This window comes from Aplidium turbinatum, chromosome 13 (assembly GCF_918807975.1).
Source record: "Aplidium turbinatum chromosome 13, kaAplTurb1.1, whole genome shotgun sequence".
NCBI classification, from domain to species: Eukaryota; Metazoa; Chordata; class Ascidiacea; order Aplousobranchia; family Polyclinidae; genus Aplidium; species Aplidium turbinatum.
The window spans coordinates 19,290,805-19,428,256 of NC_137484.1; the positions used below are offsets into that span (position 1 = coordinate 19,290,805).

General features: G+C 36.9%; 5 protein-coding genes across 6 annotated transcripts; 3 read left to right on the plus strand and 2 right to left on the minus strand.

Annotated features, from left to right (window-relative positions):
• The first annotated feature begins 17,794 nt into the window (after positions 1 to 17,794).
• On the plus strand, positions 17,795 to 41,427 carry LOC145782115 (serine/threonine-protein kinase 10-like). Of its 2 annotated transcripts, none has more exons than XM_082593862.1 (17): positions 17,795 to 17,941; positions 18,582 to 18,746; positions 19,195 to 19,243; positions 19,962 to 20,111; positions 20,624 to 20,733; positions 21,227 to 21,384; positions 21,901 to 22,093; positions 22,440 to 22,964; positions 28,864 to 28,997; positions 29,506 to 29,629; positions 29,894 to 30,033; positions 30,587 to 30,719; positions 30,982 to 31,111; positions 31,537 to 31,661; positions 32,960 to 33,142; positions 33,461 to 33,700; positions 37,267 to 41,427. In XM_082593862.1, the coding sequence occupies exons 1-17, from the start codon at positions 17,795 to 17,797 to the stop codon at positions 37,438 to 37,440; spliced, it is 2,880 nt and encodes a 959-aa protein (XP_082449988.1). In that variant the 3' UTR covers positions 37,441 to 41,427. The 2 variants fall into 2 exon arrangements, with proteins under 2 accessions (XP_082449988.1, XP_082449989.1); XM_082593863.1 differs by having other exon boundaries at positions 22,440 to 22,871.
• Positions 41,428 to 47,315: 5,888 nt separating this feature from the next.
• LOC145781717 (uncharacterized) lies at positions 47,316 to 80,283 on the plus strand. The gene is made up of 14 exons (XM_082593386.1): positions 47,316 to 47,610; positions 51,753 to 51,903; positions 52,570 to 52,740; positions 54,727 to 54,873; positions 55,090 to 55,768; positions 61,149 to 61,213; positions 65,733 to 65,794; positions 66,085 to 66,353; positions 71,978 to 72,142; positions 72,945 to 73,109; positions 73,876 to 74,013; positions 75,433 to 75,570; positions 77,072 to 77,174; positions 78,415 to 80,283. The coding sequence occupies exons 1-14, from the start codon at positions 47,369 to 47,371 to the stop codon at positions 78,458 to 78,460; spliced, it is 2,541 nt and encodes an 846-aa protein (XP_082449512.1). The 5' UTR covers positions 47,316 to 47,368; the 3' UTR covers positions 78,461 to 80,283.
• Positions 80,284 to 83,984: 3,701 nt separating this feature from the next.
• LOC145781718 (uncharacterized) lies at positions 83,985 to 108,841 on the plus strand. Its single transcript, XM_082593387.1, has 9 exons — positions 83,985 to 84,117; positions 84,618 to 84,785; positions 85,542 to 85,742; positions 105,076 to 105,219; positions 106,068 to 106,175; positions 106,582 to 106,623; positions 106,949 to 107,095; positions 107,675 to 107,788; positions 108,626 to 108,841. The coding sequence occupies exons 1-9, from the start codon at positions 83,985 to 83,987 to the stop codon at positions 108,673 to 108,675; spliced, it is 1,107 nt and encodes a 368-aa protein (XP_082449513.1). The 3' UTR covers positions 108,676 to 108,841.
• Positions 108,842 to 109,026: 185 nt separating this feature from the next.
• Positions 109,027 to 116,847, minus strand: LOC145781788 (succinate--CoA ligase [GDP-forming] subunit beta, mitochondrial-like). Its single transcript, XM_082593460.1, has 9 exons — positions 116,740 to 116,847; positions 116,026 to 116,173; positions 115,082 to 115,281; positions 114,389 to 114,541; positions 113,619 to 113,805; positions 112,972 to 113,133; positions 112,409 to 112,551; positions 111,808 to 111,928; positions 109,027 to 110,177 (listed from the first exon to the last, which is right to left on the minus strand). Exons 1-9 carry the CDS (start codon positions 116,809 to 116,811, stop codon positions 110,065 to 110,067), a joined length of 1,299 nt encoding a protein of 432 aa, XP_082449586.1. The 5' UTR covers positions 116,812 to 116,847; the 3' UTR covers positions 109,027 to 110,064.
• A 9,032-nt stretch (positions 116,848 to 125,879) lies between these two features.
• On the minus strand, positions 125,880 to 133,453 carry LOC145781719 (apolipoprotein(a)-like). The gene has a single exon (XM_082593388.1). It carries the CDS (start codon positions 133,451 to 133,453, stop codon positions 128,165 to 128,167), a length of 5,289 nt encoding a protein of 1,762 aa, XP_082449514.1. The 3' UTR covers positions 125,880 to 128,164.
• Positions 133,454 to 137,452: the final 3,999 nt, after the last annotated feature.

Consider the following 137,452-nt stretch of genomic DNA (forward strand, 5'->3'; position numbering starts at 1 on the left):
GCATTTATCACGTGTGTTAAGACATTGGATCAATGTAACACTTGGTCTAGTCTTGTATTTCCGATTGCCAAAAATAGATTATTTTTATTGCAATCTTTTAAAATCGATCTACCCGCGTTTACATTTTTTCGGACAGTTTGACAAAATTCACATTAATTTTTTTAGAACATTTTGCTAAAAATTTGGTCATTGATCGACAAATGATCAAAAAAAAAAAAAAAACTATCGTTCAGTTTTGGATGAACTCAATTGTCATGCCTAGAATCGCCTTGTCATTGCCTTCCTTTCTCTAAACATGTTGAAACCATCGCAACCTGCTCTAGATCCTAGGGATCCTCGAATGTAGGCTATTTAGTTTTCAATGTTATAAACTTCCGTACTTTTCCCGTCTGTGCAATCAAGTATCAGTTGCGATTGAATTAATAAATTGATATTAAATACTTCTAAAACTCATTGAACGCAAGGTGATAAATTGATTATAGCCTATCTGATTTTCGTGCCGTATTTGTCTGCGATGTTGTAAAGTAGCCAACGTGTTATAATGCAGAAGCAGTAGTCAGAAGGCAGGGAGAAACTACCTTTCCGGAAATATTTTTGTATATGCATCCGATTAAAAGACTTGTGATGAATTGAAACACTGTTGAAAACTTTACCAAACAAATATGTATTTTTTGCTCAAATTTTATGGTATTTTTTTCAAATTTTACGGGATAGGCCTTCCAGTCCCTTTCTGCCGATGGACTTTACTCGATGCAGAAATACTTATTTGTTATTTCCGTCTCTGAAATTCTGTGCTGGTTACGTCTCTGTACAGAAGTTAATTTGAAAGTTAGTCTTCTGCCAAAACATAAGTTTTTTCACAAGGAAAAGTGGTGAGAAGTGATCTTATAGCAAGAACTATTTCACAGTATTGCATAATGCATCTCTACTGGAGTAATTTGTGTACAGCATGGTCAAAGTATGCTAAGCAAAACAATCAAAATTAAAGAATATTTACTTTTGCGTTCACTGGATGTGTTCTTTGTATACATGATGACTGACTTCTTCATTAGGCCTGCTCCAGTATTTTTTTCCAATTGAACCATGGTTCGTTAGACACATTATTGACAAAAAGTCTTAAACATTAATAGAAAAATGTAAAAACAAAATAATCGTTATAGTCGAACGAGCTAACCTGACTTGACTATAATTACATTAATCCAAAAACAGAAGAAATGAAAGTACTCACTTTTCTGGAGCTGCTTAATTTTCTCTTCATTTTACTTTTACATCTTCCTGTCTTCTCTCCTCTGTCTATCACGCTTGACTGTGCTAACTTGGAAAAACATCTGCTAACTTGGAAAAAATAAGCTATCTATTTTAAAAAGCCTAACTAAAAATAGTCCAGAAATCGATTTTTAACTTTGTAGATTGAAGTGGCTAGCACAAAATTAATCTATTTGTAAGCCAAAACTAGTTCTATTTGTAGGCTATAACTTGAAAAAAGTGATTTTAATCATTTCTGTTAAGTTTTCGTTTCTGTAAAGTTCAGGCTAAATATAGCTAATTTTCCAAAAGCCGACTGACCTTATTGTCTAAGTGTCTATTGTCAAGCTGTCTATGTAGGCCTATAAAAAAGTAATAAGGGTCGTTATCTTTTGTTGTATCATGCGGTATTTTCTAAGGCAGTACAACCTAGCCATTTCTTTGTATTGGTACACAAGTACCAACCCACAAATTCAACTTTCCTTTGTTAATTGTCAGTAACAATACAATCCCGTTCCTTCACCTTTTGCGTGGTTATGTTGTAGTAGCTATCATCAATTGCCGACTAACTAGCGTTTGAACGTTTATGTCAACACAGTGCAATCTTGGCTAGCTAATCACAAATGATCAAAAGATCTAAGAGAAACTGGAAAAACAAAATGGTTGCTTAAGTAGAAAAACGTTTGTGGTATTTTTTACGTTGCTTGACATTGTACTATTTGCTAATAATGGAGTTGGATTGTTAAAATGCTATTTAAAATCGTTACAATCTTCTATCAAAAGAGCTATGGAAAACACACGATTTTGCTGTCAAGCAAAGTGGAGGGCACTCGGTGGACCACTTCGCGCCTTTTTCTATTGTCATTCCTTTTAGACTTGAGCAGTAGCGAGTTCTCTGTTATTGTCATCGCTTCGAATAGCAGATTGGCTAAATCTTAATTATTTTGTTGGTCGAACATTATTCTGTCGTCTTCTGAATAAAACAACTTTTAAGCATTTTAAATTTGTTGCTACGTTGCATTGCCTGCATTTATTTCAGTAACTTCAGTAGACACTTAGACACATAGACTTAGATATAATCCAATGTAATCCATGGAGATATAATCTAATATTAATCCACAAGTATCACGTCGGGGTCACTAAAATATGTAGCGGCACTGTTGACAGTAATCCGCCCATACACAGCTGCAGTTACTGCAGCAACATTCCGAGGACGACAGAGGTGAGGGTGACCTGAGGACAATGTCTATTCTCTTGCGTGGTAGTTTATTACAGTAACAAAAATCAACTTGACACCATCAGAACAAAAAGGGGAAGATCGGTCTGACGGCCAAAAATTAAACCAACAACAGAGTGCAAAACTGATTGAAACCAAACTTCAGACTAAAGTTAGTAACAAAGCTCTCCGGCACGTGTCGATACATATTGCAACATAGCCTACTGAAAACGTATTGTCACGCACTGGTTCCATACTGGAACACACTAATCATCGTAAAAACTATTGAAACTACTTTCCTACACTTCGACTACATATTAAAATTTCTTGAAACATGCACCGAACTTGCTTATCAAAACCAACACCTTCGATAACTTGTTGAAACTTACGCATCAAGAGTTAATAATAATAATGTTATGGTTTCATGTATTGTCGCTTTACAACATATAAGGTTTTTTAGCAACAAGGCTTGTTTTTAAAAATTAATATCCGACTTATTCTCACTGCGTTATGCAAGTAAGAACACAATCGGTACCGTTTTTAAAGTCTTCGGTTTGGCCCGACCTGGAATCGATCTCAGATCTACTACCACTAGAGCCGAAGGCCACTGAGGTGGTTCAGGAGTAAAAAGTCATGACGCTGGACTTTCCAGCTAAGAACTAGTTTTAGATTACAAACGTCGCGATTACATATTGATTACAAGCTGTACGCATCAAACTACCAACGCAAATGAATGCAAAGCTATACAAATGTAACGCAATTGCAAGAGAGCGGCCGCGCGCTCTGTGGAATTCCAGTGCTGAGAGCTTGTGAGAGACGCAGAAATGAATTGTAAGCCTGCAAGGTCACACAGACTCCAGAATTAATATGAGTGGCGTCAGAGAACATAAAAATGACGAATGCAGAGCTCGCAGGAGCTACAACTGTATTAGACTGAAAGACTTTTTTTTTTCCATATTTGACTTGGGTTCCATATTTTAACTTCACTACACTTGATGCTTTGTTGAAGTTTTGTAAAAGCATACACTGGAACAAAGTAATTATCATTTTAACTGAACATCTAGTTGAGCGATTACATTACGTAGACCTACACTATTTTTGTGTATGAGGTCCACTGCACCAACATCGCTCTTTTCAAGAGCATAGAGCTTTTGAAATAAAATAGCTTCAACCACCGCGATGACATTCATTGATTTTTCGCTTTCTCTCTCTGATCCCTCGTTCTCGATATTGATCACGATATGAGTGATCACCATTTGGCGAACTTCTTCCGCTTGTATTCCAGGTAGCTATTCCAACCAACGCGAAATCGGGTAATTCGGATGAGTCGTCCTGGCCAGAATACATTGTGAAACTTATTGTGAAACGAGATTTTCCATGAAAACAAAAAATGACGCATAGCGCGTGACGCTTAAAACCGACAAAATAATTGACGGCGCTATCACTTCCGTCAACTAAAAAATAAACTGACGGCGCTAGCCTTAGCGTCAACAAAAAGTTGACGCCGTCAACGTACAACACTGCCGAAACCCTACTTCGATAAGTCAGTGCTGTTTTTCCGTTGACCTTTCGATATTTACAATAATCATCATACAGAAGCAACAGTCGGGATGATAGTTTTGCGGCTCTTTCAAAACTTTTGGAGTAGCAACTGACAAACCTCTTTCAAAACCAGTGACGTGCGGTGAGTTTCCTAGATGGTGAGGCACTCATTTTTTCAAGTCACGTTTACAATAATTTTTTTTTAACAACAACAAAAACGGTATCATACTAATCAAAAAATAAAAATAAGTAGGCCTACCAGCATAATTTCACAATTATTTAAAAATAAAATCCATGCGCCTATTCTTTTAGACAAAAACATCTGTTTCCTTTATTTATGACTTCAACTTTAGATTGGAAGTTTAGTTTTGAAAAACCTCTCAGCTTAGATACTAAGTCTTCCTCCACTTTAGTTAAATTTTATATGAAACTATCCTTTACACTGCAAGAAGTCACATACACGTGCTATGCGGGCATTCCAGCTTGACGAAAAAGGTTTCATAGCTGTGACGTCACATTTGAGGCATGCCTCAAATCACAGCTGAATCGTTCATGATGATTTCTGGGCGACTTTGCGAAAGAAAAAGACACGCATAATGCAGTGTATGGAAGTTTTCTGATCTGAAGTGAGGCACAGCTTGGCGCTGCCTCTTCTAGCGTATTTCAACGATTTTGACCACGTGCACGCTCGATATGAATATCGCCACAGAAACAGAAAAAATAAAAGCACAGTTTGGGTGTAGAAACGTAAAATTTGCGGAAAAGGGGGCACGACTAAAGCAATTCACACAAATTAAAGCACCTAAAAACGTGCAATATTTACCGTACTACTTTTTAACAAATAGTATTGTGCGCGAACGGGCTACTTGTTCACTTTTCTTTCTTCGGTCTCAGTTTTCAACGACTTGCAAAATGAAGAGAAACAATAATTGTGCACTTTTGTTTTATTAATTCAGTTTCTTCTCTCTCGTGATAAGCAAAAAATGAATAACCGTCCTGTAACTCAACCAACTTAAAACTCTTGCATTTTTCTCAACCTAGTCAAAAAATGAAACGCGTAACTTACAAAAAATGTGAGATCATCTGAAGGCAAGCGCGAGACTAATTTAGTTTCTCGCGCGGGCTTGCGGTGATCGAAGCCAAACGTCACACCAGCCCTCCCCCAGATGAACCATGTGATATTCCAAACAAAAATGGTGAATCGACAAAACATATGTGATGTGCACAAATGAAATCACTGGATGAACAGAAGAGATGACCATGGTACTTTTGCACGAAAGAACAAAGTACTTCCATTACATATCACTTTTTTTTTTTTTGCTACGGACAAATTGGTTTCTTGGGCGAATTACATAAATCACTTTTGAGAACGTTTTTTGTCCTGCGAATCAGCAAGAAATTGATGTTTAATTAACACATGCTAAAAGATACAGTATTTCTATCAAAACCCATGACTTTAAATAATCACTAAAAAGTAACAATCTCATATTACAAAAATAATGATGAACTACATGAGCTTTTGCCAAAAAACGCAAAAACCTTCAGACAACATAAGATTACACTAAGTCAACATGAAATCTAACTACACAATTCTTACTTTAGCTAACATGCTATGCAAAGGACGCAGAACACAATGTAAAACAAAAACCAACGCAATATATATAGCTACTGTGACACAAAATAGCACTGACATCAAAAAGCATCTTCAATCATTGAAGTAAATCCTTTTTCAAAAAAGAAAACTATTTTCTCTGAACTTTACTTTGTTAAAATGTGTATTTGTGTCAGTGCGTACATATAACAATGAATTTTTCAACAAAATCCAATCACAAAGCATCAGTTTTGATCAGCAACATGCAAGTTGGATGACATTGCTTTATGTAGAAGATTTCCATTTGAAACTAGCATAAATATTGCCATAACATCTCCAATTACAGTACAGTATGGTAAACATTTTAAAGCATAAATCTAAAATAAATCACATGCATATCCATCAAAACCATCAGGAATGGTTATAAAAGACATTTGAGGCCTGAACTCTTGAGATTTAAAGAAAAAACTAAACAAATTTATCAACTCTTGATTACCAATAGAATGAATAAAGATAGAATGTTTCGTTGTTATCGGGGTTTACCAGACAAATTGATCCACCAACTAAGAACGGCCATGTAACTTTCCTGCAGAAAGAGAAAATATTATTCAAGATAACATACAAGTAGATTAGGGTTTGTATCTTGACGGCGGTACAATCACGCGGCCAGCACGCGTTTGCACAAAAGTCTGCCAACTATCCTCTTCCAGAGAGCCTGGGATTGTTTGAGCATTGTTGCCGTCCTGCCCGTTGCTGACATTCCGTTCTGGTTCATCTGGTGGTTTATAAAAAACTTTCAGTCTGTCGACAGAAACTGATTTTTCTTTGCCGTTCATCGAAAGTATAAAATACTTTTCATTGCGCTTGATTACTTCGTATGGTCCGCTGAATCGGGGACGTAGTGGGACCTGTTGGTGGTCGTTTCTAACTATCACATACTTGCAAGTCCAGAGGTTTTTGTCCACATATGAAGTTACTTCACTGTGAACGCGTGGAGGTGTAGGGCGGATGCTGGCGAAGTATTCTTTTAGTTTGCGAACGAATTGGTGAGTATCCACAATCTGATTCGGGGATTCCCTAAATTCTTGAGGCAACTTCAGTGTTTCACCATAAACAAGTTCTGCAGGTGAGCATTCTAATTCTTCCTTCAGAGTGGTACGTATCGTCAGTAGAACGAGAGGTAGATTTTGATGCCAGGTGTCTGGATTCTTTTGCATACGAAGGGCATCTTTAAGCCTTCTATGGACAATTTCGACGATTCCGTTGCTTTGAGGATGGAAGCTTGTTGACGTAATATGCTTTATTCCCAGGAATTTCATAGTGTCATGCCACAGTTGACTGATAAACTGGCCGCCACGATCTGAGGTTATGGATGACGGCACCCCATAATATTGGATCCAACCATGTAGAAATGCTTCGACGGTTGATTCCGCTGTAATGTCTTTCATCGGTGTAGCTGTGTACCAACGAGTGAATCGATCGATGACCGTAAGCAAGTATCGGTAACCGTTGCTGGGTGGAAGTGGACCAACAATATCGATATGAATATTGGAAAATCTACGAGACGGTAAGGTAAATTGTTGAAGCTTTGCTTTATTATGTCTAATGATTTTTCCTTTTTGACATGCGGGGCATGTTTTAACCCAAAAGGCGATCTCTTTCTTCATGAGGTTCCATACAAATCGTTGTTGAATTAACGATCGAGTTGCGTTCACACCAGGATGTGATAAGTTATGAATCTTGTCGAAAACAAGTCTTTGAAAATCGAGAGGAATAATCGGTCTTACTTTTGGCATAGATGTATCGCAGATCAAGGCCACATCGCTGTTCTCAAGAGGAAATTCCTTCAGTTTCAGGTTGGACTTTTCTGGGTTGGTTAGCACTTCACGAATATAGGCGTCTTGTGCTTGAGCTTTCGCAATTGCAACGTAGTCAATTCCTTCCTGTCTACACATAACATTGTTAATTTCGATACGTGACAGAGCATCTGCAGTAAAATTAGCTTCTCCTTTTATATGCTGGACATCATTCGTGAACTCCGCAATGAAACTCATTTGTCGTGCGCGCCTTGCAATTATTGGGTCAGATCTGGAGTAAAATGCAGCGACTAGTGGCTTGTGATCAGTGAATAAGGTAAACGTCTTACCTTCCACCAAGTGATAGAAGTGCTGCACGGATAAATAAGAAGCCAGAAGCTCCCTATCAAAAGTAGAGTACCTTTTTTGTGTGTCATCTAGTTTCCTGGAGAAGAAAGCAATTGGTTTCCAGGTTTCATCGTGTTTTTGTTGTAGAACTCCACCTATGGCAACGTCACTTGCATCCACCTGAATACTTGTTGGCAAATTATTGTCAGGATACACTAGTAGTGCTGCATTTGCTAACAACTCTTTACTGTTTTCAAAACATTCTTTAGTTTCGTCAGACCAAGAAACAAGATCCTGGTTTCTGTTTTTGGGCTTCTTCAGCAGGTCGTATAACGGGGCTAAATATTTTGACAAATTCTCCACAAATCTGTGATAGTAGTTGATAAATCCAAGATATGAACGCAATTGCTTACATTTTTGAGGACGAGGATAATCTTTGACCACCTTTACACGCTCTTCTAAGGGAAGAATTCCGTCCGGTGTTACGATATGTCCAAGAAAGTTGAGACGTTGCAAACCGAATTCCGACTTTGATGGATTAATGGCTACTCCAAATCGGTCTAAGCGTTGGAAAAGTTCTTCAAGATGACGTTTGTGATCTACTGCAGAAGAGGAAAATATTATTAAATCGTCTATGTAAGCCATTACATTGGTTAATCCTTGCAAAACATGATCGATGAATCGTTGAAATGTAGCACCCGAGTTTTTAAGACCAAAGGGCATGGACAAGTATTCGAAAAGGCCGAACGGGGTTGTAACTGCAGTCATCGGAATAGATTCCTCCTCCAGCGGAATCTGATGGTATGCCTTAACCAGGTCGATCTTTGAAAATATTGTTGAGCCTTGTAACCTGTGAAACAAAGTTTGAATTTTTGGGACCGGATATTTGTCTTCTACTGTCATTTTGTTTAACTGTCTGTAATCACCACACATCCTGTAAGTAGACCCATTTTTGCTTGATTTAGGGACCATATGTAGAGGACTAGCAAAAGGTGAATCGGACCTTCGTATAATGCCGGCTTCCATCAGATCATCGATTTCCTTCTGAGCATGACGAAACTTCTCGGGAGTCAGAGGGCGTGGTCGAGCAGAACAGGGGTACCCACTAATCACTATTTTATGCTTAATTCTATGCTTCGGTGGGTCTTTGCGGTTTGGAGGTCTGGTTAGATCAGGGTACTTAGCCAGAATCTTCATAAAGTCGTTTTGTGGAACAAATGGTCGTGGAGCTTGAATGTTGCATATCATCTTTTCCACCAGATATCCGAAACACTGTTGCTCTTGATCTCTCAAGCATTTTCGATCGAAGTCCAGCGATAAGGAAAAGTGAGCCAAAAAATCCATGCCAATAATATTATGGGACACATCTGCAATCATAAAAATCCATTTAAATGGTTTAGTAGTACCGATCTCTATTGTCATGGAACGGTACCCGTAGGTTGCGATGGGGGAACCATTGGCAGCCGCCAAAGTACGATCAGTGATTTTATACTTCCGCTCAGTTTTACTCGGTTTCACCACTGAAATTTCAGCACCCGTGTCGATAAGAAATAAAGTTCCGGTACGTTGATCTCGAACATGAGGAAGTGGGCTTCTGTCTTGATTCTCCACATCCGCCACTATTGACGTGGATTCCATCCGTTTCCCTGGTTATATGATCTTGGACGCCATTCGCATGGTGCTGTGCATCGGAATGCTCTATTGCCGAATCTCTGATGATAAAAACATAATTGATTAAGATTTTGCCTTCCTCGTGACTGAGGATGGTTGTGTTGGTTAAATCTAGGTGGGCGAAAATTGCTCGAGTCCGAATATCTATGATGAGGTGATTGGCATTCAGAGGTTGAAGGCTTATTAGAAGGTGAATGTTGGTTTAGAAGAGTTTCCATTTTCTCCTCCAAGTGACTAAGACGAGCTTGAAGGGTTCTTCGTTCGTTTTTAGCTATGGATTCGCTCAAAGCCGTATTTCCTGTAGAGGCGGAGGAAATATTATGAATTCCGGGTGATGGAGAGATTACAACCATTTTATCCGCGGCTTCCGCTAGCTGTTCCACGGAGGATTCAGTCATGGTGCACAACGAGAGGCGGATGCTTTCTGGCATGCGTAGTATGAACATTTCTTTTAGCATGCTAGGGGAGATATCTTTTCGCGCTAGAGTTGCCTTTAAGTGTATTAATAAGTCTGAAGGCCGTCTGTCACCCAAGTGTGTTGGATTGAATAATTCCGCCACCCTGCTACTCATTGATGGTTCAAACCTGTTTAATAAACGAGATTTAATGGAATCGTAGGTAGGCTCTTCAAACAGTAAATCCTGGATAACTAATAAAGGTTCCTCAGTTAGATGTGTTACTAATATATCTGTGCGGATATTTTCGTTTGTAATGTTCCAGAATTTTAGCCTGAGTTCCAATGCGGCAAACCAGATGGAAGGATGTTGTTTATTAAAATCTATGAAAATCTTTCTTCCTGGTTGGTAATTCAAAGAGGGTGTTTGTTGTTGAGGTGCTACTGGTTGAAATGGGTCAAATGTGAATGGATCAGTAGCGGGATTGTTTGATTTGAAGGGAATCTTTTGAGTCAAAGGGGGATGCGAAAATTTGTAATCTGGTAGGCCTACGAGTGGTAGGTTACCTGGTGTTGTCGATCTTGATGCTCCTTGTTTCTTGTCCATCTCGCTTCTCATTGTGGGGCTTCCCATTCCCATTGTGAGTTTTGCTCGTGACCTAGTGACCATCTGATGTGACGACGCCAGGGTTGCTGTTCCTTCCTTTCTGCCAGTCTATCGTAATCGATCGCACTCCTGTTATAAACTGAACTGTCGGGGTCACCAATGTGCGCGAAACGGGCTACTTGTTCACTTTTCTTTCTTCGGTCTCAGTTTTCAACGACTTGCAAAATGAAGAGAAACAATAATTGTGCACTTTTGTTTTATTAATTCAGTTTCTTCTCTCTCGTGATAAGCAAAAAAATGAATAACCGTCCTGTAACTCAACCAACTTAAAACTCTTGCATTTTTCTCAACCTAGTCAAAAAATGAAACGCGTAACTTACAAAAAATGTGAGATCATCTGAAGGCAAGCGCGAGACTAATTTAGTTTCTCGCGCGGGCTTGCGGTGATCGAAGCCAAACGTCACAGTATTTATTCTGTGATAACCATTTCTTTGATATAACTTTTGCTTTGCCAGATGTTGGCAGGTGAGATAGTGCCTCACCTGCCTCCCCTGACTGCACGTCTCTGTTCAAAACCCTTCACCAATCACCTACGGTACCTTTAAGGTTAGATCTACAACAACTTATCAAAAAGGCAGTAGCGCTGCTATGACACTCTATACTATACAGGGTTTCCCAAACTGTGGTCCGCGACGACTGCACAGGTGGTCCGTGGCGATATGACTAGAAATTAGAAAGTCACGCATATACGTCGTATCGTACGTACCCTGTCAAAGATAATTGCCGCAGTTCTTTACAACTTAGCCTAAATGATTTCGAAAGCTTTTGCGATCTAGTATCGTAAATCTTACTTGTTGCACCTTCGTTGCAGTTAAAAAGTTGTTTACGAAAAATTCTCGTATTCAAGATTCTCATTTAACTTGTTGGAGTGAGGTGGTGTGGTATGGGCATCTTTTAAGAAGGGATGAAGATGATGTTTTGAGAGCGCTGGAGTTGCAAGTGAAAGGTCGTAGAAAACAAGTAAGACCCAAGAAAGCGTGGAAAAGGCAAGTTGAAGAGGAAAGCAGCAAGGTGGGCTTGACAAGAGAGGACGCGTTAGACAGATTGATGTGGAGGCAGGGTGTGAAAGCGAATGCGGCACTTGGAGGTGAATCCGGCCACCCGCAGTAACGGGGACATCATCGGATTAAAACTGGACTACCGGTACTAGTAAAACTTGTAGCACGCGTATTTGAACTGTGAAAGGAGCTTTTAGTTTTCCTGCAAGCGCACAATGCTGACTTGGTTTCACTAGTAGCCGATGAAATTTGGCTTGGGAAACTTGCATACTTGGCAGGTATTTTTAACCTTCTAAACCAATTGAACTTGTCACTTCAGGGAAGATTCACTTCAATTCAATTTATTTTTCTTTGTCAGAATACAAAAGAAATGATATTGCGAAAAAGAAATAGTAACAAAACCAACAAAAGGAAAAGGTGGAAAAAACAATAATGGTTTAATTAAGACGTGCATAAAAGGATCTAATATTGCGGTATATGCATCGATAAATATAGTTAAGCACGGCCACCAAACCTGATACATTAAAACAATTAGATGAATAAGTTAAGAATCAGTCGCCTCCTCGTTCCTGAAACAACTGGAGCGCCAATTCTTAAAGCAATGAGAACACGACTGAACCCAACAACATCACAAAAACAAACTAATACACACACACATATTGTAATTACGTAAGGGACTATCAAAACAAGGACTATTTACAGGTTTTATACAGAAATAAAGTGTTCGCAGCAACGATATTAAGTAGCTTATAGATTGCAGAACAAATACACAATATGGTAGCTCATTATTAAGATAAAATAGTTAAAAAAGCTTTGCTTTTTAAATTAATTTCCTGCACATGTAAGAGCATAAGAAGTATGATGACATAGCAGCGTGTTTTTCGTATTGCCAATAAGAGTTGAATCATCTTTTATAGCGTCAGTGAGGGATGGAGTGTTTTGGTATCGCTAATGAGAGGTGGAGATTCTTTGGTAGTGCCGATGAAGGATGTAGTGTCTGAGTTGTTTCAAGCATCTTTTCCAAACCAATCTAAACAATAATCTTACGAAAAGTCAAGCGATCCTCTGAACAAACATAATAGCTTATAATAATCAGGGGGTAGTTAGATGCAAGCTTGTAGTAACTTAGTGATATATTCTTATCTGGCAAATATTAAATTATGCAATACAGTATAGAAGCTTATTCATGGAAGAGTAAAGATAGTAATCATCATCCTTATCTATTCGGGTGTAATATATGGTCAGATATAACTGCAAACATTTTACTTACTCAAAACAAAACAACAGCATTCATAAAGAAACTCAACATATGGAAAACAAGGATAAATGATAATGTTGTGGATATGTTTCCTGTTCTGTGTGACTACATTAACAACAAATCCTTAATTAATACAGAGTTGATTTTCTCTGACGTTACACAACATTTGGAATTGCTTTCTGCACATTTCAAGAAGTACTTTTTAAAAGAGACATATGAGAATTTTGACTGGATTTTAAACCCTTTTGTTGTTACAAAGACTGATCTGTCAGGACGCAAAGAAGAAGAATTAGCCGAATTATCATCTGGTCGAACTTTAATGCTTAGTTTCAATCAAACAGCCATTGCATCTTTCTGGTTGAGTGTTGTGGAGGAATACCCATTGATATCTCAAAAGGCAACTAAAATTTTATTGCCTTTTTCCACGACCTACCATGTGTGAGACAGCATTTTCAGCTCTTACCAACATGAAGACAAAATACAGGTCCAGACTTTCCGTGGACCCTGACTTACGAGTTTACCTTTCATAAATAAATCCGAGAATTGATGACTTATGCAATAAGAAGCAATCCCATCCGTCCCATTGATAATGTCAGTTTTTTAAATAAACAAAATTCGGTTTTATTCATATTTACCTTTGTATTGGGGATCCGCGAATAAACAGATTCACAAATAGTGGTTCGTGGCCCAAAAAAGTCTGGGAAACCCTGGTCTATACCATAAGGGATTCTAAAGGTTTTGTTTCTACCCCTGTAATTTATGTAATTTGTTTGAGACTTTTTCTTCGAACTATGTTAAGGAAACTTCGATTTACATTTTACACAATAATAATAATAATATTGAGAGAGTTTGTCAATTTACTTTTATTGTGAAGTGCCTTTTTAACGGATTAGCTGAGCGCGTAACCCGTTTATTCAAATTGGCCCACTGGCTTGGTTTGGTTTTTACTGACAGTCAACGATCGATGGTAGAAAAAAACTGATCACATAGTTGAAATCAGCTCCTCGATATTATCCAGAAACAATAAAAATATAAAGATAAACAAAAAATTTTTGGAATTTTTATTGTTATGAACGTTTTTTTTTAAAGAACAGCAGGTTAACAATAGTTCGAAAAATGCGGTAGCCACTTTAACAAGTCGAAATTCTGCCACTAAATTTGACTAGAATGAAACCGCCAACCAGTCATAAGCTACGGTTAAAGTGACGTAAAAAATGGCGAAAAGAAGCTGATAGAAAGCAAATTAAGTGATGGATTTTTTGTCAGCTGGTTGGCTTAGGGGTTAGGATTAGGGCTAGAAAGTAGTCATTTCATTGACGCGGGTTCGATTCCCACCACTGCTATTGCTCTTTTTCTTCTGTAATTACCAAATAAAGTTGAAAACAAGCATTAACTCTCTGGATGAGTGCTAGAAGGGTCACAATTGGACGCTAGCCTCTTATAACATCTTCTGATTGGTTGGCAGTTGCATTGTAGTCATTCGCAGTGGCAGAATTTCGACTTGTTAAAGTGGCTACCGAAAAATACAGGGTAAAGTATTATGATTACTGTATATTTAAACTTTAGGTTAGCAATTTCTGGTTCATAAATGTCCTTTATTTTAAGAACTTTTAGCTGCTTGAAGTAAGGTGGTAGACCACCATTTCTTCGTGGAGCTAACATTGCTTTGTCCAATTTAGAGTGCGCTGACTTCTCACTCATTCGGAGTTTTCATCACTAGTTTTGAGTTGTTTCGTGAGCACAACAATAATTGCATGTGGATGAAATAATGTTATTTGCATGCCCCTAACCCTAAACAATTTAAGCTCCATTTTTTGCATTATTGCATACTTGGGAAATTTCGAAAGGACGGCCAACTACATATGCTGCAACATGAATCGTTATGAAATTAGGCTTGCAAAAACAAAACAATCGAAGTCGAACTCGAACGAACAGTCGAACTGGCCCAACTCCGATCTCCAACTGTGAGTCTATGAGATTGTTATACAGTTTAGCACAAACAGCAGTGGTACAAAAGTAGCCTGAAGACAATTGAGCACAAATACAATGGACTGCGGTCAGGTCAGTAAAACGTGACAGATTTGAAAGCAAAGAGTAAATCACAAAGATCAAAAAGATGGCATGTCATTGTAGGCTAGTGTTTAAAAATTTTTGATTATCACAAATAGTCAGAGGACAATAAAGCTTTAAGTAGATAATTGTAAGATTTATAGCAACGTTGAACAAAGGCATAAAGAGATTTTCACAAGAGAGCTTCAAAAGTTGTAACATTTCCGGAAACTTGATATTCACGTGCACTAACATAATGAGGCATATTGTGTAAAATTCAAAACGAGTCATTATAGGCAGTTCTAGTCCTGTTGAACGAAGATCTATGGTAATTCTACCACAGTTGACATGCATAAAACGATCTGCAATGAGAGCAAAACAACACATATTTTACTCTTTGTGAACATTTATAGATTATATTTATTCCTTAATTTGTTTGCAGTGCAATGAAAAATTTAGCCTAGCTAGGCTTGTGACTTATTACTTTTACAAGCTTTGGTATGCTTTTTATGCTTTGAGTTCAGGAAGCAAACTAGGCTAAATGTTAACAGGACGCTCAGTCGCTCACCTAATCATATAATGTTGGGCAGGGAACTGCAGCCTGCAGAGGCCTTGCATGTTTTAAGCTTCTGATTATCTTGAAGCATGAAGCAAAGACCTACTAGGCTAGTTACGGTACAGAATTGGTGATAGTTGCACGCCACATGCACAGTGGTTGCAAAAATGATCGTTTAAATGGTTTTAGCTTGACTCGTTGCCTCACCATTTTACTGTGACTGAATTATTGGTATTTTGTTTTAATGAATTGGATTTGACTTTCCATAGCCAATAATTTTTATTCTTTATAAGAAGACTACTTGATTGATTGAATCTTTATCCTCAGACTGAGGAAGCTTCTTTGAGAGCTTAATCCTGGCAGTTTCGCATACTTGTAGAGGCTGTGAAGCACTGACACAGGCCGGCCACTGAGATTGACAGAGTAAAGTTTCCAATTGTTGTTGAAGTGTTGTTGGCAGAGAATTATTTTGTCCATTAAGTGCTGCTAAATTGAGAGAAATCATTAGTGTGCATTGCTCGAGTGCACATCCCAAGAGTCAAATCAACGCTGCTTGATCTTGAATCTTCTTCGTTCACAAAGTCACGCGCTAACTAACTGCGCTATCTGGGTGGAAATTGCTTCATTCTGTAAAATTAGAACTAGCCTGCAAGAAAATATAAGTTTAGATTTGCATAGATGACAGGTATTTATTAGAAATTGATTGGTAGCAAGAGTATAATACTTGTAGTAATAAAACCTTTAATAGCTAATATCTATTCTCCTTTCTATCCTCTTTATATAATCTTACAGAAGCCACAATTTGCTTATTACAAATTTCTAGTATGCATGTCTTTGGTTTGTTTATGTATAGGGCTAGCATATGGAACACTTGCATTTAATCAATATATTCCTTATATATAATTCTTTTTCAGTCAATTATATCCTGATAATTGACTTTTTTTTTAAATTATTAAGTATCAAGGCTGAAAGGTTTTTCAAAAAATGATCATAAAACTTTTACCTTGTTTAACAGTCTTACCCATACCCACTGCATTGGCCTAAACTTTGCATCAACAAAAACAAGCAGAAATATGCTGTAATTAAAAAGATAAGATTCTTAAAGTAACACTGATAAAGCGTAGGTTTTGAAGGCTTTTTTTTCATGATTTCAAAAAATATAGCAGAACATTAGCTTTGCAAAGCTATGATATGGTAGCCTACTTGATAAGTGGGTCTTCATTTGGCAAGCATATCCTGACATTCAACGATGTCTGTTGGTTATCTGCTCATGCTTCCCATCTGTAATTTTCATCATTTATGGTCGAGAATTTTTGCGTAAAAATTTATGAAGCTGAAAATTTATTGTAGGTTACTAATCAAAGCATTAGCCTTGTTTTTCTTTCTTGTTTTAGTTGTATGGTAACTGATTTGGTGGTATTGTTGAAATGAATAGTTATTCTTTCCAGGTTGGCAACTGACTAGTGGACCTTATGGATATTTCATTGTGTTCCTCTCAAAACCAAACTTTAAACATTGTGTGTATTTTTTATGTCACTTTTGTGTTTTGTTTTTTTGATAAATAAACAGTTGATTGATTGAAGCTTGGCAATAAAATTACACGCTGTCACATTTCACTAAAATGCAACTATTAAGAAGTACATTACTTAATGATAGGTATATACTGATTGTCTTCACAATTTAATGTGAAACTGGTGGAAAGTTGAAATTGCTGTAATTGTACTACTGGGTAGGCTAACTAAAGTTTGTGCTTTGCGATAACCTAATGAATAATTCCATATATCCCACTGGCTGCATTTGGGTGGAATTCATCATCATCCATTTGTCCCTTCTTTAGTAGATGAAACCTGGCGTGTGTCCATACTAGAAGGGGTCCACCAGTTTTGCAGCCCTTTTGCTATGCTTCTTGGTTGGTGGGATTGATTCTATCCACATTCTTTACACTAAGCCATCCAAGGAGTACCAGATCTTCCTCATATAAGTATTCCTTTATCAATCCTTCTCTGACATCATTTGTTACCTTGTTCAGTATATACAACAGCAAATAAGATAGAGCTGAGAATTGAGCCCTGGTGTACCCCCACTTTTAATTTATGAATTTCACTAGACTGCTTTTTTAATTGTTTCAACTTCTTTCTGTTATTTGATAATCGAATAGTAATTCAATTGGTGTTTTTGTGTGTAGTGAAGGAACTGCAAAGGTTGTTGATACACAGATTGCTGTTGTGCCAGCTTCAACCTCATCTGATTATTAGATTAAAGAAAGACAGGAATGGATATTGAATTTATTCATTGAGGCTTCTAGATTATTGCAACCTTATTAACTAATTATAAAATTGGTTTGGTTACGTTGTTTCAACACTAAAAATCCATTTTTTTTTTGAACAGATGACTTTTACCTACTGTGCATTTTTAGTTGTTGCAATAAAGTACTTCTGAATTTTTTATTGTGAAACCTTCACAATGGCCTTCTTTAAGAAGATCCTGAAGATGAGCAATGAAAGCTCTAAGCCTAAGGTTTATGAGCATATCAAACGTGGAGAAAACCCAGAGCAGAATTGGGAAAAAATTGGAGAGCTTGGAGATGGAGCTTTTGGAACTGTTTATAAAGTATGTACAAAGTTTATGTTTACTACATAGTCTGACAGATCACAGTTTTTCAATAAATGTGAAATACCTGTAGCACATTAGGCTAATGTGAAAGCCTGGGCCTTTTTGAGCGGAATGGCCCGTTTCGGTGAGTCCGATTCGGTGAGTCCAATTCGGTGAGTCCGATTCCCTATTCGGTGATTTTTTGAATTTTTTTTAAAATTATTAGGTACCGTAGCCTAATTATCATTGCCGTTTAAGGGTTAGAGGTTAGGGTCAGGAGTTAGGAACTCACCGAATCGGACTCACCGAATTGGACTCACCGAATCGGACTCACCGAATAGTAGCAGACTCTTTTTGAGTGCATGTGGTATGTTGGCAGTTAGTAACTGTTCTACCTTGTGCTGCAGATAAGTAAAATTCTCTTTGTAGGGTGCTCATAGCAATACTATTCTTCAATTAAGTCAGTGGTACATATTCGTAAGTGTTTTCTTGTTGTGAATTTATGAAGCAATTTCATTATAATTTCTATTTGATACAAAATGTGTAAAATACTTGTTGTATTGTAACTCAAGTTTGCTACTCTTGTAACAACCTTTAAAAAGTTAATTTAAAATTAAGATCTGAACCTTAGAAAATCAGATATTTTTTGCAATTTCAGGCCCAGCATAAAGTCACAGGTCAATTGGCAGCAGCTAAGATTGTTGAGTGTCGGTCTGAAGAGGAATTGATAGATTTTGCTGGTGAGATCAACATACTTGCCACATGTGATCACCCTAACATCACCAAGCTTCTGGATGCATATTACTTTGAATTCAATCTTTGGGTAGGGACGTTTAATTGTTTTGAATTGTTTACAGACCTAGTTTTCATAATCAAAATGCAAGCCACATTGAATGATATGGCTGTAAACTATATTGCATTGCAGGTTTTGTATGAGGCATTGTAGAACTTAGCAAACTCAACCTTTTAGCCATTTGAATTGCCCAACTTTTTCCCGGAAATCTTGTTTTGTTGTAGTCATTTAGTTTTAGCGTTTCAGTGCCTTTTACACACGTTTAGCCTCCTTCATTGGGCTGCAAAATATGTATATTTAAAAACTCTTTAGCTAACTGTGTAAAGGTTTTCTTTTCACCAAACGCAACCATTTAGTTTTCACACCATTCCAGTTTCCATGATCTCAATCATCAAAAACCAATCATTGGAATTTATCAAACTTCGAACTACGTCATATAACCAATGCTAGAATGAAAGTAACCAAAAATTTATTCCAGGTGCTAATAGAGTTTTGTGATGCTGGTGCTCTGGATTCAATAATGGTTGGTAAGTTATGATTGTAAAATGGTCGTGAAGATATTTGAGCCGACGATAGCATGAAACGTGAACATACTGAACAACTAAGTATATACTGTATGTCATAAACCTCTCTTTTGTCGCCGATGCCGCGATCTGTGGCACGAAATCCAGGCTTTGTCAGTCGGTAGTTCGTTTCCATTTGTTTGTTATTTAGAATAACAACTTGATTCATGATCTCGCAGCGCTTTATTTCCAAAAATATTCTATTCAACGGGCAAACTGCTTCTGAGTAGCGATAAATGTTTTTCTGGTAACATTTTCAAACTAGGAGATTTTTGGTAGTTTTAAACGCAACAAAATTGGGACTCGGTCTGTTATTCAGTTTTGTTATTTCATTGTTGGTCCGTGATTGTCTGAACCCGGCTAGCTAAATCCGTCCTTTTACGTCTGCAGACGTTGCATTAATGCAAAAGATCCGGTTTTTGTCGCTGGAAAATTACTGTCTTTGTGCTGTAAGCATCGTGTGCATGAGCTAAATGTAAACTAGCCGTGTGTAATGACGTTTCTTCTTCCTTACAAAAGAACTCAATTAATCCTTTGGTTTGATCGCATTAAAATTCTAGCTAATCATGTGCCGCAACATATTATTAACAATATTGCGAAGCACAGACATTGCAATATCTTATGATCGCGCAATTGCACATTTTTCCTATATTGAGATCTTAATCCTAAGAATGCTTTTCAGAACTTGAAAGAGGTTTAACCGAAGATCAAATAAGAGTGATATGTCGAGAAACGGTTATTGCGTTACAATACTTGCATCAGAATCGCATCATCCATCGTGACTTGAAAGCTGGAAACATTCTATTGACAATGGCAGGACAAGTTAAATTGGGTAATGCTCCTCGTGGTGTATGTGATCGGAGCTTATACTTTGAATTGAGTATATTGTCGATGTCAGTCATTATAGAAATACATGATGACTGTCACGGTAAACTGCGGTAGGCTACGATTTATATTTAAAATGTGCATAGCCGCCCACCTTTGCACCACCCGGATATTATTATGTATAAATACATCAACGGTATATGAGTAAGGTAAATGCTCTTTGTGGGTTATTATTAGTAATTTTTAATGCGTCATGCGTTGGCAAGAGGATTTGTATCTTTGTAGATACCGGTGCTACAAAAAATTCTGGCTTTGACTCGTGGAAATTACCACGCGGGGTGTTTAAAAAAACAATAGCATTTCGAAATATTGTAGATCTTTTTTTGGGAAAAGACATTTTGTTTTCAACAAACCAAATTTATTTTCATATATATAGCTGAGATAGCAGCCAGATATGTCACACATGCATCTTTACATGCGTTTGCATTATAAAGACAATTTGTTTTTTATTTCACTCAGCTGACTTTGGTGTGTCTGCAAAGAATGACAGAACAATGGACAACCGCGATACCTTCATAGGGACTCCATACTGGATGGCACCCGAAGTTATTATGTGTGAAACCTTCAAGGTATGACTGGCATAGCGTGCTTCTTCTTCTTTTTTTATTACGTAATTATGTGTTGACTTGCAAGATCGTACTACTTTTTTGCTGGAGCTGTACATTGCACCTCACACTTTTATATTTATTCAGCTGTATTTATACTGATAAAATGTGGTTGCTTCACTACTTAAACAACCTAAACGTTGTTTATGGTTGTTTGTTTGTAGGTTAATACAGTGTCATATTCTTAACTGTGGTAGGTTTATCTTTTCAATATGCCAAGGTGCATATTCATTGCTGAACGAAGTGTACGCCGAGTCCTTTTAACTGCGCTGCCATAATGTCATCTTCAATGATATTTGTGCAACTTAAACGAGTATTTGTCATACTATTCTTACAATTTAAAGGTTGCAGAATGCAGGTCTTCATTATTGCTATAGATCTTTGGTATTGGTTTCAAAATTAAGCATAGAGGATTTTAGTTTTGTAGACAGCACTCGCCTAATTATTCCCAACGCAGGAGACAAAGTATTCGTATTCTGCTGACGTGTGGTCACTGGGAATCACACTGATTGAGTTGGCCCAAACCGAACCACCCAATCATGACCTCAATCCAGTTCGGGTTTTACTTCGTCTAACTCGCTCCGATGCTCCCACACTTGACATTCCGAGCCAATGGTGTGTGACTATAGGAATGTCTCTAAGTTCTGCTAATACTAATTGTTGGTAAACTCAGTTAGCAAATCAGTCCTTTTTTTTACATCGATTAAGTGTCTGCAAACGTTGAATTAATGTAGTAAAGAGAGGTTTTACTGGCTGGGGTACCAGGTACCGTGTTTTTTTAACAATTTAACTTTCTGTTTCGTTATTTGGCAATGCTCTCGTTTTGAGTGGCTGTTCTGCATATGCAAATACTGGGCTAATGTATTTGCTGTAGCACTTCATCCTTTAGTTGCGATGCTTATGTTAATTAACCATACAAAATAACGTTGTACCGGTAACGTTGCGACGCGTCATCTTGCATACAGAAAAGCCGTTTTGGTTCTACGACGGTTACAGAACTTTGTTACCACACAGCAAATATGTCGTTTTTTACATTGATTCAACGTTGAATTAATGTATAAAACGACAACTTTGCATGTTGTGCGACCACAACACGTTGATGTAACGTGAAAATTCTATCAAACTTTTTAGGTCGAAAGATTTCAATAACTTCATCAGTCGCTGTTTGGTGAAAGATGTCGAGAAGAGAGCCACCCTAAGTGAGCTCCTTTCTCATCCCTTCCTGGCATCTCCTGACTTATTGTCAACCAGTGCAAAGCAGCCTTTAGTAAGATTAACTGCAGAAGCCAAAGCTGAAGTGATCGAAGTAGTAGATGATCCCGAGGTAACGTATAAATGATAGTTATTATTATCATATAATGTTGTTGATTGGTTTTATTGTAATGATGGGCAATCAGTAGCGTTAACAGAGAGATCCAGGTGATACTTTTGTACCGTACCCGGGATCAGTTCAGGTACCAGAAGTTTCCAAGGGTCGTACCAGGTCCAAACTATTTTCTCAACGCCCTTGCGAAAAATTGTAAGTGACTTTAATATCTTAGACCAATTGTAAGTGACTTTAGATTTAAGTCTAGGATTTTTTCTGCTTTATTTAAGATCGCTTTCTGATTGTCGCACTTTTATTACTTTTGGTTGAATTTCTGGTTTTGAATGTCGCCGTTTTATGACAGGATGATGTAGACAAGCGGTTATCGTTGGCGCCCAGCGAAAGCAGTGATATCACTCGAACCAACTCCAACGTTTCCCAAACATCGAGCATTGTTGAAACAGAATCGATCGGAAGTACTGAAGACACGAATTCTTCCAACCAAGACAAACCCAACATGAAAAGCAATGGTGTCAAGTCTGATCAGACTCCTAACGGCACAGGCAACACCCACGTTTATCTCCGATCGGGAAACGCATCAGATTCTGCCAAAGTCCCACTCAGGCACATTAACCGAAACTCGTTCTTAGAAGAAAGCTTGCGACGGTCACAAAACAAAGAAAAACATAATTACGTCGAATCACGAAAATCTTTACCTGCAATCGGCTTCACAGCAACCCGTACGAACTCTAAGACTCCTGACAAACGAAAATCGTCGGCTGTTAATGACATAGAGGTGGATAACTTAAGCACATCGAGCTCCAACGATCCCGGCAGAGAAGAAGAAGACCGCCTTGCCGCTTTGCCATCCTTTCATTCCCCTGCGCATGTCAGTCTAACAAATAACCTTGAACCCAATAGTTCTAATGCTTGCAACTCTTTGAGTTTTTCTTCTGTTTCATCATCACCTGATAAGATTAATTCAGTGGAAGCCTCAGCAAAACCGTCAGCATATAGAGTAAGTTCGAATGTTGGTACGTCAGCTTTGAGAAAAGATAGCTTAAAACCTGAAAACACCGAAGGATCTAGTACCAATTCACGCAATAGTTCTAGTTTACACAAAGGGACCTCCTTCACTTCTTTAAATAAAATACCCGCTGAAGTAGCAAAAGCCAACGCAGTTGCAAAGCAAGGCTGTGACGTCCTAAACCCAAGTCTGTCATCAGCATCTGATAAATCAACTTCTGACGAGACGTTTGCGCTTGACATGCTTGATGAGGTGCTAAGTTCTGATGTAGCAACAAAGGGTACAGGTTTAACTTCCCAAATGTCCAAAGATTCAAGCGTTAGTAGCGCAGCTTCAGTGCCTTCTATTCCCATCGTTGTAAAAGAAAAAGGCTCAGAAACTAATGTTGCTTTTGAGAAAACTTTTACCTCAATTGCAACCTCAGCCCGTTCATCCAATAACCTAATCCTGAAAAATGCTCCGAAAGTCAATGAATCTTCCAGAGAAATTCGTCCTGTTTCTGGTACTCAGGTATTCGTTGCATGCCCTGGGTAATCGTGACTAGCGCAGTTAGCTACATGTTGTTTAAACTTAGTTGCATTTTGTTTTCAACATTGTACAATAACTGGGCCTAGACCAGTGGTTCTCAACATATCTGCCACGGCACAGTTCTGGCAAATAGAATCTTTTACATTTTTTTAATACTATAATTTAATGCTCATATTTTTTTACCTACAAAGTATTGAGATTAAAAGTATCACTTTTAGGTGCAGAAAAATTAATCAAAGTATGTCATGTCATACAAATTTACCACGTTTACAAAGGAACACCTTAAATTTATTTAAACCGTGCACAAATTGCACATACATATACTATCAACACAACTGTTTCAAAAATGAGCACAGTATGATAAAATCATGATTTAAACACTGGCTTTCAGACAAATTATTATTTTCTTCATTGACAGTAACATAACTTAGTAAAACAAGTATTTTGACCGTGAATGTTTTGGTACCGCAGTGAGTTTGTAGACGTGCCCGGATTTGTTTAAAGTTTTATAGCGTATCACAAGCTATGAAAGGTTGAGAACCACTGGCTTTAATTGTCACATAATCCACAAACATTAATCAATCGGCAATTCGTTCACAGCTAATTCTATGGTTTCATTTTATCTCGAACAAAACAACAATCATGTTTGCTGAATCATTTTGAAATTTGAACTACCTGACAATTGCAACTCAAGCCAAGTTCCTAGATCATCAAGCTATGCAATTATTCTTGTTGCTGTTACCTGTAAACACATTATAAACAAGCAAGCTTTACCCTGCCAAAAGTTTACTGATTTGCTGGCAGAGTCAATCTTGTAAAAATATTCCATAGGACTTGTGTGGAAATCATTTCACATGGATTGTACAATAGTTTTGCTGTTAACTTGCCTTTGGTGCTAAGTTCTCACCAGAGGATTTCATGTGTATGAGGTCACGAGGTGTATGCACCAAATGTTTCCTTCCAGTCGTTCATCTTGAAAATGAGTAGTTCACAAGCATGTCCACAAACTAACGTATTAACTATGGTCCGTTGGTAAATAAAATACGGAATTAGAGTGACGACAGAAATCATTGTAGAATCTCTGTTGTCGCGCGTGTTAAAACCTCGTAAAAACAATGAATTTGTAGGTTATCGGACTCATGTCGTGTAGCAGCTTCAGTCGGTAACGAAATTCATTCGATTTAAAATTTTGGTATTTTATAGACAAAACTTAGTTGAAGTCATCCAAATTCATATAACTTTAACTTCATGCCCCCTCCTTTTTGCTTGTAGAAAGCCGCTGGCGAACGTTTTATAGCCATTGTATGTTGTAGATGTTGCATGATGTGTGAAGGTAGGTTCTTGGCCTGTTTATGTGGCTGCTTGACTTAAGATGTCATACTATAATGTTGTCGTTCATTTTCACTTGGATTGTATGAGTAGAAAGTTGTCAGGACATCTTTATAGTTTGTTTGCACATGATTTTGCTTTGTTATTACGTTGTTTAGATGTAAGCACATTTCAAATACTTGATCATGAGAAGGAAGAGATTATTTCATAACAACAATAAAGTTTAAAAAAGTATGGAATAGAGTTCTTGATTAATACATTGAACGCCATCAACACTGAACATTATACTGGCGAAAGTATTTTTATTTTCTGTTTGAATCAAACATCTCAATTTACTGCGTCAAAATCTGAATACACGTTTGCTTGTACCGTTCTCACTTGTTTTACTTCCTCAGCTTAAGTACGACATCAGCCTACGCTACACCATTTGTAAATGTCATTTCTTTATAAATAGCAGATTGTACTGGCCGTAATTACCACATAGTGCAGTGAAGCTGAGTACGCAATCACGTATGTCCATGCCAGCGTGTGATTATTCTTGGAAATCAAACTCAGTAATCGTTGCATTGGCGATACATTCGCATTTTTCAGTAGTTGACATGTCCTTCATCAAAGACACAATTCTTCACAAACGTTAAATTATTTACTAAAGCAGGCGTCCCTGCTGTCTGTTGAGGTGAATATTTATAACCAATAAAAATGGAACGATATTGTTAACAAGGCATCTAACTTAAAAGCACATTGCTTTCACAGCAACCAATCAAAATTGCATTCTCCACAACGTTCAAACAACCTACAAATATGTGACCAATCACACTCACTCGTTTTTATCACCATCTTTGTCATAATAGAACTTGACAAGTCTTTCTGAACAAGGCAAATTTTTCCAATTAAACTTTTTCAATTACTCTTGTTTTTATTGCTAACTTCAACTTCGTTGCTGCAAAACAGCTATTCTACTGTAGGCTATGTGCTTTGTCTCGGCCCTCAGAGCGTGCAATTTTGTCTTGCAGTCCAAAGGTTTTAACATAATACTTGTAATACTGTTTGTAGCTGGCGTGTATGTATACTGGTTAACTTTGTGTTCGCTGGTCTATAGTGGCATCACAACATAGTTAGCGCCTGTTAAGTATAGAGTTAGAATAACGACTTAAATTAAGTTCTCGCATGTTTATTGCAAATCTTTTATTTATTGCTGTTGATGACAAAGTTTTTCTTGAATTAAATGCCTAGTGATCAGTCTAATCCAAACTTTTAGAACGAGAACGCTTCGGCAAAGTTTGTACAACCTGGCACATCCACACAACTTTCAAGTGCCTCAGATTCAAGAAAATCTTCTTTAAGTGAAAATGTTTCTTCTGTGACGGTAAATTTTGCGCAGCTCTCGCATGTATGTGGAATACTGGTTCTGTGACTTCGTGTTTTGGAGAGTTTATCTTTGTGATGAATGTCTTGAGTTTTGTTTTCATTTGTATGATTGAGACATAGCTGCCTACTGTATATAGACAGTCCTTGCTAACATGCAAAGCCATATAATGACTGATTGGTCTCCAGTCAAGTTTGAAGCTTGCACCTTGGCATGGCCTGTGGATATAGGTTTCCATGGCTTGAAAGACTACCGTGTCTCGTGTATGTAAATTGCTGTGGCTTTATTTTTGTGATCACAATGGGTTTTCTTACCTACATGTAAGCATTCTCAGAAGACGAGAAAAGTCGCTTGTAACTAAATCTGGTACTCAAGAAAAATATATTGCAATACTTTATCTAGTTTACCAACAAACAATAATATATAATCGGTTTATATTGAAAAAAATACAATTTTTCCAATTAACCTTACAAATACAACCTTTACATGCACTATCCCATCTCGCCAATAAAAGTTGCTATTATCTGTCAAGAATGACTGTTAATCGTTAGAAAAACGTACTCTAAGCTACCCGAGTCGTCCAAATAGTTTCAGCATGTATTTCAGAGGTAATATCTGTGGTCACGTCTTTCTACTGTAGAATCGTGTTGACATAACAGTTGTTTTCTGTAATCCCTTGCAGAACAAGTTTTGCAGCGTTTCTTGGTACCACCTGTACCTTTCCAGTAAGCGGTCATTTGACGTTTCATGGACTTTCACAGAGCCTCTTTGGGAACAGGTCATGATACATCATCACACATGAATGTAGCGATAAAAAAGATTTACCTGTTAGTCAAGATACTGTAGTGAACTGCCTCGAGAAAGGTCAGGTTATACCTTTAGATGTGGATGAAGCGCAGAGAACGTACATGAATTAGAAAAAAAGAAAGAACTGCATGGTTTAGGGTGATGTTTTGTTTCTTTTACTTTTTTTTCTTCACAACACTCTTTTTTTCACGTGCTGCTATTGGCATTAACAAGTTCGCAATCATCAATTAACAATAACATTTACAAACCGTTTTATTTACATCATTACTTGCTAAAATTTTACTTTGGAAAATGCATTCTCACCTAGACAAAAGTTGCCGTGGCTGGGACTAACATTTCATTTTGTCATGTATGCATCAGGAATTATTCTCTTGTGACAACTTCCATGTCAAATCAAAATTCTTTTTGCATTGTTTCAATATCTGCAGACGTTAAATCAATGTAAAACGAGCGGAAAATGCTCGGCGAGAAGTGACTGGAATCGGTCACCTGGGATGAAAACATGTGATTTTATTTTCACACCTTCCTTTCACAACTTTATTTCCGACTCATATTGATTAATTAATATTTACTCAACCGTAACAGCCTTTCCAGGTAGCAAAGTTTGGTCTGTCCTTTTTACGTTGATTCAACGTGTGCAGATGTTGCATCAATAAAAAGTTATCAATTTTTCTAGCTGGACAATGGACATCTTGTTACTGTGTCGAGTGTTTAAATTGCAAAGTCCAAAAAGTTCAACCCAACTTGAAATAGCACTTTCTGATTGGTTGCATGGTTGCTTGCTTTTATCCAGCCATAAAACCAGCTCCATTTTTCATCGATTTAACGTCTGAAAACGTTGAGCCAATGTAAAAAGAGACTGGTTTTTCTGGCTACTATGTTTTGCTTTCATTATTTAAATTCCCAAGGCAATTGTTTTCTTTGCAACTATCAAAATCTACTTTGTTTACAGTTTTCATTGTGTAAACAGGACGGATTTTACAAGTTAGGGTTAGTTGAGCCCCGACCAAGTGTAAATAGGATCATGAAGTGCCATAACTCTAGGTCACTGCTCTGATTGGCTGACGTGAGTTGAAAGGTCACACTCACGTCACTCATACATTTAGCAGCTAAAGCTCTTCACTTTTGTCTTTCTCTGCGACTAATAAGTACGTTAACCTATGAATCATTCTTTCCATAATGTCAAGCTCAAGCATGGATTACACTTAATCATTGCATGCACGGAATGAAACTTAATGTTTGCACAAATTCTTGCGTGGAATAAGTTTGATTTTGCACTTTAGCATTCGTTTGAATAAGCACCTTCTTTTATTTTCACATCTCTTGTGAATCACCTATCTTGGTAGTTTTGTTGGGGAGAGATTATGTGTTGCTGCATGTGGTTCTAACAACGCATGAGAACTAGTCTAAAAATTAGTTATTTTTTACATCGCTTCAACGTGGGTAAATGTTAGTTCAATGTAAAACGGCACTCATTTTTTTGAACATTTCAAATTATTATGTAATTTTTTTAAATTTTTAAATGCCTTACCGTAAATGTAAAGCTGTTAGAGTAGCTGTACCTTTAAATGGTCATTTAAAAAAACGTTTTGTCAACTGTGAAGTGTTGTCATCAAATTGGCGCGAAACGTATTTGTTCAATTCTGCTCGTTGTGTCTGGTTAAAGATTATGCTTTTAAATTTGTCAAAACAAGTCTGCCGTCAAACTTCATCCATTGCTCTTCTCTTCAGAGATCTAACCCGAAGCATAAAACTCTCAAGAAAACCCGAAAGTACATCATTGATGGAGTCCAGGTTACTTCAACATCCACGAGGATCATCGATGACATTGATGTGGATTCAGAAAAGGAGAGGAAGTTCTTCAGGTCTGCGTTAACTGTGCATGACTAGAATTGCTTCAAAGCGTTTAAGATTAGCTCAACCTTTAACTAATTTGTGTGTTTTTAACTCTAAACATTAAAATGTTGCTTGTTCACCACTCAATTGTATGCAGGGCTCTGTATTTTAGGTCTGGTCTTGTTGCAAATATCAATTTGAAGCCTAAAATGGACTGAATTTTTTTTTTTAATAAAATGAATTGGGTATATATTGTATCTACAAAGTGAATCTTTATCTGGGTCTTGAGTTTTCCAAACTTTATCCCCAATTCGGGCCCAGCTACTTTTAGTTTGGCACCTACCAAAGCATACGAATTATGGAAATACTTGTTTGCATTTGCACATGAATGATCTGTTGTGATGTTGCATTACTCTCACCCTCCACGTTCTGGAATAATTGCGAGTTTGAGATAAAATTGTTCGCAAACGTATAATAGGCTACACAGATCTCAATGCATCATTTGCAGCAATCTAGATTTTAGTTTTTGTTTCCCAGACGCCAAGAATTGCAAGAACTTCGTAAACTTCAGCGAGACGAGCAACGGCAGCACACGGCGCTCAACACGAAGCTGGTGATGCACGTTGAACAGATGCTGAGCCGGTTTGAAAACGAAATGGCTGTGAGTACTTTGTTAAAAGAATATTGCTGCATTGAATTCCAAATTGTTGCATGCTTTGCCAGCAGAATTATTGCAATTTAAGAAGCAAAAACAGAAAAAAAAATGATACCGCGGTTTTAACTACCATCAGCAGTTTGAATTTATAATCAAGACAAAACATGTGAAGGTCCGTTTATACACTCCAGTAATTAATCCTCGGTGAATTGTTGTACAAATGAGATAAATAACTTTTTACCACATGTGTAACCGGTACTTATTTTGTAGAGTCTGAAGCGTCAGTACACATACGATCTCGACCAAATGGAAAAAGCTCATAAGATTCAAATAGAAAAGCAAGAACAAAATCAAGAACACCGACGGAAGGATTTGATATCCACGATAAAGAAAGACCAAGAAAGAGAAAGGTATTGGGAGGCTGGGTCCCAGACAGCAAAATCCGTCATTTTTACATTGATTCAACGTCTGCAGACGTTAAATCAATGTAAAAATGACGAATTTTGGTGTCTGGGTGCCTGTTCTCTCAACGATACGATTTGTTAATACGATTGCAAAAACAACAAGTCACAATATGCAGTCTTTCGCACCATCAGCACTCAGCAGTGTAGAATTCGGCTTGTTACAACCAATTGGTTGTTATTACAACCAATTGTAACTATATTGGCTGCGAAAACTGTTGCTTTTGGCATTATTAAAAAAGCACTTCGACAGGTGTAGCCATTCTTGTATCTCAAGCATACCAGACAGCAAAATCTGTCATTTTTACATTGATTCACAGTCTGCAGGCGTTAAATCGATGTAAAAATGACGGATTTTGCTGTTTAGCATGCCGGTCAATGAAGTCAACTTTGAATTAAAACGTCCAGAAAAGTACCCAGCATTCGTCAATATCTTTAAAATGTCACTTTTCTCTTGTTGGAGTTTTTGATTTGCTGTTTATTGTTCACGCAACGCTCGCAGGAAACAATTCTTTGAGAACTTGAAGCAGCAACAGAAAATGCTCAAAATCGAGCTGGAGCATCTCCCAAAGCAGAAACGAAAGGAGGTTGCCAAGCAACGGAAAGATGATCTGGAAAGACAACAGAAGAACGAGGTGCATTGTTGTTACTGATTGCAACCCATCGCCACTAATCTACTGAATGTTAACCTGCACTATTATAGTGAAAACTATTAGATTCTATGATAAAAGTCTTCTTGGTAAGCAAAAGTTGCCATTTTTTCACCAATTTAATGTCATCAAAGGTTAAAACGATGTAAAAATGACACCTATATGTTGGCGGATTGCGTTAAGTCTTACAGTCAAGCATCAATGACTTGTTTTGAAGTAAAGGCGATTTATTGAAAATGTTTCTTAGGAGAAAGATTTTTACGAAAAGCAGGCTGAATACTTACGTGCGAGCGTCAGAGATTTGTCCGACACCCAGCGCCGTGACATCACCAGCACCGAAAAGATGTGCCTGCTCAAAAAGCAAGACCTACAAAGATGTAAGCACTTTTTTCATCACTGCCACTTACAAGTTATGAAATAGACACTGTCTTAAGAACAAAATGGTTGGAACGCTCCAACACCAAAAACCGTTGCATTGTACATTGATTTAACGTCGCAGAATAGCTGCTTCTTTGTTGTTCCAACCCACAATTTCAAACACTGACAAAGCTTAAAGCGACTTGAAAAATCCACTTTGTGTCAGTTGGCTTTGTTATCAGCTCATTTTAACCCAACTAGTAAAAATTACCATTTCTTCATCGTTTCAACGTCTAAGAACATAAAAGTCCGTCAGCTAGCACTTGATTTGTATCCAGCCAACAAATCAGTCGTTTTTAGCGTTGATTCAACGTCGCAGGCATTGAATCAATGTAAAAAATGACTGATTTGCTGGTGGCGTATAGCTGACCCAATCTCGTTCCAGCGAGAGAGTGCGACATTTGGAAGCTAGAGGAGCGGCATCTCCACGAACGGTACCAAACCAGCAAGCAACAAATCAAAGACCAGTATCATCTCCAGCGCCACCAGCTTGTCATCAGGCACGACAAGGTACAAATCCAGCCGCCTGTACATGAGGGTACAGTAACGCGCTGCAAAGAAACTTAGCCTACGTTTTGGAAAGTATTAGTTCCCGTGTGGTTCAATATAAGGTATCGATTGTGGACCTGTGTTGAATTTGCTCCTAAGCTTGCATCATATTCGTTGTGACATCAGAGGTAACATGACGTCAATCAGTGATGATGACGTCAGAAGAAATCCAATGCTGCAGTTTGTTTATTGTCACGATTCATTCTATCTATTACCATGAAAAAAACTTGGGAAAGATTAATGACGTAGTTTATTGGGATTTTAACGTAAAGCAGTCAATTAAATGGTCGAACAGTTCTACTAGTGAAATAATAAATGAAAATTCTTGAAAGACTTTAACGAATGGCTCAACACCTCCAACAAATAATTAAAGTGGTAGTGAATAGCAATAGATTCCAACGCCTGTAACTCTGAATACTGAAAAGTTTGGTGTTCATCAGGACAATTATCGTTTCTAGCACTAGTTGCAACGTTCATCTGATGAAAGTGAAAGTAAAAGCTACAATAAACAGGTTATTTTATTGCTTCACTGACGTTTCGCGCACCATGACAATGCGCATCCTCAGAGCGAATAACATACAAAATAAAATTTACAAAGTTATATACTGCAGTGTGTTTGAAGTGTAACTATTATAATCGACTTTAACGTACTTCACTTACAGCATCTCATACAACTCTAATTTCGATCACAACTTCTAATAGCATCAACTCTCATCTATTCGTATTCAATAACTTCAACTTCAATTCAACTCTCAATCTACAATCATCCCACTATAATCTCTATCTCTATTTTAATTATGCAAATTACGCCACTATTTACGGTATAAAAGTTTGTTTCGACCAGTAACTTCCAGAAGGTACGACAATGCTACGTCATAAGTACTTATTGTTCTGGTCAAGTTTTACTGCACGTAAACATCTTTGTGACGTCATAACAACCTACTACTTGACAAATCGTTCGATCTAGTTGGAGAACCTTCTAGCCTTGCACCTGCACGTATGCAGAATCTTCTAGAAATACATTACATAATAAGGATTTCGCAATCAAAGGTCACTGTAGGACAGTAACCGATAATAACATTTCATAAACATTATACAATCAAAACAGTACGCTTGGTCAAGACACATCATGTAGCCTGTCGTGAGGCTTCGCATATTGATTGACGTTTATCTTCACACTAAACAACACGTTGTTTATGCGTCGTGGTTTAAATGTTGTTTCAAATTTCACATTTTCGATCCTTTTTTTCGTGATTCAGGAGCAGGAGCAAATGATTCGACATAACAAGAGATTAGAAGAGGAGCTCATTGCTCGTCAACGCCAGCAGAAGTTGCGACTCCCCAAGATCCAGAGAACAGAAGGAAAAACAAGGATACACATGTTCAAGAAGAGCTTGAAGCTTCAAGGTCCTGGAAGCAATGAGCGGGAACAACTGAAACAGGTTCTTCCATCTTTCCTTGTGTTTGAGCATCCGTTTGTTGATGAGAATGCTATAAAAAGTCTTAGCCGTCTCATCAGTCAATGGCAAGAAATTAGTGAACCTTACCATAGGGATTATAATTCTTTTTCAGGAAAGCAGAAATTACAAACCATTTTGATTAAAGTTTCTAATTACCATTTTAAAGATCTAAGCAAAAGTGCTATCGATCTGCTCCTGCATTCCGTCTTTTTTTTTTAAGAATTTTCGTCTACGGACCTTTTTTTCTATTAGACTCAAGCATAGTAACTATCGCTTTGTTAATTATCTGTATTCCCTCAGTTCACCTTGACAGAGACGAGACGGCAGAAAGCGGAGAAACTGCAGCAACAATCCAAGCATGAGGAGCAACTAAAAGAACTAGAGGCAAGGTCCGCCCAGAATCTCAAAGAGCTCCAACAACTCCAAAACGAGAAAAGGAAGCTTTTAGTTGAACATGAAACTGAAAAGTTGAAGAAGTTGGATGAACTGTTCACTGATGAGCTTGCCATGTGGAAGGAGCAACTTCGCCCACGAAAGAAGGTAGACACGTTTTCATTACGTCATCTTCTTCGCCTTTCCAAGAGTCGAGGAGCTCTACCTTTTACCACTCTTGAGCAGTGGCGGCGGCTCGGGCTAGATGTTTGGGCAGGTGTTAAGAAGCTACTGCGCAGACCACGCATAACATTTACAATATGATAATGGGATATCCGTGCTCAGAGTTGTTCATTCATTAGGGTTTGCGTGAGTCCTAAGTGTGGGGTCGTGTCCAAGTTAGTTTTTACAAAAAAATGCAAATTCTTTACTTGTTTATTAAGCGACACACTTCGATTTGAGCAACATCGTTGACTTGTCGTTTGACATGTGAACTTCGCTATGGGGATTGATGACAAGGCAGCCGAAGCCAATAAGACATCCTACATAACCTTCTTTGATTTATATAGATTCTAACTGAAAATGGCTATAGATCCTATCAAAGAAGGACGATTCAACTGCCTATTGTGAATGAGTCCATAAAACTTAACGGCACAGTGCGTTATCTATATTTAGTTGGTTTGACGTCATTTCAAAATTTTAGAATGTCTCCGTGGCAACCAATTTCCCATTTTGCATCCGCAATCGCGAGAAATCGTTTTGTTTTTGTATTGTTGGTCTTTTTAAACGACATGTTTACAAACTCCGAATATTGAGGCACAATCCTAGACAGCAAATCAACCGTTTTTTACATTGAATCTGCAGACGTTGAATCAGTGTAAAAATCGGTTGATTTGCTGCCTGGGCTTTTGCCATTGGCTGGTACAACCGACAGTCTATTTACACATCGTTGGTGGTGCGTGGGTTCATTTAAACGCGGTATCAGTAAATTGCCTGCAACGTCGACGGACGTTAAAAAGATGCAAATGAAACATATCGGTAAAGAACTAATTCTTGACTCGGTTGTAGCAAAATTTTATTGTCTGTAAGCAAATTTTATTGATTTTCATGAACAGATGTCAGCCGAAGTTGCAATATCATTGAATGCAATCATTACGCATTGCACCTGGATATTACGTTTGGCGAGTTGACTGTTGTTCCACTGCCGTTATAAAATCTTCCTAGACACCAAAAATTCGCCATGTTACATTAATTCAACGTCTGTACACGTTGAATCAATGTAGTACTTTCAGTATTCATTTGCAGCATAGCGATTCTGCATTGTAACTGTTGTGAGCACCACTGGCAGGAAATTCACAGTTTCCAACAACATCACCATTTTGAAGGATTTAATCAACTTGAAACAGTTTATATTAAAAGTTGCTTTATGCAACACGGCCGTTTGTTAAATCTGAAAGTTTTCTATTAACTTTTACTTTAAATACTTTTCAATTTTGCAACTTTTTAATACACGTGTGGTCTGTGTAACCTTAGCGTTTTGTTTACCTTCTTAATGTTACCTCAGGTAACTGGAGAAAACTTGTTCAGTTCCAACTTATTGCAGGTGTACTTATTAGCGATGTTCAAAGACGTTATATTTGCGTTTTATTTCAACTTTAGCTGCTCAGCGACAACTTTAAGCGGGAAAGTGAGTCACGGTCGTCAGTGATGAGAGATCGGCTGCACAAACGTTTTAGCTTGTTCCTTCCTGAGATAGAGGAAGTGGATCGTGAAAACATGGATGCATTCGCTCTCAGTGATTTCTCCGATGATGAGAGCATTTTTTCAACTTCATCCAACGGAAGCGGGAGGAAGAGTCGAAACTCCATGGCTTCTATTAGTTCAGGAAAACCAAAGAAAATGTTCAAATCAAAAAGCTCTCTGTTTGTCAAAACAACGCAGCCAGATCCTCCACAATGGCGGCGGACTTCTGTGCCAGTCAACATGGCTTCTGCTCACCAGGTCCAATGGAGTGCATTGATTCGATGCTTGGCGAATGTTTTATGTTCGAGAATCAAACGAGAACCGAGTCAGCGATATTTGCAACATTCAATTCTCCCAGATTTGCATCACTCGTTACTGATCAACTTAAGTGTTACTAGAACCATTTCAACTAATTTCACGGATTTTGTTATCCTTTACTCAGATAGCAAAATTTGTCATTTTTACATTGATTCAACGTCTGAAGACGTTGAATCAATGTAAAAATGGGATTTTGCTGTCTGGGCATGTACTTAAATCACTCTTCCAAACATTTCAACAGTACACCACACAATAATTTACTGGGCCAAGCGGCGTAACATGACATGCTGTTTCTCGGCATTCGAGTGCAGCAAGACCTGACAACGATAGACACGTGTTTCGTTCATGAGGCTGGGCTCATCAGTATCGCACCACATACAGTTGCTAATTCTTACACCTGACATAATTTAACGTAATTGCTGATCAAGTTATTGATACTTAATGTGCAGGACCTGATTTTATGGTACTAATACTTTTTGTTTGATGCAGTCACCTAATAATACATATCCCATTCTACTTTGCAAAAAAAGAAATGAAGAAGCCGTCCGGGTGTTTCATTAGCTTCTACAGTAATAATACACATTATGATCACATAAAAACTACAAGCAGTATCTAAACAGATTTAATGTTCCTAACGCTGTTTCACATTGAAGACAACATTATGTCCAACTGTAGGACTGTTCAATTTTCAATGCATTCCAAGATGATCCGCATCTTTGTTTTTGTTTGAAGATGACCCTGCAAATGGGTCTCGATCGACCAAGCACAATTTGAAAGATAATTAATTGATTTGCTTGGAATTGGATGCTCATAATGAAAACTTTTGGTCCATATATATATCACAGAAATATTGCGACTGTGTTTTCTCATTGTTGGCAACTTCAGGTTAATTCAATTCTAATAAAAATCAAGAACCTAATTTTCAATTTGCGTGTCATCTGCTAATTTCAATTCAATTGCTGTCAACAATGCCCACATTGTAATATGCATGACTAGATCTACAACTTTACTCAATTCTCCGCCATAAATAGAGTTTAGTTATTTAGTGAAATTCCTATTAATTTATCGGCGTTTTCATCTAGAACAGGGGTCACCAAACTGCGGCCCGCGGGCCGGAACCGGCCCGCGAACTGATTTCACTCGGCCTGCCACGTGCTGTGGAAATAACAGCTGCACTACAACGGTTAAAGAAAAAAGTTACCGAACTTTTTGCAAAGGACTGACGTTGCTGTTGAGCTACACGCAACCTGCTAATGATTTTTCCATATTGTTTCTTCTTATGACATCACAAACTTTGTTGTTCAAAACACCAATGTTTCATCTGTGTAATGTTTTTTCATGAGCACGATGCCCTGTAGTGTATCACAGCAGGGGATAACTTTTCCAGCAACCTTTCGATTTTCATCATAACTTTGTTATTCCACCGCTGACTGTGCTATTTATTGTGCTCAATTCAAGTCAATGGAGATTTTAAATAGTTGTATATCTTTTTGCAATTTGCATCCGGCCCGCAGCTGTTAATCTCGCGGCAATCCGGCTCTCAGAGAAAAAAGTTTGGTGACCCCTGATTTAGAAGAGTTTATACTTTGCAAAAATAACAAAAATGTAATCTGATTAAGGAATTTATTTTCTGGCTGACAATGCGAAAGTTTTCACTCGATTTCCTTTTGTAGCACTTGGAGGAGTCCTTCATCTTGCAGCAAGAGGAGCAGAGAAAGTTTTTCGGTTCTGGCTTGTCATTGGACGATTCGAAAGATGACGAAGACGGAACTTCGTCTAACCAACCAATCAAAATAGGGGAAGGCATCCTGCCACCTGCAAATGTTTCACAGTTTTATAAATTGTAGGAATTACACGACATGTCGATTTTTAACTTTCTTCAACATAGACAAAACCAAACAAAGTAACTTTAGCGGGTTCAACATGTTTTATTTCAAAGAGATATAACATAATCAACTCAAACGTTTTCGGCACGTACATGTGTCCTCATCAGGAATTACTTAAATCTGCAGTATACATGAAATGAAAAATTTATACATAATAATTTTTCATTTTTTGTATATTGCAAATTTAAGTAATTCCTGATGAGGACACACGTATATGCCGAAAACGTTTGAGTTGATTTTTTAATTAAGTTGTATCTCTTTTTAATAAAAACATGTCAAGCCTGCTAAAGTTACATTGTTTTGTTTGTCTTTAGTTCAACAAAGCAAACTCTCTACCAAAGCTTTATCATTCTTCAACGCTGAACAAAATTTGCACGTTTGATTCACAAAGAAATACTGGCTACAGTTGTGATCATGCTGTCCATATCGAATGACCGGACGCCTCAGACGCAAGAAACTTAATATTTGTACTCTGACTAACGATTCTTGGGTCATGTAGATTAACTTCTTTTGCGTACCGAAGTGTAATTGCTTGCATAGAAAATTAAGCGGTAAGTAGCCTAACTATACGATCCTAGTGAGCTTTTGACGATTTGCGGATTATTTTCCTTTTTTTTGTAATTTATTTTCGCTTTAATAAGACCGTACTTCCTTAGGTAAAAAGCATTGTGGTTGATAAAGACATTGCATAGATGTAAAAAATGAGCTGTTTTTTTTTTAAATGCATAAGATTGCCATTAATTTGCGCTTGCTTCATCCGTCCCGACTTCCAAATATACTGTCTGCCAGACAGCAAAATTTGTCATTTTTACATTGATTCAACGTCTGCAGGCGTTGAATCAATGTAAAAATGACGGATTTTGCTGTCTGAGATACTACTTTCTATATCTTCAGCCCCATCTTGCAAGTAGAGAGTTTCACAGTGACCGAAACTTTCACAGTGCAATACCAGTGACTTTATTTCGCATTTGTGTTTCCTTTTTTTCGTTGGCCGGTGCCTTTTTGTACTTCAAAATTAAAGCTTTTGATTTTACCTTCAAGTAGAATTATGTGTCATTGGTCGTTTTGACAGAGGGAACCTTCTCCGTGCAGTGTGAGATGCGCTTTGTGACCCGAGCTTTCACCCCTTTCACAACGCCATTGGCGTTTTACCTAAGTTGCCCATATATTTAACTTAATTCAAACTCTAGTATTAGGTTCGAACAGAGTATTGCAAAATAAATGGCCTTTATTGCTTGGGTCAAAATCTAATTGTTTGTCTTCTTTATGATTATCCGACCCCATTTTTTAACTGACCACCCCACTAGCAAAATCTGTTTTTTTACAATGCTTAAACATCGACAGACGTTGAACTGCTGTAAAAAGGCGGAATGGCCCGTTTCGGTGAGTCCGATTCGGTGAGTCCGATTCGGTTAGTCCGATTCGGTGAGTCCGATCCCTTAACGGGGGATTTTTTCAATTTTTTTTTTAAATTATCAGGTACCATAGCCTAATTATCATTGCCGTTTTAGGGTTAGGGGTTAGGAGTTAAGGTTAGGGGTTAGAAGTTAGGAACTCACCGAATCAGACTCACCGAATCGGACTCACCGAATAGTAGCAGACCCGTAAAAAGGACGGATTCTGAAAGTTGGGTATTCGTATAATAATAATCATGCAATGTATTGTTATTTTCTGTTAAATACTCTTCGTGTTTTTCAATTGATATGTAACGTGGTTTTTATCTTGCTCTGACGTAATTACCTGCTCGTTGTGGGCTTTGTCTATACCCAGACAGCAAAATCCGTTATTTTACATTGATTCAACGTCTGCAGACGTTGAATTAATGTTAAAAAGATACTGCTTTGCCGGCTGGGAATACTTTAAAAAGTCCAAGCACCATGAACTTCAAATCTCATTATTCGCTATCGATTCGTTTGTCACGTGATAACACGTCATGAATGATGTGTGAAACGTCACTAAAGCAATGGCGTCATCACGGCGTTGTCGCCTGCACTCTTTACATGAATTGAGCAGTGTTGATGAAGCTATCAGCCCCTGGGGCTTACCTGCAGTTCAATTCTTTAGTTCCAGACAGCTTAACCTGAGCTCTCAGTGGTTTGGATCATGCGACTAATGTCGAACCGGTAGTATATTTCTACAGACATTGATGAATTTAATTATTCGAATCATGTCTTGTCCATGCAGACGCCGGAAGAACCATTATGCCCCGATGGTAACAGGCTGGTAAAAGCTTTGATAAAAGATAACAAGTAGGCAATGAAGTGCCTTTGGTTCAGCAAAATACGAACAATTTTTGAAGGAATTCTCATTTTTCCATTTTTGCTTTTTCAATCTGGCATGGCAGAAAATTTGTTTATGTTTTACTTTCTAATACGTTTATTTTTGCTTGGTGGTGTAACACCCACCTTCTTCCTTCCATGTAATTGGTGACTGCTCCAATGCCATGTCACCCACTTTTTCTTGCCCAGGTGTGATCACGTGATATTCCAGCAGCCGCTTTTATATTTCATTCGAAAAAATAATTTTTATTGCTCTGAACGTTTTCACAATCTTCCTCGATGTAAACATGACTAAATCCAGACAGCAAAATCCGTCATTTTTAGATTCGTTTGCAGACGTTGAATCAATGTAAAAATGATGGATTTGGTTGTCTGGGAAGTCACCTGAAAAATCTGATGACAAAATCTTCAAAAAGTGAGAATGTGTCCCAAGATTTCTTGCAATGTTTTCATGTCAATTAATGTCATCTTTACAATGTAAACTTTTTTCCATCCAGCTCTAAGTGCTAAAAATTTCATGCGCATGCTATGGCACTGCCCAGACAGCAAACCAGTCGCTTTTTGCATTGATTCAACCATGGCCACCTAAAGATACGGCCTGATTTGTCACATTTTGCAGAAATTTTCAGGTTTTTCTAACTTTCGGCAAACGTTTAAATAATTTTTTCTAAAAATTAGATTTTTACGCTTTCTTTATTCTTTTCCCCAGATGACACAATAGGTTTTAACATCCTCACATGTTGAAAAACAAAGAAAATTTGATTTCGAAGATTTTAGTCAGACTGTTAATTTTCAATAACAGTCTGATTTTGCGTTTTTCAACTTACTTTTTCTCATTTGCTACTGCTTCCTCAAGGCAACAAAAAAGTTTTATGTCATTAGGAAACCGCAAAAAGTAAAAACATCTCAAAAAATGTCAGTCAAACACTAGCAATGGCTGTAATCAAAATCTGCAAAATGTGACAAATCAGGCCGCATCTCCAGGTGGCCATGATTCAACGTTGAATCAATATAAAAAGCGACTGATTTGCTGTCTGGGTGAGCTTTTGCAATCTTGATACCGTTCTTGTAATGTTTTTTTTCGCTGAGTTAAGTTTACATTTTTTTGTTGCATCAACGTTCAAGGCGATATTATATTCGTAAAAGTTTTAATAAATATTTTAATTCATAAATTTATTAATTTATTCAACTAAATTTATTAATATTCTGTATGACGTCATCGCGCATTCAAAGCAGAGCTTACTTGCCATGTCAGTTTTTGTTCAAGCACAGTGCGCGAGATTGAAACATTTTCAAATCACCAAAAACTCGTGCATGAGATTTCAAGCCTTTATTCCAGGCTTGTTTTCAACTTTGTTCAACGCCAATTTTAGGCGTCCTTCCCCTGACTGCAAACTCTATCATTTTTACATTGATTCAACGTCTGCAGACGTTGAATCAATATTAAAACGATGATGCACAACGTGATACATACGGTCTCAGTGGTTTCTTCAATCTTCCGATTTTCAAATTGCTGATGTTGGAATTTCATGAAAGAACATCCTGCACTTTAATGGAATCGATAAACACTTATGCAGGTTGCGAGTTATATTATTGTGAATCGTTATTCCATTATTTGCATTATCATGTAAAAAAAAATATCCGTTCTAATAAAATTAAAGTAACTTTTTGATTTTTATTTTAACTTTTCTGTTTCATGTTGTGCCCTGTAGAAGCAACTCAGAGCCATCAATTGCTCCGAGGCGAGCCGCTTAAAAAAAAACTGGCAAATGTTTTCTAAATTTGAAAAATAACAAGTAAATAGTGTATAAATTTTATTGCAAAGCTACCCTCTTCTTTATAACCACCGTCTATTGATGTTCCTTAATCCAGTGATTCTTTACCCTTTTTCTATCACACCTCCCTTTAGCAATCACCACATGCATTGTGCCCCCCCCCCCCCTTCGATTTTGAACAAGTGTAGTACCAAACACATTTCTTGTTTATCACACTAGATATCAGTGAGGTGCTTGACACTGCTTAGCAACTAGATTTTTAACTAGGGTTGACTCCTGAAATTTCTCAACCTAGTCTTCTAACTAAGTCTTCATCTGAGCCTGTCCCTGGGTCTTGATAGCAACTGCAGCAGAAATGCAGCTTTACAAAGATGAATGGAATCGCACTCTGTCAGCATTCCAATTGACACAAGTGGATGGTCCAGATCGTTGAAAGTTTGAAAGACAATTGTTAAGGGTACCAGTTTTTGTAAAATGGACCATCTCGATAATCAAGTTCAGAACACCACCCATTGCTTTACAGGAGGCAAAGTTGTGGATGCTAAGGCTTCGCGATAAATAATGCAACGAATACTACCACAAAATTCGTTTTCACTTATACCAAAGCCAGATTGCAGATCAAGCACAGAAGAAGATTTTCTGTTAAGCTCTGCAGCCGATTCTATTCCAAAAAAATTCATTTTATTCAAAACCGTTTTCATGCAACATAAAATATGAAAACAATTTGCTTATTAAGCTATAAATCAGACAAGACAACGTAAGACATTGAAATCACTGCACAGATCAAATATTGCTGTTGAGCTTGCGCCCTCCAGGTTAAGAACCACTGCCCTAATATCAGCCCCTGACAGCAAATCAGTCGCTTTTCGTATTGATCCAACGTCTGCAAACGTTGAATCAATATAAAAAAGGACTGGTTTGTTGTCTGGAAGTTAAACATGGCATGAAACGGAGCCCAAACTTGTGATTGGAACCCATATCCAGATAGCAAGAGCCGTCATTTTTACATTGATTCAACGTCAGCAGACGTTGAATCAATGTAAAAATGACGGATCTTACTGCTCGGATAGAGACGAGACGTACCGAAGTTTCATAGTGAGAATGAAAACTCTACTGTAAGTTGTCGCGTTTGGTTGTGTTGCTGTCTGGGAGAACGGTGATCTGCTTCTTTTAGTAAAGTGTTTGTAGCCGATCGTCGAACAAAGCTCGCATCTAAGTTTCACAGCACGTCTGCACCACTTGATGGCAGTATTTCGACAATGTTCGAACATTGGAAGCTTGGCTTGTTGTTAAAAAAATACTGCGACATTAACTCGACGAATAGTTTGTCGGTTTGTTTGATCCGTTCGCCATGAAACTCGTTTGGAAGCCTGCATTTTTTATTAAATTTGAAAGCTAAGCTTACAATAAAATGGCGGATTCTTCATCTAAAGTGATCAGGGCAACAGCTTGATTTCAAAAACCAGAGCAGCATCACCAAGTGGTAGAACCGATAAATTAATGTTTGATTTATAAAACTATACGTTTCGCGTTTTTCACCATATTTGCTATCACACACACGATTAGCCTACCCCTACATTTCCTCACTTTTCTAAGCAAGCAAAAACAATCGGTTCGAGTTAATATTGCTAATGATGTGGTTTGGAACAGGCTTTCTGGAACAGTGGTGGACATGCTAGTCCTTCCGCCATTAAGCTGCTTCAGAGGGAGTTAGTCGGCTATGACGGAGTGGTGAGAACATTTGCACGACGCTAGAAAAGATGTCGGTTCGATGCCGTACCAGAGCGCGCGGCTGTGTCCGGCATACCAAATTAAAGAGCTGCTGGTTGGATGATGGTTGCTGCTTCCAGCCGCTTGCTGTTTTGCATCTTTAACCACAGTGTAGTCAGTTTAGTTTGTTTTTATTTCTGACCATGACAACGAAAAAACAATATATGACAAACATAGCAGAGGTCTAGAAAAAGGTAGAAGCGACAAAACGTGGACGTTATAACGTGCATGATACCAAAGGAGGACAATCAGTTTAAAATATGGCACGGTCGCAACACCTCAAGTCGTTGGTAACTAGTCCACTGTGCGTTGTCGCAATGATCGCAACATAAAACGCGGTTATTTTTTATTATTATAGCTTTGGTAGAGAGATAATTTTTGAATACCATAGACAGATAATAATTTATAGCAACTTTATGGGATTGAACTGTATAATTCAAAAACAATACACAAAATAAAAAGAAAACTACGTTTTTATTATTAGTATTTTTACTGGAGCAACACGACTTTGTGTCACATATAGCCTACTCCTCAACGACTGGTAATATTATAAAAAGATTGCATCAAAAAGGTTGTTTTCACACCAAGTTGTTGTGTGGGCTTGCTATGGACCATATGCTTTCTTATTGAAGACTGCAAATGCGTGTGTGAGCGCGCAGGAAACGCACGTGTCGGTATGCCGGCACGCCACGCTCAATTGTGAGCATGCATAGGTCGGGAACTGTTCATTGCAGTAGATACTGCGAGTCTTCTTCGCAAAGATCACTTTTGGACTTCTAACTTACACTGTCATAATAGTAAGTCCATTCCTTGCCACCTTTGTGACTAGGCTATTACAGTATCGTCTTGTACTAATAGGATGCAATTAATAATCTTTATTCAACAGCATGTAACACCATGGATTGACACTTATTCAAGAGTTTAATTCTGTCTTCTGTCGCAATAAAGGAATTCACAATGTTTGCTATATCCCAATATTTTCTAAATACTTGTTTTCACAACATAATTGATTAGATTAGCTCCGATTTTAGTGCAACTGTTTAAGGGTCCAACCTGATCCTGATGACCAGAATTCAAAATATTTATTCATTGGGATCATAGTAGAAGCGTACACGTAGCGATCTCTGTCAGCACACTGCACAGTAGTTGCTGCAAATTCTACTCTAATATCTAAAGATACTCCCATGAAGACTCGATAGAAGAAGATTTACTTACATTTTGCCCCAAACACACGAAACGGACAGGAGCGATTTAAGCAATGTTTTTCCTACATGGCCTATATTGTAGTACAAACCTTTAGATAAGCCATTTTTGTTTATTCCCACATGTAGGATTGTTAAGAGAATAATTCCGGCCCGGTCCCTATAAGATGCTCGGGGTTCCACAAACAAAATAGTCTACCTTTACGAGACACTTCCTCAAGGAAAGATGAAGTATTTGTAATTCCATTGAGTAAGCAGTTTTTTCCAAAACGTAGGCGTAAGATTTTTAGGAAAATAAAAATCAGGGTTTTCGTTTTTGGGGTTCTGAAAAAGTTACGGCTTCCTAAAATTGTCTAGAGTCCAAAAGTACCACCCGGACACCATTTCAATTCATCTGTCAAGATGTGGCCATCCATTATTGTGCAAATGCACTATGATGTAATGTAAATGTATTTTTTGCAATAAATGTTTTTATCACATTCAATTCTACTGTCTTTGATAAAATCAAGCTGTTAAAAATCATTGATAAACATACTTAGATATTGAAACATTAAATTTTTGTAATTGAAACGTGTAATTAATGACACTTGGAAGGAATCGCGATTACAAAATTTTAAAACAATGTAATCGTAATGTAATTAAAAAATGTAGTGATATAATTGTAATGTAAATAAACTGAAACAATGTAACTTAAGTCAAATTGATACAACTCTGGTATCTGTATCTAACGTTAACAACACCTACTTGAAGTCCACTGATTCTATCTGAAATTAGAAATGTGATCAATTTTTATCACTTCAGATAGTGCAAATTTATTTGGTGTAAATAAAACTAAATGTTGTAGATCGTGCGACAAAACATGCTGAAGGGGACTAGAAACAAATTAATTTTTAACAGTCATTACACCACAGACCCACTTAATTTAAATCAAGGCAACCTTTCTCGGAGCATTTTTATCTGAAACAATGGACGAAATAGATTCTGAAAGTTAGGAAGTTATTTTGAAATCGATACAGCACGAATTATCTTAAGGAAGTGCTTACTATCTAAAACGTTCAGTATTGTGCTTTACCGATATGGCGAATCAAAACAGGAAAGGTAGCCTAGTAGAGAATATTATAGGTAGTCAAGCAGACGTAGATTTATTACTAGGCTGTAGCTTGATAGTTTGCGCCACAAAACATCTTGCATTAGCTGCTATGACTATTATTTCGACCACAACAAACAGCTATAAAGAATTTGAGAGGGCAAATGCCTATCAGAAATCTTATTCTCTATCCCCTCCAACCAAAGAAGTCAGTTGGTCCATAAAAGCATAATTTTCGTAGCCTCCTGACTTTTTTTCGGTGAAGTTTGCATTTCTGCAATCCGTAAGCAGCATCAAAACAACCAAGCCAGTAGCGTAGCCAGGAATTTTGAAAGGGGGGGGTTTGACCACCAAGCGGCGGGGGGTCTGGGGGCCTCCCCCAGACAATTTTGAAAAATTACTTCGAATTTGGTGCATTCTGAGAGTATTTTCAACAAAAATGTGGGTACGAATATTACTGTAAAATGGTGCTGTCCGGTGGCATAGCAAACGGATAAGATCATGTTTTCTTCGGCATTTTTCGGAAGTAAAGCTAAGTCTCTATGTTTTCTTGTTGCTAATTCCTGGCTGAGATGTTTGAATGTTTGGTATTGGCAAAACTCGCTCTTTTAATGCAGTTTCGCTTAAAATTAGGCATTTTTTTTAGACTGAAAGCATCTTTCTCAATATCGTGACGTCACACGCGTGCCAAAGGGGGGTTGTAACCCCCAACCCCCCCCCCCTTGGCTACGCCACTGAACCAAGCCAAAAGATTTTGTCCTTAACGAAACTGTCCTTTTTGTTTTCAATTTGAAAACTGCGTCTTTACAACATTTATAAACGTTTTGTGCGTTGATTTGAAGAAAAATAGCAGTTGTAGCCTACATGTCATTCCTTGCAAGTTTTTCAAAAACCAATTGAAAACATTTTCTGTGTGGTCAGTTTTCTTCAACAAGGAATCTCTATATGCTTACTCTCGAAGTCAAACCAATAAAACTAAACCTCTTAAACCTTAATCTCCCACTCTTATATACAGTAAATTATTGCAATTGTAAGTTATTGAAAATCACTGTATTTTTTTAAAGTTATTGTGTTTTGGCAGAATTTGCTCGATTAAAATAACACTTGCCAATTGGAAACAAACGTATAACTTCTGTCGAGTAATATAGACATTGATCATAATGTTGCGAAACTCAATGTTTAGCCTATTTACAAACGGAGTCAAGTAAAGTTTTTGAATAAAAATGTTGGTTGTCACGTTTCGACATTATTTACCGTGGCCACGTTATCCATTATTGCTGCTGATGTTTCCCTTTTCACTTAGTTAATTTATGGGAAATCATTGCTGCTGTTAAATGGTTGCATGTTGTTTTAGTAATTTTTTTGTCATGTTTTCACACTGATTCGACAGCATCTACTTTGGTTTTTTGGTTGGAAAGCGATACTAGCCGAAGCGCTGCATCTATTTAATAGACGAGCTGGTAACAGCATGCTAGCTTGAAACCAGCAGTCCTTCGTGCACGCATTTCCGCTAATGCTAACGTAGTAAGCGTACGGTCAGGCTCTCAATCAGTTATTCAGATACTTTGCCGGCAGTTGACTGTTTGCATGAGAGCTTTTAGTAACCGGGTGTATGTGTTGTTGTAGTGTGTCAAGAGTTCAGGCTCGTGAATTATTTCTTGCAAGTTTGCAACATATTTTATGACTGACATGTTTGGTTTTGAACTGTACCGTTTTTAGAACTCATCATTCAGGTTAAAGTGTTGTATTATAGTTATACTCAGTTGAATACAGACAATGACATCTACTCTCACAATTCCTCATTTCATCAATTACTCCGGAGCAATACCAGGAGCTGTACCACGCCCTATTCCAGGAGGAACAATTCCTCCAGTAACTGCGGTTCCAATGAATCCTCAGTTTTCTCAAGGAGTTATTCCCGTCACTTCTACAAATGGAGGAGCAGAAAGTTTTGGCAACCTCTCTATCCCGACTCTACAAGTACCGGTCATCCCCGTTGGAGGAGGATGCTATAACGAGTAAGTTATTAGGTTTTAGACGACTTTCAGGAAATCGCTTACAGATTAATTTGATTAATTATCACCAGCAGGTGCATTGGAGTTTAAAAGCAGTAAGTGAAGTTGTTCGTAAGTACATATTTTTACACTAATTCAACGTCTGCAGACCTTGAATTAATGCAAAGATGACGGATTTTGCTGTCTGAATAGCAATATGTGCTTGATTTCTTTGTGAATTGATATCACGCTAATGTGTAACTTGTAGCTTACAGCTCAAATCGAAAACAGAAGCCGGTTGCTAAAACAATTATTACAGAAGAAAATGTAAAATTTAAATGCATCGAACCATGCTGACAAAATAATAATGAAATCAATGAAGCCTGAAAATAATAGGAGAATTGTGTTTGATGATGATGATGATGTTATTATATACCTTTAAATTATGTTTAGCATTTCTGTGCTCACTTCTCAGTATACGGTAGTTCTTGTAACCATCAGGACATTCTGGGAAGTCTTAGTCTATTGACAAGTGTTAATAACCATTTTATAATAACAGTTATCAGTTGGACTTCACGCATTATAAGAATATAATGCAGTTCTGAAAAGTGAAAAAAACTTTTACAGTTTTTTCGACAATTCATTCAATAAACGCTTTACCAACAAATCACACTCCTCTTAGCAAAATAACAGTTTTTGGCACCGAATCATGTGTTGGTGGCTGTGCTCTTCTTTGACACACATAATCAAAAATTTTCCTGCAATGATGGAATTGTGAGGTTGCTTGGTTTTATACCTTCATGGCACAGGCAAGTGAACTATAAAACCACAATGAACGGCAAAATACCGTACATAACTTGTGTTTGAATAACGAAAAGTTTGGGTGTTCATCAAAAATATTGTCGTTTCTAACAATAGTTGCAACTTTCATCAGAGGAATGCAAAAGTAAAAGCCGAAACATACAAGTTAATAAAACAACTTGTGTATTTCTGCTTTTACTTTTGCATTCATCAGATGAACGTTGCAACTACTGCTAAAAACGATAACTTATATTTGTTAGCTTGATAGTGACTTGCACTGAAAGTACGCTGTAGTTTATTGAAGGCTTGATTTTGGAGTCAACAACATCTTCCGGTTGTAAGCGCCAGTCGTTTATGCTGCCGAGCCCCCAGGATATTTTGCCTTCCTGTTTATTACGAGTCGTGCGTTGCGTCACCAGCATGCTCCTCTGCGTTGCCGAGTCAATACATGCTCGAGCTGGTACAAGGGTACAGCATGGCCTAGCCGAGAAAAAAATTAAGTGTTACATCCCAAATAGAAAAATCCGTCATTTTTACATTGCTTCAACATCTGCAGACTTTGAATCAGTGCAAAAATGACGGATTTAGCTGTCTGGGAAAGATGTAGCATAAAAAATATTTCGACTTTGGCTAATTTTCACAACTACTGATCTACGATTGCGCAACTATTCAAAATGAAACAAGAAGCAGAAATTGTGATAATGTGTAGTACTGTCCGGCGAATAGATAGTGAATAAAACAGACTCCAAACACTATCGTCAAGTTCTGTGATATATCCAGCTTAATGGAGTATGAACATATGCAGGGTCGCATTTAGAGAAAAAAAGGCCCTAGGCTATTGTCCAATGTCGGCCCCTAACTACCACCCTCAGCCACAGAGACGAGTATTTCAAACAACCACTGATACCACAGTAAATTATTAGTGATGGAGAAATATACACTCAAGCAGGGACGTCGTCAACACAGAATTTCGGGAGGGTGCAAATGAAGAGGCTATTATTGCACATGCCAGTTACCCTGGGAGCATGGGGGGGTCTGGAGACCTCTCCCAGAAAATTATGAAGAAACGTCTCAAAATTGCGCATTCTGAGAGCACTTTGAGCCCAAATTAATAGTAAAACTTTGTCAAATGATGCTGCAACAGAGGGAAAAACGTCTATTTAAGTTACTTAAAACTAAAACAACTGTTTTGTTCTGTTTATTTGCATCGTTGCTAGAACTAACACTCAATCAATGAATCCTTTGTCAAAAACAGTACATGTTCGAATTATACAAGTTTTATATACACTGCAAAAGTGACACAAGTCCTCACACTGACAGGGATACAACGAAACGACCTTATGGTCTACTTGTCTATTGCCACCCTACAAAAACGATTATTTTATCATGTCAAACACAAAAAATGTTACTGACACTGACAATGTATCAATATCTATTGGCCAATAGCCTATCTTAACAGTCTGTTAATTGGTGCATACATAAAAAATATTTTGGGGCCAATTGCCCCTGATTACGCTCCTACACTCAAATGTTGAAATTAACCATTTGAAGATAACGAAATTTTATAATTTGATTGTAAACATTTTGTGAAACGTTAGGCTACTGTAAAGTAGGAAATGTTAGTCAAAGAAAATAATTAACTAACATCGTTCGTCAAAAATTAGCAGATAATTTTCTCAATGACTATTAACAATCAAGCCATTTTCAAAGTAAGTTAAAAATGTAACCTTTAACCTGTGTCATATTTCTTTTCCATAAGAAACACATCAGAAATTGAATTTGCATTACGACCTGTGTATAAATACTTAGCCTACTTTACGTTATTAGAACTGGTTGCCAGAAAATTTCACGTTATTGCCAGGTGAAGATTTCTCCAAATATATAGGCCATGTTTAAACTTTATTAAATATACGTGTTTCATCTTAAATTTTGAGGCCCCTAAATCTTTAGGCTCTTGGTTTCAGCCCTTTTAGTCTGATAGTAAATCCAGCACTGAACATATGCTTCGATAAGCCTACCCGACAGGAAGCCACGTGTAACTTGAGAAAAGCTGCTGTTCTGCAACAAAAACTGTATTTTTCAGTTCGAAACACTAACTTACCTGTTTGGCGGGCTGATTTAAAATTATGGTTAAAACTACAACTTGTAGTTGAATAGAAAGGAATGGTGGACAACAACAAAAATTCTATCTCTCCATTAAGAAAGCGATGTATTGGCAGCGTCCGGTGGATGCAACATCGAAAGAGATGTCAGCAAAACTTGAAAGTATTTTTCAATTGTAATCGTATATCGAATTTACGATTCACACATGCATTATAACATACATTACAGTACAAGAAAAGGCTTTAACTTTGATCTATTCTTGTTTGATAACAAAAAAGCCTGGTTGCTCATTGTGTACCAGCAAGCACATTATACAATATCATAACGTTGTTTTTACGTGACGGTTTCTCATTTAATTACCAAGAAACTAGCGCACGATTCGAAGCCGAAATAGAAAGTTACTATAAACATGATGACACAAGAAAGCTTCAAAAGTCGTCCAAAACAGTCCATTGCATGTGGCGATATACAGTCTTGCATTGTTAGATACGACAACTAACCAATAGAATGACTCAACACTAAAATAAAATGTTGTGCCAACACTGTGAGCTATGCAAGAAAAGAATTATCTAGATTTTTAATGCTTCAAATGTACATTGCTCTTTTATTAGAACATATAAAACATGATAGTTTTTGAGCCCAAAGGGTATTTACAAGGCATAGCCAAGATACACTGCTTCACTCCATGAACAGTTATATGGCTTGGTGTTTGATTAATTCTACAACACTGCCAAGCCATTAAGTGATTATTGCGTTAAATTCTATTCAATTTAAGCAGTGATTTATTTGTTTTGACAAGAACTAATGGCTTCTCTTTGATCTCAACGTGACCGCTTTAAGGTCAGGTAGTAATTTTCTAAAATAATGCGACAAAAAATTAGATTCATTAAAATAAGTAAATTTATTAAACTTGACTTGACCCTTTTCATAAATAGAAAAGTGCACATTTCCAATGGAAATTCAGCATCTTTTGTAGAAAATTTAGACAATATTTAAATACACTACAGTAGAAATTTGGCATAGATTCTATAAGATGATATTGTATCGTTAGTCCAAAACAGCAGCAAAAACTGTTACAATCAGAAGTTGTTTAACAGAATTTAAAATGAATCACCATTTTATACGATTGACTAGGCCACATTTAGGCTTACATTATGATATGAAAAGCTATTTACAAAACAATGTCGTTGTCAAAATTGTCAAGATAAACAATATTTTTCTGGTTCGTAAGCGTTTTTCACTCATATATATATATTTTACAGTGGTATGGAAGTAGTATGGCATGGAGAATTCAGTCGACTTTTTAGTAACTTTTATCCTCCTCACGTTTGGTACCTTACAATCACTAACCAAGCACCTCAACACAAATGGAAGTTCCATAGAGACAGTGCCAAAGTTCGCTTCTGCTGCCAGGTATGAGCACTGGGTTATTTTCTTTAAAAAATTTTAAATTCACCGGTTGCCTCAATGTCACTAACTGAAAACATTAGCTTTGACAACACAATTTTTGAAAGTATGTTTTTTTGTTTTTCTTTGAGTGTTCTTTAAATTTAACGTGCCTCAATGCAAGTGCTTATGAAACGTACAAATAAGTTAATCAAATGTGAGATTTGGATTCCAGGTGCAAGAACATTATACTGCTAATACTGAATTATCCACAACTGACAGAATCTTTCAATCTACAAATATTTTTGTCGCTGTTATGAAAACAAGAGCCTATTTTTACTTGTGAACAACATGCATCGCATTGAAAGCTCATAGCTAATTACCAATGCTGCAATTTTGCAGATGTTCGATAATTTGTTGATATTCCAAATTGCTTTCAAAAGTTTTCAGATAATATTCTACTGTCCCTATTTTCCGATAAAAATAGATTTTAAATACTTTTGATTGTATGATTGTATAGGGTAGACTTGCATAAGCTGAAAGAAAACACATTCCTTTTTATCTAGTCTAGCCTACGCATTTCGAAAGTTTTACAGCAAGTTATGGAATTACTTTATCAACATTGAAAATGACAGTGCATTATTGTCAACATTTTTCAACAGCATTGCTTCAGACAGTGCTCTTCTTGTGCAGGATTGTGGGAATGGGTGGACATCAATGAAAGGAAGAGTGACGTTCTGGTTCTATTTGGACTATGACAACAACTCTGGATTTGTGCAGTTCAAGTTGTACGGCCAACAATGTAAGAAATGCAACTCGGGAAAGTTCGAATACGTCATGTGGTACCCAGAGGAAGTGTCCAAGGTAAGAATAAAGCAATAGAATTTATGGTGAATAAAATTTGACCAATATGTTTGTAAGATATTTCTCATTGAAATACAAGGGTTTAAGAAATAGGCAGAAACTGCAGTTAAATTAATACAAAACATGCATCAAAACAATTTTGAACCTACGTTATTTTCGTCCCAACAATTAACAATAGGTAACTGTAGGAATCATTTTCTAACTAGGCCCACTTTACAAAATTATGTATTGTACGCAGTGAATGGATAGGTATAGCCTACCCGAAAAACAAAAACAAAAATTGTAGATTTACCTATGAGTTTGCTTCGCATGGTATAGCCTGGCATGATTGCGCACTGGCTCTTTCAATAACACTAGACAATAGAGACAATCTAGCGACCGTTTCCTCCAATTCTGTATAGAGTTGTGACGTGTACAAATGGCGCTGCAGTTTGGCTGTCTCAGGTTTCATTTTTGATATCAGTCTTGCAAACAGAAATCAATTGAATTCATGGCACCAAGAAGCTAAAACTTAATGCGAGAAGTTACTGTAAAAAAGCGTGATTGTTTTCTACTTACTAAAACATTTTGCACTACTTTAATAGAAAAAACTTACCAGACCATGGTGGTATGAATTTTGTAATTGGCCAAGCGCACTCTGAAGCAAAACAGTCGTTGTTGTATAACGATAAGGTGGGAGATACTTGCTGCAATGCTCACACTTTTTTTTTAAAACAATTTTTTCATTACTTTTTATTAACCTACTATTGCTACTTGAAAGCGTTTAGAATATCACAGTAACAATTTACGGTGAACATTTTAGAACATGGTATAGCCTATCCGTTTGCGTTATTAAAAACTCAAAGACGTTTTTTGGTCATCTGTCACTAAAGAAAAACACGTTTTATTTAATTTTTCTTCTCTATTAAATAACTTAAAAATAAACCTTTCTGAATTGATCGGTGGGCGGTTGGGCATTGCAGAAACAGTTGTAGCTTACGTTTGATGAAAATTGGCACAAATTTAAATGCCAGTGCAATCTCCAATAGGTTTAGAAAAAGCACTGTATTTACTTCATCGCAGGTATAGTCTGTCGCATGAAATGTTAACAGCTTCATGCTTGTCGCAACACAGCAGGCTACAATACTGTTTCACGCAAGGGGCAATGTAGCAGTTTATTGACATGCTTTTGTGTCTCGTACACAAATCGCTGCAACTTATACGTTGATGTAGTAATCAAATTTATAATTTAAAAAGGATTAATTCCTTTCAGTCGCCTTGTATCATATATGATACAATTTTCAAAGTCTCCAGTTTTTTGTCGATGTAGCCATTTTCGTAGCCATATTGTCACAATTGCCACAATACAGCATATGACAAGAAATGTTTCTGTGCAACGTGAACTTCACAACGGACAAAATTTTCTTAATTTTTTTCAGAAAACTCTAATCAGTTAGACTTTTAATGAAATTAAAAAAGAAAAAATTCAAAACTGGTGACTAATAAGGAATTCAGGAAATATGCTTTACCAATAACGTAACGAAATTTACCAACATATGGAGATAAATCCAAAAGTTGTTTGACTCGAAGCATTTGTTCGAAATTAACAGAAATTTGTTGCGAAATGTTTGATTCATCACGAAACAAAGTGTTGTTTTGACAAGCAAGATTTTTTCAAACAGTCATGCAAAGCCACATCGTCGGCAATCTTGTAAAACATTTAAAAAAAAGAGTTTTGTAATTATTAACAGTTAAGAAACACACCAAAATAGATGTTCGAATTTGATCTACGTTGTAGGCCAGTGTCAGATTGATTATAAGTTTAAGGTTCAAAGGAACAAACATATCAGCAAAAAAATACACTTCAGCTACTGAAATATTGTTGACTATTAAGCTTGGTGTAAAAACTATTTTTTGCGGGTACGAGAAAGGTTTGTAATGGCACTCTTTCCTGGCGGCTGGGACGTGATCTAAACTTTTGTTAAATCTTTTCCTTTTCTCTGCAAGGTCATGTGCAATGTGTACAACAAAGTAGGGCAGACATACTACGGTTTTCTGCAACCTCCAATTCGCATCGACAGACGACCTGGACGGCCTCGTAACCAGCACAATGCAGAACTCTGCCAGGCATGCCGGGATGGCGAATGTGACCAGGTTAGTAGTATAAGAATATTCGTGATGCGATAAGTCTTTATTCAGTCTTTATTATGGTCTATTTTTATAAGAAGCCGTTTGTTTGAAACAAGTTAATTTGTTTTCATTTACATATGCCAAAGTGTGTGCAGAAGTTGTTTAGCTTGTTGCAGTTTTGTTCATTATCCATCACGATTTGCTAGCGTAGTAAAAATTAACTTCACGACTTCTTTGCAGGCTCGACCGATAAAACCCTTATTCAATTCCAACCCCCTTGTACATACTGCTTTGTCTGTACCAGCACCCCCGATCACAAGTTCAAGCAGCCAAACAGCAGAAGTGTCTCAAGCACAAAACACGACTAGTCCTCCAAAGATAGAAAGTTTTTCTGCCGAAGTCCAAAGCTCTATTCAATCATCTGATAATATTCCAAACAAAAAAGTTATTTCAAAACCATCATCAAATGATCAGTTCAGTAATGCTACTGCTATCACTGCACCAGTTACCCCTGGAGTTCGGCCTATTCTAACATACTCAGTGATGGGTGCACCACCAAAGTCAGCTTCGCTCAATGTTACTTCAAACCAGTTTGTTCCGCGTTCTGTTCCGCGCCCCCCAGCTGTCAATCATTATATTTACCATCCCAATCCTATGATAAACGGAACAATTCCGTTTCATCCGCCAATGTATCCTATTTTGCCGCCAAAATCCGTCATCAAGTCTAGTAACAAGCCATTGGCACAGGCAAACAATGTGACAACAATCACGAATGGCATGGAATCCATCAAGATAAATGCGACTTCTGATTCAAGAAAAATCGACCAAACAAAAGAAAGCGTTAAAGAAGCGGTAACAAACGCAGACAAAGATCAATCTAACAAGAACTCTTTATCCAAAGGAGTAACATCCGAAACAAGTTAACTAACCAAAAACACTGCGACAATTCATTGACGGCAATTTTCGTTAAGTGCTGCTTCATGATATCTGTGGATAATAAGCTGGAAGCTGTTGTAAACATTTTCTATCTTGTAATCCAGCAATGACAATCCTTCTCCAAACTTGGTTAGATCTTCGACAGCCGATAGGCTTACATTGTTCGTAAGCTCGAACTATTTTCAATAATAGCACTAAGCCATTTTCAAGTCGACTTTCACAATCAAGTATTTTGAAATATCTGTGTTATTCTAACTAAGACTGAACATTTTAAAACTTGCACAAGCCTTTAGGCTTACGTATGTTTGGGTGCAATTGGTCACTCTTATAAACAACTACAGTAAGCAAAAGACTTTAGTATTATTCTATGCTTACGAAATATAGCTTTTGTACAGGTGCTATTGGGAAAAAATGTTTTGTTGCCAATTGCAGTCCAACTTGGGAAAAAATGTCATTTATTGTTAGTTGAACACGGAAATACCAAAACATCTAAACAATCTACATTGTGTCATTACGTAATTCCAACCTTAGGTGTATATTTATTGTTAAACTTATTTCTTTGTCAAAAACTTTGCTGAATGCTGAGGCGTCATCTTACTCTGTAGTCTGTCCGTCGGCAAGGTCGCAGCAGCAGCTCTGATAACTTTACATTGACACAAGACAAACCTTTTCACGTTAATGTTACATAGATAACCGTTTGATCGATAAAATTTAAATCAAATCTGTCAACCTAAAGTCGAATACATTGTTGGAGGTTGGGTTGGCTGAGTCCCCATAACGGAAACTGTTCATCTTTGTAATTTCCTCTTAGTCTGTGTTTTCGCCACGTATGCGAACGGGCTGGTTCTTGCGGGTCGATTTGCTGCTTAATCATAGCATGATTACTTACTGGCTTGCTAAACGGCAGGAAGACCATTGCAGACAAATACGAATCTTTGAAAGCAACTAGAGTTTTAACATCAGACCGTTTCGTCAACAAAAATCACAATTTTAAAACTTACTTTCCCCTTCGACAAACAATAGGAAATAAGTGGTTTTTTAAATGGTCATAAACATGTAACAAAAGCTTTTTAGTAATGAAATCCTAACTCAAAAAAACTGTAAACATTCGATACTTAGCTAGATCAATTCACATGGTACCGTTAGCGTATTTGTAATCTGCAGGTCGCTGCAGCAGATGGAGTGTTTTGACAGGTAGACACTTTAAAAATAAGACAATTTTCTCTCTAACAACCAGCTGATTGCAGTCATTCTGATCTTTCTAACACTCCGCCAAAGACTTGATTCTTGCTTGGAATTTTGTTTGGTAAATAAAGAAGAAAAAAGAGTAACGGCTATGCTGGGAATCAAACCCACGCCATCAAAATTACTGTTTCCTAGCCCTACCCTTCAAGGCCACGCTGGCGACGACCAAACATTCAATTACTTTCTAACGTCGAAAGTCGCATGACTGCAATCAGCTGATGTAAATCTTGCCTTTTGATTGGTTGATAGACCTCATCTGCGACCTGCAGATTACGAATGCGCGTATCGTTACTTTAAGGAGATGATTGATTGATAGCAAAAGTGCAGAGCAATGCTGATATCATTCATGTCAGTACATCGGCCTGAATTTAGGAAAATGAATTTTGAAGCACTCTTCATCAAATATCAAATTTGTTTATCTTTCCTTTTTATCTAAACTTTGATATTTGGCAAAGCTCAGTAAAACATGTAAAATTTTAATTTTGTCATTTTTCATGTAGTTTATATGACTATGGCTCTATCCAAAAAAGAGAAACCAATTTGACTACATTTTTACGGCACTGATTGGACATTTAAAGCTATAGTTATCCATAAAAAAACGTCACCGATACTTTCATAAATATTCTGTTAACATTGTAGAAATTTCCAACATCAAATAATACATTTCTATCTTTGATTCTTTATTACTTTCTATACCATTTTTATCTGATTTTTATTCCCAGAATTGACAAATCAAAACAACAACAACTCTTTTTTATGTCGATATATTTAATACCGCTTCTTATTTTTTAATCAAATTACCAACTGTTAAGTTATTTATCAACATATTTTTGTCATTTTCAGCACTCTTCATAATCATCATCATCATCATCAGTATCTTTATGCAGATACTAATTGTTATGCAAATTTATCAAAAACTTATTTCAAATTGCAAAATTTTTTGTAAGTATTTGATAGCAGAACCCGTAAACAGGGGGTTGGTAGTTAACCCCCTGCACACAAATTACAAAGGGAGTTGTCACCCTTAAAATCTCCTTAGCTAAGCTACGCTTTGTCAGTTTGGTTGAATTTCAAATTTTAGCACAACTGCTGTCGAAAATTAGCATTTGCTGCAAAGACACTGTCTGTTTCATCTTCTTCTTCTTCGCCATCTGCTTCAAAACCAGCTTTCAGTCATTTTGTATTCATTCTTTCTCCGGTGCTTCGCACTTGTACTTTCCTTCATGATGGTCATTCCCCCGTTTAAGTTTTTAATTTTTTTCTAAATTGATTCAACGTCTTTAGATGTTAAATCAATGCAAAAATAACAAATTTTGGAAACTGACATTTCTATCTTCGCATTCGGCCATCGGACACATGACCTATAGTGTACCTCTATTAAGTTTAGATATTACGTACTTTACATAAGAAGCGAAAAAGTTACTTGGAAATGGGCAATAGTCAAATAAAATATATTTCATTTTGCTTGAATATTTTTATTTGTAACATAGAAATATATATATTTATTTATCTATTAGTAGTTAGTCTTTTCAAAAACTAACTTTGCACGGTCCCTTACAGACAATTTAAGACTCGTTTGAAAAATGAAATGCACAAAAAAATTTTAAGACCATTTTGTTTTTTGTAAATCATGTAAAATACGATTTGCAATAAGCTTTTCAGACTAATCTTGTATATACTGTATATTAAGTGTTGTTTTCTGTTGTGTTGTTTAATTACTTGTGAAATAAAACCCTCTCACCAAAGTTCCTTAGCCATGCCCGTGCAATGCAAACATACCATGCATTTTGCCACATAGCATTTTGTTGTTGTTTAGTTATGTACAGTTGACGTGCGGTGTATGTAATTAGGGTCGTTGAGAGGCTAATTTGAGCCCAGTATCAATGACATTTTCTGGCCCCCAAAACAAAACACTGGTAAAAATGCACCATAGAAAAAGCTAATGCAATCACCCCCTACTACATTTCGTGGTCACGATGCGATGTTTTACTGAACTTCTTGAGTCTTCAAGAAAGGTTTTGGACCCCTAAAATCTTCTCGGGCCCGGTTTCAAAAGTAACCCCTGGGCCCGTCTGTCAACGCTAATGTATATAATTGTGTGTGCGTGAGTTGGTGTGTTGATCCTGTCTCTCATGATTATTCATCTATGATCAATACATAGTGTTATTTCAACGTTTATTCCGGTTAAATTAACGTTAATGCCACAATTTGTTGTTTTTTTATTGTCATGTCATATTTTGTATCATCTAAAATTATTTGAATTCCATGTAATCATCAAATACATGAAAAAGTTTCATACTTCAAATTGAAACAATCACATTTCGCTTTTGTTCAATGCTACATTGTAAAATTCGTTTTTATTAGAAGAGCTGTGTTTTTTTTGCTTCATATTTTTGAAAATTGTAAATAAAAATCAACAAATCGTTATTAAACATACACAATCATTTGTTTTCAATCAAAAATTATTGTTTTATGTCTGGTTGTACTTCCAGCTTAAATTCACCTGGTATCGCAGACTTTACGAATAACATGTAAAGTATTTTTAACGTATTTCAAAAGTCTTTTTTGTTTTTAATGGATCAAAAACATAACAAATATTTTTTGTTTGAATTTTTTTTTTGCTAAACTGAAAAATATTTGTTCAAAACTTTGGTGAACAGCCGAACAGGGTTTCTTGCTGTAGGCTGCTTCTGCTAAAATTTCAGGCAGTAATCAATCCTGTTTACATCGATTCAACGTTAGTCGATAAAAAAAAAGGAAAAAAACGATTGGTTTCCTGGCTGGGGTGCAGCCTACAAATTTCGAGCAAAAGACAAGATGTTTCTTCAAACCCAAACGGACGTCCCCGCAGCAGAAACTGCAGTTTGCCATTACATCACACACGAATTATAACGATGATGCAATGTTCAAAAGTGTGGGAAAAACGTTGAAACAAAAACATGTTTTGCAAGCTTCGTTCTGATTGCAGCAGAACTAAAGTTGGCGAAGCTAACAATGAAGTCGAAGATGGTAGACCAGCTCAGTGGCCGAATGGTTTCGCCTTCGTCTCTGGTGCTGGTAAATCTGGGATCGATTCCAGGTCAGGTCACACTGAAGTCTTTAATAACGGTACCGATTGTGTTCTTTCTTGCATAACGCAGTGAGAATAAGTGGGGTAATAATGTGATGACATCGTAAATTAGACACCTGTCGCTAAAGGACCTTAGCTGTTGTAGAGTGACAATATATAAACCATAATATTATTATGATTAGAAGATGATATATACGGATTTGTTCGAAACGTGTTCTTCATCGAATCAACATGAAGTTTTCACAAACATTTTTTGAATTGAAATAATGGGATTGGATAACAATATTAAAAGCAATATAATAAGCTAACATACATATTAAATTCAAACGTTTTTGGCAAAGCTCTATGGTCTATGCTTTCATCAAGAAAATAATTAATTCAATACATCTACACAAAAACAAAGAGAACTGTATATAATATTACATGACCATAAGAAATATTACAATTTGCAAGACCAACATACTCAGTGCAAACAAGCAAATAAATAAGCCCCAATCTATTACCAGATGTTTGCTAGAATGTGATGGCTATCCCTTGTCTTCGAGGATGATGGCCTTCGCAATAAAATAAAAGCTAACGGTGAGTTCTTAAATGGCTAATTAGTCCAATCTTGGCTTTGAAAGTTCGGTTACATTTGGTACATTTAAGATCCTTTGGGAGAGTTGGTTGTGGGTGTGATTGTCGTTCTTTTCTTTGCATTCTTTTTTCTTTTAACCTTTTAGATCTGCTCTTCTCAAACGTGGCAACACCTTTCTGAGTGGCAGATCTCCAAAGCAGCCTATCCTCTGCGGTTTCCTCCCAGTTTGTATAATTGATGTTACACATTTTAAGATTACTCTTCAGTGAGTCTTTATACCGCTTCTTTTGTCCACCTACCGAACGCTTACCCTTAGCCAATTCCGAGTAGAACATTTGCTTAGGGAGACGCTGATCTGGCATTCGCACTACATGCCCGCACCATCTGAGTTGATTTCGAATAATGCGGGACTCAATGCTTGTTGTTTCAGCCTCTTCTAGCACGCTCAAATTTGTTCTTTTCTCTTCCCAGCTGATATTCAGAATTTTGCGCAGGCAGCGTTGTTGGAATCTTTCAAGAGTTTTAATATGGTTTCGGTAGGTGGTCCAGGTCTCGGAAGCATATAGTAGTGTTGTGATAACTACTGCATTGTAGACGGCGAGCTTTGTACTTTTTCGTATGTTATGGTTGTCAAATATTACAATCACAAGACGAATGAAGCATTGCGAAAGATATTTCAGACAGGAAATTAACTGTTACTTACATTGATTCAACGTCTGCAGATAACGAGCGATAAAAAATATCAAAAACTCTAAGTATCGTTGCAAAACAAACAATAAACAGAATTTCTTATTAGTTGAGCAGAAACGATGCCCCTCCAGCATACGATTGTTTTGCTGAGCTTGGGTATGCGTTGGACTAAACAAAACATTTGTGCTCTAGAAGGGCATTATTCCTGCTTAGATTGGACAGAGCTTTTAAAGTAAAGTGCAGCGGGCCAACGAGTACCGCAGAAGTAGTCTACGTATTTTTCAAGTTAACGACTTTGCGATGGAAAAAGGAAGAGAAAGGAAGTGACAGATAGGCAGATATATTCTCATCTTAATAATAATAATAATAATCGTGTTTTTATTTGTGAATTTTCGGCACAGTATTGGTGGAGTTTATATTTGGCGATAATGCCATCCTGGTTCGACACCCGGCTTGAGTTGGTTGTTGATGGACACTGTTTACTTTCACCAGTGTGTAATAAACCAAGCGAAGGAAAGGCAGCCTCGAGAATTGTCGGCTGTGCAGCAGAGTGGTGAGAACGTCTGCGCGACGTTCGAAAAGACGTGGGTTCGACACCGCTCCAGAGTACGCGGGTGTGTCTCAGCAAAGACACTTAATGGCAAGCCACAATAAGGGGAGTAGATGACTCGAAGACTATATGTCACTTCGCTGCTTCCTGTCGTCTGTTGTATCGCATCTGTGATCGCAGTGTACTGTATGTTATCGCAATGAGCGCAAATAAAAGCACGATTATTATTATTATAAAGGAACTGGCCACCCTGCTCTCGTTAGTGCTGAAGCCTTAGTACAGTGATTCGCAAACTTTTTCCATTCACGTACCATACAACAGTTTCATACAGTGTTAACGTACCACCTATAGTAATACAGTATATTAAAAAATCTCAAAGTACACGACAAAAGGCAAACAAGTTTAAGTTTAACGAATATCGGCAAAGCGCTCCAAGACAAAAAGATCATTAAAATTAGACTAAATATAATTAAGCTGTCGGCCTGTCCCATGAGTAGAAGACCAGGCTGCACTACTTCTGCTAACATCAGCAGCGACATTGAAAACTGAAACGTTTTAATGCTTCTGTTGAACAACCCAGGTCAGGGGTTCTCAAACTGTGCGTCAAGACGCCCTGGTGCGATGTTTCAATTTTTCAAAGGCGTTGCACAATGATTCCATTTGTAACTTACCTAAAATCCATTTCGGTAACAAAACGCTCCCAGATATTATTTTTCCGCATTAAAACTCATTATTACGAAACTGTAGCAAATAAAAATGACTGAGATTCCTATATCTGAGTGCGTCGCAAATCAAACAAACTTTTCAAAAGGGGTTTCAAAAATTTCTCTGTTGCGAGATTTTTCTTTTGTAGTTTTTGTAATGACAAATCAAAAAGAGGTTATTAATTTTAGATGCCTTTGCTCCGGTGTTACCAACAGAAGAAAGAAGTCAGGAGAAAAATCGACAAACTTTTTGTTTGTCTTCAGAAGCTTGAGCTACCTCAGAATGAAATCGAGTAGAATATTATCAGCCAGTCTCCAGTGTAGTATTTAGAAGCGTGGGCTGAGTAGAAAGAAGCGCAGATTACCAAAGAACAGGCATGATTGCATTTTCGTTTCTGAGATACCAAAGATATCCAGGTATCTATGGTCGATTTGTTACTTTTATTTTATTTGCCTAGTAAGAAAGAGAAAAGCTGGCCTTACGCCTAATAGACAAAAACTTGTAAAGATGATAGCCTTATATTCTCTATTGAGTAGTCTTGAGAACTTTTTCAGGCAGTAGCCTACTTCGCTTGTTTTAGTCATGCTCTTACCAATAGTTACGGTCTATAAAATATTTGTTCGACTCAACAATTCGATAGACTAATTTTTTAGAAAAGCCTATTTGGTGAAGCAAAACTGCACCATACACAGCAGTTAGCTAATTGCGTTACATTGCACAGGTCATGTAGTAATGTTTCATTGTAGTCTATTAGCAGGTGTTTTGCATTAGTAATAATTTTATTTATACTGGCACAGCAAAAACAATATAAAAATTATTAATGTTATGACTAGTCATTCATATCTGTGCTACGCACGCATAGTATAGCAAAATAGCATAACTACAAATGATATATCACGTACATAGTGCATTAGCTTAAATGGAGTGCAGTATTTATATAGTGCTTTAAAAAGCTTAAAAAACTATATGTTTTATATTTAAAATTATTTTAACTGACTCGGAAGAGTCAGTTGAAGATTTCTTTTGTAACTTAAGTAGATCTTTAACTTAAGGTTTCTCTTGGAAAATCTACTTAAGTTACAAAAGAAATCTTTTGAAAGAAATGATTTTAAAGTTGAGAAAAGCTATAGAAAGTTATCTATTGGCACATATTGTGAGGATTGCTGTGACGAATCCATCTGTTTACGAAATGAACTTTTAGGTGGAAAGATACTTTAACCATGATACTACACAATTTTAGTATGAACTCAAAATTGAAAAGTTGAGGCTTTGATAGTTATTAAACTTAGCCTTACAGTTTTATAGTAAGTAAGAATGTTTTTAAGAATATTTGATAAACGAAAATGTAGCCTACAGTCATCATTATTATCACCCTTTGGTTATAGTCCACTGATGGGTGAAGGCCTTCCTCTGTTCTTGCCGATCTAGTCGATCGTGTGTTTTTTATGTACCTGTATTTATAGTTTGTTGTTCCACATTCTTGCCAATCTCATCTCTCGCCTACAGCGGAGAGATGAAAAAAAAACATGTTTCTTTCACAAGTTTTTGCTTTGGGAAGCAAAAACTAAACTTTTTATTTTTATCAGTTTGTTTTTTGTGGCATAATTTCAGTACAGCTAGCTAGCAAAACCTATCACAACTATACTGTAATGATTAAATAGGTTATGTCTGGCCATGGTTCAGACAAGAGCTGAACCATTTACAATTGTAATTGAAATTAAGTAATTACAAATTTTCATGTAATTGTAATTGAGACCTTTTGTTGTTGTGTAATTTTAAAAGATTTTGCCCAAATCACAATCACACACAGGGTTAACCGCAACACATCAGCCCCAGCAAAACGATTGTTTTCAAAGGCCGGCAACTTTTCTACCGCAAAAGGGAACTTACTTGATACAGCCAATTTTCCTAACCTAATTTTTATCAAATGCAATTCTTATGTTTTTGATACAATTAAACAATGAAAATATTGTTGATCAAGAATAATATTAAAACATTTAATTTTTACAGTTGAAACGTGTAATTAATTACATTTAAAAGTAATTGTTGTACTTTTCAATTTCCATAACCATGTAACTGTAATGTAATTAAACATTTTGATGATGTTGTTGCAATAGTAATCCAAATGGACCTGAAACTATGTAATTGATCTAACTCTTGCTCGGACATTAAAAAAACGAAACTAAAATATTTTCGAACTCTTGTTTGAGAGAAGATATATTCTTATTTTAAAGTTTCGACATAGTATGTAATTTCAATAGAATAAAACAACTAACGGTTTCAAATGTGCTTTGCTGCCAGTCACCTCTTCGTCATCTGCTTGCTCGTCACGTCATCTTGCCTTTGCATAACAACGCTTCTTGTTTGCTCACCTAGGAAGGCGCCAGCTAATGGCTGTGACAGACCGAATGGCAAAAACATTTCTATATTACAATTGTTTTCAAGCGCATGGGAATCGTGTTGACTGCGGAAAATTAAAGAAAAAATATCGTTATTTTGGAAAACTGTTGAAAACCTGAAATCAAGAATCAACTCTCTTTTAGAAACCAAGATATATCTCAACAAAGAACCAACCGATAAGCAAATTAGCAGTCCTAATCATTTATGTGACTAGAAGCAAACAATGAAAAAGAAAGTGGGTTTCAAAGATTGTTGTTTAGGAAACACTGCTTGTATTGTTTTTTTGTTTTTGTTTATAGACACATGTCTGCAAAAATTGCAAGGCATGAAAAAACTAAAAGCTTATAATTTTATTGTACTAACAAAATAACGCGTGTTATTTGTACTTTTGCAGCATTAAGATGTTGATATTATTATTGTTTAATGAGTTTCTGGAATGAAAGTCAAGCTACAGAGAAAGTGATTCTAGTTTTCAGTTATTATATTTACCTTTAAAGCTGCAGTTTTTGATCTAAGATCAGGGGTCACCAAACTACGGCCCACAGGCCAGAACCGGCCCGCAAACTGATTTCATCCGGCCCACCACGTGCTGCGGAAATAATGAAATGAAAGTCAAGCTACAAAGAAAGTGATTCTAGTTTTCAGTTATTATATTTATCTTTAAAGCTGGAGTTTTTAATCTAAGATGAATTATTTTATAAATATGGCAGATGGAAGATAGCAGAAAAAATGAACTTTTTGATTACATCAGTTTTATAGCACCACCATACGGGTATGAGTTTATCAATCAGTGTCAAAGTAGGGCAGCAAAGAGGTGGCAACTTCTCTTGCATCGGTTTTCGAATCCGCAAAAAATAGTAGACTGATTAATCAGAATAAATTTATCAACGCTCTCAGCCAGATTCTGGAGGCTGTTGTTTTGTGTGCATTCACCCAAAAAAATTTGCAAACTTGTTTTTTCAGCTGATGTATATTCTAGCGGATGGTACTTTCTGGACTTAATACTTAAATTAGTTTACAAGATAGATCTGGTCTGGTTTTTTGCACTTGATAAATCTGAAGATACTCACCTCTACATAGAAGTACAAGAAAAATGCTTTCTGAAGGGTTTGGCAAAGTATTTCTCGCCTCAATCTGTTTGCAAGTTATTGTTCACATTTTCTATATTTTTGTTTGTATTTTTCCCGATTGGAAACACAATTCATGGCAAATGTCGTCAGGACTCATTGGAAGACTCGCTTCTTTTGGTGGCATTTGGTGGGAATGTTTTTCTCCAAAATGGGGAATATTCGTTTGCGACAATTATGGAAAATCGCCTATTTTTTCAAAAGGTAAATAAATTCCTATAGCATGAAGCATCATTGCCAATTTTTAAGTGCTCTTTTCTCTTCTTGCTGTGACCTCACAAAGAGCAAAGCATTCAACTTATGAAAGTTTTTACAATTACGAAAGTTTTTATGAAACAATTATGAAAGTTTTACAATTTTACTTATGGTGTAGTATATAATAAAAATAAGTTCTTCAAAACTTCTATATTTGGCTTCAAATCTGGTAACTACTGTAATAAGTTTACACTTAGGTGAACAAACAAAGTGGAAATTGACATACAGCTTACAGTTGCAACTTGTTTTCAATGCTTTACGACATATTTGATTTATTCACTTTGTTTCTTCACAAACAGCAAGTACCTGAAAACAAGTAATTTTTATTTTAGATATATAGCCTACCGGTATATGCTGAATAGCCTACCGGTATATGCTGTATAGCCTACCGGTATAGGAACTCCAGTGGTGTTAAGCAGGGTTCTGCACTAATGTGACAGTAGCTTACCATTTAATAGCCAACTAAGCAACAAACTCTGCCTTGCCTGAATGATATCTTTCTGAAACCAGCTTGGTGTGTGCATCTCTGTCTTTCTCAATCCACTTGTTTTTGTTGAAAGCAGATAGACCCAGCAATGACACAGTATTTAATTAAATGCGGAGAAATAAACTAGAAACTGCGAACGTTTTCAGCTATACCCTACATGCTACAGCAATGCTATGGGACCAAAACTGTCTGCTGTATAGGCCTAACCGAAAGGCGTTCACGATTTATAGTTTATTTTATATTTTATATTAAATGCTTTCGTTACTTGGTTTTCTCTGCTTACTGTACAATGAAACAAATTTATCTTTTTACTAAATCTTGTCTTTATGTCCCGGAGAAATGTAATCACTTGCTTTTTAATTTTCGTGTAATTGACAAAAGTTTGCCAGGGTTGATATTTAGCTTCTCAAAGCTTTGCTTGCCTTTCATGTTTACTAACATTTAAAAAAAATAGCGAGGTTAGTGCTTCAAACAGAATTTATAAAAAAAAAACTTTGGTTTTGCTTTAGTCGAGTCTGCAACACAATTTATCACTGGACTGTGTTGTAGTATACATTCGAAAGGTTATATGTCCTGTGTGCAGTGTGCGCTGTCTATTATGGTAGGCTTAAATGCTACATAAAAATAAATACAAAGTTTGTCACATAGATTTTTTAACATGTGTACCGTGTCACGCACAGCAAATGTCAATTTGATACAACACCGCGCTCGTATCCAAACCAGCCTGACAAGCAAAGTCCATCAATATTTCCTCTAGCGTAGTGAGCTTTTGATAGTTTTATCCGCTAGTTGGTGTGTTGCATCACACTTTGAGTTTCAACATTGGCTGTAAGTGGTGTTATGTGACATTTATTTCATCTGACTAAAAACGTATCAGAAGTGTGATGAAACGTTAATTAAAGTAAAAACAAACTCATAATCAAATTGTACCTGAAAACATGAACAAAGTCAAATTTTTTTACAAAAATAGAGAAATTATTATTGATTGTAGCAAGTATGAATTGAAAATGTAAGTAGCCCATTGCTAATTTGCATTCTTCGAGATCTCGAATGCTGGAATTTTCTCAACAATCTATTTTCTAATAAACGATAAGTTTCTGGGCAGCCGATTTGTAGCAAGAATTGACAGCGTTGTCAATTCTTGCTACAAATCGGCTGCCCAGAAACTTATCATTTTATTGGAGAGCCGAATGGCTTATTGGAGGTTTAAATGGCTAGCGTGGAAGCTACACCGTTATGGTTAGCGAATCCCAATTGCTGCTCGCTGTACTAGTTAGTGATCAGCCTTGTGCTGATGGCCAGGAAGAACGTCCCTTCTTCACAAATCAATTTTCTTATAATTTGTAAAAGAATTGATTTCCCTATAATAGTAACATCTTCAGCTCAAATTCAAATAGAAATAAAATCAAAATCTTGATGTAAGATAATGCTCACACATTAATTAGCATATTTCAGATAAAAACAAAATCAAAAACAGATGAAGCTCTTTGTTGTACAACAACCACGAGTTGGAAAAGGTGAATATGGAGGGTGGTAAAACTACACAATACTTTTAAAATTGAGAAAGAGTGAAAACGAACACAGACACTTTGTATAGAACTAAGAAGAAATCTGTGTGATATACACACTACAACGACTAAGTCTGATTAAATAAGTTTGATATAGAGACTAAAGAGACTTCGAATGACTACCTTTTATTGGCTGGTATACCGATTACGTGCCCTATCGTTAAATTGAATACAAAGTTACAAATTAGGCAATTCCATGCTTTACAACTTTAAGCTCTTCATTCTTCAAGCAGTTGGCAATTTGGTACAAAATTCTGCCACTGAAGTTTTCACGCGTTTCAAAACAGCGTTGGAGAAATAGCATTGATAGATATACAGGAGTACGCTTATGTATGGCAACTGATAGACAAGATGGCGAAACTAATATGTATCCCAGGCAACAAATCTGTCACTTTTTGCATTAATTCAACGTCTGCACCGTTGAATCAACGTAAAAATAACGGATTTATGCCATAATGATGAACAAGATCGTGGTTGGAATAAGCGTTTTCGTCGCTATACCTTTAACTTAGTTAACTTATGAAGTAACCACAAGTTTCTTTAAGTCTTCTTTTTTTGGTGTATCGCTTGGATATGCAACCGACAACACTGTTAACGCCTTCCAATATACAAAGACGACCATTTCTACGCAGTGTCCCAGGCAGTAAATCTATCGTTGTTTTTTTTTGCATTAATTCAACGTCTGCAGACATTGAATCGGCCTAACTTCTTGATTTCGGCCTGATTTCTTGACAGAAGTGTCATGCGATCATCTTTTCAAATATAGCGCTAAAGTTAGAACAAGTTTTTCAAAGTTAATGCAAGCATTGTATTCTTTGCGACCCGCACAGGCCCAAAATGACGCAAAGGTATATCGAGATTTCATCAACCTAGCTTGTCCCTGCACACACCTCAAGTAAGCTCCTGTCATCTGCAACTGCATGCTTACAATGATACAGCAACATTTAGTGGCTCAGACAATCAAGTTTATAGTTTAAATATTAAGTTTAAATCGACTGGCCTTTATCAAAATAACATGCTTTATTTAGCAAAACAAGGAATTACGTTTTCCTCTTAGTCACTGTAATCTTGTAAGACGCAAGGATTTACAAGTGTCATAATTGTTAATTGTTTAACATTGTCATTGTGTTGGTTATACTTATACACTCAAGTAAAGGTTGGCAAATTACTTCACTTCCTGTTTTTTGAAATTTAAATCGGTTGTAGAATAGAATCAAATATTTAGATTCATAGTTGCGACATTTTTTGCAATTGCGATGACATTAGGTTGCTTTATTACGTCATATCCAGGACCCAATCTTTTTTTGGCATTGCACTAAAATGATGAGGCAGAAATTTTTCTTTGTTTGAATGCAAAGTACAAATAGCGTTTTTATGTCGCAGTAAAAATCTTTCATCAGTAGATGAAATAGGAGTTAGCATGTTTTGTTAAAAATCAAGTTGTGAAATAAGGCAAGAAAAAATTCCTTCCACTTATTTAGCTCAGGTCAGCTGCGTTCGAGCAGATATTGCAGAAACTTGGCTATCTGACCAGCTTTTCCGTGCATGTAAAGCAAGAATTAATTTAAAAATTACACAGATGCTGTAATCATGATAATCAGTTTTATTATTACATCCGCGTTTCATTAGTTTTAAAAACAAACAAGGGAAGCGAATGCCCAACCCAGGAATACGTTGTCTCGGCTAAAGAATTGAAAAATCCTCTGACAAATTGCGTTTTGAAATAAAAATTAAACAAATAAAGGTTTGTTTTGTACGTGGGCTGTTTGAAAAATTGTTCGTAGCCTACATTAGGCTTCAACATTAATTAGACACAATTCAGAAAAAAAAAAAATATCAGCAAAATAGCACACCATGCCTCAGTGTTATTGCGGACATTGACAATGTGACCCGCGCTTTAACTCAATGGCGATTTTGCAGTTAATTTTCCTCTTAGGGCTTCATCAACAAAGTGCCTAACGTGATTACAGACTTTTTTATGAAATTTGAATTGAAATTGAACTTTCAAATCACAAGGTCTTGTGCAAAACAATCAATCAAACAGCTTAGCACCCACTTTGTGAAGCTTTTTCTCTCTTTTTGGTCAGAAACCAACTTTCTCAGAGCTTGTAGTCTTGCTGCTGTAGCAATAGTAGCAGGGATATCTAAAAAAGGGGATACGAAGGCTTTTATTACGTCTGACAATAGAAGGACTTCTGTTTATCATAATTTTTTTGTTTATTTATCATATTTTTATCATAAATAATCTCTGTTTATCGTAAAACGACAATTGGCACCGGAAGTTAAAACTTGTTATGATAACCTGCATTACGCTATTAGTATCAAGCCTGGATATTCACTGCATGCTCATTGCCTACAGTTACTTGTAATTCAACTACTCTTATACTTGCTTTACATCTTGCCTACCGCAAAGATTTTGTTAAGTAAAACTCCTTACTAGTCACCTTTCAACTATCTTTCCAAACAAATTTTCTCTACATAACATTTCCTAAATGTCTTCTGTAGCTGACTGTATCAGCTGCACTACAAAACTTTTTGCAATTTCAAAAAACAACCGCATGTTTAACACAGTAGCAACTACCGCCCTTTTAGTGTCGTGAGAATAAGGCAATCGCTGTGAGCCTTTGTATCCCCTTCTTTAGATATCCTTGATAGTAGTCTTAGCATAGCCTTTGAAGCACTGGAAATGAGCCGCATATTTCCAGTGCGTATTCCAGCTCCATTTTCCAACATAGCCTGCGAAGCAGTGGAAAGTACAGGCATATTTTGAGTGAGCAAAATCTATCACTTTTTCATTGACAAACCTATTTTCAAACAAACTTTAGCAGACGTTGGAAAAGTAATCTAACCTCAAATCAATAACACAAATATAGATTTTGCTAACTAAAATGTCATTATAATCAAACGTTTCTTTCTTGCTACATTAACCTTTCTCTCATAACGTAATTTTTATTCTTAGACGTGAGGTGCTCCTTGAACTCTTGCGTAGCAAAGTTTTAACTTTTAAAATGGCAGAAGTAAAATCTGTGGCATCTTTCACTGCAACTTTAGTATTTGTTGGGTGTTTGTTGGTGACTCTTTATCCAGAATGGATTCGAAATTCATCGGTGTCCACTGTGCAATATCTTTCCGGCCAGAATATCTATCAAGGAATTTGGGTGAGGTGTTCCTCTTCTGTGCCAGGGGCATACTCTTGCGATAGCTTCGATACAAGCATTTTGTCTGTCGCTTGTAAGTTTGGTTTGGTTTTGAAAGTTGATGCCGATAATTGTAGCGTGTTTATAAGAAAGTACTTCAGTGACTAATAGTTTAATGTAACATTCAGATCGCAATGTAGTTAGAGTAATTTCTTCAAACATTGTTCGTTGGTGGATTTTCATTGGTTTGTGGTTAAGGGATTAATTTTATGCAACTTTTTTCATCAATTTTTGGACCTTCTTTGTTAACACACGCAAGAACAAATTTGTGTTTGTTTCTTGAACATCATTTTTGTTAAACGCATCTGACCACTTCTTCAGTGGACATCCAAGTCTCCCGTGCTTTGATGTGCGGGTCCACTCTGCTCTCGTTTATTGGCCTTCTTCTTTCGATTCTAACTTTGGAATGCACCACCATGGTTACCCCTGGAACCAAATGCAATGACAGAGTTGGCATTGGCGCAGGAGTTTGTTGCTTATTGGCTGGTTTGTTCATTTTATTTATTAAATTTATTCTACTGTAGGCTATATAAGTCAACTATTCATGTTTGAGTCAAACACCAATATTAGTTGTGATGTATGAGAGCAGTGGTTTTCAAACTGAAACATCGCTATCACCAAAAGGACTTTTTATACCTTTTTAGAAACCTCAATTTAAGACCTATCTCCAGCTAGCAATATCCGTTTTTTATGTGTTGATTAATTGCCTGCAAAGTGCAGACGTTGATTCAATGTTTGTACAGTAAGACAATCCTGTTTTTTTATCCGTCTTAAGAGTGAGAGCATTTTTAAACATGGCAAAACCTGCTTAACCAGACATGGATTGTTTTTCCGTTAATTCGAGTCTAACTGCTGTGCACTTTACTCCGTTTAATGGAACTCTCCGCATATTTGGACCTATTTGATTTGGTCTCAATGTAGTTTGAGCGATGAAACGTGATTGATTGCAAATTGTCCTGTCACTTTGTCTCATGCATTTGAATCAAAGTAGGTTGAAGAGGTTTATTTGGTCACGTGCGGTTATCAGTTTGGGTCGTAGTTCAAAAAGATTGAAAACCACTGCAAGAAATATCGTTTAAAGTTTTCTGTACTTTTTACTGCACAGATCGATCAAATATGTAACAAAAATCCATGAATGTGAGCAGACTGAGGTAACCTTTTTGCCTTTTGAGACCATCCATTTTGATTGGATGGCCAAACGTTCTGTTATTAATGCGTGTCATGTTTACATTGCGCTAACAAAATTAAATTAATTTAACCTAAAACCTATTTATGAATATAACTTTAGCTGATCTGCAAGTCCAAAGAGCTTTAATGATAGCAGCAGTGATATTATCGCTGTTTGGATTAGTGGTTGGAATGATTAGTCTTCGTTGTTCCACCATGATCGATAACGATGCTAAAAGCAAGCCGATCATTGGCATTGTGACCGGAGGATTTTTCCTTCTAGCTGGTTAGATCTTTGTCCAAAAGCGTTTTTGTTGCTTGTCTTCTGCAGGACCTTAATTGATGTGAGTTTAAGTTGCTTCAACAAAAGCAGTTGCAACGTAAAAAAAAGATTATATCAACACCCCAGACTGCAGATCAATCGCTTTTACATTTAACATCTGCAGATTTTATGCAAATCTGGAAAGTTGTGAAAATGAATTTTTAAAAAGACATAAACACTTTCTGTACAAGAATTGCATTTTCAGTCTTAAGCAACGAAAACTGTGACGTCAACATTTTTTGGCTATTTGTGATACAAATAGTTTCATTTCTGGTCTACTTTGTAACCAATCCTTTTAGCTAATTAGTTTCCATTCCTTCTCGGTTTTTGGATTGTTCAACAAAACGTTGTGGAAAGCTGCATTTCTAAAAGCTCAAGGTCCTGCAGATGATTAAAACAATATAAACTCTTTTATTGCTGTGGGAAGCACTGTATGCTTGGTTTTACTATCAGCACTATTGCAACCATGCATTAATTCAATCACTGCAGGCTTTTGCACTCAAATTATACTTTGACAAGCCGACAAATCAAACTGGACAAAAGCTGCTGGTTTACGTTGCTTCAAAGTATAAACACATTGAACTTGCGTTTCATCAACAAATTTTGATGAGTTCAGTTTGCTTGATTCGTTAACGTTGGTTCAACGTATTTAAACTTTGAATTCAATGTAAAAGGACGTAAATTTGTTGCGCTGTAATTAGCGCTTGAATGCATGTTAATCTCACAACAGGCATAGGATGCGGGGGTGCAGTGTCCTGGTTTGCCTGGAGGGTGACAAATGAATATTACAGCCCCATCTACGGCAACAGAGAGTTCAAGTTCGAATTTGGAGCTTGTTTGTACATTGGTTGGGTTACAATGCTTCTTGGTAAGTGAAAAAATCAAATCAAAATATTATTGTTCAAACATAACTTGAAGCTATGTTTTAACGCAGTATTAAAGTAGTTTAATACCACAAATCTGATTGGTGTTACCCATAAAATTACTAAAATTGGTCTCACAGATAACACTTTTTTTGGAAACATTTAATAAAACGTCTACCACATTTCCTTTGAAGTTACCGCGTGTGTCAGAATTGTCCTCCTGATAATAAGCGACTTCGATGCAATACAAATAAAGCAGTTCAACCACACGCAAACAAAACCAAGTTACGACCCAGCGTTCGTCATTTTATCAAGAAACTAAACCTGTGAACGTTTTCGGCTATATACGTCATCTAGCTGGCCATTTTCAGACATTTCACAAAGACTGATGTGCATTGTGCACTGCACAAAAGCAATTGTTTGAAACAAACACTCGTTGCTTGAGTGCACTTTGATGAAGAATGATAATATTAGTCAATGCAAACACCCATCAGTTCAATCTTAGCTTACATGCTGTGTAGCACCAAGCACCCGTTTAACAGCGAAGTAAAATCATTGCAATCTATTTTAGAAATAATTTAGCGCTCAGCAGACATGACGCAACTGTAGTTGATTTGCATTTCTTATCAGACTGTGCGATTTTAATTTAATCCAAGATTATTGCATGTGCCTTTATGATCAACTGTTAAGGGGAGCTTTTTGGAACCATTAGTCTGTTGAAATGCGATGGCTGACACGTTTTTGTATTTTCGCAATTGAAATTGTGTATGTACAGATTTCGTTACATGTTAATTAAGTTTTGCAATTCTCAAATCATCTTTTCTATTGAGCTACCCACTTGTTTTCACTTGTTGGTGTTGTAAAATGTAATTTTTTCTTGCACAAGTGTCTACTTTTTGGACACTGTGTGTGGTTTGAACATGTTTAATTTCGAGTTTTTGTCTTAAAGTTTTGCTGTCTGGTCTTGCGTGTCTAGAACAGGGGTGGCCAAAAATACGCTCATGTTTCAAAAGCTTTTTGGATAGAAATTAAAGTCTAGTCAAAAATATATTTTTGTTTGGGAGTATAAAGCTCAAAAGTGAAAACTTTAAAATGAATAACTCCACACTTATGGCACAAATGTAGTTTAATTAGTGCTAACAAATTAACAAAGCAGATAAATGGGGTTATGCAATGAAAACTGAAAATACTTCATGCAACTTCATGTCAGAAATACGCAATATACAACATCAGCTTTTTGTCTGCATTTCTGCATCATTGATAAAAAGAGTCCCATGAAAGGAAAGTTTATATATGCTGTTTCTTTGCTGGTCACCCCTGGCCTATGGGTTAAAACATCAAAGCTGAATTTACGTCCTTTTTTAAGATTTGAAATTTATGAATTAAAGTACTATCTGGTGGTGTAGAAAGAAACTCTAACGCAGGTGCTTGTGTGATGACTGCGACAATTTGGTTCGGTGTTGAGCTTCAAAAGCAGTTTTACAACCCTGAATACAAACACGCTTCGTTTAAATATGAATATGGATCTTGTTTATACATTGGCTGGATTATTTCTGGAATCTGTAAGTTAAAAAGGGTGTTGAGACAATACCTTTGAAGTTTTTCAGTAACAATTGCAACCAGTTCAAGCCATACTTTTAACTTATTTGTTTTTGTTTGTTTGTTTGTCGTATCCAGGCTTACACCCGGCGGTTGAAGATTTAGATTAAGTGGACGGGAAGGCAAGGAAGCCAATCTTCGTGTCCACCTTCAGGCATGCCTTTTAAGTGTCCTGCCAAAGACACAGCCGCATGCTCTTGAGCGGTGTCGAACCGGCGCCCTTTCGATTGCCGTTCAAGGGTTCTCACCACTCGGCTACGCAGCTGATACTTTTAACTAATTGAAGCCTTGTTACAAACTTTACACAAGTCCATCGTAATACATGGATTCTACAATTTGAAAATTTGTTGAGTGAGTCTGCAACGATTTTTTACTACAAAGCTGACTCGGATAACAAATTAAAAAACTTACTAAGAGATAATTTTGATTTTGAAAAGATTTTAGGTTGAAAGACGTAAAATTGATAATTGGCTAATTTACCAAATTTAATGAAAAATACAAAAACTTTTATACAGATATTTCTGCAACATTTTTGACTCAATTTTTATAAAAATAATTTTTTGACTTCAACAACAAATGTTTTGATTTGTTAGTGTTAATAATGACCTATGCAGACCTATTTAACTCGGCAATAAAAAGGTAAACAACACAGAATCAGAGCACATTATGTTTGAAAATTAATTCTTTCTGACTGATAAATTTGATATTTAAAGTGCAAATGAAAATATCTTTTTTTATTGCTAAATGCTTAAAATAAAATAGCAGTTTGAATCGATTGAAGGCAAAAGGGCAAATAACACACCAAACCGTTTTCAAATCCGCTCCAACCCTTTAATGAAGTTTCATGATCCTCAGGTTGAATAGTGTTGCATTTAAAGTTTGCTCATGCTGACCCACAAACTTAACTGAAGAAAAATATTTTGCAGCTCCGCCGCTTCGAAGCCCAAAATATGCCATATACGCAGTGATTTATAATGGTTTATTTAAATAATTAGTTTATTTATTAAAATAAATGAATAATAAGCTTATCTAAAGATGATCTAGCTGCTAGCTGATCGAAATCGATTTTTAGCTGTTTATGATTGAACTGATTTGTATGAAAATAAATTCGTTTATATTTATTTAAATGATGTGCTTTTCTTAAGTATCACCTTGTAAATTTACACGGTAGGCTACATTCTCTAAACCTTATTTATAACATCTAGACCTATTACTCATCATAATAATAACCACAAAAACTTTTCTGCCTGTTATTCCATCAGTTTATGCTGTGTCACGATACTAATCACCTTGGCGATGATATATAAACTTTAATATACTCACCATATTTGCTGGCATAGAAACTGCAAGGTATGTCATAAACTTCCATCTAAACTCGCCATGAAAAATTTATAAAAGTAAATTTTTGTCCTGTCTGTCTGCAGTTATAAAAATAAATTTTTGAACTTTAATATACTTCTACAGCCTTGATTTCCAGTCTAGTCTTGATAATTGGCTCATTCCGTGACTTGAAGCGCGAAAAGCGTGACACATACGTTCCAGCAACCTCAGCATACCACCCTCCCAGGTGAGTGGACGTAGTTATCAAATTTATTTTTCGATTAGCGTCACGTAGTGTAACGGCCACTATCTTATTATTCGGTCGTTAAATGTTGTTGAGATTCGCCATGTGCTACGTCTTCAGCTTCAAAACTATTGCTTTCAGTCAAGGATGGCAAAAATTAATGAGAAATAAATTAAAATGAAAATTAGACATGCATATTAAAATAAATATGTTACATTTTGAAAAGTTCAAATTTTCCTAAATTTGTTACGGTGCATCAACCTATAAAGTTTGGTTTCATTTTCATTTAATTTCGTTTTACTGTGCGACCAAACTTCCATTCCTATAAGATGCGTGTTCTAAATGAACGGAACATAAACCTACAGCACACAGTCTATGACAAAGCGTTGCTCTGCATCAGTCTTGTGTGATTTGTACCAAGGATATCTCAAAATTGAATCTTCAAACATTGACAAAAATTGTTTTACCAAAATACAGTACATACGCAACAACTTATAACTGTTTTCATGAATACACTCTGTCAGTAAGGGAGATATGTCGCAGACACTACCATTGCTCAACTTAGAAGGCCGTCTTTATTTGCAAAATTTGAAGCACGATTTCACTTGTTTTTCTTTAAATCCTTTATTGAGACTATCCAGTGTAAACATTTTTGCTGTCACAAACAATATGACGTGACAAAGCTACCACAAACTTTCGTAACTAAAACTAGGATTTTTTAACGAAACGAAATTGTTGAGAACCTTCCTGTGGAAAGGTTGGCGCTTTTTGTAGAGTAACTTTGCAGTTCTTTGAATATAAATATAAAAATACTGTTAATTCCACAAAAGCACAACTTTTAACTGCTTTTCTGTTTAACAACATCTTGTATATTTTTTGTCTTGTATTGCCACAAATGTAACCAGCTCAAGCGCTTCTAATTACAATTCAGCAAATCCCTTACTTTTATTCTAATTACGAAATTACAATAGAACAAAGAACTAACTGCCTAAAACTTAAATTTGGGTTGTTCTTGAATCATTTTTATTTTTTCTACGTCTATGCTTTGTACTAGGAGGTTTACAAAATAAAAGAACAATTAAGAAATCTTCGAATTTACCTAAGCATGTGATTAAGTGTCTTGTCAATGGCACAGCTATGTGCTCTCGAGAGGTGTCGAACCGAATTCCTTTTGAAGTTTAATCGTCATGTATGTATTCTCGCAGCTTATATTGTAGTCGTGACTCAAGGTTATGCTTTTCAGCAATGCTACCACAAATCTTACGCGGGGCAAGTTGGAATATGTATGAGAGCAACTCTATCCTGGTGAAAATGTTCAGTTCATGAAAATCTTCAGGTTATGAAAGTCTTCAACAAAACAATACTGTGGAAATGTTTTCACGTTGCAGAAGACAGAAGTGTGTTTTTCACTAACCCCGTCCATTTGTTTGGCTATCTTTTTTAGTTAAAATAGTTCAGTATTTGTGAATATGTGCGTAACAGTGCTGGCTCTACATGGTTCAGAGAATGAAAAGCAACTTTATCTGCTTCCCAACGAAAGTATTTGATATTTTTACAACTCGCAATACATATCATTTTAACGCTAATAATTTTTCATAATTTAACAGTTATTATTCTTATCAAACGTGCTTCCAAAAATAAGACACCTGATAAATGAACCGGCCTCTGTGTCCAATTCATCGTCGAGACTTCGTTGCTCATCACGGACATTGGACATTGTTATAGCCTTGAACAGTGAAGCAACCACAAAACAATTTGTTTTCCAACATTTGTTTGAATAAAACAAACACGTTATCTTGTATTTAAAACTTGGATTGTCACTATCCAAAATATTTTTTATTAACCAGAGAAGATTAGTCATAATCATTATAATACTAAATGAAATACTTTGCCTTTTTGTCATGTTAACGTTTTGCGTATTCCTTGTGACCTTAAAGTAGGCTATTTGTATTAAAATTAGCAGGTTTTTGAAATGCCGCCGCCATGTGTTATCTATTTCCGTCGTTTGACTTTAAATGTTTTGTATCAAAACCAAGGCCTATGAGAGGGGGGTACGGAGGGTACGGCGTACCCTTGAGGGCCCAGGCCTGTGATTGTTGGGGGGCCCAAAATTGTAATTTTATAGTTTATGCGCAACATTTTTTGGTTAAAACCATCCTAAACAACTAAATTCAAGCATAAAAATTTTTATTCGTTAGTCCTTGGGGGGGCCCGTAATTTAGCAAAAAAGGCCAAAATGGTGATTTAATGCTTTATGTGCAAAAATGTTCCGTTAAAAGCACCCTAAATTAAATCATAAATGTTGGTTATTCTCCTGTCCGAGGGGGTATAGTGTAGCAAAAGTAGGGTTGAGAAAAATCCGGGTTTTTTTTTAAAAGTCCTTGTGTTTTTAGGCTTTTTTGTTTTTTAAAAACTATTTGAAAAAGGTAGTTTCAAGCTTATTCCACTTCAAAATGAATTTCGGAGTTGGAGCATGAGCCGAAGTTAATACTTTCGGAGGAGGAGCGGATCCGGAGTCAAAAAAGTGACTTCGTTCACCTTTGCTAGGCATGTGGTGAATACAAAAGTTAATGAAGAAAGGTTATTGGTCAGATGATTAATTTGATTATGTTTTAACAAGATGTTATGTTTGAGCCTTGATACAGAGCTTGACTTGTTGTAGCAGATACATATAACACTCAGTAACGTTAACAGATTTAACATTTTTTATTAAACACATAGAAAAATCAAGAAAAACTACTAAATCTAACGTTTTCGACACGACATAGTGTCATCAGGAATAATTATAGGCTACATTTAAAAGAAATATGTCCAATTTGCAATAAAGTGCTGTATGGTGTGCAATACGCTTAAGCAAACATCACGCGCTTTATCCTAGACAAAGGGGGCCCGGAGTGAGAGGGGGGTCCCGAATGACTCTTCGTACCCCTAGTGAAAATTTCTCTCAGAGGCCCTGATCAAAACCGATTATAGGAGTAATGACCAGGTCTACCGCTTTTATCGAAATATCAGACGAAGATTCAACGATTGTGATTAACTTGTGATAATAAAAAATAACTCAAACCTTGATTTCTTCAAGTCGCACTTTTCTAAATGTGTTTCACTCAGAATGGTAAGAGGTAGTTTAGATATAACATAACATTATTCACTGGCCTCTTCACCCCCTACCCAGCATATGCCGTTTGTCTTCACCCTACAAAGACTCAAAATGACTGTTTTAACAAATTTCCTCTTTTCTGCAACTGCGTTATATGATATTTGTACAGCCTCAAACAAAGCTTCATTTTAATATACAGTAATATTGGTTATTGGTATGACAACATTTGCACGCTTGTGTGGTATCTAATGCACACCTTTCATATTGTAGTTACATGCATGCAAGGCGTTGAGAGTTACATGCAAGTTACATGCAAGGCGTTGGGAGTTACATGCAAGTTACATGCAAGGCGTTGGGAGTTACATGCAAGTTACATGCAAGGCGTTGAGAGTTACATGTAAGTTACATGCAAGGCGTTGGGAGGGTAACTTGAGACCAGTAACAATGAGATCCTCAAGTGTCAAACCAAGAAAATTCTTAGAAAATCGCAATAAAGAATACGCGGTATTCTTTTCAAGTTTCCAGACCCCTTGGAAAAACTACTAGCTCCTAAAATCATCCAGAGCCCGTGACAAAAAGTACCCCCTGGTCCCCCACTATCAACACTACTGGATACATGCACACACACAATTTGAATATGATTGAAACGTTTCTGACTCTATAATTTCTTATTTCTTCTACACGAGACAAAAACGTCAAAATTAATGTAACCGCCACGTGGCTACAGCGAGGTTTTTTGAAGCGAGAAATCTTGTTAAAAAATTATTTGAATTCTAAAAAAATCTGTTGCCAGTAACAACTTTTGGTTTCCAAGCGTGGTGAGTTTCAAATCTAATTTTTTTAAGTAATTTCAAACTTCTTTCTTCTGAGAGCATGACCTATGAGTTTGGTACCGGCACCAAAGTCTTGTCGCATGAATCATTGTGCTATCTTAAGTAAATTTGTCAAGAAAAGTTCAAAAATAGCAAAAAGGTTCTTTATTTCATTTTCAAAAGAACACTTAAATGTCATTAGTATGACAACCAAACGGAAATAGGCCTATTTAGAAAAAGTTATTGTAGAAATACCTATTTTCAACCTTTCTATAAGCTTAATTCTGGCAATTTCAACAACTTGTAATAACCTTGAAAGCAACTCCAGTAGGCTTTGTAGAGATAGGCAATCTGAGCTTGCTGCTAGCGATGCAGTGCTTTCGCAAATAGCTCAATCTGTTAATTTTGCCACATTTATTTGTATGAAAAAAATGTTTTCAATTTGTTCTGCTCTAGATTCAACGACAGTTTTTTTTTAAAGCGAGAGCATAACCATGGTTTCTTGATCGTGCATGTGTTTGTCTCATTGATCAATCCGACTAGCGTTGAAAACAAGAACAGAAATGACATGGCAGCAAAGGGATAAATCACCTCTGGTGAGCTAGCCGTAAAAACTGGTGTCCAGTGCCGGATTAAGGGTCTGCTGGCCAGTAGGCATTTTTTATAAGTTGCCCGAAAATCAGGGTTGCCAACTAAAAAAATTAGAATTATCAGTGTTGCCAAATCATTGTCACAAAGATCGTTGTTGCAACTATAACACAGGGTACCGTGCAAAAACTTGGTCGTATGCCTAACTAAATAACAACATCGCGCGTTTTTGCGATTGAAAACGCGTTAACTAGTTTCTGGAGGTCAATCTTACGGAGTAGATCGTTTTCAATACACAAAAGTGCCAGTGTACCAAGACGTTGTTGACACATTATTGATCGTTAACGTCTTTAATTCGTTTCAGTTGTGAACGATTTTTGCTTCATCTAGTAGAAAAACAGAGCTATTAAGATAAATGCTTATTAGTTTAAAAAATAATTATTTTGGAAACATGACTAAATTTCTATTGATTTTAAAGTGGCCTGGATTTTTGACTGGCCTGTAGGCACGTGCCTACTTTGCCTAATGGTTAATCCGGCACTGCGTGGTGTCTCTAGTGTCTGCCTATATTTTTTGCATAAAAAAATGTGAAAGTTGCAGTAGAACAATTTTAATTGATTCTCTTCTTGACAGAAGCCATTAGTAATGCCAGCACTTTATTAAGTCAAGCGTGCATTCAAACAGCTGCACTTCTGTCCCCGTCTGCTGTTCCGGTGCTATTTTTGGGACAAGTTTGAAATATGAGTTGTCAAGCCCATACTGAACTAAACCAAAGTTGGTAAAATCCAATTAGCAAACCTGCTTTTGTTACCTAATTTTACTTGAGTGGATTTTGTTTGTTGGAAAATAAATATTTTAAAGGACAATTTTACGAGCGTGCTTCAATTCACAGTTTCTTAATGGACTGCTAATATTTGCTTCTGAAACTGAGTGGAAAGCACCGTTGGATTTAGTTACGCCTATGTTTAAAACACAAAATAGTTGCAGTAATAAATAGTTACAAAATGGTTACATTGATTCAACGTCTGCAAACGCTGAATCAATGTAAAAAAATAGCGGATTTTGCTGTCTGGGCTCCTTGAGTGAGCTTTAGCTTCACATTATACAGACGTTGGATTGCTTTGACATAAGAAGGTCTTTGCCTAGTTGCAAGATAATTTTTTGGTGTTTATGGTAAAATTCCAGTTAGCAAATAATTTTTTTTTTCATTGATTCAACGTCTGCAGACTTCAAAACTTCTACGATTTCTGCTGTGAGGCACAACACTGCCTTCAGTGAATTTAAATTCACATCCAACGGCAATCGATGCAACTATGACTCAAATCATTGCTGTCGTGACCTTCCCAGCACAGTGCGATTTTTCACCCTAATCCAAACTTTGAAGACGTTGAACCAATGTAAAAATGACAGATTTTGCCAGCTGGGAAGATAGATGGGCAAGACCACGTTTACAGCCACGTACAATGCTTGCCCTGATGTCCAGTCATCTACCGCACATAACCCTTCAATTATTTTGGTCATGAAACTGACCATTCCGGTCCGCCACGACTTCGTTTGTAAATAATGAAATGTCAGGTTTCACTTTGCCACCTCAATCCTGTGATAAAAATCTTTAGAACAAAACGCAATTATGAGAATCAGACTCTCGTTAAGTCAAAAAAGGACACGACTGTAATGGATGCAGTTTACAAATGAACTGCAAAATCTCTACATAAACAATTTAGTCATTGATGTGAAAGTAGAGTGTCTGATTGCCAGAGTTAAATCTAGCAGCTTACAGAATCCTCTTGGAAATATGTTTGACTGGAAAGTTTTACTAAGTTTTGTTGCTTTGTTCGTTACGATTACATTTGCAACAATTCCAAGAAGTAAGTAGGCTACGATGATGAAATGCATATTAATTTTTGCATTTTTTTTGTTCGTAGCAGATTTATGTGACGAGAATTTTTGGGATCTTTGAAAGCAAAAAAGAATGTTTGAAACGCCTTGCTGATCTAATCACAAAATAGCCAAAAGAGCCAAGATGCAGATACTAAACTCGTGTTTAGCAGCATTAGGTTATTTAAAAACTTAATTGTTTGAAATAACAAAAAAGTGCTAAAAGAAGTTGTGGACTATTTGAATGTAATTGTAAGTTATGCATAGTTATGTAACCAGAATGAGATTAAAAAACAAAGGGTGGTTTAAAACATGAGAATCCCTTGTGCCTAAGTAATTAGTAACATACAAAAAGTTGCTTTTAACCGAGTATCGTTCTGGTATCTTACAACGTTTGTACGTCCAGTTGGCATCGATTGTAATTCGCGGGCTTCGATCATGAAACCGGAGGAGTTTATGGCGACATGCCCTCCAAATTGTCATCGGAGTCCCTATCGTATTTGGGGCATTGATGTGTACAAAATGGATTCGAGTATCTGTGCGGCGGCAATACATGCTGGACGCATTAATGGTGAGTAATGGAAGCAAGAATACCCAGCTAAAAATCAGCTTTTTCTACATTGTAAAAAAAGAGTTAAAAGGACTGGTTCTCTACAGGGATGTTGTATTCAATTGTATCGTTATTTGCTGCGTGAGAGGACTTTATTTCAATCAAAACGATCAAAGCTTAGACTGAAACTCTTAATTTTGTGACTGGTACCATACGTTTGGTACCAGAACCTTACATCCGATTCAGGCGGTAATCAGAGCTGCCATTGTTCTAGAATTCTTAAACCAAAAAACAACTGTGTTTTAATTTGAAACGTAACGAGTTGATAATGGCGTTAAACTATCGCTCTTAAAGATAAATATATTCAAGAATAAAGCGGTAGGCTATCTGTTAGTGGTGGATTATAGGTAACTAGGTTTAAGTACCTACCTACATGCATTAAAAGAAAGACGCTCTAATGCTAGATTAATTAAATTAAGTAATGCTTATGTTGAGATTACAGTACGGTATTCTTTTTATAGCCTCCACTGGGGGTAAAATCTATGTGAAAAAAACAAGGGAATATCGTCATTACGAAGCCAGTAAGCGATATGGGATACAAAGCTTGCCCCATCCTAGCAATCTGTGGAGAAGAGGTATTATGTTCAAAGATTGGAAGTCTACAATGCCTGAAGAGTCGATAGAATTCAGTAAGCTGAACCTTTTTGTATTTTCGTGTTTGTTTATACCACAAAAAAGATAATAACTTTATGGGAGAAAGCTATGCTTTGCAACAAAGTGGTTTTAATGTGGAATTTACGGCTCTTTTTTCTACCCGCAAGATCTTTGTAGAATAAAATGACAATGGATCTGCTTCCTCAATAATTGTTTTTGAAAGAAACAACAGTAGTTAAAAGTCAGTTAAAAAAATCTAAAAATTAAGAAAGCCTTCTTTTAAAAGCCGTTTACAGCATTGTGCGGTCATCTGCGTACGTGTAACTGATCTAACGTGTTGTTTGTTTATGAAGTATTGTAACTATGACTGAATGCTTTTAACTGGTTAAAATTGTTAACATTTTTAGGCTTGCAAATAAAAAACTATTGCCCGCATTTCACAAAACAACTTTTTTAACATCTTTCGACCTTGCTGTAATCAAGAACACTTTTCAAAAAGTTTTAAGCTTGCGGACCTTCAACTTTCAAGAAGCAACTTTGAGTTAAAATTTTGAAAAGTTACTTTTCTATATAAAGATTTCGTTGCCTATTTTTCGCAAACGTTTTCTAAGATCAATGCATTTAAGGGCCCTTTTAAAACTTATCACGTACTCCGAGGTGTAGTGAACTCCTGTCTGGAAACTTCTGTCTCAATCAATTAGTTGCTTCATCCACTTAAATTTATTTATTTGTTATTTAATTTAAAAACAACATTATGTTTCTATAAATTATACTGAAAATTGTTATTCTAGGTTGCAACATTCGAGGGAGTGATGCCAACACTCTATCACTTACTATGAACACCCGAGGAGCAAAAATGTACACATACTGCCCTGTGGAGTGCATCAGGATAGCCGCTAAAATGCGAAAGTCGCTCCCATTATGGGGAGATCGTTGGTACGCGGCGCAATCCTCAGTGTGCTTTGCTGCAATTCACAGCGGCTTAATGGAAGGTATAGTCATAGTTCAGCTTATAAATTTGTGTTTTTACGTTGGTAAACGTCTCCTGACGTTGAAGCAATGTGAGAAAGGCAATTTTGGCTATTGGATTTAAACAAATCAGCCTACTGTGGGCTCTAAACTGCCATCGCTAAATATGCTTTAGGCCCTTAACCCTGACCTTTTCAACCTTAGGACTAACAAAGAAAAGGCTCGCGCAAATACAAAGAAGCTTATTTTAGAATGAAAATTAACAAGAACATTTTATTGTAAACAAAGGTCAATTATTAGGCTCGCCTTTATTTAACCATGAATTATTGTGGTAAATATATTTCGACGATTTGTCTTCAAACCATAGAATCCCGTCATCATAAGTTTGATAAATTTAGTGGGGCGCCATTTCTCTCAGGTCTCGAGACGGGCAAGCACACAATAAGGGCTGTGATGTTTCATTCAGCGTCTTACACAAGGACATACCACCGTTTATAGACATTAAATCAATGAAAAATGACCTGTTTAGATGAACAAAAAGTGTCAAACATTCGTGTACTAGTAAAAAATAAACCATCATGTTTTACTTCACAGATCAGCAAGGCAAATGGATTAGCCTGGAAAGAGGACCATTGCTCTTGCTCTTTCAGGGAAGAACCGGAAGACACAGCAACATTGCAAGCAGATTCTTATTCAGATTCTCACGTTCATTTTCTGTCAAGTCATATCGCCCTTAATTGCACAAATCCCAGACAGCAAATCAGTCGATTTTTATATTAATTCAAGAGTCTCCTACAAGTCAGCAGTTGTGAACTGAGCAAGCGACAACTAAGCACGTGACACCTGAGCTAGCCACATTTGAGCAAGTGGCTGAAGTTGGTAAACGATGAAACTGAGCTATAGTAACAATTGAGCAAGCCAAAACGTGGCATGTAACAACTGAGCAAGCCAAAACGTGGCATGTCACAAGTCAGCAAATTCAGTTTGGCAAGTGATGACCAAGCAAGTCTGACGTGAGCACGTAAATCTCATTTGCTAACTTGGCAGTTGCTGAAATGTAGGCCTACTTGGTGAGTTGAAGCATTTGCTCTTGTCGTGTGCCGAGTAGTCCGACGACCTTGATTCAACGTCTACCGCCGTTGAATGTAAGAATGTGTTAAGTACAGAGGGTAAAAAACGACTGATTTGCTGTTTGGAAACCTATATGCAACTGAATTTAAAACTGGTGCTCACTATATTTATAGATTTTTTTGCTTTTCAACTTGTTTGCATTGTAGGCCTATTGCTTTTTATTTTGCTGGATTTGTGGCGCCCAGTGTAAAATGGTTGTGTTGAAATAATAAGAGATGATGATAGTGATTAGCTTTGGTTGATTTTTGTGGCTGAACAACCATCAAGAGCTTTTTATTTTCGTATCTTGTTCACTTTTGATATTACATTTTTGATGTGACCACATTAACACCCCCATTAATTCTATGGGATTAAAAAAACAATCGTTACCCATATCATTGAAAGTTTTGGTATTACCCAACGTGGAATTGAACCCAGGTCTAGTAGCAGAGCAAAGACATCGACCAGTCATTCAGCGACCTGGTATTTTGTGTCACGTGACAATATGGCACGAGATCGCGGAAGATTTCCTGCGGCGTCATGGGCAATTGATGAAAATCGTCTACCTCTGGCAGCAAAGTGTGCGGACAGTAAATGTTGTTGCCATCATAATATACATTTCTAAAAGAAAGTGTTTTTTTTATAATTTTAACGTCCAGTGACGTTAAATCAACATAAATAGGCCTCTTCGAAGCGATAACTTGCTTCAAGTCCCACGTGTGGACTCTGTCTGCAAAACACAACATCTGCAAACGTTGAATCAATGTAGGAAGAGAGAATTTGGTTAACTGGAATTTCTTTGATGCCTTGATTTGATTTCTGCATTAAGGTATTAGTGCTTTGGTTCATTTGAGTCTCATTATTTTGTTTGAACGGCGAAGCATTGTTGATACTGTATTCTTTTTGATCTGATAGCAAGGTTTTAAAAATGGCCTTGATTGTGTTTTTAGCAAACAGCAATGAGAGTAAGAATAGAAGTAACTTAACGCATAGTCATAAAAATAATTTTATAGTAAAAATAAATTAAAGATATCCTATGTCTGGAATGAGCGTAAAATGGGGCTAGTCGTTTTGTAACTCTGGGCCAATATGCGTTGCATTAGTAGTACCAGCCTTCGGATGACTGGCAGCTTTGTGAGCCCACCAGCTCCATGCTATTTCTTAATTCTCAGTGCTAAGAAGTAGAGCTGCAGTTGTTGAGACCCCCAGTAACAGCTAAAGATCGAACGCTCTAACTGCTAGACCTTTGCGGTTTTTGTAGGGCAACAATCGGTAACCATTATTCCTCTATGATTACAAGATGAGAATAGGGATGGGGTGTTGCAGCGTCAGATACATTGGTTGAAAACAAGCCGCATTTAATCGAGATAACTGACTGATGAAATTAGTGCTGTAGAACAATCAGTGCTTTGAAAGCTTAAGAAATGAACTACAGAAATAGCAATATAAAACAGAAAACAATACAAAATATAAATTACATTTGCATATAGAATAAAGAGCACCGCACGCTACTTTTGTACAATATGTAATAACTTCCGTATATCAAAAACAAAACAAGATTGTTCACATGACTTACGTTTATGTTACGTTTTATTATATATTGTTTACGTTTATAATTTGCTTGTATTGTATTTCTCTCGAAACAAGTTTGGACACTTGGTGTAGCGATTTTCCTAATCTTGCATGACCACGTTTTGGAAATGTTTACCGAAACGTTTTGCAAATCCGAGAAAAAAATTGCATGCGGCTCAAAAGTAACTTTTTAGGCTCATGGTATGACTGTTTAGATTCTGCCATGGCAGTTTAGAGAACTAGTTGAGTTGTAAGACTTTCGCTGCTTGCAGAACATCCATGCAAGTTTTGCCATAACACAAATAACTTAAGAGAAAAATACAAAACGGATGAAAATTGTATAATTGACGTTTTGTTTAAAAGCATCGGCTTTTTATGATTATTAAATTTGATTACAATCATACGAATTTTTTTTACTGCAATGTATTGTAGTCGCTTTAAATGCGAAAGTTTGCGTCTTCGCGTGACAAACAGTGTATTGACAAGGAAACTCGATAATAGATATGAACACGACTCGATATTCTTCCATGTAGCGTATATTGTACATGGAGTAGAATGAGATGCATTGAGCTGCAGATATTGAACCACTTAAAAGATTTGATTTGTGGTTCAGGTACTTGAATACGGCAATGTGAAGGTAATTGCTTGAGCTGCAGCACTGTACTTTTCGTCTGACTCATCAAAAGTTTGTAGAACAAAGTCAAGCTAAAACTTTTCAAAATTTTTTTGGTTGTTTATGTTCTGGCGACAAGCTCCTGATGAGTCAAACAAAAAGTAGGACTGCAGCTTCTAGCAATGACAAAACTTCCTCCTTGTCATTAAAATGGTGTGTATTACAAGGCAAGAACAGACATATTTACGTTATGACTTCATGATCTACAAATGCAATGCGGTCATTTTTGTTAGATCTACCTTTCTACAAAAGTTTCTTCGACCTCATCATTGTACAATGTACATACTGTCACTTATTAACCTTCACATGATCTTGACTTTGGTCTAAATGAAAGAGTTAATTTTCTATGTTTTCATTTACACATTTTTCTCTTGGGTGACAGAAAGTTCTATGTATAGCAGTGTTGAAATTGTACAAGAATAGAATGTTTCAAAACCGGTGACTTTCCCTTTCAAAAACACTTTATACTCCGTTTGGCATGCCACAAGCCTCCGATTAAAATCATCGCATGATGAATTACGGAGAAATGGGAGCGTGTAAATGTTGTGTTGATCCAAAAATCGTAACCCAATTGTTTCGTTTAAACATGTTGACATTAGGTGTTGATCACGTTTATAAGATACCTATCTTAATAAGTGTCCATCTTAAATTCAAATCACTCACGAATACAAGCGTTTTCATTGTGCAACAAGTCTTAGGCTACTCTCCATAAATGCAAGGTGCTTTAGCGCTTCCTCGGGCATTGGTATAGATGTATGTCTAATTGAAGTACATCTTTACCAATGCTAATTTAAGTATTTAAGATCTGGAGAATATGGTTGACATTTTTAGTGTTATGCTTTAAAAGTGCGTTTCCAATTATGAGACCTTATTATATGACTATTAACAATGTGCCACATTTTGTTGCTATTGTTGTACTTGTACAGTACTGTTCTTTTAGTGCGTTGCTTAGCAGTTAAATCATTCCATATAAAACCAGTCTGAATTCATTATTGTAAATATTGAATGTTTTAATCTGAATACCACCATATAAAAACAGAACACCGTATTTACTGATGTAGCCATGCTTTTCCATTTCATCATCACAAGCTTTTGTAACGTTGAGAAATGAAATGGCAACGTCAATTGAAAGCGGCCCTTTCAATATCCAAATTTCAAACTTGATAAACATAACTCAACTTAGCACAACACACATTAATCGAATATTTGTTCACTGGATATGTGAAAAAGAGTTTCCATGTGTAAATTACAACGCATTGTTTGCATCCAACACATTAAAACACGGTTTTCAGCCTTACATGACTTCAGTGGCGTAGCTAGGGAATGTGCCGCCCGGGGCGGATTCAGATTTTGCCGCCCCTTCAAGAAAAAGCATGTGAAAATGAAATGCGTTTTTTTATCAGCACTGCAATACGCAACATGCTATTTTAAATTTGCGGTGTAATGTGAGACGAACGTACCATTATCAGTAGCGTAGCCAGGAATTGTGAAAGGGAGAGGTTTTGACGCCGGCGGACGAAGCCCGACGGCGTTCTCGCCGAAGACGACATTTATCGGCGGGAGGTCTGGAGGGTCTCCCCCAGAAAATTTTGAAAAATTACTTTGAATTTGGTGCATTCTGAGAGCATTTTCAACAAAAATGTGAGTATGAATATTCCTGTAAAATGGTGCTGTCCGGTGGCATAGCAAAAGAATAAGATCATGTTTTCTTCGGCATTTTTCGAAAATAAAGCTGAAGTCTTTATGTTTTCTTGTTGCTAATTCCTGACTGAGATATTTGAATGTTTGGTATTGGCAAAACTAGCTCTTTTAATGCAGTTTCGTTTAAAATTAGGCAAACTTTTTTTTAGAGACATAGGTTGATCGCTTTTTTTTGCGAGATTATTACAGTTTTATTATTTATCGATTTTCTCCTTAGTTGATCCAAAAAACGATCTTATTCCGGTAAGTCACTACCTTTTATGTTTTAAAGTTAACCCAAAGTTTAAAAAATGTAACGTCATAGACGTCATACATCTTAACGAGTGTCAGACAAAAAGCTTTGAGACAAAGAAGTTACTTTATTTCTGATATATTCAAGTTTTGTATAACGAATCACTGGAATCGGGTATACGCTATAAAAGGTTAGTGCAATTTTTCACAGCTGTAGATATTGCGGTGTTTCCATCGACTGCACGAGTTAGCTGGATACCATGGATACTGAACAGTTGTAGAGCGGTCACACCCTGCTATATGAATTATGAAAGGTCATTCGAATTATAAAGCATAATATGACACACAAGTTCTTACTCATTTTAAAAGATAAAGCACCAGAATTGCTTTAACATGTCGAATTAGTAGAATCATGCTTACGCTAACAGCTATGAAAAATTCATCAACACAAGCAATAAGAATGCAAAAAATCATTGATAGTGATGAAACTAAAGGGAAGAAGGAAGTCAACGAACCTTTTCACACATCTTGTTAATGACATCCTCAACAGTTGGGACCAATTTTCTATGCAGATTAACCAAAGCCAAACCATTTAATCGGGTTTCAGAGGTTGGATTTCTTAAATAAGTTTAAGTCTTCGAAGAGCAGAAAAAGATCTTTCATTGGTGCAAGTGGTAGGCTAACTGGAAGAGTAGCCAGAATGCGGAGTAAAATATTAATGTTTGGAAACGTTGACTGCGGGCAAAATGGCAATGCACTTACAGAACTTTTTGGCAAACTGGTTTGGGAAGAATTGAAAAGACATCGATACCACATATACGCAGTTCAGATATAATAGCAAGGGCGTTTATACACGGCAGATCTGCTTCGTAAAATTCAAAAAGTGATTCAGTTTTCTCCATTTAGTTTTTCTCAAAAGGGGGGATTGAAACCCCCAACCCTCCCCCCCTCCCCTTTGGCTACGTTACTGACCACTTTAATTTAGTAATATACTGAATGCAAAAGCACAAAAACTGCTGCAGAATTAAAATAATCAATTTGTAACCTTTTACAAGGCTACCCAAATTTGAAGAGCATGTTTCCGCCTCTGCTTAATAAAGGCTAGTATAGGAATTTTGTAACGTATTAAAAACATAACGGCAGAAAAATTCATGAAAATTTGAAACGTTTTTAGATATTTAAGATGTTTTAACAGGGCCGGATTTAGCAGTAGGCAGAGTAGGCAGTTGCCTAGGGCGGCAAATTATTGGGGGCGGCAAAATATACGAATATATTACATTGATAAATGATAATACTGTACGTGAATATAATAATTAACAACAGATATATAGGAATTAATAAATATTTTTTCACATCACACACATTTATAAACAGTGCGGCAAGTCATGTAGGCTATGGCAAGTCATCGCCCCTAGAGTACTTCACGTTTGATTGGTTTTCAACAATATGTGCTGCTTAGCGCTTGTTTTATTTTTCTGTCTCGCTTATTATGGAGGACGAGGGTTTGTCTGTACAATTTTTATTAATCTTTGTTCGGTTTGTTTCACTGTTAGTAAATTTAAAGGAGCCTAGAAAAAATGTTTTTAGTCAATGTTAGGTTGATGGAAAAGTTGCAGGCTATTTTGTGTACTTACCTTGATGCTTAAAGTAGGCCATGTAAACCATGAATGATCGCATGAATGATCTCGCATTTTTGAGGATTAACTCATCTTTACTTGTTTCTACAGACTTTGAAGAAAATATTGATTTGTTTGCAAGAGAAAATCCCGCCGCAAGCGATTTTGAACAATTAGTTCATTATACAATGACATTCATTGATGTATTCAAATAAACAGTGCAAATAACTTTTTGGTAAGGAATTGAAAATATAAATCGTAGCGCACCATCAAAAAATTTTTTTTGGGGGGCGGCACTTTTCGTATCTGCCTAGGGAAGCGCTTAGGCTAAATCCGGCCCTGTGTTTTGAACGTTGCCATTCTGTTTGCTTTTATTTTTCGTGTACTTTTGCATTATAAAAAAAAACGTCCTGTCTGAAAGTGCCGCCCTCCAGACGTGCCGCCCGGGGCGGTCCGCCCCCCCTCGCCCCCCCCCCTAGCTACGCCACTGCATGACTTTCTGTAATCTCAGGTTAATTTTAATGAACTTGTAACATTTATTAAAGACATAAAGCTTCATGCATTTGCATATAAAAATGCAGAACATACATATGCAATAAATACAATCGATAGATGCAACGATACTTGATAGTTACGCGCCCCTATATTATGAACATTCCAGTATACAATATACAATAGAGTACACAATAGTATACAATTAATCAAAGGTACAATGCCGTAAATTAAAGCTCAAAAAAGATTACAAAATTGCCATTATTCTGTAGAAAATTGCGATTTCCGATTTAGCAATGCATTTGTAAGTAGAAAGTAAACCATGAGCAACCATGGCCACCTAAAGATACGGCCTGATTTGTCACATTTTGTAGAAATTTCCAGGTTTTTCTAACTTTGGGCGAACGTTTAAATATATATTTTTTTTAATTAGATTTTTACGCTTTCTTTACTCTTTTCCCCAGATGACACAATAGGTTTTAACATCCTCACATGTTGAAAAACAAAGAAAATTTGATTTCGAAGATTTTAGTCAGACTGTTAATTTTTCAATAGCAGTCTGATTTTGCGTTTTTCAACTTACTTTTTCTCATTTGCTACTGCTTCCCCAAGGCAACAAAAAAGTTTTATGTCATTAGGAAACCGCAAAAAGTAAAAACATCTCAAAAAATGTCAGTCAAGCACTAGCAGTAGCTGTAATCAAAATCTGCAAAATGTGACAAATCAGGCCGCATCTCCAGGTGGCCATGGAGCAACTTATAAAATTTTACCAATAAAATTAATAAGTTGTTCAAGTTCAGGTCGTTTCGCAAAATTATGTGCGTGTGCATGATGTACATCAAGAATAAATAGAAAAATTTTGTCAAATTATTGTCTTAGACACAGGTTTTGTAAAAGTGTGGAAAAAGTTTCATTAAAATAAAAATGTTAAAAAATAAAAATCAGTTTCATTATAGAGTTGATTGGTGACTGATCTAAATTTCGTGGTATAATAATCCGACATTTCTCTCATGCTTTACTGGGCAACTGCAAACAATGAAAACATAACCACATCGCCGTGTGGAGGGTTTAAATAGAAATAGATTACAGATAAATGAAAAAAATGTGTAGCCGACAAAAAATGTGTACAAAAAATGTGGAACAATTTTTGTGTTTGCACAAAATTTTCAATTAAATGCTGCACTACAGTGTTTGTTTCTAGAGAAAACATTTTTTGAACCAGAATAAGTTTTGTTGATGGCATAACATTATCAGGGGCGTAGTCAGGTGGAGGCACAGGGGGCAATTGCCACCTCAAAAAATTTTAAATGAACATTTCAAACTCTGTGACAGCATCATTTAATAAGTTTTATTATTGGTTTAGGGTTTAGGCTGAAAGTAAATTAAAAACCTGAAAATGCGTGATTTTAAGGTGTGGTTTTTTCAAAAAATTTTAGAGGCATCCTCCAGAACCCACTCTGAGTGCTTTGCCTTCGATGATTCGTTGCCGGGCTCATTCATTTTGTGCAAAAATGCTTATTTCCCCTCCTCCCCCCTAACCCAATTTTTTTGCTGGCAACGCACCTGAACAATACACTGCACTTGTGCACGGTGCTGAAGTCAAGCCTGCACCACGCCTTTGTCTTGACACCACATTGCAACGTGGACAGTATAGATTAAGCTTAATTGATTGAATCTTTATCTTAGAACTGGGAAGGCTTCTTGCAGAGCTTAATCCTGGCATACTTGTAGAAGCTTTGAATCACTGACGCAGGCCGGTCACCGAGGTTGACAGAGAAAGTTTTCCGATTGTTGAAGTCTTGTTGCCGGAAAATTATTCCATTCATTAGGTGTCGCTGAATGGAGAGCAATCCTTAACGTGCATTGCTCAAGGGCACACCCCGATAATCGAACCAGCGCCGTTGATCTTGAAGCTTCTTTGTTTCAGAAGTCACGCGCTAACCAACTGAGCTATTGAGGCTTAGTTGAAGTAAGTTCCCAGAGAGCCACTTTATCTGGTCCAGATCTGGTAAAGATCTGGTCAGTTCCTTACCCAATCTGGTAAACATCTTGACCGGACAAAGTGGTTGTCTACGTTGTTATATATTGTGAAACTAACTTCTCTACCATTTGGATACGACTTGCCAGAGTATTAAGCGGTTCCTTGCTATTTAAACATAAGTGGTTCAAACTTACTTGCATTCAGGGCATAGAGAGGATGTCAATAACAAACCAGGCCCCCCTCAGCAAACACAGCTGAACATAAATAAATAAAAAACTTCTTGAGGAATACTTAAAGAGAAGAATAGTAGCCTGTCATCACCGTAGAGAGCAATTAAATGGACGTGTTGTTTATTTACAACAGCAAAACATATATGCCGCTTTTATCACTTTTTCGGCTCCCAGGAAATGTTCCGGGCCTACAACATTATCCCATGTCCAAAAGTACCCTTGTCAACGCCACTTATTACATCACCATGCCCAGTGGCGGCTGGAGCTGTTTGTGAGCAGTGGGGCTGCAAATGATTTCGCGGGGGTCTCTGGGGGATCTCCCCCAGAAAATTTTGAAAAATTGCATTAAATTTAATGCGTTCTGAGCATGTTGTTACCCCAAATTTTGAAAAAATGCATTCAAACTTTGTTGAAAAGTTGATGTATTCCTAAGCTGTATTTAAAAAAAAAACTAACAGTAGGCTATAGGCTATTGCTTTGGAGACAAACTTTACTGGTATTGAGCTTAGCCTTGACTAGCCTAGCCGTTGCATACAAGGTTCATGTGATTTTGAGATGCCCTAGCACTTCCTACAACCTGTTGAATACCCTAACTCTACAGCTAACACTTCTACATTCATGGTTCATCGATACTCTGCGAAATAAGAACTAACTTTAAAAAGTGAATAAAAAAATAACAGTTAACCTCTCAAGTGCATGTAGCTCCACACATGGTGAAATTAACATGCCTTTTAACTCTTTTTTATCTCTTTCAAAGTAATGTCTAAAAAGACATTACTGTCCAAAAAGAATGTCTAAAAAGACATTATTGAAACTACTGCGCTGAAGAGATCGGAAGATCGAAACACTGGCCAGTGGCCACTGTCCGTAGTTACTTTCAAATTGAAAGTAACTACGGACAGTGGCCACTGGCCAGTGTTTCGATCTTCCGATCTCTTCAGCGCAGTAAAGTGAAAGTGGAAAGTTGTCTTAAAGTGTTGAGACATAGATTTAAGAGTGATTGTTGTAAGACAATGAGAATGGATTTAATTTTTAATTAACAAAAGGAAGAAATTATTTAAATCATATGGACCGTTGCTGTGTTAATCGGCCTTGATGCTAACTTTAAAATGATCGGCCTTAACTTTAAAAAGTCTGTAAAGTTTTTCGGCTAGGTGGGGCTGTTTTCCATGCAGCCCCAACAGATTCAAAAATTGCTGTAAAATACCAAAAGAGGTGGAGCTTCAAGAATAATTTTTAACCAATCAGAGCGCTTGAAATCTAGAATCTCAGGCTGCAAAAAAGTTTGCCCATAATCGGTGTTGCCAAACGAAACTTTTAATATTTTAATTTTAGATCCGCAAATCTTAAGTGAAAAAAGTAACTGGGTCGGACAAACACAGAAGAAAACATATTTTCCCTCTTCGCTTTCTTTCAGGTGGGGCTGCAGCCCTGCAGCCCCATGGCACGAGCCGCCACTGACTATGCCACAAGTGACTAGTCGCGCGTCCTTTATAAGCGCTTAATAAAACTATTTATCGATTAACTCTATTGTCACGTGTTCCGGCAACGTGGGCCACTTGGTACGCTATGAAGACTTGGCGTTTCTTTTGGCGTTATTGATAAAGTGTTTATCAAACTTGATCATGGCATGTATAAAAATTGAGAAACACCAGACTTTAACAGCTTTACATCATATTATTTTGTTTACTTCAGCAGAAAGGTAGGCTATTGTAAGCTTGAGATGTCATTTTAAGACGATCCATCAATGCGTCTCGTTATAAACTGACTTGTATAGTTCTACACCAAGCCATTAAATCTGCATTACTACACAAAGGAATTGTTTTTTTTTTTTTATCCAAATTGATCCTTCGAGATTTGTTGATGTAGAATAAAAACCAGTCTAACTCCATAACCAACTTAACAAGAAAAACCGCATCCACGTTACAAGATTATGGCAAAACTAGCAAAGAACGCAGCACTGGCGTGTCACGGAATCCTCATCAAGAAGTTACAGATTTATTCTCAATTTAATCACACTGGTAATCTGTATTTGCTGTGGCTATGACATCTTTGTTTATCCATCGAAAACACAGAGCTTTGTTGCTATTAAGCTGCTTTTCAACGAAACTGTATGTGACAAAATAACATTACAGAAACTGGCATCCTTAACTTTGTGTGACGTTTTGGGCCGAAAGCCAAAAACTACATTGGCCTGGAAACTATTGCGAAACTGGTGCCAAGTCATTGTTGTGTGGTAATCAATAATATTTAAAAAATAACTCCTATACTGTTATTTGAAACTGTTAAAACTATTTTAATCAATTCGCATTGAATCTATTCAAGTCATTAGAAGATTTTGTGATGATTTATGTCTGTTTAATACTCTATTTTTCTATTGAGAAGTGATGTAAATTAACGTAGCATCGAAGAAAAATAGTTTCATTGTCATCATCACTCGATGTTTGAAGGAAAAAAACACCGGCATTCGAGACGATTCCATTTGAAATCTTGCATTCTATGCAAGGGACTAGGGTCCGTTAAATTGATGTAGGTTATTAAGACTGACGGCTTGAGTGTTCATCAAAGTAATAACACAAGAATTAAAATCCAAAGTATCGTCATGTTTTATCTAACTAGTCCAAGCCAGGCTCTGCTGTAAAACAAAACTCAGCCTAATCTCGTTTCCAGTGTTTCAACAAGCCCCTCTACAAGGAAGCACCAAACTAAGCAAAGATGGTCAAACCAATGTCACTATATTGTATGCGCTTATGCAATGGATTTCAGTGGCCTTGTTTAGCGCACTTAGTAGTAGATGGACTAGTTTACAGGCAAAGGCAGTTAGATCAAAAGCGAAACTTCTTGATAACTTTGGTACGGTAGCGGGCTTGTTATTTAAAGCCTCTACAAGTATAGCCTCCGAAACTATTAACATCAATCTCCAAAACAGATGCTTTTTGAACGTAAAATAAATATTTTCCAACTGAAAGTAAATGTTTTCCAACACTATGAACCTTTTGCACATAAAAGTTCTGCATGATGGATGTTGATCTTTTGAAAATTTCAAGTTTATCTAATGCAAAAACAAACACTGTAGTTTCAGGCAGTTTCGCTATCGTGTAAAATGACGCAAAACATTGCAACCAATCAATATACTGAACCTTAATTATTTTTGTGCGACAAAAATGTCATTTGTTTGAACGTTAGTGCTTGTGTAAGCTTGTAGATTTAAGCTTGTAGTGTTTGTGCAAAAGTTGTGGTTGTGGATGTTGTCTGGACAAATTTGAGTTCTTTTCAAAAACAAAGTTAAACTGAAGAAAAAAGATAGTGGCCCTATAAAGCCATGTCTGCTCTGAGTTGTGTTACTTCGGAATAGCTCGTGAGCAGAGCTGAAAGTAACTTTCTGGAAGGTTCACTTGATATGAAATCAAGTTCTATCAGCTAAATTTTATTTCTGCACTGACTCAACCTCTGCTGGAGTAAATGTTTTATCTGCAAACGTAACGTAAAGGTGTCAGGGACAGACTTTGTCACCTGAAGGAAATATATTTTTAAATCGCTGCTTTCGTCTTCGTCCCTATTGTTATCAATCATTAAAAATAATACTAAAGAATGTAGACAATAAATTAGCTTGATTTTGTGACAAAAGCTTGATTTTGTTTGTGTTTTTTTGTTGTTTTTTTTCAAGAAATTTTACGCAGTCAGTCAGAATCTTTTCAGCAAACGTATTTTATTCGCTGACTTTCAGTAGGCTACCGCACTGCAAACTGTAAACTTTTTTAAAAGAATAAAATTTTCTAACTGAAAATAATTACTTTTTAGCCTAACTACCATTTTGTAATTTCTCAACCTTCATTGATTTAATTATTATTTTTCTTTCGCAGAAAAAAACCCACGAATTTTGCAACTGAATTTTACATTTTGTACATAATATTCTAGTATAAAGATCGCAATTAATATTATTAAATTGGATCGGAGCACTTGTCTTCATTTTTGAAAAAAATAAAATTATTTTCCAGTTTTTATTAAAAAAAAAAATTTAAAAAACATTTTGTTTAATGAAATCATTTCAAACAATTTATGACAAAAAATTATGACAAAAGTAAAAGTAAAACTTGTGACAAAATCGTTATTTTGTTATATTGATTAAACGTAATTTTTTCGCATATTATGATATTGTGTTTAATCGAGCGTGAGTATATTTTGTTGTACCGCTGATATATAAAACTTGGCACCGTAAATGGGTTTAACGTATTTTTATTTTATTTTTGTTTACGAGAAAAACACACGTAGGCTACATAACATGAATGAACAAATTAAAAACTTTCGAACATTTTGAACACATCGTAGCGTCCTTACTGGGAACAGTTCAAACATGGCTAAATCTGCAAAATAAAAAGTAACAATTAGAAGTTACTTGTAGCTGCCATTTTCTTTTGTCATACTATTCCTGACGATATTCCAGGGCGGTGGGATGGCGCATCGGATAAGGTGTTGGCTTTCCAATCATGCAAACCTGGTTCGATTTCCGGGTTAAGCTGGTTGTTGAAAACACCGCTTACTTCTACTCTGCAGGGTGTAATAAATTGGGTGGGCACAGTTGCTGCAGGAAAGGCGCCGAGAAAAAGGAACTGGCCACCCTACTCTGGTTAGTACCGAAGGCTTAGTATAATGAGAACCTTATTTTCTCATTTCCCAAAGCTTAGAATTGAGTATAGGACTCACCTTAGCCATTCCTGATGAGAGCACCTCAATGTGTTAAAACGTTTGAAAGTTTTTACTTGTTTATTTTATGTACCGTACCTATGTTTTTTCGTGTAAATAAAAAATAAGTTAAACTTGATAAGTAATAAGTTAATCATGAAAGCGAAAGATAGATATTATTGTTGAAGTAAAAAATTCGCTGCAATAGAAGTATACTAATACCATGAAACATTAAATTTCTCACCACAACTTATGCATTGCTTTACATTTTTATTTTTGATGCAGAAATTCTATAAAGTACAACATTTTTACAAAGCATCTTTTTAAACGTTGCCTAATAAACATGTACCTGCTATCGATTGCTCTGACTTCTTATTTATTTACTCAAGGTAAGAATTTGTGTGTTTTTTTTATCTTTTCAGTTTATTGCAAATTGTAAATAGGTACTAGCCTAATGACTTCAAAGGTTTACCTATATGATAGCATGGGGAATGATTTAAACACGTTTGATTGACAAAGCAATTTATTTCATAACTATCATTGCAAATTTAAACGTGGAATTTCTACAAATAAGTTTCTAGTCTTTCGGAGATTGCATACCAACGTAAGTTGTACTAAATGAATCTGCCTTAGTGTATTCAGACAAAATTTCACCATGACTGGGTTTCGTCGGGTTAAAATAAATATCTCGTGAAAAGTCAATTTTATATTTTGCGTAATTTAGGCTACTGACGTAGTTTATAAAATAAAAGCTGTAAAATGTTCAAATCGTTACCTAAAATATGATAAAGGACCGAATCGAGTCTCAAGAAGATATGAAATCACAGTAAACTTAATAAAGAAAAACTGTAGAATGATATGACGACAATCAAGTTTTTTAAAAGGCACAAAATTTGCTTTCCGAGAATTCCGAGTATTTTTAATCCAGTTGTCTCTGAAGCTGGCTTGCACTTTTGCTTATGCGCATGATTTTGTAAAATAAAAACTTAATTTATTCTTTATTTAATGTTTTTGTGAGTGATAGTGTAATTACACACAAATGCTTTGAACTAACCGTCAAAACTGGGCTTTGTGATGTTCTGTGGATGGGATCTGAGCCGAGTTTTGATATCTCCTTTTTGAGCGTAGACGAGTGTTGGCAACAATGATGACGCGTCGCGACGCGATGTGACGTGATGCGACGTGACGTGATCAATCACTTCTGGCGTCGGTCAGCAGTGCGATAATGATGCGCGTTTGAAAGCATTGCGACAAAGCCTACTCATAATGCCAGAAGCTGTATCATACCAAATCCCAACTAAAATCTGTTCTTTTCACCTATTTTTGGTTTCGACGTCTGTTGAATTAAAGTGAAAGATCGTACTTTGCTGGGTATGAACATATCGCTGGAATACTGTTTGCTTGGAACTGAGCAGGACCTTTGACCCAGTAACGATGAATCAACGTAAAAAAGACTAATTTACTTGCTTGGGAGTGTTGCTGAATATGTTTTTCTCAAAATAATGGTTTAACAAACCGGTGTTTTGCATTTGTAACTTGTAAGATCGATTGTTGAGAGTTGTGTCTTGCCACAGAAAAAGTGTTGTGTCTTGCAAAAGTAAAAAGATATCAATTTGTAAAGTAATTTAACCTTTCAATAAATTACGTGCCTAAAAACGTTTAATTTTTCCTGATATTTAACTAAACCTAAGTTTCTATTGCGTTTGTCATACAATGGCAATGACTTGCAGCCTTCGATTTTTATTCATCAAGTAGTCTAAAGCAGTGGTTCTTAACCGCCGGTCTTCGGGCCGGTGCCGGTCCGTGTAATTTTTTTGCCGGTCCGCAAAAGATCTTACTTTCTGCAGAGCTTATTTTAATGTGGAATCATTAGCATATTGTAAACTTGTGATCGCACTGTGAAACATGCCCAGCTGTAAAACTGACATATCTCCACGTAAAATTGTTTGATAATAAAGGTGAACTTTTTGATGACCTAATTCTGTGCCGTTGATAATGTTTTTGTGACAAATTGCATATTAGTTTTCAAAAAGTTTTGAAAAATTTCAAAGTCTTTGGAGACGAAGATTTGGAATTAGATAAGTTTGAAGTTCCGGGATAAAGTCAGGCCTGCAATGGAAATTTGCCAGAACCGGAGTTTGAGAAAGCAAAGGTCTTGTTTTTCAAAGAATGGAATAAAGACAAGCCGACTTGCTATGGAAAATGCTGGTGAAATGGAGTGGTGAAAAAAGTAAAAAGAGGTGCTGAGCGTTGTGAGTCAACAATTGAAAGAGTTGGCTAACAATTTTAACGATTCATTTCGCGTAACATGAAAATCCTCGACATGGAAACTTTTGGATAAACAATCCATGCATCGATGATGTCAACACATGCGACCTTAATCTTCATGAAAAAGAAAGTCTGATTGAATTACAATATGTTATGCTTCTACTTTGCAGTCCAGATTCGAAAAACATCATCGTCACACTTCTGGTTATCTCTTGCAAACGAATTCGTGCCTAACTTTCAAAACAATCGATTTGATGGTAATTGTTTCAACCAGCTATTTAGAAACGACAGTTCTTTTTCATGTCTGGCTATTACAAAGCAAAGAAATCGCCTAGATGCCGAAACAGAGCTACGTGTTTTAGAAACTTCTTTGATATCTAGTTTTCCTCACATAGGCGACTGGCAGCGTAACAGTAGCAAATTTCCCACTGACATTGATTTTGTATGGAAATGGATTGACATTTTTCTATTTGAGTTGATTTGATTGCCGTTTTATTCTAATTTTCGTCCTGAATACAAATCATATGCTAAAACCTTGCATTATGGTGCGCAATGACAACTTTAGTTAAAAAAACGTTACAAATATTCATTCTATTCACTACGATCTTTGGTTGCCGGTCCGCGAACATTTTTTAAAAATTTTGCCGGTCTCCCACTGTTAAAAGGTTAAGAACCACTGGTCTAAAGAGAATACTTTTTTTTTGCATGACCACTCCTGAAAATTGGCGATTTTATTTAGTCGTGTAACGAAATTGGTCAATAACTACGTAGACTTGATCTACGATAAGTAAACATAGTTCAATATATCTCAGTATTGGAAATTAATTAAAACAAATAACTTGTCCTGTTGACTAAATTGGCTGTATCAACCGCATTTGTATGTCTGTAACTATTTTATCAGTGGCAATTGTTTCGAAGATATTGCTCGGCTACGATACAAAGCCAGTTATCACTGCTTGGCTACAAAAGCCCTTAAGCAAACTGCTGATTTTTGTTTTACAAAAATATCCTGTCATTAACATTTAAAAAGTTTTTATGATGTAGTGCATCAAAGAAGATATTACTGCCAAAAACAGGAAGTTAATTGCATCATTTTCATGAAACTCACAAGCAATACTGTAAACTTCGATTTGTTGCATGTGAATACACTGCAGAGATAATTGAATTTTTATTACCGACACTGGGCGTAGAAAAACCATTAACCAGCTTGTTCTGTCACCACTTCATGTCCAAGTGAACCTTGGTACCGGCTACCTCAACCTTATTTATTGACACATTTTTAAGCAAGTCAAAAGCAATATTGTATGTAACTTGCATCAAAAGGTGCATATTTTTACCACGTATTTGTACATTTTAAGAACAACAATAAGCTTTGTTGGTGCTGCAGTTAACCTAAATAAGTGGTTAATTCTTATTACAGGTAAAGCTATTTTTAGTCTGCGAGTTAGAATTGGTACATTAAATAACAATAAAAATGTACTTTGTGGTATTACCGCTGGGGTTAATTCTCGGTCAGCTGCAACAATAGACTATAAGTTGCTTTAAAGGTAGAACACTCTAGTTTATGCACCAATACGTTCAGAGATGTCTATCTAGGGTCCTAGACTGGCATAAGCAACTCATAAAAATTCCCTGATTTTTTGCCGGTAATGAGTAAAAGATAGTTGTATAATTTCACAAGTGACTTCAATGACCAAAGGTGTCGCTTTTAAGAAAACATAATTACGGTTGAGAAAATTTCGGTCTATTTTTAGAGCTGCTGCCTTTGAGTAGAAATTTTACAATATCTATTATTGAATGGTGACGTTTTAAAAAAAATAAAAACAGGATGGCCTGTTTAAAACTTAACTTTTGTCCATGAAAATCAATTTTAGTGCTGACATTTTAATTGAACTCAATTTCCGTATTACTTTGTAGAAATACTTGCTCATTTGTTTTAATGAAACTATCTTTTTACCTAAGAGTTTGTAGTAACTAATCAGTAACAGAATAACGAGAGACGTAGTACTAGTTTGTCAATAACACGACTATTTATGTGTCAATGGTAATTCGCATGAGAGTTTGTAAAACATTTCTATGATATCTTACAAATTAGAAGCATTTTTGTTTTTCTTAGGTTTCTTTTTATGGATTTTAACTAGATTTTCAAATTTTTTATTTTAATTGATTTTTCTATCTGCTGACAACAGACAGTTCGTATTTCATATGAATCGAAGGTTGCAAAATTATGAAATTTGATTTTCTGCAAGGCACATTGAAAACAAAGCCTCATCTCCCACGATTCGTGACGTAATATGAAAAAACTTCGTAGAGCATGACTCAACGGTTATCCTGGCATTTTAACAGTTTGAAAGGATGTGTTGCAATCTTATGATTTTCCTTTGGCATCAAGCAGTCTTTGACTAAGTGGACCACTCACGTTCAGTTTAATTTTTTTTCATACATTTTGAGACTTACTGTAAAACGCATTGCCGACGTCTGGTTTTTGTCCTTAAAAAGTTCTTATTCCAAGACAAAAGTTTAATTGTTTAATTGTTGGATCGGAAGCACCCACATCATATGGCCATTAAAGCTATATCGAAAATACATCTAGGTAACGAATTTGGTGTTTTCCTAAAAACGATGTCCGTATATCTTTAAATGAAACTGTCTGCTGGCTCTGCGCACCACTTGCTTGCTCAATTAGGCTAAGCTTGAAAGCAATTAGGGACTTGAGTGTTTTTGTTGATTAAAAGGCAATGTTGGCAAATACGGCTATTAAAACTTGAAAATAAATATAGCATTTATGTTTTTTTGCAGGACTTGCACTCAATTGCTATCAGTGCTCATCATCAGAAGATAATATTAACCAAGGATGTGTAGCAGATGAATTGGACTCTTCCTACATTTCGTCTTGTCTGGAAGGGGAGAAGTGCTGCATTGTTGAAGTAAAAAATATTACCAGTAAGTAAACTTTCTGACACGAAACCCTCTCCGTGTATTTTTAAGGGAGCCACTTAAGAAGAAAAAATGTGGCCATTGCCACTGAAACCTCCAACCAATCATAAGCAACGTTTTCAGTGACGTAAAAAAGGGCAAAAAAAGAGAATACAAAGCAAATCAAGTGATGGATTCTCTGTCAGCTGGTTGACTTTATAGGGTTGGAGCTAGAAAGCAGTTATTTCCATGACATGGGTTCGATTACCACCTCTAACATCAGGCTACTCTTTTTTCTCCTGTAACTACCAAATAAAGCTCAAAACAAGAATTAACTCTCTAGTTGAGTGCTAGAAAGGTCACAATGGGACGGTAGTCTCTTATAACATGTTCTGATTGGTTCGAGTTTTCAGAGGCAATGGCTGAATTTCTTCATGTTAAAGTGGCTTCCGATTTTACAAGCGCACGGCGTATAGGCTACACTTTTAAAAGTGCCCTTCATGTTTGCAGACTAGGGTTCCGATGTTGCTTTTACATAGCCTTGAACAAAAACCTAAATTAAATTTGACCAAACCTATGTTTTGTGAACCAATTTTTATGTTTAATAATATTTTGATTATGACCAAAAGGCTTTGGATCGTGGACTGCTCCATTCCACAACAATAAACCGGTTTGTCCGAAACAACTCAAACATCAATCCATTGCTCACGTTTAAGCAAAGGCTAAGAAGATAATTGTAGCAACTTATCTTGCATGCAAAATTGACGTCAGAAACCCTTGACTTGTGCTAACAATCACGCATTCAACGTGTAATCATAGAAAAGAGCTTCACGAACTCTGCAATGGCTGGAAATTAACTCTAAAATGATTTCTAGGTGAAGACGTGCACTTGTCAAGACGGTGCTGTGCCCTAACGACGCCCCACAACTGCATCATCACAACTAATCGTGAAACGGAATTTTGTGTTGAGCCTTGCGACACAGGTGAGTCAAAATATTAAATATCTACAAGGTGGCCTATGAAGCTTGCAAAAAATGTCCGTTGCTAAAAAACGCATGATTAAAGACGTGGTAACATAAACACTGTGGTAACATAAACAAACATTTTTGTGATGAGTGATGATTTTGCGACCATTTTAGAGAAAACTTTTGCCTTTCGGGGTTATAGTAGCCTACGTCTTCCCGCAATAATTTGACTGGTAATATTTTTCTCCTCTCAACGGTGACCTGCTTTGCTGCAACGCTTATGACAGGATACTCCATACATGGTTATAGCTTCCACACTTGACTTTTATTTATTCTTGTAATTGTTTCAACTAGGGCTACTAACAAGTAGTTTAAACTTCCGGTAGGCCTATTTGACAAACACTGATTTAAAATATTTTTGCAGATGCCTGCAATTCTGGTCAAGTGACAAGAGATTTACTTTCTGGTAAGATTCAATTTGTGAGCACTGAGCAGTCATCAAATTTTCTCGATAGTTTTTACTGATAGCGGTAAAACGTTTTTTTTTTTATCAACTTTAAACAACGCTTTGCATCAGGGTAAATTATGTGAATTCAACGGCTATAATATTTGCTTAACGATAACCCGACATTTTAAGGTAGGCTACAGCACGTTCTGTCGACATGATAATGTTTTTTTGAGATAGCAATGTAAAATTATCACTTATAACACCGGAATATAGCTTGAGATAGTAATGTAAAATTATCACTTATAACACCGGAATATAGCCTAGCGATTTTCTTTATTTTCAGACGTACATGAATGCTATCAGTGCATCTCGCAAGATAAATCTACTCCAGGCTGTGAATCAGAAACCTTGGACCCTGCTTACAAAAGGCCTTGCCCAGTGGGGCACAATTTCTGCAGTGTTACCAGAACCAGCCACAAAACAAACCCTTGTAAGTACGGTAAACAATTTTAGTACCGGTCAGGCCCGGATTTAGGGGGGGGCAGAGGGGGTTGAAGCCTGAAGGGTCCCCCTATGTGGAAAAAAATGTGATTTTGTGTTATTTTTTTCCTTTTTGGCCTTTAAAGTTTCTGCAAAATGCTGTGCAGTACTGGACTGATGCTACTGTAGACGTAGAGATGGTTTTTCGCGCCTTAGGCTTGAAAAAATTTTTTGCATGGGGGCCCCCCGATCTAAAAGTGCCCCGGGCCCCCCATCAGCTAAATCCGGCCCTGGTACCGGTAACGCATAAAGAGCGAGATGTTTTGTTTTTGAAACTAAATGTGAAGGCCTCTTTTACATAGCTACACTTCGGCAAAAACTTTTCCTAATACTAAGTAGTTTACTTTAACAAAGTTGTAAGTTCATTTTTTACTGGCAAAAACTCCAAGACCTATTTTCTTTGTCATCTAGCCTACTGCCTACCTAAATACGTTTAGCATCGTAAGTTCATAACAAAATAGCCTATAACTTTATACGAAATACAAAACCATATTTAGGCTACATAGTTTCATACAAAATCATATTTCAGACTTCGTCGGCCGAGGCAAAACCACGACGATTAAAAGAGAATGTTCACCAACGCAAGACACAATTTGTCTGTCCAGGCCTGTATTCAACTCTTGTCGCAGGTCGTGTAGCGGAGGTAAGTTGATACAATTGACCTTTGGAGTAGCCACACAAACTTAGAACTTGAATAGGCCTATTCAACATGCTATAAAACGCACGATAACGTGGCTCATCTCATTAGTGCCCTCTGACTGACAGTGTTACGCTGTAGCCTACAGTGTTTTCAGAATGGCCTAGCTGCATTTTTTTAGTTTAAACTTTTATAAACAGTTTACTTCTAAAACTCTTCGTTTTCAAACGCGACATTATCACAATGGAAACTCTATGGAGCACTAATTCGATGGCTCAGTTGGTTAAGCACCTGGCCTTGCTGCAACTATGGTCTAAACCTTGGGTTGTTTATTTGAGCGTCGCCTCAATAACTCAGGTGGTTAAGCGCGGAATTTTAGAACGATTAAATGATAGGTTTTAAGCAGCGCTGGTGCAAGTTTTGGGGTGTGCGCTTGAGCAATGCATTTTAAGAACTGCTGTGTCTATTTAGCGGCACCTAGTGGACAAAATATAGTGCAGTCTACAACACTAACAGTTCCAATGAAGTTTCGCTTGAAATCTCAGTAAACGGGCCTACGTCAGTGGTTTAAAAACCCAACAAATATAGTAGGCGAAACTGCCAAGATTATGCTAAAGAAGCTTTCTCAGACCGAGGATAACGAATTCCATACGGTAATCAAACTACGAAAGAACAAATTTCCATTCAGCAAATCCTTGTCAATATAATTAGCCTATAGACATTATCTTCGTTCAAAGACATGATCTCAATCGTACAAACTGTAGGCTGCTGAGGTAGGCAACGTGACGACCAACATGCAAGTCAGCTCTTGTTACAAAATAAAGTTTGGTTTTCATTCAACAGGAAACTGCAATTTGTTCAATGTATTGATCCCTGGAGAAGACAGTGAATAGATGGTGATGGCGCTATGCAATGTTTGAGTGAAGGTTCTCTGCTGTTTGTTCTTGCAAGAAATTGTTATTCTGTCTACTTCACTATGTGTTGCCCGTGCAAACCATTTGCATTTACTTTTACAAAAAGTAGCTTTAAGTTGGCTACATTTAAACTGTACGGTTTAAAATTATTTAGTAATTTAAAACAAATTGTTTTTAAAATAATATTACGTTTGCGAAACGTCTTTTTAGCTTTTTATTTTTTTTATTAAGTTTGCTTTAACCCCCAAGTTGGGTAACTGGAGGCTGCTAACTTCGCACTCATTGCATGATACCTTTGAAAAACGCGAGACCATGATGGACATTTATTTAATGATTTTCAACATTTCGCAATCAAACCACCTGCCTCACTGTTTCGTTGTTGTACATAGATATTTATGATCTCAATGGACAAGGTCAGGCTTGTCGAATACCTCGTGCATTTGCAATATAGATTTGATAACATTAAATCCAAAACATAATCTGCTTATCTGTGTCAGCGTCTTTCGTGTCAACCGTCCCAGCAAAATCCGTCATTTTTGTGTGAAATTAAAGTAAAAACGACGCAATTTGCTGAGAGAAGAAAAAACATCAGATTTTACAGCACACAGCCGCTGCGCATAATTATCAAAACGTTGATTTCTTGTCTATTTTGCACTCGATTTGCTGTGTATAGTAGGGTGAGTCGGAAATAGTCGAGTCCACCAACCAACGTACTTTTTAACATTGCGTCGATGTCGTTTGATGGCTGGTACCAGAATTCGAGTTTGCAGAGATATGAGAGAAAACTCAGGAAAGGGGACTCGACCATTGCCGGTTCATCTTAAAGTAGTTCATGCTACACTCAGCGTGTTTTATTGAACAAATATTAAAGCGAATATTGTGTGTGATTGTTGAGTGAAAGGTAGAAAGGTGCTTTCCAAACGACTTTCTGTCAACAATTGCGACGTAACGCATAAAAGACGCCTGCCAGAGGCTCAGAAGCGACATGTATGATCATTGATCAACCAACATACAAACAAAATATGCAGTAAAATATCATAATTTACCATTCCACACACTTGCATCTGCAAACCATCAATTTGGTAGCCTTTCTGTCTAATCTAAACGATGAAAAGCAATAGCCAATTCCAATATACTGGATGAACAGTTGTTCGGACCAATGTATAGCACTAGGGTAAGCTAATAAACAATAGATAGCACTCAAGAACTGTCCAGTGCAATAATTAATAGGACTTATACTTTGGCAAATGGTTATCTGATACGCGAAAAATGAAAAAAAAAAAAAAACTTGAATGAGACATTGGCTTGAGGGGCACCAGAAGAATATGCATTTGTAGTACGATCATTGCAAAGATATCAACGAATTGCCTAGCCGCTAATGCTGGCAACCACCTTCTTCGCTGCATCACCGAAGTCATCAGATGATGTGATGGGAAGTTTGCTGTCTTCCAGAATCTTCTTGGCAGCATCCACATTCATACCTGTATCAGTACACATCGAGTAATGCGCATGAAGCATACCGCCATTTTTTAACCTAGTCGACATAGCTCAGTTGACTAAGCGCCTGACTAAGCCTAAGTTAAACAAATAAAACTTCAATGTGAAGAAGGGGGGGTTCTTCCTGGCTATCTGCACAAGACTGAGCGCTTTGTAGCACAGCGAGCAAGTGCGATTCGCTAACCAACCATAACGGTGTAGCTTCCACGCTAGCCATTTAGACCATCCAAAGATCAAGCGGCGCTGGTTCGACAACAGCTCTCAGTTTAATGGCATCTGGAGCAGTGGTTCTTAACCGCCCGTCCTCGGACCGGTGCCGGTCCGAGTAATTTATTTGCCGGTCCGCAAAAGATCTTACTTTTTGCAAAGCTTATTTTAATGTGGAATCATTAGCATATTGTAAACTTGTGATCGCACTGTGAAACATGCACAGCTGTAAAACTGACATATCTCCACGTAAAATTGTTTGATAATAAAGGTGAACTTTTTGATGATCTAATTCTGTGCCGTTGATAATGTTTTTGTGATAAATTGCATAACAGTTTTCAAAAAGTTTTGAAACACAGAAATACATAAACAAATGGGGAATTTTGTCCTTGCTTTTGAAAAATTTCAAAGTCGTTTGAGACGAAAATTTGGAATTAGATAAGTTTGAAGTTTCGGGATAAAGTCAGGCCTGCAATGGAAATTTGCCAGAGCCGGAGTTTGCATTTTCCACAGCCGATTTGCTGTGGAAAATGCTGGTGAAATGGAGTGGTGAAAAAAGTAAAAAGAGGTGCTGAGCGTTGTGAGTCAACAATTTTAACAATTCATTTCGCGTAACATGAAGATCCTCGACATGGAAACTTTTGGATAAACAATCCATGCATCGATGATGTCAACACATGCGACCTTAATCTTCATGAAAAAGAAAGTCTGATTGAATTACAATATGTTATGCTTCTACTTTGCAGTCCAGATTCGAAAAACATCATCGTCACACTTCTAGTTATCTCTTGCAAACGAATTCGTGCCTAACTTTCAAAACAATCGATTTGATGGTAATTGTTTCAACCAGCTATTTAGAAACGACAGTTTTTTTTCATGTCTGGCTTTTACAAAGCAAAGAAATCGCCTGGATGCCGAAACAGAGCTACGTGTTTTAGAAACTTCTTTGATATCTCGTTTTCCTCACATAGGCGACTGGCAGCGTAACAGTAGCAAATTTCCCACTGACATTGATTTTGTATGGAAATGGATTGACATTTTTCTATTTGAGTTGATTTGATTGCCGTTTTATTCTAATTTTCGTCCTGAATACAAATCATATGCTAAAACCTTGCATTATATGGTGCGCAACGACAACTTTGGTTAACAAAACGTTACAAATATTCATTCTATTCACTACGATCTTTGGTTGCCGGTCCGCGAACATTTTTTAAAAATTTTGCCGGTCCCCCACTGTTAAAAGGTTAAGAACCGCTGATCTAGAGGACGAATAATTCACAGACAACATTTCAATAACTATGAGCTCAAGATAAAGCTTTTTCAGTTCGAGGATGAAGATTCCTGCAATCAAATAAATCAAAGCGGGCCTTCTCTAAGAGCAGCAAAGTCAAAATGATTTCAACTCACCTTCAAGCCTGACAACAAGTGGGACTTTAATGTCAAGTTCCTTCCCGGCTTTTACAATCCCGTTCGCGACAATCTTGCAGTCGACAATGCCTCCAAATATATTCACTAAAATAGCTTTAACCTAAAATGTCAAGAAAAAAATGTTTAGCAGCGATCTTTTCCAGGATTTATAGAAGTTTGATAATGATCTAATAAAAAAACAAAACGCCCAAAATCTAGACACAAAAGTCATGTTCAGCAAACGTTTCGAAAAAAGTTTCGTTGATCTCGTTTTCGAAACGTTTGTTAAGCCTGAGTTTGGTATCTACATTGTAGGATCTCTATTTTTGTGATAAAAGCGTTGCAAATAATTTGCTCCTATGTGAATGATCTTTGAGATATCGGAGGAAGAGTTTAAGAAATGATGAGTTTGCCCGGGTAGTGGTTTATGTTCAGCCAATCTTCCTGTCCACCTTTAGATATGCCTTTAAGTGTCCTGCCAAAGACACAGCCGCATGCTCTTGAGCGGTGTCGAGCTGGCACCCTTTCGGTTGCCGTTCCAGCGCTCTCGCCACTCGGCTATGCAGCCGAGATGCAGTGAATAGAAACAGTTGGTGCTTACCTTTTCATCGGACTTGATGATTTTAAACGCGTGAAAGACTTGATGCTCTTGAACACCTCCTCCAAGGTCAAGGAAGTTTGCAGGAGACCCTCCGCTGTGTTGGATGATGTCCATGGTTGCCATAGCCAACCCGGCTCCATTAACTGCGAGAACACAATTATGGTAAACAAATGGTATGACATTGAAGGAAAAACGAAAACTTAGTCATCATTACGATAATGATTCTGTATAATATATCCAGGCTCACACTCGGACGTAGAAGACTTAGATTCAGTGAAAGGGAAGGCAAGATAGCCAATCTTCGTGTCCACTTTCAGGCAAGCCTTTAAAGTGTCCTGCCAAAGACACAGTGCAACTCCAGCGTTATCGAACCGACACTCTTTCAAGTGCCATGCCAGTGGCTTCGCCACTCGGCTATATCAAAGATAATGATTTGATGGATAAACTATAAAACGCCTGCGAAAATATATCATGCTATGAACGTGATCTTCCCCATGCATTGACGGCTATTATTGTGATGGTGACGACGCCTTGATAGTAATCGTTATGTGACGTCATATTACCTAAGCAACCTATGTTCCCGTCCATGGATATGTAACTGAGGCCGTTCTCTGTCGCGTCGACCTCACGAGGGTCGCTCTCTGTCTTGTCGTCCATTGCGAAGATTTCCTTCTGTCGGAACTCCGCGTTGTCATCGAAGTTCACTTTGGCGTCGAAACACACAACTATGAGAAATACACACAGCACTCAGCCATGACTGTAATTGTCACCATTTGTGTTTGGCGATTGTGACCCGGACAGTAAATCAACCGCATTTTACACAACGTCTGCAGACGTTGAACCAATGTAAAACACGACTGATTTGCTGTTTAGGAAAGTACAATGGTAATCATATAACAGGAGTTTTTTTCGGTCAATAAACAATCTTCCTGAGATGATCGGCTTTTGATGAGGCACATCCACCTTAGATAGGATCCGAGCCCACTTCACATGTTCATTGTTTGTGTAAATTGCTTTATAAAATCCCCAATAAAATAATTTGTTTTCTCACAAAAGGATTAAGAAACAGAAAAATTATACGAAAAAAATGCAACGCAATTTTGATATTGCACGGAAACCACATGACGTCACAAACATGCTGTAACGTTCGAGAATCTTCATCTATTTGACGAAGCGGCACTTTTACACAGACAGTTTTATTCTAACTCACCTTCCCCATCAGGTGTTTCCCCGAAAGGATTAATTTCTACTTGGGTCGCGTCGACGTTAATAAATAATTTGTAAAGTCGCTTGATTTGATTAGCAGCCTTTTCAAGTCGCTCCCCATCAAAACCGAGATTTTTTGCCATATTAACTGCTTGGAAATCTTGTATACCTCTGTTGATATCAATCGGCTCCTGTGATAAGTACGAAATAACAAGTTTCATCAAGAACCCATACAGGACGTGCAACCAGGGATGGATAGGGTGAAAAAATTACTCGCTAAGTAAATTTTCAGAGGAATTACAACCCGTGTCAATCTGATCAGTTATGTTCAAAATGATAAAAAGAAAAACGTACCGTATCCAAATTTATTGACCAAGTTGGATACAAAATGCAAATAAAATTTATCTTACGGCATCTATACGGCTTCTACAGTTCAATTCTGGAGACAAACGTTCAAAACTGGAGCTTTCACGTTGAATCTTTGCTACTTGGCTGTAATAGGTTCCAACAGAAAGTTGAAATTTATATTTTAAATCAATTAAGTCTAAGAATTCCTTTAAGGTTCCCGCCTAGATTTGAACCCACCTTGCTTCACCATGCTATTTCAACATTTGTATTTTCTGGTGTATCTCCTATTCAGTAATCCGAACCGATCACTGTTCTGTTAAACTGAGTGTGTTGTTGAGCTTGTTGAAGCAAAAAAGCTTTGGACAATTCATTGTGATCAAGCAAAAGCACATGCAACTTAATTCATTGCATTACAAGTTTACTGACTTTGAATATCAATTCTGGTGACTTTTCGGCAACCTCTTCAATGTCCATTCCACCCGCAGGGCTACCCACCATCACCGGACCATTGTGCTCTCGATCCATGAGAATGGCGAAGTATGTTTCCCTAGATATATCTAATGCCTCGGCAACCATAACCTAAAAAACATGAAAAGCAAAAGGTTGGTTACAACGTTAGTTCCGTACTCACTTAGAGACAAAACAAGTGCTGCTGTAACAGTTTGTTTTGTATAAAATACGGTTCAAATTCGTTGACATATGGAAAGTGAAATCGAAAAAAAGATAAAATCTGACTTGTACAATGTACATCTCAATGCACAATGCACAGTGTCTTCACCGTGCATTGGCGATGAACAATAATGTACACTTCTGATAAAGCAACCTCGCAGAGAATCCGACACCATTGTGATTTGTCAATTGCATGGTTTTACAGTATATATAAACAAGGAGACTGTTACAAAATGAAGAACTGACAAATTCTGTGGTGGAATAGAATTATAAAACTTTCACATACCTCTGTATCACATCAAAGAATCAGTGAAACAACAGTAATATTAATATATATAAACCATGACATTGACATTTGTCATAAAGAATTTTTGAATATACTTTCAAAAAAAATTGCTGTTGTGGTCAGTTAATCAACGACAACGCTGGTAAAAAAAATGTAAAACTCACATTGTTTACTTTCACTCCTTCAGGAGGGGTTTGCTTTGTAACAAGGTTGTAACCGAGCATGTCTTTGCAAAGAGTTTGCACATAGTCAGGATCTTTTGTTAGATGAACTCCACCCTTTAAACCACTCGAGAAATGACCTTTTCCTCGGCCTCCAGCAAGAATCATTGCTTTTATAACTAATTCTTTTGCATTGGAATCAACTGAAATTACAACAGAATGGAATTGATTTTGCTAACACATACCAATCTCACAAAGTAGCCTTAATTTCTAATTAATTAGTGGGCAACAACATAAATGCAAACTTTCATTGGTGTCTTGCAAAGCTACGATAGTTTAATACAAAAAATACTCACTGGTCATTAAAGATTAATGACACTGGTAGTAAGTTAATAAAGAAAGAGTTTATCATCAACACTTATTTGAAGTAAAAAGATTACAATTGTTTAGCACAATTTTTCCAATATACCGTATAACAAAACATCTCCATATCTGTAAATTAACTAAAACATAAAGAATCAACCTTTAATCAAGAAAATGAAATATCTTCTGCCAGGTGTCAAACTTGCAACAATGCTTGATATGAATGACTAGGCTACATGTCATGTAATGCAAAGGAATTTATTTTCACACAAGTCAGTTCAATCATAAATAGCTAAAAATCGATTTCGATCAGCTAGCAGCTAGATCATCTTCAGTTAAGCTTATTCAAATAGAATTTCAGAATTTCTAATTTCAGAATAGAAAGTCAAATAGGCTAGTCAAATAGAATTTCTATTTGAATAAGCTTAACTAAAGATGATCCAGCTGCTAGCTGATCGAAATCGATATTTAGCTATTTTTGATCAAACTGACTCGTGTGAAAACAAATTCCTTTGTAAGAATAAACCTTGTGAGATAATTTATATAATGAATAACTAATGAGATAATTTATAAAAATCACTAACGAAGTTTTTTTGCAGCTTCTTTAGCAGTATCAGCAGAGTTGACCAAGTGAAACCTCTGTACATTAACATCATAGTTTTCCATCAATTTCTTGCTCTGATATTCCTGTAGATTTAACCATCTCTTGCAAGCAACAAAGCTTGTACTTGACTGAAATAAAATTAACAACACATAAATGTATCTCACTAATATTACCAATTGTACATGCTTTGAAAAAAGAAACGGAAAAAAGGAAGATTAAAGAAAATTTGGGACGACACCGTGAAAGACGACATGACAAAAAGAAACCTGAAAATAAGGACCAGGTTTCTTTGAATGGATGATGAGAAAATGCTTTGAAATGTACATGCACATGGCATTAGTGTTTTCATCATAGAAGATGTTTAGCTAAAATGTATTAAACAATATGGATAAACACCTAATATATTAAATCAAATAATAAAGGTATATATGTATATTTATCAATTGTATTAAAACTTCTTCCCATATGTCCAAAGCCTAACAACTCTACTGGATCCAGGCCTCACCATATATATATCTATTCATTTTAAACACACAAAACAATAGATACATAAACAAAAAAATTTAATGTTTTTAACACATCATTTTCATACAGAATAACAATAGCAAAACTTGGTTTGTTATTTTTGGTACAAAAAGTGAACACTAACAAAGCATCACTTTTCCAATAACCAGTGAAAAGAAAACAAACTAACCTTGGAAGGGATTTCACTTAAAAGCCTGTGATGAAACGAACACTTTAGGAAATGCCGTAAACTCATACTCATAATTTTTATCGTCAACTTAATAATAATGAAGCTATGCAGCCTATAAATAAAAACAAATATATTATCACATATGTGTGTGTAGGATGTTCTTACTATCTAGCAAGTGAAGGATGTGTTAAACAACGAAATTACTCACTACGAAATTGGAATTTGCTAACCATGCCAATATTGCCTCCACAATGACCATGAAGACTTTTCCAATTAACAAATGTTTTTCGGCAATCAAGTGTAGGCTAGCAAAAACTGAGAACGAAACCTACATGTTTCACCCATGACACTGGGTTTATAAGTATTACCGTACACCACTAATTCACACCAAAGATTTCGACCACTGCTACACCGCTAATGAGTCGAGCTTTATGAGCAAAACCGTGTCTATAGCCTACCTGTCAAATCTTTCTAAACTCAACTATTGAGAAAAATTTGTTAGTTTTGAAAGTCTATAAAGCTACACCGGTAGGCTACTAGTACCGGTACTAAGGCTGGTCATCAACTTAGGTGTTTCTATATCATTTTGACATGCCATTCAGTATCTTCTAAATAGCTACACAGCTGCTTGCTCTGGAGCAATATCAAAACAATGTCTTTTCAATATCAAAACAATGTGCTTTTACTTATGCAGGGATTCATTAGTATAGGGATTGCCAACTCGGCTGGAAATCTTAAAAAATATTTGGCAACACTTTTACACTCCGCTTGTCAGATTTCCAGCCGAGTTGGCGATCCCTATATACTATGAATCCATGTACTTATGGCAATTATATTTCAAGATCGGTTGCTTTTTGTTTATCGACCCATCACCCTACCATCAACTGTCCTAACTTCAGACACCATGTCCAAACTTCGGACACCATGTCCAAACTTCGGACACCATGTCCAAACTTCGTACATGGCTGTCCGAAGTTAAGCAATGTTACTACGGTATATTACAATATTATACATGAAAGCCAATTTATATCAGTTCTATCAATTTGAAGACTCAGTAGAAGAGTACGGTACCTAGGTTGCTGACGGCCAGCCCGCATGCGCTGCAAAAAGGATTATGGAAGATTTGGGACCTATTTAACAGTGGGACTTTTTCAACACTCCCGGTACCGTATTTTGCCCCGTACAAAATAATTTTTTTTGATTTCAATGCTTCTGGATCATTGTTGTGTTTGAGTAAGAATAAAACAATTGTTTGAAACAAGGCATCGCTTTGAATGCTTGTATAGACTGTGCTTGAATCATGGCAGTTTTCAATACAGGCCTCAGTAATAGCAGTACGGCGGTACATAGTAATACTCAGTAATGCCTCAGTAATACCGGTAGTGTTTTCAGTGGGATTAAAGATAGATTTGTTTGCGTTTGATGATAGGCTAAATTGCAAAAGTTAGCTGCTTATCTGAGTTGTAGTTGATAAACGCAGTCTGACGATTCATTTGGCATAATTTTGCACTACCTTTTTGCCATAGCAAGTTAGCAGCATCCAGCATGCAAAAAAAATAAAAATGTGAACTAGATTTTCGTATGTACATAGAAACTCAGGAAACAACCTGGCAACACTGGAACAAGTGAAATTTTTGTTTTTAATTTTATAAAAGGTAAAACTAAAGGCATAGGCTAAATTCGATCAAATTCGCCTAACATCGTGTGCGAAGACAAAGTACTTATCGACAAAGTATGAAAACATAACTCATTTAAAATTTTAGGAAGTCCATTGAAAGCAATATGTCCTTTGAAAGCTTCTTCGTTCGTAAAGTCAGGACCATCGCGGCAAACAAGCTGATTTGTTTTGTTTAGGCTACAATAAAAATGTTTAGGCTACATTTTCGTCTTTGGTCTGTGACTGTTTTTATTGTCACAACATTGACGACTGTTTCGCAAATTATTTCTGATTGAACATTGTTGGTAGTGTGGCACAAAGCAGCCAAATCCGTTTTCGGGATTTTGCTTTACTTAGTTACATACTACAAACCTAAGTTGTTTCTGATAGAACACAAGGGTCGACTTGCCTTCGCTGAGAACCCCAACATCGGGAGCTCGCATGAAAGGCAACGTCGCCGCAGTAGGCTACTACTTATGAACGGCTGTTATCTTATTATATGAAGTTGTAAACTATGATTAGGCCTACAACTGGTTAGCGCGTCACTTCTGGAACGAGGAAGCTTCAAGATCAAGCGGCGCTGGTTCGACTCTCGGGGTGTGCGCTTGAGCAACGCACGTTAAGGACTGCTCTCCATTCAGCGGCATCTAATGGATGGAGTAGTTTCCCGGCAACAAGACTTCAACAATCGGAAACTTTACTCTGTCAATCTCGGTGACCGGGCCTGCTGTGGTTACATTTTATTTAGGTTATTTAAGCATGAGGATATAGTTTATATTTAAGTATGAGAATGGTTTGTTTATAAGTTGAATTAAGATGAAGGCTGTCTGACTGCCTGATGACATTTCTATCTATCTAATTTATCTAGTTTGGCTATCTGACTCCATGAACTAATTTCCACACAATTGTTATTCGAATTATAATTTTAAGTTATCAGAAGGTGTTCGTATAATGTTGTAGGTCTATAACACAATTTGAATTTAAACGGTACAGAATAATGAAATTACAGGATAGTGAAACATTATCACGAGTTATTACATTTTAATTAAACAATCAATTTAATGTTTTTCTGAGAGCTGAACTGGTCTAACTGAGCTGGTTGATGTGAGCTAGTCCGATTTGATAGAGCTCTCGTCAAAGGACGAACAAACCATTTTTATTGTGTGCGCCCTTTTTTCTATTTTCTTTGGGAGCAGTTGCATGGAAAATTACAGAAACTTTAGTAAAAGGCAGGAAAACTTATATGTTGAAATAATGGATCGCTACACTGCGTCAGGGATTCAAAGCCTCTACAAGTATGCGAAACTGCCAGGATTAAGCTCTGCAAGAAGCTTTCCCAGTCCGAGGATAAAGATTCAATCAATCAATCTTTATGCTGGCAGTTAACAGTTGTTGTTTTTGCATACGGTAGGGGTTTTTTTTTCACTTCTTTGTAGGCTATTGTTTTTTTTCTCATACTACTTTAGTAGTTCAGTTCAGTTTATTTTTTTGTTGATTGATATGATAGCCTACTGATAGGAGGGCATGATACTTTTTGATGTTTGAATAAAACCACAGGAATTCACTTGATTGCCGCAGCAGTAGGCTAAACAACTTTTTGTTTTCATTTTTATGGAACTTATAGGCTAAGCTTATCTTGTTTTCAACATAATGCCGATGCTTTACATTTGTCACATTAAAAACACGAAAGCAGCTGACTCGATGACCAATATATTTTTTCGTTGCTTCCGGTCTGTTGTTGACTACAGGTAGCATATATTTGTAGGCTACCGGTACCGGTTTATATTTGTACTGTAGGCTAAGCTTACTATTTTTCGCAACAGACAAAATAAAAGGTTTCTCTCTCTCTCTCTCAACTGGGCCTAACAAACGAGATTCAAGGTGAAATTTGAATTTGTGTGCAACAGCGGCGGCTAACTCTAAAGCAGGGGTCCTTAAATAGCCTACTTGTTGGCGCGACCCCAAAAACAATACTTTTAATTCTTCGCGACACAAACGTTTCGGAAGCGTATAATTGTGCTCAAAATAGCCTGCTTTGCAATTCAATATCAATACGGTCGTCTCCGCGTATTAGGCTAAGCCCACATCCGGACTGGGTAATTTTGGGCTTATTAAGCGAAGGACGATTCTCTGCCACTCCTATACTTTCAGTAATTCCGGAATGGACGAAATTGGGCTTAATAAGCGGGTGGACTTATTAGGCCTAACCGCGGGCTTGATAAGCGGGGACTAGGCTACTAGCCTACCATTGAAAGTATAAATTTTCTTGTAGGCCTATGTTATTATTATTTATTTGTATCAGACAAGGTTGTCCATATTAAAACCAAAACACAAAAAGACAAGACGTAAGGAATCACTTGGATGACATGTGCAACATATCATTGTAGTGCTTAAAAAATGTTTTATAGAAAGCGTCTGAGGACATTAAGCTATGATAAGAGAATTGTAACAACGTTGCACAAAAGCATAAACTGTTTTCCGCAATAGAGCATCAAAAGTGATAACATTCGCATTAACTTGACATTCACGTGCACTAGTAAAGCGAGGCATATTGTGTAGAATACGAAATGAGTCATCATAGGCAATTCTAATCCGATTGATCGAAGAACAGCGATAATTGTGCCAAAGTTGACAAGCATAAAGAGATGTAGCCTAAAGTAAGAGCGAAACAACACTATAGGCCTAGTCTACAATATTGTATGAAACTTATCACGCCTAAGCTTAGCCTATATGATTGTAGCCTATTTATTTTTGCAAAACAAGTTAATTATATTGGTAGCCTAAATTTGAACTGTTTTGCGACCCACGGTGGATGGTCTCCATTATTTGCGGACCCCTGCTTTAAACGATGTTTCAAAACAATTTCGGTTCGCCGCCCCTTGAAAGCACGCGTTTATGTTTTGGTAAAACACAAGCATAACCAATTAAGCTTACTCGAAGGTAAATCACAGCAAGAAAAAAATAGTGGTCACAGCGGTAAACCATAATCTCTTCGTGGGAAAATTGTAACGTAAGATTCCCAAATCCGTTCGTCTGCATGCAATGACCCAAAAATAAACACACTTTCGAAACGTTTATTCAAACAGTGTATTCCAGTAAAATTAGCCCGAGGCTATCGAAAATAGGTGTAACGCCTACACCTCTAAAAAAACTGTCACTACAATACAGATTAATTGGATAAAAGACGGAACTTTTGTCCAGCTAGCAAGCACTAAGCCAACAGTTAAATGTGCGGCCAACTTTCAAACAATCATTTTACGAATGACCAGAATAGATATCAATATCTCAAATTCACGTAGAAGGTAACTGTGACGCAATAAATGAAAGACAATTATGAAGTCATTCCAACAGGTGTTTAAGCTGATGTAATATTTCCTGTTTAAACAGGCCCAAACAGGTCTTATGAACGATGGTGCAATTTTGGCACATGCTTTAGGAATTTCCATGACGTAATATTCAGTAGACTTGAACGGTTTTTATATGACGTTTGATTTGTACAGAGATTGGCCGTAACAAATAGCCTAACTTATCCAACAATGAATGTAAAATTTTCATAGAGTTTACCAAAAATCACAAGATAAAAGTGTCACACAACATGAAAAAGAAATCTTTTCTCAACTAAATGGTCACCTGCACCGACAAGATCTCTTGTTCAGATTTACCTTTGTTTTTCAACTAAAAATGTCCGCCCCGTTAGCTCAGCGGTTACGCGCCCGGCTCAAGTTCGACTCTCGGGGTGTGCGCTTGAGCAACGCCTTTCAAGACTGCTCTCCATTCAGCAGCACTCAGTGAGAGGAATACTTCCCCGGCAACAACAATCGGAAAATTCACTCTGTCAATCTTGTTAGCCGGACCTGCGTCAAGAGCCTCTATGTCATTATGTCAAGAGCGTCAAGAGCCTACAAGTATGCGAAACTACCAGGAATAACCTATCAAGGCTTTGTCATCCGAGGATAAAGATTCAAAACCAACGAACCTAAAAAGGTTTAGGGTCCGTTTGGCTCTAATTTATTTTTTTAAATATTAAAGAATTCATTTTTATTAAGAAGCACATTTTTTTAAACACGACATAGTTTATCATACGAACAGACCAAACGGGCACGTAATAAAAGACACAATAAAATAGGAAAAACATATTTTTACTTAGCCTAGGCTACTATGCGAAAAAGAATGAAAGATTAAAAACTAGCCAGTAGGCCTACCAGTTGATTTCCACCAATTCCACGTAACTTAACCAAAGAAATTGTTAGACGTCCAAAAAGCAATTAACCTACATCCAGTGATGGGCATTATCGGCGATAATTTATGGGCGATAATTATCGGCGATAAATTTTTATCGCTTATCGTTATCGCTCAATTATTTTTTTAGTTATCGTTTATCGTTATCGCCAAAGGCAACATTTTATTATTGCCGATAACTAATCGCCGATAAATTTTATTTCGGATCAACACACAAGTGGAAAGATTATGAAAAGTAATATTTTTACTAGCCACCTAGTTAATGAAACTAAAATTAAAACCAGTTCTTCTTCAGTGCCTGAAGTGTATGTGCACAGATCGTTGTCAAGGGAGGGGGCACGCCCCCCTGCAGCGACGGCCCTGACAACACAATAATTTTTAGAGTTGCAAATTGCAGTGCAATGAAATGCATGCAACAAGCCTCTTGTTGTTTTGCTGCAATCGGCAATCGCGAGTGAATTTTACAATTAAAATGTAAGCGCACAGACAGTACAGATTCCTTTGAAGCGAAGCGAAAGAAATTGGCAAGTGGTTTGTGAAAGTGTCGCAATACGAGGCCGCTTTTACATCGGAAACATGGTCTTTCGCGCCACCTCCTTTCGCGCCACCACGCCAACCATTTTATTCTTGTGTTTTCTTTTTTCATTGGAAGTGTTAGTTTTAGTAATTGTCGTAAAAAAATAAAATCCCTCTCGTCAAAACATGAAACTTACTGTTTTAAGCGCACTAAATCTTTAGATGAGTAGATTAACTAAAATAACAACACAAGATCGGTTATAGACTATAAAATCGATTTTTTTCTAGCTTGGGCAATATAACTTTAATCCAAAAATAATAACCAAATTTGTAAGTGCCATTTAACTTTTATTTTTTTCCTTTTATTTTTTCCTTTTATTTTTTCCTTTTATTTTTCCTTTTATTTTTTCCTTTTATTTTTTATCTATCAATTATTTTTTTCCTAATTGTATTTGTACTTTTTGAGAAAAAAAAACGTCCTATTTATAAGTTATAAGACGCTAGGCAAATTCGTTATCAAATTTCACAAGTTTCTAGTGCGTAGCCTAATGCTTAAGCGTTATTACATTTTACTTATCGCTCAAAGTGATAAATGGGAAATGTCTTGTTCATGTCTTGTCATGTCATTATTGTCATCGAGCATTTTATTGAAATGAAAGTTTAAAAAATATGAAGATGAAAATTAGCAAAGTAACACAATATCACTGAAACAAGTCATTGCGGAATATGATATTGCTTGAAGCATTTGACATGCAGACCGACATCACATTTTTTGCATCTTGTAGTATAGTTTTTGCATGACAATAGGCGCATCGAGTTGCGTGGTAAAATTATGCTAAATACAGTACGGGTATAACCTTTCTCATTTATACTACCTATGCGACCTAGCCTACCTCAATCACATATTTTTATTCCCACCAATACAGTGCCTATATTGTAATTCTTATCTCAACAACTCATCAGCGTTCTGCCATTGCTTGATGGTGTTCACAAAGAAAACAAAAAAAATTATCTGAAATTATCAGTAAATTACGATAATTATGATATTGTTCTTAAACAAACACGACTAATTTGACAAGCTTGGGGAACGTTCAAATATTACGTAACGCATAAACCCCCCTCCCCCTTCGAGGGGGAGGGGGGTTTATGCAAAGCGTTACGTTAGCGTCACATCGGGGGGAGGGGGTTCAAGCAAAACGTTACGTAACGCTTTCGAGTACGAAATGGTAGTTTTTTGTGCTGAATTCGTAGTGAAAAAGCGTTACATGGGGGAGGGGGGGATTGAAAAAAGCGTTACGTTGGCGTTACGTGGGGGAGGGGGGGGTCAAAAATTCGAAAAAAAAAGCGTTACGTAATATTTGAACGTTCCCTTGATGGATTTCACAGTATGCACATTTTTACTACCAATAACGCTTTAGATTACTGATAAATTTTCAAGCATTTTGCGTTTTTTGGAATTTTTTTTATTATTGCTGACTTTGCTGTAAACAGCCCTTTAAACAGAAAGCAAAATACAAAGTTTGGAATTTTTTATGGTATTTTCATTTGATTTAATTATTTTTCCTACTGCACGTAAGCGGCAGTGTAACTCAATCGATAAAAGCATCCAACTGGTATTTGAAGGTTTTTATTATCTTTATCCTGCATTGCGGGAAAGCGGACTTGAGCGCTATGCATCGGTGTACCTACGCCTTCCGACGTACACCTGACCCACACTGCAGCGACGCAATGTCTGTTTCCGGTTGTCTACTCTACTTATGACTTAAATTTGGTAATTACTACTTAAAATTACTTAAATTTACTACCCATTACTCGAAATCGATCACTGGGTAGAGGCAATTATCGTAAAGTTTCTTGCCCAGAGAAACAAGTGCGGGTGGCTGGAGTCGAACATACAGGCTCTCGACTGCGAGCCCAACGCGCTAACCACTCGACCACTGCTGCCTGGTAGTGGTCGATGACTTGGTATAATTATAAGCACGGCGGTTACCTCAGTGGTTTGATTCTGGAACAAGAGGTTGAAGATTCGATACCTACTGCCGCTGTTGCGATTCTATTCATGCATAACTTACAAAAAGTTTTGTCCCTTTACAGCATATTATGTTCGATGTTACGTCATGTTGATGAAAACAGTTCGTACTGCATGGGATGGGCAGTGCTAATCAAGAAAAAAAAATTATCGTTATCGGACATTATCGGCGATAATTTATCGCTTATCGCTTAACTTTTTTTTGATTTATCGTTATCGCTTTAGGCATTTTTGGTTTATCGATTATCGTTATCGCTTAACTGAAAAATGAGTTATCGCGCCCAACACTGCCTACATCATCATATTTTTCAATCGGCTAATAGAACTTAGCCTTTGAGCTAAGAATGGAGAAGATTCTAGAAATGTGAATGCGAGGGATCATTCTCAAATGTGACACAACAGCATCAACATACAGAACATAATAGGCCTACTGTTGTATTCCCAGACGTTTAATATAAAATAAACAATACTAATTGTAGCGATAGCCAACCAAGTGAGAAAACCATTTACCTCTTTTACTTACTAATAATAATAATGTTATGGTTTTATTTATTGTCGCTTTACAACAGCTAAGGTCTTTTAGCGACAGGGCTCATTTTTAATTTATATCAGGTTTACGATGTTATCACATTATCACCCGACTCATTCTCACTGCGCTATGCAGGATAGAACACAATCGGTACCGTTTTTAAAGTCTGATTCAGTTTATAAAAACAACGCAATGTATAGTAAGAAAGAAACGCAAAACAATCAACTAAGGAACGTGGTACAGAACGCTTAATTGATTACACGCGCAGTGCGGTGGTAATCAATTCCAACGTCTGTACCAGAAAACGCTGAATGTTATTATGTAGTGAGGCAGGTGGTCACAGCGGTAAACCACAATCTCTTCGTGGGAAAATTGTAACATAAGATTCCCAAATCCGTTCGTCTGCATGTAGGTGACCGAAAAAATAAACACTCTTTCGAAACGTCTTTTCAAAAGTGTATTCCTGTAAAATTAGCCCGCGGCTATCGAAATCGAAATGTAACGCCTTGCACCTCTAAAAACTGTCACTACGATACAGATTACATGGATAAAAGACGGAGAATTTGTCCAGCTAGCAAGCACCAAATAAACCAGTTAAATGTGCGACCGACTTCCAACAAACAACTTCGAGAATGAATCAGAAAAATTTGTGATAACTCAAAGGCACGAGAGCAGTTCGTGACGCAGCATTTCATGTCCAAACAGGATTCAACTGAAACAGGTTTAAACAGGTTTGACACGAGTCTTACGGACGATGGTGCAATTTTGGCTCATGTTTTAGGAATTTCCATGACGTAATATTCAGTAGACCCGAACGGTTTCTACATGACGTTTGACCAGGCGAACAACCGTCTGGAACAGCAGGTCACAAGTTACATAAAATCAACGTAAATAAAATGACGACTATAACATTCTCAAATGTGACACAACAGCATCAACATACAGAACATAATAATAGGCCTACCTACTGTAGACATAGACCTAATGTGGGGTGAAAATCAACTATTTTAGTTTCAGTGTTTACCAAAACGAAATTGACATGAGTCAGACCCGGAGGGGAACGTAGGTAGCTTATTATAAGCCTACGTACATTCGAACAAGCTATTTCCAGAAAACAAATGCATCAACTTGATTCTGAATAGGCCTACTTTTAGCCTTTGGCAAAGTGAGATTGTGTAAGACAGGGGTTCTTAACCTTTTTCCCTTATTACCCATTTCTGTCCAGATCAAAGTCCCATTACCCAAAATCTAATTTTATCTATTTTACCATATTAAAAATATAAAACAGCGTTATTCAAGATGATGATGATGCAAGGGACAGAGTGAAATGGAGAAAAGGGATTAAAACAATTGCTGCGAGGAAACAATCGGCCACCCCCACTAGTGGGGAACAAACCGACGATGGATTATGATGATGATTCAACAAAAACAACATTTAATGCAAAGAACGGCATCAATAGTTTCAGTGAGACATTTGCGCTTTTTTTGTGTACAATCGATACAATATTGGGTGCGATTTTGGATACCGGTACTGCACAAAGCAAATCTGACTTCAGATCTAGCAGCTTGTTTGGAAATTTTGACTTCAAAGCAACAACACTTGAAAATGCTGATTCACAGAGATAAGTGGAAGGGAACATAGTCAACAATGTTAGTGGTTTTGCACAACTTTTGGATATGCTTTCCCCATCATTCCCCAGAATTTTCCCAAGCTTTCATCTTCAAAAGAATATAGCTCCCTCGTCTCAACACTAACTCTAAATGTACACTTAACTATTTAAACTACTTCAAACAACTGCTAACAGCAACGCAGCCATCAAGCTTGCTCATAAAACAACTGTAACTGAACTGATTATACAAGAAAAATCTTACTATTATGTCACAAAAATGAAATACATAAAACCGGCAACAAAAATGATGCGAAAAATAAATCACTATGACGAACAATTCTAAAAATGATAAAATATCACTGCTTGTTTGGTTGTTTTGAACGGACTCAAACCATAAAAAAAGCATAAGTAATAAAGCAACTTTACCACTTACAGCTGTGACATTGTTTGTTACATCTATTTTTATAAATATTCTGGTTCAGCTGATTACCCACCTGCTGTCCTGAAATTACCCACATGTGGGTAATTACCCATAGTTTAAGAACCACTGGTGTAAGAGCTTCAAAACTACTCCGCAGGTAACCCAGCAAACCGTTGAAATAAATCTCACACACTCCAATCGTTTCAAAATTATGATTATCTGATTTATGCAGCGGCATAAAAAACATTTCTAGCTTTTTTAAATGTCATGGCACTCTGGCCTAAGTGACATCAATGAACACGCTATGCTTTTAGAATTAGTCACATTAACACCAATAATTAAGTTTTCATAAATAATTCCACAATGAAACGATAAATGGTCTGATAGCTTTAATTTAGCTCAAATATTAAGTGTCAGAAACGTTTCAAATAAAAACGACAGAAAAAAAAAGTAAAACTTGACTGAAAACTATTTGATTGGCAGTGCTACCCACATGGCCGAGTTGACGATAATAAGAAACTATTTTATAAACCTCGGAAACGTCTACATGACCTCCAACATAAAGGCTATCGCAAACATCTATACTACTTTTGGTTCGAGCATTCAAATTGTTTTCACAAGACCTAGCTTCATGAAAATGACCTTCACAAAAACGTCCCGAGTTCCGTTTGCTCATGCGCATTAGCGTTCGCTTGTTCAAGCACTCTCGAAATCGTGTTCTGACTTGATAACAAGCCTCACACATTGTCCATTCGGCCCATGTTCCCCAAGTGACAAGTCTACATGAAGCATGCTCGCATTGAGTGGATTGAATTATCCAAGGTTGCCCAACGCAAGGAGGGTGTAAGCATTCTCTTGTCTGAAACAATAGACAAATAGCTGTGCATTGCTGGGTCTGTGAAGACCATTGGGCCCATTGACCGATTGATTCCACAGGGCAATATCCCCATTCAAATCTTCGTACTGTTGGGTGCATATCTCGAATAGTTCCACACCAACGATTTGTCAACATTTCTCGGCCTTCTGGCGCTGATGGAGGAGGAACATTTGTACATTGGTAATAAATCCTGTTGTTATCAGTGAAAGGGAAAATACATGGAGACAAAGTGCGCCCTTGCGCAGTGTTTGGCATAACCATGATAGGATCTACGATAGAATCTGGACAAAAAGGAACTTTGCACATGTGGAAATTTAGAACAGATTTTGTACCTTTTCGCTTCCAAACCACACAAACAGGACGAGGAGTTATCATTTTGAGACGTTTCCTGCATGCTTTGAACGTTTTGTCTTGCAGTTCCGGATAATAATGATACCAAGGTGCACAAGGGATGTCCGAGTTGAAACGAGGGTCATTTCCTGCAAAATCACTACCCTCCGTACGAACGTCATAACAGTTCTTTCGTTTGTGGCATTCAAACGTGTTACAGGAACCCTGCCCTTTCTTATTTCGTCCAACACAGGGATGATATCTACAGTGCCTGATTAGAATATATTCTCCGTGACCACAGGGTTTGCTGCATTTACCGGTGTCTGACCAGTCACCCCACGTACCTTTAGACAGTTTGGAGCAGTAACCGTACGACCGTTCTCTAAACACATCTGTTGTACCTTCAGCAATGCCACAATAGTGACTATAGCCAGCAAATCTACGTGGCTGACACGAATGCACAAACCGTCCATTCACTTTGAAGGGAAAAATGCATCTCTTTCCCCCGTTCTCATCAGCTGTGCCAACAGTAATCAATAAATCAACTGAAGGTCCACAGCGAGGCATATCACACATAACCACATGGGGGGTTGAAGTACCAAACCTACAAAAGCAGAATGGCATTTTATATTTAGACGGTGCAATGTTGCGACAGTAGTCATGGTTTCCGTTGCCTATTAGATGCAACTGCTCATACTTTCTTTTCGGAAGATTCAGTGTGTTCCATTTGAGACACATATGCAGATTGTTTAAAAAACGAAAACTTTTTGCGCCCCTGTAGCTTGTGCCATCAGCCGTGAAACAAGAAGATTCACAGGGTTCGGTATTGCATTCTCCAGATAACCTTAAAAATGTGAACTTTCTACATGGTTTGAAACGACAAGCGCGAAAATACCTCAACTTTCCTCCTCCACATGGCACGGTGCATCTTTTTGATGATTCTAATAAGGTCCAAGGAGACACTGTACCACGGTTGGCACTTGGACAAACTCCCCAACTACGGTCACCTCTTCGTGATGGGTGCTGATTGACGTTTCTAGAAGTTGCGCAGAAATAAAACTGACGTGGTGTTGCTAACCCATGCATGGGAACAGAAGCCAGTTTGCAAGATTGCTGGTTAGCATTCTGTGACATAAATGGAAAGTGACACGGGCGATTGTCACTAGGCCCACCGAAAGTGCGGATTTCTCCTGGCCTAGTGGGACATCGTGGTATGTCACAGTACTCCCATCTTTTTGAAGCACCCATAATGTAACACCAAGGACCTGTTCTAAAACCTATTGGACTAGGATTTCTGCACTTGTTCAGCAAAGGCATACCCATGCCATGTGATAAGTATCGGTGATCAATTTGAGATGACCGCCATGACACACATTTCTGCTTGTACACAGTACGACTTACATCACCAACATAAGCAATTCCTTCGCCCATAAAGCAATCAACGTTTTCTCTCCATTTCCTTTTTCCGCTACACCGACTAGTATTACAACTGCCTTCAAACTTGTACTTGCTTCCATTACATGGTGGATAAAGACATTCCCTCACAAAAAGTTTTTTTCCAGTACCACATACTTTGCTGCAGGTGTTAGTTTCGTTCCAAGTTGTCCATAGTCCTTTATAATGTGGTGGACATATAGCAATTTGCAGTCTGCTGTCAGTCAATTCCTCCACCACAGAGCAAAAATACCGTGATTTTCTGTCTGCAGGATAGCGAAAACATGAATAATACCAATCCCAACGGTATTTAAAAGGGAAGTGACATCCCTTTCCTGACTTATGATAATCAAATAATGCTGTCTTTTCGGGTATGGTAAAAGGTATAGTTACAAGGTTTTTATCACTACAGTGTGGGATATCACAATACATGCGCTGTAATGTACTATTATCTTTTGAATCACGAAAGCACCAAGGTATTGGTTCAAACTCACCAGGATTGCGACAATGCCTTCCAGTTAAATCACGATAATTACTGGCAGTAAATTTGGTAAATTTGTTACTAACTGCAGACCACCGCATACATCTATCACCAAGATAACCAACATCTATGCTTCCACGATAAGTAACTCCATTTTTAACCAAACATTCAAGGCACTCGTGTGTATTGCAAGGCTGGGTTTCATTTGCAAAGCCGGTGTCTTGACTTTTAGAACAAGGAGGATGCAGACAACGATGATGGCGGGTTGTTTTCCCTCCTCCACAGGGAGCAGAACATCTCGCGGCAGATGTCCATGACGTCCATGTTCCCTGGGTTGAAGGTGGACATATCTTATATACTCCCGATTCTAATCCACGACGAATATTTCTTTGAATAAGTGCAATGGCTCTCTTTTTTTCAGAAGCAGAAGTTTTAAAAAAGGGGTTAATCACACTGCCCCTAAAACCACTTTGTCGTTTAGATGACGATACTCCACAATAGCTGAAACCAGGCAGCGTTTTAAAAGGATTTATCAATGTACAACTGTCGTACATTATATTAGTACCACCCAAAAATGGGAAAATGCAGGGGTCATCTGTACGATTAAGATTAAACCGACCAACAGAAAATCCAAATATTTCTCCTTCTCGAGTTGGGCACTTTGGTGTGCTGCAGTATTCCCACTGTCGCTCTTGATCCACGTAACACCAAGGCGCTTTATATGCACCTGGTCTTGGATTTCGGCAGTAATTATTTACCAGATGTGGAATTCCTTCTGGCAACATCTCATTAGCGATTCTAAGGCCGGTGTGGTTTTTGCGCACATCAGCCCACTGCTTACAAGTCGTACCACTGGTAGTTACTCTTGAAGTTCCAATGTACATAACTCCTCTTCCCATAAAGCAATCTTCACTGCCGGGTTGAGTCCAGGTGCATGGAAATGAGTTACATACTTTGGTTTTGTCAATGTACACTGCTTTTCCAACACAAGGCATCATATAGCAAAAACGATACCTCACCTGATAACCTCCACCACAACTTCGACTGCACTCTCCACTAAAATGCCAATCTGACCATGTTCCTCTAAAATATGAGGGACAATAACGAATTTGTGCTGGACCACTACGAGATATCATGCATTTTTCACGACCTATTTTAAATTTGTCTAAATAGAAGCAAGAATCAAACCATTCACTCAAATAAGAATAAGGGAAAACACATGGCTTTGTAACTCGAATCCTATCCTGAAATGATACTGGAACAGTGTAAGGAATACCAGGTACATTTAAACGGATGCTGCATAAATGAATATCACAATACATTTTAGAGGGTTGATCAGTTGAATTTCTGTAACAATATGGCTGCTTTGCTCTGTCGCCTGGATTTCTACAGTAGTTTTTGAGAAGCTCTGGGTATCTCCACTTTGTTTCTTGAGGATGAGAATGTGGCGTTTGCATACCCCAATCTTGGCACAGTGTGCCATCATTAGTTTTGTGTACTTTACCACGATAACGTCTCCCAGTCCCATGGTAACAGTCTGGACAAGGTTGAGTATTACACGTGCCAGTTTTATTTTCTGACTTTCCTTTACAAGGTGGTTGATGGCATGTTCTTGTCACAATCTTAAAACCTCCTCCACAGCTCTTCGAACATGAATGTGGGTAAGTAGTTTGTTCGGTCCAACTTGCCCACATTCCTAATGTTTCTTTTGTACAATAACCCCACTTAAGATGCACATCATAGTTACTTGTCAAGGAACACCAGTATCTGCTTCGTCTGTAATCGCTTAAACAAACGTTTGATTCTTCTCCATCTAAAATGAAAGGAAAAACGCATTTCCCGACAACTTTTTCATTGACTAATAGCATCATATTATCAACAGAAAATAAATGTGAGTGTCCATCTACAGTGAATACTCTATCACCAGTGCAGTGATGATCATTACAAGATTCTTCATCTTGGACACCAAGCAAGCTTCCTGAGCATGGTGGAAATAGACATTTCCTGCGTTTCATGACATGACCACTACCACAAGCTTTGTCACACATCGCTGGAGCAAGCCAGTCAGAAAAGGTGCCACGCTTACCACCTGGGCAAACACCCCACTGATTTATATTTTTGTCTAAATTATCTGTTGTCGCACAAATCCACAAACCATCTTGATTTTCAATGCACTGCCATATCTCACTACCATGATATATAAATGGAAATACACAATATTCTCCTACCACATTACCTCCTGCCACAGTTGACATATAATGCTTTATCATTTTTCCAGAAGCTGTTGCAGCTTTGCAAATACATGTGGGCTGGTTTTTACCCAGTTTATCATAAATCAACCAATGTGGTACCATAGCTACTGTTTGATCTACAATTCGACTGCTTCTTTCAGGTAATCGCAGAACAAGAATACCACCTGATATCTGCATATTGTCAATACTTAACTCATGCTCAAGATAATAAATATGTGAAGCTGAAGATATCTGAATGCCAACATTGCATGACAGGTCACAGTTCCATTTTTGATAAGCATTACTAAAATCACATAAGCTTAATGAAACTTGACTGGATAATATACCACCACTTTCCATATTAGCAGTAATGCATCGTTCAAATCTAATGTTTTGAAATAAATTTCCTCTTAGCTTTATCCATTGTGCTGCAGTACTGTGCAATAAACACCGAGGACTTAATGTCAGACTGAATATTTCTTTGCCGGCCTCAAAACTCATCTGGGCAACCAAACATAAACCCGTCGTATCTGTTAAGTAGCGATATATTAAAAATGCTTTTTTGTTGTCTGTCGATCTATACGCATAGTGGTTTCTTTCCTGCTGCTTTGATGGAACCAAGTTACACAGAAATATGCAAGCCGATAACAAGAAATACACCATATTCATCCTTTGCATTTATGTAACTTTGGCAACTAAGGCATTTTTTACAAATGCTGAATGCATTTCATGAAAACATGAATCCATTCAGCTGTTAGTAAATTCAATAGGCTAGTTATGCTGCAACAAAAATATTTTTTTTAGAATTTAATTAGTAAATACAGTAGAACTCGGTTAATCCAGATTCGATTTGACCGGCGATTCCATCCGGATTAGGCGAAGATCCGGATTAACCGATGACGGTTCTATCAAGCCTGATGTTACTTAGATAGAAGGGTATCAGTAAAAATCACCGAAATTGAACGCATTAGTGTGGTCATCCGTCAATTCCAAGACGCGCGATCACCACATTAGCGATAGAATTCTTTTGAAATGCAGTATGCATGTAAAACGAAGGTATTTGTAGACTCTGCGTCTAACGCAAGAACACACTGGCAAAAGTTATATCTTCAGACATGCGTGTCGGAATAATCTGTAGTCACTCAAAACTTTTGAAAACAGTTACGGAAGACGAGTTTCTTTGGAAAACTTACAAAAAATCAAACAAAGTCTTCTATTGGAAAAACATCACCGACATACCGCCGAAAACTCCACCGACATCTTTTCAAGTTACAGTACGAGTTTTAGCATTTGCGCACGAATTTTGCGTTAGGAGGGATTACTGTTTATGAAAAGAAGAAATTCGCAATAATTTATTGCGTCACATTAACGGAAGAATAGATAAGAAATTTCTCGCAGTAAGCCACGTACGTTTTAGCATAAAATGGCAAAACTGTCGGGCAAATCCGGATAAAGCGATAGAGAAAGCGCAACTTTTGTCCGGAATAGGCAAAGATCCGGATTAAATAATCTGGATAATCCGAAGCCGTTTCTCAAAAAAAAGATTACAAATCATTTGTACTTCCAGTTTCATCCGAATTAGGCGAAGATCCGGATTAACCGAATCCGGATTAACCGAGTTCTACTGTATGTAAGTTTTGCTAATTAAACCTTAAAATATGCAACAGTGGTCTTTAATATGAGCATGATGATTCGTTTTGCCAGGCACACTAAAAACAAAGCACACATACTTACAAATGTATCAACTTATGAAAAATTATTTAGTGGTGTTTTTCAATTAATTTTTATTCCTCAATAAAACATTTTAAGAATTTATAGAGACTGCCCAGCTAGTTATAATCTACTACAACGTTACCAAACAACATCTGCTCTTAACGGAGTTTAGTTGTTTATTACTATATAAGCTGCTGACAAGAATTTCCTACTAAAAAATGTAACAAATCAAATATGTGCATTCTAATTTATGCACTAACTTAACAAATGATTTTCTCTGGGACTAGAGTACCATACTTTATTTTTATTATTATTGAGTTACTCAGCTAAGAGAGATACGCCAAAATGGTTGGGTCACATCATAAGGAGGTCAAAGATTATGTCGAAGAAAACTAAGACAATTAGAAGTTGGTAAAAGCAAGCAAGAAACGCCGAAAAAAAAGATGGAGAGATTGTGTAGCAGAAGATAAGGAAATAGCGGGAGGTATGGAAGAAGATGCTGATGACAGAATGGTGTGAAAGACTGCAATCCGCGCCAGCGACCCCACTTGAAGTGGAAATAAAGTCAGAAGAAGATTGTTGAGCTTGAGCTACGCAGTACGCAATTCTTAAAAGCTTCAAAGATCTATGCTGTTCAAAGCCAAAAAGTTAATTTCTATTAAAAATACTACATTCAATACTGCGATTTATCTTTAATTCTTTATCAATCTAAAAATTTATTTCAGAAATTTTAGGTGGCAATATATTTAAGTGAGGTAAACTCTAAACATTGTGCAAAAAATAGGTTTGTTTTACTTTGTTAGATCCTGAAAAACATTCCCAATGGAAACAGAGGTGTTCGACAAGCATCAAGCAATAAACCCACAATTCACCAGCACCTTTAAGTTAATTAACTACAAGTTGTGCTGCCATTCATAGCTTGCCACGCCAGTGTCGAAGCCAGATAAGAGCATTTTCTGTAATGAAGGTGTGCTGCCAAAACATAGTTAACAATAGTACCCGGCATCCATCAATCCAACAATCTTTCGAGTTAGGTATGGGCTCTTACCACTTGGAAAAGCAGCTGACACAACAAGAGATACACTCTCTAATTAGGTTTAAAATCATGATCAGAAAGAAAAATGTTTTAATTTTGCAATTGCTTCTCGGCTATCAAGAGCTAAAATCAATAACCTTTAGCAACAGAAGAGCAAAACTTTCACTACTGTACCAAGATATTGACATACTTCCTATCAGTAGCCTAATTTGCATAAATTAGAACTTTCTAAATTTGTCTTGCTTGTACCAATACTTGACATTGCTTGACAATACCAATGCTTGACATATTTGTCACAATATTTAAAAACACCAGAAGCAGCTGACTCGATGAACTAAATAGTAATTTGCTGTTTCCTGTCTGTTGTGGGATCTAGATTGTTATGGTGCTATTTTATTCGCATTGTTTATAATTGTACCGTATACTATTCTCACAACAGGTGAAATAAAAGGTTTGAATACTGAAAAGTTTGGGTGTTCATCAGGACAATTATCGTTTCTAACACTAGTTGCTATGTTCATCTGATGAAATTGAAAGTAAAATTAACAACAAACAAGATGGATGGTTTATTGCTTCACTGACGTTTCGCGCACCATGACAATGCGCATCCTCAGAGCGAAAACATACAAAATAAAATTTCACCAGGTTATATAGCCTACTGCAGTGCGATTGAAGGCAAGAAAAAATAAAACACGCAATATTTTAAAAAATTCTCTGTCAAATTCGGTCTCCATTTCATTCTTCAATGTTTACATCAGATCAGGGGGATTACCTATTTAGAAAAGCTGCAATTTTTTAGTAAAAATTTATTTACAATGAGGGTTCAGTTTTTTTTTTTTGACTATCAATCAATCAATCAATGTTTTATTTGTCAGTAACAGGAACATAGGTACATGTTTGAAATATGCAATATACACAGTACAAAAGTTACACAAGTTCCCATACCGACAGGGAGACAACGAGACGACCATACGGTCTACTAGTCAATTGCCACCCTACGGAAATTACAATTTTGCCATTTAAAATAAGCTTACAAGAGAAAAATAATAATTGAAACGTTCCCGCGCTTCAACAACAGCATACGCATAAAAAAAACATATTGATGATAACGTAGGCCAAAACACAAAATTCCATGAAGCAAGCAGAGAATAATAAAGTTTCCGAAGCAACTGACAAGTTGGTTTCCATAACATATCACTTATTACGATGCACTGTAGCTTTGTAAAATTAACGTTTTGATCTCTTTTTTGAAACAATGAAATGATAAGTTTTTTAGCCTACTTGGAACCTCTGACCAGAGCATTGGTCCCAATACCTGCATGGACTTCTTGCCAAATTCTGTGTTTGATCTGTTTATAAAATAATTGTTGCCTGTTTGATATCTTGTGTTATGCTGATGAATAGATGAAGCATTTGTAAATAAATCACAATACGTAGACGGATACTCATTCATATGAACTTTGTACATATGTTTTTTTATTTCAATGTTATGTATGTCTTTTAGTTTCAAGATGTTCATTTTGAAAAATAAAAAATTAGTGTGAGCATAGTAATTTTGTTTCGTAATTATTCTTATAACCTTTTTTTGTAATTTTATTAATGGATCCAGT

Bases quoted from the DNA above. Each gene is read 5' to 3' on its own strand.
- LOC145782115 (XM_082593862.1), top strand. From the start codon at position 17,795: ATGGCCTTCTTTAAGAAGATCCTGAAGATGAGCAATGAAAGCTCTAAG. The intron at 33,143-33,460 runs GTTCTTCCATCT...GTATTCCCTCAG, and splicing joins AGCGGGAACAACTGAAACAG to TTCACCTTGACAGAGACGAG. The intron at 33,701-37,266 runs GTAGACACGTTT...TTCCTTTTGTAG, and splicing joins AACTTCGCCCACGAAAGAAG to CACTTGGAGGAGTCCTTCAT.
- LOC145781718 (XM_082593387.1), top strand. From the start codon at position 83,985: ATGAAACCGGAGGAGTTTATGGCGACATGCCCTCCAAATTGTCATCGG. The intron at 106,176-106,581 runs GTGAGTCAAAAT...ATATTTTTGCAG, and splicing joins TGTTGAGCCTTGCGACACAG to ATGCCTGCAATTCTGGTCAA. The intron at 107,096-107,674 runs GTAAGTACGGTA...ATCATATTTCAG, and splicing joins CAGCCACAAAACAAACCCTT to ACTTCGTCGGCCGAGGCAAA.
- LOC145781717 (XM_082593386.1), top strand. From the start codon at position 47,369: ATGACATCTACTCTCACAATTCCTCATTTCATCAATTACTCCGGAGCA. The intron at 51,904-52,569 runs GTATGAGCACTG...CTTCTTGTGCAG, and splicing joins AAGTTCGCTTCTGCTGCCAG to GATTGTGGGAATGGGTGGAC. The intron at 52,741-54,726 runs GTAAGAATAAAG...TTTCTCTGCAAG, and splicing joins ACCCAGAGGAAGTGTCCAAG to GTCATGTGCAATGTGTACAA.
- LOC145781788 (XM_082593460.1), bottom strand. From the start codon at position 116,811: ATGAGTATGAGTTTACGGCATTTCCTAAAGTGTTCGTTTCATCACAGG. The intron at 113,134-113,618 runs GTGAGTTAGAAT...TATTTCTCATAG, and splicing joins GGAAACACCTGATGGGGAAG to TTGTGTGTTTCGACGCCAAA. The intron at 111,929-112,408 runs GTAAGCACCAAC...TTGACATTTTAG, and splicing joins TCATCAAGTCCGATGAAAAG to GTTAAAGCTATTTTAGTGAA.
- LOC145781719 (XM_082593388.1), bottom strand. From the start codon at position 133,453: ATGGAAAGTGGTGGTATATTATCCAGTCAAGTTTCATTAAGCTTATGT.